The following is a 138,385-nucleotide window of genomic DNA, read 5'->3' as shown; positions in this document are numbered from 1 at the left end:
CTCTAAGAGTGCTAGGGAAAGGAAACTAGCAGAGTTTATGAGATTCCGCCAAGGTCAGATGACTGTGGATCAGTATGAGGCAGAGTTTGCTAGGCTGTCTAAGTTTGCGCCAAGGATGGTAGAGCATCCTGAGGACAAGGCGCGGAGGTTTCGGGATGGACTAAAAGCCGACATTCGCACTCAGTTGATATCGGTGAATTTGAGAACTTATGAGGACCTATATGAGAGGGCTCAGGCTATTGAGCGGGATCAGGTGGACAGGACAGCTACTTCTGGATCGCGGTTTGCCCCAGTTAAGGACAACCGCCGCTTCAGGAAGAAGCCGATGGCGGGAAATAGGCGATTTGTCCCTCCCGTAAGGAAGAACATCGGGAAGCCGAACTACTAGCAGAATAGGTTTGGGGCTTGTTTTAAGTGCGGGAGCACGGACCATCAGATCAGACATTGCCCTCAGCTGGGTCCAGCAGGACCACCAATGCGAGCTCAGCCGCCTCGGATCGGGAATCAGGTTGGGAATCCCACGCTGGCTATTCAGGGCAGATCGCCAGTGCAAGGAAGGGTGTATGCGATGGCGCGAAGGGAGGCGGAGGACACGCCAGGCGTGGTCACAGGTACGGTCTCTCTATGTGGTCATGCTGCGTATGCCTTGTTTGATCCGGGGGCTACCCACTCGTTTATATCAGAGCAATTTGTTAGACTGATTGGAATTGAACCGGTTATGCTTGAGGTTATGCTTTGCGTGACGACCCCTCTGAATGATAAGGTATTAGTCTTGCTAGAATGTACTAATTGTAAAATAGTGATTGGGGGTAGGGAAGAAAGGATAGATTTGGCAGTTTTGGCCATGTTCGACTTTGATGTGATTATTGGAATGGATTGGTTAGTTAAGCAAAAGGCTGTAATGGACTGCACTAGCAGGGTGATCCAATTCAATCCGATTGGACATCCTAGATTTGAATTTCAGGGAAACCGAGGAAGAACCTCGATCCCTTGGATTTCTTCGCTCGAGGTAACCAAGTTGTTGGACGAGGGTTGTGAAGGGTACTTGGTGAATGTGGTTGATCCGACAGTTGCAGAACCAAAGTTGGAAGAGATACCAGTGGTGTGCAATTTTCCCGAAGTCTTTCCTCAGGAATTGCCGGGTTTGCCACTAGAAAGAGAAGTGGAATTTGTAATCGAGTTGGCCCCAGGAACTGAGCCAATCTCGAAGGCACCGTACCGGATGTCCCTGTCGGAACTAAAGGAATGAAAGGTCCAGATGCAGGAATTGTTGGACAAGGGATTTATTCGCCCAAGTACGTCTCCATGGAGAGCACCGGTGCTGTTTGTAAGGAAAAAGGATAGAACGTTAAGATTGTGTATCGATTACCGGCAATTGAATCAGGTGATAAGTACCCACTGCCGAGGATTAACGACTTGTTCGATCAATTACAAGGAGCCTCAGTGTTTTCTAAGATCGATCTACGGACGGGGCATCATCAGTTGAGAATTCGGAAGGAGGATATTCCTAAAACGGCCTTTAGGACGAGATATGGGCATTATGAGTTCACAGTGATGCCTTTCGGATTAACCAATGCCCCAGCTGCCTTCATGGATTTGATGAATCGGATATTTAAGGAGTTTTTTGATCGGTTGTGATAGTTTTCATCGATGACATCTTGGTATACTCGAAGAGCCCTGGAGAGCATAAGGAACATCTGGCAGAAGTACTACGGACCTTAAGAGAACACGCACTCTACGCCAAGTTCAGTAAGTGCGAGTTCTGACTCAACCGAGTAGCGTTCCTTGGACATATAATTTCCGGAGATGGAATCTCCGTAGACCCGACTAAGATAGAGGCAGTGACTAAGTGGCCAAGGCCGACGTCAGTAACAGAGATCCGGAGTTTCTTAGGCTTGGCAGGATATTACCGGCGTTTCGTAGAAGGATTCTCATCAATAGCCACGCCGATGACTCGATTGCTTAAGAAAGAGACGAAGTTTGAATGGAACGATAAGTGTGAGAGAAGTTTTCAGGAGCTAAAGCATAGGTTGACGATGGCGCCTGTGTTGACCATCCTGTCAGGACCGGGAGGATATGAGATTTATAGCGATGCTTCGCTTAAGGGACTTAGATGTGTATTGATGCAACACGGAAGGGTAGTAGCATATGCGTCGCGTCAGTTAAGACCGCACGAGGCGAATTATCCAACGCATGATTTGGAACTGGCAGCAATCATTTTCGCGCTTAAGATTTGAAGGCACTATTTGTGCGGTGAAAAGTTTCAGATTTATACGTATCATCAGAGGCCTCAAGTATTTATTTTCGCAGAAGAAATTGAATATGAGGCAGCGTCGCTGGATGGAACTTCTCAAGGATTACGACTGCAACATTTTGTATCACCCTGGAAAGGCGAATAAAGTAGCGGATGCGCTAAGTCGGAAGTCGAGTATGACGTACATGATGGTCAAAGAGTGGAATTTATTGGAAAGGCTAAGAGATTCAGAGTTTAAGTTTGAAGTAAGCCAAGTGTCGAATCTACTCGCCGTGTTGAGAATTGAACCGGAAGTTCAAATTAAGATTAAGGCTTTACAGTCTACGGATCAAGAAATTCAAAAGATTGTGGAAATGGACGCCGCTAAAAGGAAGTCGGACTTTCAAGTATCCGAGGACGGGATCTTGAAGTTCCGTGGACGTTTATGCGTGCCCGGCGATTTGGAACTTAAGGAAGAGATCTTATCGGAGGCTCATAGGAGCAATTATAGCATTCATCCGGGCAGTACAAAGATGTACCAGAACTTGCGGCAGCATTATTGGTGGAATGGAATGAAGATGGATGTGGCCAAGCATGTGGCCAAGTGTTTGACGTGCCAGCAAGTAAAGGCTTAACATTGTAAGCCTAGAGGACTTCTGAGACCGTTGGAAATCCCAGAATGGAAATGGGAGCATATTACGATGGATTTTGTAACGGGATTGCCAAGAAGCCAGAGAGGACACGATTCGATTTGGGTGATTGTGGATAGACTGACTAAGTCAGCGCACTTTCTGGCGGTGCGAAAGGGTTTTGAGTTAGAAAGATATGCGGATTTGTACGTTCGACAGATTGTCCGACTGCACGGAGTACCGGTGACGATCACTTTGAACCGTGATCCCAGATTTACGGCCAAGTTTTGGAAAAGTCTGCAAGTGGCCTTAGGAACTAAGCTTCAGTTTAGTACGGCATATCATCCGCAGACGAATGGCCAATCGGAGAGGACGATCCAGACTTTAGAGGACATGTTGCGTGCATGTGTGTTGGAATTCCAGGGTAAATGGGAAGAGCAGTTGCCCCTGATCGAGTTTGCCTACAATAACAGCTATCAGCAGAGCATTCAGATGGCACCGTTTGAGGCATTGTATGGCAGGGCATACAGAACACCAATATGTTGGGATGAAGTGGGTGAACGGAGTATAATGGGTCCAAAGTTGGTACAACAGACAGTTGAGTCAGTCGAAATCATTCAGGATAGATTAAGGACAGCTCAAAGCCGTCAGAAAAGTTATGCCGATCGGAGACGGAGACCCTTGGAGTTTCAAGTTGGTGATCATGTATTTCTCAAGGTGTCATCAATGAAAGGACTGTCCCGATTTGGCAAGAAAGGAAAGCTAAGCTCGAGGTATGTAGGTCCATTCGAGGTTTTAGAAAAGATTGGAGATTTGGCCTATAGACTCGCTTTGACACCTAATTTGTCCCAAGTGCATAATGTGTTCCACGTGTCAATGTTGAGAAAGTATGAGCCGAATCCGACCCACGTGCTGAGATATGAAGAAATAGACGTGGACGACAAGGTGTCGTACGTGGAAAGGCCAGTAATGATTGAGGACAGAAAAGATCGTGTGCTGCGAAACAAGACGATCCCAATGGTCAAAGTAGTTTGGGAGCATCATGAAACTGAAGGTGCTACCTGGGAAAGTGAGGAAACGATGCGACGTCAGCACCCCCATTTGTTTGAGTAGTCGGGATTGGGTTGTAAATTTCGAGGACGAAATTTTTGTAAGGGGGGAAGAGTTGTAACATCCTGAATTCGACCCACTTTCGTGATCAATGAAATATATGTGTATTTCTCATTTCATTTTAGTAAGTCTTGCCCGAAACGGATCCTTCTCGGGATACTGACCAATAGGGAATGGCTAACTAAGGAAACGGTACGTGGACCTAAGAACTCGACCGTGAATCGAGGCCCGATTCCGAGAAACGACGAGGGAATATTTTGTGCCAATGAGGGCCGATCCAAGAAGAGTGACGGATTCGATTTGGCCAACGACGTACGATCGGAACGCGGGTGATTCCGCACGACCGAGAGTGCGTGTGGCGAACGATCCTGTGACATCCTCGATTCGGAACCTAATTCGGCAAGTGAAGTGGCTTAAACTGTCAATGCTCTAATAGCAGGATTAGACCATGAGTCGATTCACGAATCGTTCATGGGTCAACTATTCGATTAGGAAAGGCAATTGAGGGTTGGACAATGCGATCGACTAGAGTACTCGACCATGGAAATAGCTCGACCATAAAGATCGATGCGGGATGACATTATGACGTCACGGGTCAAGCAGTGAAAGGTTAGGAATCGATTCGGCGAAAGTATACATAGTCATATTGCGGGTGATTCCGCATGATCATTATACTAAACCTGAACGATCTTAAGTCAATTTCACCAGATCATGTGCCCCGGGTAAATAAGTCAATTCCACATGATTACATGACAACCGAGAATGATCCATGGATTAACGAGAGTCGAATATGGATTGATTGACGAATCAACCATAAGTCACGCTAGCGATACCCCAAGAGGCCACCTAACTTGAATAGGCCGTATTAGGGACACTTCCCATTGAAGTTTTGCCACAAGCCTGATCCGATTATAGGTTTTCGATTAAGGATTGTTCCGAGACTTTCCGGTCCGAGTTAGTTGGGGTAAAACTCGGGAATAGTTTTGGGTCCCGAAATTTTGGACAAAGGAACTAGTGGGCCGAGAATGGAAGCCTACAAGGGAGTGGGCCGATAAAAAAGCCCAATGGGCCTCACGCCCAAGACCAAAGCCCAAGGAAAGTCCATTAAGCTTTTCAAGCCCATTTCTCTTCCAATTGGGCCCATTCAAGCCCGAGCCCAAGTTTGCTGGCCCGAGCCCACGTGAATAGTAACCGTGAATAGTATCAATGGTGAATTTACCATTTTACCCTTCTAGCATTTATAACCGAGAAACAAAAGAAAATGATGAAGAAGACTTTGGGGGTTTGGCATTTATGTTGGGGAAATGATGATGAAGACTTTGGGAGTGGATAAAATCTCCCAATAACTCTCATTCTCTCTCTCTTCTCACGTTGGACCTCCCTCTCTCCTTTTTCCTCTTCCACGGCAACTTCCCCTTTTCTCTTTTTTTTTTTGTTGTTCCTTCGGCTGAGCAAACAGAACAGCCCCCTTGCTGTTGTGTTGCTGATGTGTTGCTGCCGTGGAGCAACCAACAGCCACGCCGTGACTCCCCGCCGCCGTACGCAACCAGCCCGTGCTGTTTTCCATCGCCAAATCGCCTCACCGAAGCCAAACCGGTTCTGTGGCTGCTGTTCAGCCCTATTCCGGCCGTGTGTCGTCGTTCCGTGTCGTTTTCGGACCGTGTAACGCATAGCCCTCGCCGCCGCCGTCGCTCTCGTGTCGTCGGATTCGCTAACGGGTGAGTTATTGCCCTAATCCCCTGCTTAATAGGTTAAACTTGATTAGAGCGGATTAGTTTAAGTTAATTATGTTTAGTGTTAATTAATTAGGAATTAGTTGTTAAGCTGTTGGAATATTATATTAATTTTCGGAATTAAAAATATTATTATTTTATTAATATTTTTGTGGAAATTTCGAAATTAAATTGTGGTTATTTTAGGCTTAAATTGTGATGCCTAAGTTGGAATTTTTCCTTATATATTGGTTTGTATGTTGAATTGAATTGATTGATTATTATTAAATATAGAATTGTGGGAATTTAATTAATAAACCCTGAGGTGTCGGGTTTATTTGTTAAGTTTTATGTGAGAAATATGTTGTGAATACTTGAATATAGAAGCATGCCGAGTTTGAGAATTTATTGATATGTGCATAATCACGTGTGAATATTTTAGTACATTTTTATGTGTGGAAGTTGCAATATTTCAACGTATTAGCACGGATTATGTTTGCATCGGCTATTGAAAATTATAATGATGGAACGTAAGTGTTGCTATGTGTGCATGATCACCTAAAGGTTCCTTTCGTGCCCGGTTATATCGGATGACCGCAAACCTAGGGTTTGGCCGTGGCCCTAACGGGTGTCCCCAATTTGGTAATTGGAAGCCGTCGCTGGTAGCAGGGGAGACGTAGTCATTCGCGAACCGGATTTAGAATGAACCCATTTATGGGATATGCCGTCATTGTGGTCGAGTGAGACGATGCCGTGCCCGACGGGGCGGGACGATGCCCGGTTATGCCAGAAGACCGCCAACCTGATGCGAATAACGCGGGTTGTGCCGTGCCCTATGTGGCTGTAGTAATCGGAATATGCACGAAAGATTGTGGTGAAATTGCGCTTGATTATGGGATGAAATTGTGAGGCATGGTATGGGACGGGCTGAAGCGATTTCACCTTATAATCGAGACACGTGTGGATGCATTGCGCATGGGAAAGTTGTTGCGTATTCTGATTACATTATATGCTTGTTGCATTATGATTGTATATGATGGTTTATAACGTGCAGGACGTGTGTGCCAAGATAAGGTAAGAATGTCTGCAATTGTTTAATGGCACGTATGTTTATGTTGGGCTGGGTAGCCTGCTCGTGTGAATAGTTAGGACAAAGCAGGGGTTGCTTTGCTATTGATCTGTCATTGATAGATTGCTGCATGTTTTAGGTGCATCCGAGATGAGTTGACCTCCTAGTCAAGGCTTAGGCCGTTAACTTACTGAGATTTTATCTCATTCGTTGTTGTTAACCATCTTTTCAGGTGCTCAGGTATGAGTACGCGTTGCGTTCCTTGTGATACGGTTATGTCGAGGGGGAAATATCTATTGAGGTTGTCCTCGTAGATAGAGAAGCTAGGTTAACCCCCTATCCGTTGTTGTTGTAATCGGGAAGGTCGGCGTGGCGGACTGGTAATATATTAATCCCCGATGTACTACTGATGATGTGTATATATATGTTGTATGTTTTCCTGTCTATCCCCGTTGTTGTCTGGAGATATACGCTTCCGCATGTGCATGATCTAAAGTGAAAATGGATGGGTCGACGTTGCGTCCTGGGATGTCATAATTTCACGATCAAGGAAGGATGTTCGCATGCTCGAGGGTTCGGGGCGTGACAGATCCCAAACTTATTCCGAACGATCGCGACCCCCAGAACTAGCGATAATCCTCGCGTTCTCTTGGAAGTCGAGACCGTCACGACTCGAGTAATCCTAAGTCGATACGCGTAACCCCTAAACAGCCGCCCGTTAGTAAGAGATGCTAAAATCGCATTTGAGCGAAATTGATCGTGGAATTGAGTCTGGATTTGAGTGTCGAATTTCATGGACGTACGCAACTATTTTGCAAGGACAACGTCGTATTTATGTGGCCAATTATATTTGGGATCGGTATAGTCGAAAAATGAAATTTCGGACCGAAAATGGAAAATTACCGTTTTGCCCCTAAGCCTATGCATGGGTTCCGAATTTTAGAGGTTTTAATTGGTTTTATTTAGTTCTCTATGGCCAAAAATATTGGACATTGGTGCCCCCATCACTCTTGCTCAATTCCCTAAGTACCCTAGATATTTTGTGTAAGAATGAATCATGGCCCTCGGATCACACTTGAGTGTGTTAGGTGCCTAGTGTGTACTCTCTCTCTCTCTCTCTCTCTCTCTCTCTCTCTCTCCTCCCTCACGCCCGTTGTTTCCCCCCCTCCCCCACACGCTGGCCTCTTCTTCAGCTGACGCCCACCCCTTTTCCCGCCGAACACCCCACGTTGTTGACCTCCCCATGCAGCTGCCATGATGGATTTTTGCTTGCTGACTTCTGCTTTGCTGACTTTCTCCTTTTCCCACGTTGCTGCTGCTTTGCTGCTCCACCCATGCCTCTGCTCTTCTGTTTTGTTTACTGCCTCACGCTGATGACTTCCTACTGACCCCATGCTATTGCTGCGGCTTCTACTTCATTTTCTGCTGCTACTTGCTTCTTCATTCTGCTTCCTCTGGTTTCTGCTGCTTCTCGCCCTCCATTCCAGCCCGACCAGCACCGCCGTTCAGCCCCCATCTCCACCCGACTCCGCCGTGAGCCGCCGCTCGCCGCTGCTGGTCCGGCGTCCTGCTGCCGCTGTTCAGCCCGTTTCTCTCCTTGTCCTGCCCACATTTGAAGCCTTAAACCTAGTGAGTGGAAACCCTAACCCTTAATTAGGCTTATGTGCACTTTAGACAAGTTTTAGGGGTTATTAGGGTATTTTAGGGGTTAATTAGTGTGAGCTGATTAGGGCTGATATTGTGGCTATTTTGGTGGTTTAGTGTGATGATTTAAATGTGGTTTGGTGGCTTAGAATGGGCTGAGCATTGGTTGATTTCCGGTAGGGTTGCTGCTGCGTCGCTGGACTTTGCTATTTTCTCTGTGACTGTTGTGGGCCGAATTTGTGAAAGTGTTCTTCATAAAAGTTGTTCATAACATATTGAAGTATGTCATAATTTAATTTGAGAATTTTTGGAAATCATTGGAGGCTATTCGGAAGTCCATCTTTGGACCGAAATTAGTCTGCCGAAAACACTGTTCCTCCGACCTTCAGGTTTGTTCGATTTTTTATAAATTTTTTCAGATCTCTTTTCGACAAACTTCCTTCACAAAAATTGTTAAGAACATTCGTGTCTATGACGTATAAAACGTTCAAGGCTTTCCAAAGTGATTTGGGTACTGGATGAGATGCATTTTTATGGTCAAGCGGCCTGACCGGACGGGTTGATCTTTGTCTGACTTCAAGTGACAAAAAGAGGTGTTTATAGTTGGAACTGGGTTTTGAGTTCTTCATAAAAAATGTTTATCAATATGTTTTATGCAACATATCCAAAATTTATAATTTTTGGAGTTGAATTACTATTTATTTAAAAAGGGATTCCAAAACTGTGCGCTGGCTCAGAATTGCTCCGAATCTGTGTATTCGGTTTTCCCTTGTTCTTAGTGGCTCATCATTGTGGTCTTGATTTGGGCTATTATGTGAATTGAGCATATTGTGGCAATAATTGAGTGTGGAAATTGTGGATGCCGAGCGTGGACGTTATGGCCATGAATATGTATATCGAGCATTGGCATAACATGTGCATTATGTGAGTGTGCACGAATGGCATGAGCATGTGATCGCCTAAATCGCTCTGAGGCGTCGTTTACGCGGGGTTCAGATAATAATTGGTGGATTGCGCTCGTGTGATCACATAAATCCTGAGGCGTCGTTTACGCGGGGTAATGAACCCGTCCTGAGGCGTTTATGCGGGACGATGCCCGGATTACCGGAAGATGGCCAACCTGAGGCGTCCCTCACGCGGGTTGTGTCATGAGCCTGATGCGTTTAATGCCGACCGAAGATCGATCTCAAAGTGATAGACCTGAGGCGTGTTACGCGGGTCAGACCTGAGGCGTCGTTTACGCGGGTCGGTGAATAAATGGGAAGTTGGCACGTGTGCATGTGTGCAAGTGTGCATTGAATTGTGCAAGCATAAGCATGACATTGGCAAGGGTGCAAAGAGTGCATAAACGAGTGCAAACATGTGTGTGGCATGTGACAGTGGCCAATTGATATGTGTATGTGCATTGCTGGGCATAGTATTATTATTATTTTGTGCCTAACCTGCAGGGTCAATTAGATGTTGGATTTGGACCGAGGGCCTAAGTCATGTGATTACTCAATTGTGTGTTTAGTTGATACTTGTCCGGGAGGTGCATGTTAGCCTAGTTTCGGTTTAGGGGGCCTACTCGCTAAGATTTATTCTCATTATTGTTTAAACCCCACTTTTCATACCCCCGACCTTGAGATGGTGGATGCGCCACTCCGTTTTGAGATCCCGTATCGCATAGAGCGATCGGTGACTGAGCACCCTGTAGGGAACGGGGAGTCTTATATTAGGCATTTCATTATAGTTTGGGTCAACGAGGGCGGGCCGCATTTCCGGGCCCATTCTTATCTCGGTTGGTGTTTCCAGGACCAGTTCGGTACGCATGGACCTCTTAGGATCTTCGACATCCCGTTCGACATATATGGCCGGCCGGATCCGCAGGCTGCTGATGGAGAGGTCGTGAGTCCCGCTGCCACGTCCGAGGAGGATTTCGGCGCCCGACCAGTCATCATCGAGATGGATACCGAGTCCGAGGGAGAGGAGCCGATGGACTGGGAGTCCGATATCGAGCCGGAGCCGGAGCCCATGGAGCAGGAGCTAGAGCCGGAGGATGCTTCCGGGGGAGAGTCAGTGGACGCCGAGTCTGAGCCGGATTCGATGGATTCTGAGCCTGAGTCGTCTGATGACTCGACTGAGTCCTCAGGATTCGACTCGGACTGGTTGCCCTAGGATTTATCCTCGACCAGAGTAGGGTAGGGCCGACACTTTTTGGATAGGTGACCTTCTTAGGTTTAGTACCCTGACCCCGAGCCACATACCCATTTTTTATGTTAGTGGCTGTTGACCTATTTTGGTTTATATGTGTAGTTCTTTTGCAATGGATATTGTAAATTCCTGTTGTTAATGCAAGTATGTATTTATGATGGTTGTTGTTCGATGGCCATCCTTGGTCATGTGTTTTATTGTTCGGGTGATATGTTGCTTCCGCTTGTGCATTGTTCTCTGTTTGGGTTTTGGGTCGGCGACGCGTCCTGGGACGTCGCACTGAATAGACCTCGGTAGGGATGATTGCGAGCCCGTAAGGTTCGGGGCGTGACAATGGGTATTGGATACCGGTTGTGATACTCACATTTGTATGGATATGCAGGGACTAAAACAAAGTAGAACACTTACAAAAGGTGAAGTGGAACTACGAGTTGGAAATGGAGCAAGAGTTGCTGCATTAGCCGTAGGAACATATGATGTAGCTTTACCTTCTGGCATGATTTTAGAACTGAATAATTGCTACTATGTACCTGCTATACGCAGGAATATTATTTCTGTTTCTTGTTTGGACAAGGAAGGTTTCTATTTTGATATAAAGAACAATAGTTGTTTGTTTTATCTTAATGGATTATTTTATGGTAGCGCCCATATTGTGGATGGGATATATGTTCTAAATCTTGATGTGCCAATCTATAATATAAATACAAAAAGGTTTAAATCTAATGATTTGAATCCAACCTACCTATGGCATTGTCGATTAGGCCACATAAATGAGAAACGAATTCACAAGCTTCATAGCGATGGACTATTAAATTCATTTGATACATGTGAATCTTGTTTAGTTGGAAAAATGACAAAAGCTCCTTTTACTTGATTATTTTATTGAGTTTTACTCATGTGTTGTGGCTTAAACTTTTTCAGGTCCTTAGTATGGATACCTGGATAGTACGTTTCGGGGTACCAGTCGACCAAGACGTTGAGATAGTTGAGTACATTGCACCGGGGACGGACACGACATACAAGGAGTACACAACCACCGTTTGGGTTGACGAGGGGCTTCCTAACTTGGTCCTTCATCGGTTCAAAGCGTGGTATGTGTGGTTTGGGGAAGAGCATTGGGGACCTCTTCGAGGCTTTGACGAACCACCGGGTGCGCTAGGCGCAATTTCGCGGGACTCTTCGGCGTCAATTGTCCCCGACGGTCTCGTTAGTGATCCAGAGTTGGATCCGGACTACGACCTTGTAGAGGAGCCATAGCATACCCGAGCATGAGGAAGTCATGTTCTTTTTTAGGAGGCCCTCGTAGATAGAGGAGATAGGTCTAACCCCAACCCTTTTGATTGAATCGGAAAAAGGCCCGAAGTGGCGGGTTTGTATTTTGCTAACATTCGATTGTTAACATGCATACATATATGTGTGTATGTGCACGCGCGCGTGTGTGTATCCTTACTTCCACACAATAAGAATCAGAAGAACGAGAGTCAAAATAAAGTGTGTTTTGCTTATAAAGTGTATATATATAATAGTCAAAATAAAGTATGTATATATATATATAGATATATATCAAGTGTGTTTTGCCTATGTGTTTTCTTTGCTATCCCTTCTATGTTGTTGATTGGGTGATGTTGTTTACGCTTCCAAATATGCTTCTTCGTTAGATAACGCGATGGGTCGGCGGCTCCTCCTGGGATGTCGCATTTAAATGACCATGGCGGCTGTTGCATGCCCGAGGCCCAAGTTGTTTAGGGCGCGGGGTGTGACATAAATTTACTAACTTCATTTCCCTTGTAATCATTCACCATCCATGCATATCCGAATGATAAAAAAGCTTTTATTGAGTCTACTACTGGTGCAGAAAAATTCTTACACATTCATTATCGGATGAGTGACACATGCATTTGGAGTTAATTACAATTGAATTTTTTCACATGTCAATTGTCCCGCAGTAAATGCGTAACTTATTATTAACACCAATAATTGACTTAATAAAAATTCGTAATAATAATTTCTATTCAATTATTTACCTTCGGCTTCCTTTATTTCCTTTCCCCTTCATTTTCCCTGCTACTTGTAAAACCAAACAAACTCTAAAAGTTTGCCCTTTGGAATGTGCAAACAAAGGTGAATGTCTCAATTGCAGCAAAGACTAAACATTGTGCATGACATAAATTTTCATACCAACATAATGGTTGGCTACGTAATCTAAAAGATGTACAAAAGCTCAGTTTCCGGTGGGCATACATTTTTCAAAAATGGGCACAAAAATTTTGAAAAAATGGGGGAAGAGAAGAGAAAACACGAGGGTAAAAAAAATGAAGAAAGCATGAAGTTAGAGCTTGAAGTGGTAAACACCAATTGAATGGTGTCCGCAACTTATTCTTTGGAGAGGTTGGGCGATGCGTCTTCAATCATTTGTGGATACATTGAAAAGGATTTTCCCGACCACGGTTCATTTCTTACCCACCATTGCCTTAAATCCAAAATCACTTCGTCCAACGCGTCACAACCAATGATCTTGTGAGATTCATAGATGAGATGCACAGAGATCCACAACATCAGAAGTTACGTTCCACTTGATCCGGTGAACGCGAGTCCAGAGAAGAAATTTGTCATTATAAGGAAAGGAAAAGTAGACAAATGATGACTAATTTTGCGACACTTCCTAATTTTTTCGAATCTTGTTAATGAATGCTAAAGAACTCTTTACCAATTCTTACTGTGGAAATGTTGTACTTTTCAACACACTAATTACCTAAAACACGAGAGAGATGGTATTTTGGAGATAACAAACACGCTTGGTTACGGTAGACCTTGATCGAGGTCATCCGCGGTCACGAAGAGGCCGTGACCTTGTTCTAAGGTCGTGGGCTACCCATGGCCTGGAGGGAGTTGGCAGCCTTGTCTTAAAGGTGGGGAGACCGCGATGATGCTAGAGATGGGGTGGGGTGGAGGATGGCTGTAGCATTGAAGAACACCGCCGCTTTCTAGGTGGACAGGGTCAGTTGCCGGTTCCACAGATTGGGAACCGACCCTATCTGATCCGGTTCCCAATTTCAAGATGGGAACCGATCACCCATAGAGCAGATACAGAGCAATGCTATTCAATTGCAACAACATTGACAGAACAAACCGAAACTCCATACACGAAGATCCAAAATAAACCGGTCTCGCTGTTCAAGTCAATTTGTGCACTCAATATCTGTAGGATAAACAGCCTGAAATCCATTGACTTGGAGATGACACAATAATGAAGTGGAAAAGAATAGTTATCATAGTAGTCACGTACATTAATCGTCTCTTGAAGAAGTGTCAAGATCACATCCCGGAAATGCCTACCATATGAAAAGCTTTTTACAGAGACGAGTGCTCTAAAGTTGGTTGATTTGATGATTCCTAGAAGAGCCAGGAATTGCTGGTTTTCATTATTCTTCGACGTCCGCAAAGGTTAGCTGCCTCGAAAGCAAGGATTTTTCGTCATTATCATCCAAGTCGATACTTTCCTCCATTCCGTCATCGATGTCGATCACGCTCCTATCCTTCTCATAACCACTGTTCGACTTTGCCATATCAAGGTTGTCCAGATTTTCTTCTGAGTGAGGGCTATTGACCTCCATCTGCTGCATTTCTGATTCAATCAGCACAGTCATTCTTGCACGGTCTCTATCTCTCGGATACGTGCAGTAGAGGAAAGAGTAAATAAAGCAACAGATTGTCATTGGGATTCCGATGGCTGTGTAAAGGGCTTTTGCAAGAGATGCAGCGTTTTCCCTATCTGTTTCTATCTCTACAGAGCCGGATGATCCCTTGGGAAGTTGCTTATACCCATATACATGCCGAGCCATAATCCCAACCAATGGGGTAGCGAATGATGCTATGACGGACTCGAAAGAGCGATCCAGTGCATAGATGCTTGTTCTGGATTTCTCAGGGACTATCTCTGCAAATATCGGACTGTGCGCTGCGTTTATATTTGCAAGAAATCAACTGGAGAAGAATTTTAGAATCTAAAGCTGCTAATTTGGCACACAGAATTGCAGAAGCACAGCACTACAAGGGGAAGCACCATTGAAAACATAGTCTATATGGACAAGCAATGTATAGAAAAAGCAAGTTCCTGCAAGAAGAGGTAATAGAATCTACTTGCTACACTTACTTGTTCGTAGCCGGGGCATTCCAGGATATGATCAGACCCATGATAAACAGAACCAGACCGTGCATGAACGCTGTGGAAGGGTCATCAGGCAATGCTAGGAGCAAAACCGCAGCTAAAGGAATCGCTGAACCAGAACTTATCTGCGACAAGATTATTCTGCCTGAGTTGGGCAAGCGTTTGGCGAGAATATCCCCCATATATCCTCCAAAAAGACCACCAAGAGAACCAGCGATAATGAAGATTGTCACGAGGAATGCTGTTGTCTTGTGAGTGAAGCCAATGAGTTCCAACCACATTGCAGTAAATGAAAGAGCTGACCACGGGAATGACCCGGACACGCCCTGAGCCACTATTATCTGAAAAGATGGGATCCTCATCACCAATTTCGCTTCTTTAACCAGGTCTTTAAGTTCTGACCAGAAGGACGTAAGTGAATTCCGATCTTTAGCTAGATTTTTGTCATCAGAATTTCGAGGATCGTTAGCAAAAAGCCGCACCAAAATACCGACGACGACGCTTATTATGGCAACCAGGTGAAAAGCAATTCTCCAACCGGGGATTCCCAGGAAGGATGTTGAGGCAATTAAAACAGAACACAGCGACCCAATTATGGAGCCAATGTTGCCTGTTAGCTGCAGCCATCCAAACGCCATCCCACGGCTACTATCATTTGTAGAGTCTGCAACAAGAGACTGAACCGCAGGTATTACTATCGCAAGTCCGATCCCATTCAAGCCTCTTGAAATCGCTACCTGGAAAACGAAAGGGAAACAATACTGAAAAGGGAAAAGATACATTGTGATTGCGTACACAAATTCTTAGACAAAAGGACTTCTTTCAGATAGCTGACATTTTTAACACAGAAAGCGAAGATTTGGCAGCAGTTGAGAACTACAGTCATTTCTTTATTTACTTCACATTTGATAACCACTTGATTTTGTGCGTTTGAGTCGCCACCATTTCCTCGTGAGTATATCAATATCGTTGACACAATAGGCCTATGCCAACTCATTTAAATTTTTGTCAAAGAGTTTCCTTCAGATGAACTTCTTGTGTATAGTCGCAGTTTCATAAAACACGCTTCTAGTAACTTAATGATATCCAACTAATGCTGGAAGCTCTTCCATCTCCTCTTCCTTCCTGATTCTTTTTGGAGCTCGTTACATGTAAACTCTGCTCAAGCCCCAAACTTTACATGAATACGCATAGGGGGGGAGTGGGAGTAAATTTAGCAAGTTCAAAGCAAATGGTAAATTCGGAATTCCTTTAAGGATCACAAAGTCTCATTCAATAACAGATAGTATAAAGCACTGCCACATTAACTCGAGATTGCTAATGACAGATGGTCAAGAATCCTGGCTTGAGCAGCAGCATTACTCCACACGCTGCCCAGATCGGTTCGGTTCCATCGTGCCGATAAATTTCAAAGGAAAAAAAAAGGGTATCGCAAGCTGAGTAATTACATCATCCGAGCAGAGTGCCAAAGTGGGGCATTACAGTACCCACCGCTCAATGCGACGACCTATTCAAACTATCCGACTTTCGAGCCAAGCAAGCTCGTAACCACCGGGTCTCTTGAACACCGAACAAGAAGTAACATGCTTCCATTGCTCAACCATTATACTATGCTAAAAATTCAAATATCAGTACCCTTTTACTAGATCTCCAGAAAAAACCTCGATAACCTAAAGGAGCTAGACCAAATCCACATCTCTTCCCAATTGCCATTCAAGAACAAGCAACTGAAGTACAAAACGATCAAAACGGAAGACAACCCAACCACTCACCCATCAAAGCAAACCCAACCCAATCACTCCCGCACCAAACTAGATCCCACCCACAAAGATGGAGATACAGAGAGAGAGGTGACCTGCAGGAAAGTGGAGGAGACAGCGACGAGGAAGGTGGCGGCGGCCCAGAGGAAGGCGCCGAGGGCGATGACGTGGGCGCGGTTGTGGCGGGTCGCAAGGTACGCGGCGAGCGGGTAGCAAGCGGACTGGACGATGGCTCGGTACATCGTCAGCGACCCCAGGCCCGTCGGATCGATGTGGAGGGCGGCACCCACCTCCTTGTACACGCCCGGGAGCAGGGACTCGTCCGCCCTCTCCATTATGGACGCCAGATTCACCAGCACCAGCGTCAGCGTCAGCGTCTCCGGCTTCATCGTGTTCCTGTTCTAGCGCCGCTCCAAGAACGGCGGGGACCGGAAACTTCTCTCCTTCTCTCTCTGCGCCTTCCAGGGAAGAAGGAAGTTCTCTTTGGAGGCACGCGAGCGAGGGGAGGTGACGACTTGGTTTGACGTTGACCGCGGTGTCGGTGGGGGACTGCGAAGGCATCTGATTGGCTGAGGGGACGTAGTGTGGGGCCTCCCGGCTGAGGGTAATGGGGCCCAAGACAGTAGGATCTGGAGGCGGCGTTCCACGTGTACGGATGAGATGTCGTGGGGACGGGTCGAAGGAGATGTCTGTTGGGGCAATTTTTGCCTTTCAATGCGAGGAAGGAAATTGAGGAAGGACGACTGCTTAACCATTTTCTTTCTACGATGCCCACACCCAATCAAAATGCAGTTGCTTCTTTTTTAGGTTCTGTCTTAAGAATGTAGGGATTCTAGAAAGCGGATTTTCGATGAGCGATCGAGATTTGTTCTTTCGAGATCCGATAGTCACCAGATCCTCGAGAATCTGATTCTCTAGGATTTGTATAAGTGTGCATGTGCATCTACTCTATAAAAAAGGTGAAAGACTGATGTGAATTGTACAATCCGACGGATCTCACGGGGTGTACAAATCAACTTTCGATTCAAGAAAGATCATAAATGAAGACCATTGATATCGAACTAGAAGATTCGCAAGGATTGGCTTCGTAATAATCTTAGAGTGCGTTTGGTCGTTTGGATTCTAATTAAGATAAGACAGGATAAGATACGATATAAAATCTTAGGATTTTACTATATCGTATTCACTGTTTGGTGGATCGTGGTATAAAACTAGAGTTTTTCATATCCTATCAAATTTATTGTTTGGTATGAACGGTATATCGATGTAAATGAATCTGAAAATACGCAAACGAGATGGCAAGAATTTCTCGTGATTCACTGCTAAAGAAATCACAAATGCATAAATGGAGATTACCTTCATCAATCAATTCATAATTATTATACAATCCACATCTTAAACAAAATAAAAAGAGCTTATTGCAGCATTCCGAAGCCACATGTTCGACAATGACAAGAAATGTAAACGGACTACAATAACATCGACAATATAGATTAATCAAAACGCCAAATCTAGTAAAAGAGAAAAAAAACATGATTATTCACCTTTGCGATTCCGAAAAGTATAGTGTTTTGATTGTCTTGCCGATTTCGTGAAACTTCAACATCAACCACATAGTAACAAAAAAGAGGAGTTTCGACTCTTTTGTTACTTTTATGAACTTTTGACGTGAACCATAGAGTTATAGAGGAGAAGAAGCTTCGGCTCTTTCATTATTTTCGTGAAGTTTTGATGTGAATAAAGAACTACAAAGAGGTCATGAAACTTCAACATGAACTAGAGATATGGAGAAGAATGAGACAGAGTGAATTAGAAAAATCAGTTTGCATTTGTTCATTAAAATCAGGATTCTTCTACTTCATTTTTATTTACTTATTTTTTAATTATTTTTCCTCTATTTTTTTATTCACTTCCATCATTCCTCAATAAAAATTTTATTAAATAATAAATATATTAATATACATAAAAAAATGTAATAAATATAGATACTAAATAAATATTAACGAGTAGAAATTCAAATATATAAATGAAAATAGGAATATAAAAAACGAAAATGTCCATTATCTTTATGTTATTTTGATTTTTTTTATATTAGAATGCAAATATTATCATATACTTAATTAAAGTTTTAATTTTTTAATTTAAAAAGTTTGTTATTCAAGTAATATTTTTTGTGCCATGAATATAAGAAATTCTATCTACCTTTATTCGACCTCCCCCTTTGATATTTTTATCTGAGCCTTATCCCCTTTATATCTGACTTTATCCAACCTTGAGTAAGAACCAAACATAAGATTGGATAAATTTTATTTTATTCGAACTTTTATCGTAACTACGAAACATAGCCTTATTAAAAGCAAATTTCTGAATGGTGTAGATTATCAAGATACTCTGAGTAATTACATAATACAATTCTTAACACCCTCCATTGTACGTAATTCAAATCTTTCATGGAAAGCATAAATTGTGGACCCATCACATCATACACACAATCCAAGGTATAATAAAAGGGATAAGTGCACTGAAAGTCCTAAAACTTGTTACGAAGTGCAATTGAATCGTAAAACTTTCAAAAAGTGCAATCGAGTCTTAAAACTTATCAAATTTGTGCAATCAAGTTTTTTTGTTAACTCCGTCCAATTCGGCTAACGAAAAATGTTGACATGACTTTTTTTTTTATTTTCTCTTTCTTACATGGCACTGGCATAACTAAAACAACTTCATTTTGGTTAAAATCTGATTTCTAATTGTATTTTTTTTTAATTTTGCTTTTTTTATATAATTTAGATAAGAGTTTATTGAAAAATCAAATTTTGACCAAGACGACGTCGTTTTAGTCTTATGTTTTATGTTTTAGCCACGTCATCGCCAAATAGAAGAGAAAAAAACAATAAAACAAAAGCCACGTCAGTATTTTACGTTAGCCAAGTTGAATGAACTTAACGGAATGACTTGATTGCTCCAATTTGATAAGTTTTAGAATTCAATCGCATTTTCGTAATAAATTTTGGCACTTCCAGTGCACTTATCCTATAATAAAAAGGACAAAAATAGAAAGTGACGCATATAATTCATAGAGGGAATCCCACATTTGAGCTTGTAACTTGTATTCCGATATTATGTTGGAAGAACTGTTTTTTGGGTTAACCATGTTAATCACTAGTCAATTGAATCCTAAGCATTTGATGTTCGATCAATCAAGTTACAAACCTTTTGCCTAGATCCAATCTAGTCCTAATGTTATCATCGGTGACGTTTTGTGAACAAAAATTGTGCCTTTTTCATTTCGCAAACTAATCATGATTTTAACCATAATCAAGGAACATATGTATAGATTGTGTCGAGCATTGATAAGAGAATCACGTTTCGGGAATTAATCAAGAAAAAAAAACCCAAATTTATGCTTCATAAGAATGCCCAAATTTTTTTTTTATTTTCCATTCATTTGTCATAATCATACATAGGAGGAACATATAAAGCTTCCAAGCAAAGCAAATCCCCAAAAGAGCTGCCAAAACAAAACAAAATCCAGAAAATAAAAGAGTACAGCTTGAAGTTATAATCATGCCATCATCCCAAAAGACCAGATCTGTCGCAGCATTAAAAAACAATCGGCGATCAATTTCCGGAATCGTCAGTGATGAGCACATGTCGAGATCTTTCCCTCTAGAAATTATGGCTTGCAGTGCGTGCCTAAGTTCAATGTCCTCAACACTATCGTCATACGAAGACAATAACATGTTAACCACCACAAATCGGACGCCCCTATGAACTTCCATATTTAGACTTAGATTAAAAGAGAAAAGCTCCCAGATTTAGATCTACGCCTAAATTAGAAAGAGAGAGCTTCCATCTAATCTTGGAGAAGTCAGGGAACCACGTCACGGGCATTCGGCTAACTAAATAATGATGATGTTCTCATAAATTTTCAACTGTAAGCAGATTTATTCACTACAACGAGCAAAGAAAAACAACAATAATTAGCAAAAGAAGACATCAAACGAGTCAAAAAAAAATTCACATATTAGATCAGGAGAAGAAAAAAAAGAAAATCAAGGCCTAAAAAAAATCATAGCAAAGTAGGCTCTCAGCTTGCAAGTAAAAAAAATTGGAAAACTTACAAGTGTCATGTTTAGATTTAGCCTCTCCCAAGTAGTCAAACTGTCAAATCACCTTCCCGCATAAGCAAAGCTCAACGCACCTTTTCATTTCCGGATTCCTCGGTTCTTGGAACACAGCAAGGCCAATGAGGTCCGAGACGTTGACGCTGGTGCTGGTGAATCTGGCGGGGATCATGGAGAGGGCGGACGAGTCCCTGCTTCCGGGCGTGTACAAGGAGGTCGGCGCCGCCCTGCACATAGATCCGACGGGTCTCGGGTCGCTGACGCTGGTCCGGTCCGTCGTCCAGTCTTGCTGCTATCCGCTCGCCGCTTACCTCGCCGCCCGCCACGACCGTGCCCGCGTCATAGCTCTCGGCGCTTTCCTCTGGGCCGCCGCCACTTTCCTCGTGGCCGTTTCTTCCACGTTTCTTCAGGTCTCCCCCTCTGTTTCCCTCTCTGATTCTTGGTGGGTGGGGTCTAGTTTGGTGAGGGAGTGATTGGGTTGTGTTCAGTTTGGTGGGTGAGTGATTGGGTTCTCAATGTTTCAGTTGCCTGCGCTTGATTGATGATTGAGAGGAGATGAATCTAGTATTACTTTCGTTGGGGTTGTTGGGCTTCTTTTTTTTTTCCAAGAATCTAGTACAGGGTAATGATACTTGTACAGCATCACAGAATGATCTGAGAAAATGTTCTTGGTATGGATCTTGTTAGTTATAATAGAATGTTCGCATTGATGTAATTGCGAAGCCTGCAGTTCGGTAGGTTGTCCTTGGAATCGGTCTTGACAGCGTGGAGTTATGCCACTCGGTCCTCAATCTTTGAATCGTCCGTTTATGTCGAATTAATTCAGCAACGTCTGCTTTTACCGTTGATGGAATGAGATTTCCAGCACTTCAAAGAAATGGACATTTGCTTTCAACTTGCTAAATGCACTTTCCATAATGCATGTATGTTGGGGCTAGAGCCAACCATGACTAGACTCAAGAAGTCCTCTGACAAAGTCTTCCAGACAAAACTTATTCCATCCTTTTGACAGAATCTCCGTGACAATTGACAAAGATCTATATGATTCAGGTGTGGAAGTATTGTTTCAATAGGATTAGTCAGATTTAGGATGATATGGATATGATTCGCACGCAAAGAATCAGGAGATCTTGGTTTAGTTCTGTCATAAGCATGAGAAGTACAAGTACTGATACAAGCACGCGCAAAATATCTCTGCCGTCGCACTGCTTCAACAAGCTGCAAATTAAATTTTTTGCTACAGTTTACCAAAATGAGGAAAGAAAAGAACGACTGCTTCACAAATAGAATCTTTGCCCTTTCTGGTAGGAATATAGGCAATTGAATGACTTCGTCTTTCGGTGAGGGACTTCTTGTATGTAAATGCAATTGCAAAGTACCTTGCTGTGTTTAGCGATTTCTCTCTTTTATTTTCCAGGTAGCAATTTCAAGAGGCTTGAATGGCATTGGACTCGCAATAGTGATACCTGCTATCCAGTCCCTCGTTGCCGACTGCACGGACGAGAGCAACCGTGGGATGGCGTTTGGATGGCTGCAGCTAACGGGGAACCTTGGTGCCATCATTGGATCGTTGTGTTCTGTTTTAATAGCCTCAACATCATTCCTGGGAATCCCTGGTTGGAGAATTGCTTTTCACCTGGTTGGACTAGTAAGTGTCATCGTTGGTGTTCTGGTGCAGCTCTTTGCAAGCGATCCTCAATTTTCCGATGACAATAACCTCGTTAAAGATCAGAATTCGCACAAGCCCTTCTGGTCAGATGTCAAAGACCTGGTTAAAGAATCGAAATCGGTCATTAGAATCCCGTCCTTTCAGATAATAGTGGCTCAGGGTGTATTTGGGTCATTCTCAGGGTCGGCTCTTTCATTTGCCCCAATGTGGTTGGAGCTCATTGGCTTCACGCACAGTACGACGGCTTTCCTTATGACGGTCTTCATCATCGGCTTCTCACTTGGTGGTCTATTTGGAGGTTGGATGGGGGATGTTCTTGCCAAGCGCTTGCCCAACTCGGGGAGAATAATCTTGTCGCAGATAAGTGCTGCTTCGGCCATTCCTTTAGCTGCGATTTTGCTTCTGGCGTTGCCTGATGATCCTTCCACAGCTTTCATGCATGGTCTCCTTTTACTTATCATGGGGCTGTGCACATCCTGGGATGCCCCAGCCACAAACAAGTAAGTGTAACTAGTAGGTTCTATCGCCCTCTCGTCGCACGAACATGGTTATTAGATGTTGCCTGTCAGATCCCTAGTTGATGAACCGACATTGAATTCTGTGGCTTGAAGATGTATTATTACTACATATTTCTCCAGTTAATTTCTTGCGTATACTAACGCAGCACTTAGTCCAATATTTGCAGAGATTGTCCCTGAGAAATCCAGAACGAGCATCTACGCGCTGGACAACTCTTTCGAGTCCATCCTCTCGTCATTCGCTCCCCTGCTGGTCGGTATCCTGGCTGAGCATGTATATGGGTATAAACCGATCCCTGAGGGATCATCCAACTCAATAGAGATCGAGACAGATAGAGAAAATGCTGCATCACTTGCCAAGGCGCTTTATGCTGCTATGGGCATTCCAATGGCCATCTGTTGCCTTATTTACTCTTTCCTCTACTGCACGTACCCGAGAGACAGAGAGCACGCTAGAATGGATGCGTTCACGGAAATGCAGCAGATCGAGGTCGATAGCCCCTGTACAGGCGAAGATTTCTCCGACCTTGATACGGCGATATCGAATGGGGCTTATGAGAAGGGGAGTGGCGTGATCGACAGAGATTATGGAACGGAGGAATGGGTTGATTTGGATGACAATGATGAGAAATCTCTGCTTTCCAGGCAGTGAACTTTCACGAACGTCGGAGAATAACGTGGAACACGCAATGCGCGTGAATCTTCGCGGGCTTGTAAACAAGCAATCAATGTCACGAACTCTCCAGGACTCGTCTCTCTGTACGGTCTGGATTTCCCCTATGCGATCGCACACTTTGTCACGAGAAGGTTCGAGTTGGCGACCCCCATGATAGAATCTCTCACCACGTTATCGTGTAACTTCTGAGTCAGATTGATTCCGGACTGTCCACCATTGGAGTTCATGTATTGAGTACTCTGGAATTGACTGAAACAGGGAGACTGGTTTAGTCAATTCAGTGATCTTTTCCAGTCCTTTTTCGCTCAAGAAACGTGGACCAACATTTGCATCCTCTCCCAAGTAGCTTTACCTCTTTTTGTGCTTTGCTTTTAGTTGTATTTCACTTTTTACCTACTGCTGCACCAAGTCCATCGCCAAACTCATGTCATTAAAAGCAGAAGAAAAGTGCGAGAAAAGTGAAAACTTGGGTAACTTGGACTTTTGTCACAGCCGGGTCGGATGATCCGGCCGTCCAAGGCGCATCACCGTATCGTATCCCGGTTGGGGGTAGCCCTAAGCCGGTTCATTTTGTCGTAAAAACGTTCGCGTTGTCGACAGCCGTGTGAACACTGCGGTGGCCGTGTTCATGTTGGGAACACGTATCTAAATCACAAACGCTATCCTTTTTATGACGAAACAACATGTTTATGATCGTTTTCAGACGCTGACAAAGGTGTGTCAATTCACGTTTGGTTCTGAGTAAAGCCTTTTGATCTAGCAAATGCAAATGTGCTTTCATGAGCTGTCATATGGTATTGGGACCATGTAGAATCGTGTGGATTTTGAACACGCAAACATATTCTTTGTCCTGGATTAGACATGTCATATCACCCTGTCTGCTCAAAACAATATACGATCACGGAAAAATTATCTAATCAGTCCTGAACCTACTGTAAATGTGCCAATTCAGTCCTAAGCTTTCAAATTTCGTCAATGCAGTCCTAAACCTTTATGCGATATTCTAATGCAGTCCTTTCGACCAATTGCCGCAGGGAATCGCTGATGTGGCGATCCACAGCTTGTCCACGTCAGCGTGCCATGTAGACGGCCGGCGATGATTGGACAGCGACTGATCAGAAAGACGACATCGGAACTTCACGCAAAAGTTTAGAACTACATCGGCAAAATTAGAAAGCTTAGAGCTAATTGGCCAATTATTCCTGTGATCAATTGAGTAATTCGAAATTTTAAAATAGGGGGAACACACATAACTATGCACACGATACAATCTTTCAAACGAATCACGCGTTACTCTTCGAGCACTCCGTCAGTCTTGAGCGACCGCGATTATCTCAATGTCCAGTCGTATCGGGTAACTATTCCCGGACGCGGCCTTGGACTTGCCGTTCGAGGGGGGATGGACCCTGGGGCCCGGTGGGCCGGGGATGAATTATGAGTTCCCATTTAGGGGAGTGAGGAGAGCCATCATTGCCCTCAAGAAGCAATTGCTATTCACTGGCATGCATGGGCCACCCACAATGCCCCCCCCCTCAAAAACAGAAGTGATTCAAGATTCACCCTAAAGATCCTCCAAAGTCCCACTTGCTTCATTTGTGCATCCATGGCTAAAAAGCTAAAACCTAAAACTAAAAAGATGGTGCGGAAAAGAGGTCACCTATTGTTTCTTTTCCTTCTTTCTTTTAAAGAAAACCCAAGACAGATCTCATATCATATGCCATCATAGCCTACAACTGTTCCCAAAGATTCAAAAAATTTTGAAGCTCTCTTTCCCGTCTTTCTCATCATACCAAAAGGTACACAAAAAGGTGGAGAGATGCATAATTGAAATATATATGAAAAAAAGAGAGATATCATGATCTATCAATCAGACATACAAACACACTGAAATGAAAGAAAGAGAAGCCGCTTTTGGGTTTTCTTGGATGAAACACATCACCGGCCTTTGCCTTTGGCAAATGCAATCATGATGACGGTTTTAGGGGGGGTGGTCGATTAGAGAGGGCAAGCTTTATTTCAAGTTTTTCAGTTCTAAAAAGATGTGTTACTATCATTTGGTTTTTGATTAAGTGTTAGGCTTTTGTAGCTTTTGGTGGGGAACCAAATTATCCTTTCCTATAGTTGTGTGTCAACCTTGTATTTTGGGTTTTTTTATTTTTTTGGGGGGTTGGACAACTCTTTCCCCTAGTAACCTTAACTGCTACCTAAAAAACTTTGGGACTAGACACTCCAGAGATCTTATGGTTGGGATGAGGCGCGGATCACTCGTCCATATCTGTAAGGAAAAGGGTCATTCTGGTTGAGGACGGGCCAAGTAATTGACCTCGATCGGTCTATTTGCGAGGGATTCAAATCACTTTATTCTAAAATTTCTTAACATGCTTCGAACCCCGGGTCTCGAAAACAATCAAGAAAAGTGTGAGAGCCCCTTTTTCTGGAAAAAAATCGCCCCAAAACACTCGTGTGTTTTGGGTAGTAATATTGTCGAGATCACGACGATCTCGTCTCATGACAAATTCTAGGATGACACTCTCGTATCAAAAGAACAGGAGAGTATGACCTCAACTACTACCTTAAAAACTTTGGGACTCGACACTCGAGAGATCTAGTGGTTGGGATGAGGCACGGACCACTCGTCCATATCTGTAAAGAAAAGGGTCACTTTGGTTGAGGACGGGCCGAGTAATGACCCTCGATCGATCTATTTGCGAGAAATTCAAATCACTTTATTCTAAAATTTCTTAACGTGCTTCGAAACCCGAGTCTCGAAAACAATCGCGAAAAGTGTGAGAACCCTCTTATTTTCGGAAAGAATCGCCCCTAAACACTCGTGTGTTTTGAATAGTAATTTTGTCGAGATCACGATAATCTCATCTCATGACGAATTTTAAGGATGACACTCTCGTGTCAAAAGAACAGGAGAGTAAGATAACACCCGTCACTTAAAAATTTAATTTAGGTCAGCCAAGACAAGCAAGGCATAAACTCTAGGACTTTTATCAATTTCACTGCCCATTTAAAGAACTTCTTACAGATTCACCGTCCATAGGTGACATATGTGCTTAGACTTAAGTGTTTAATTGAATTTATCAACATGTCACCTCTCCAATGGTGAATGAGCAAAAAAAATTACACCGATGTAATAACTATCCCAAAAATTTGGATACACCAACTAGAAATAATAGAATCAAAGTAGCTACATATTCGATAATGATAGAAAACTTTTAGAATTTGACAATATTAGTGTCTTATATCAACCCTTTTTGTTATTTTCAGTTGACTCCAAAAATTTTTTAAAATTTTTTATGTTACTTTTTGTTAAAAATATAGTCGAAGCACCTAACAGCTGAAATCCCTCCGAGATCAGGTATGGCTTCTAGTGGGGACAGCGGTCCTCCAGACATGCCTTCGACTTTGCTTAGTTTACGTACACGCAATTAATTATTATAATTATTATTATACAAACATCAATTTAATATACATATATAGACATAGATATAGAATGAATACTTAAATTATTCATGCATGCGTAGCAGAAGCTCTTACCCTCCGTCCCATTCTCCAAGATTAACTCAAATAACAATAAAATACATAATATATACACTTACATACATACATACACACATACATATATATTATATGCATTAATTACAATAGAAAATAAATAATTTCGAGTGCAATTGGGAGCGCATGTGACACGAAAAACAAAGAAGACTAATTAAAAGCACTACACAAGATCTGAAAATTTTAGATTTGCGGCGGCTGACCACCCCCTCTAATCTCGCCACCAATCACTCATCCACATGATATTTTTCAACCCCTTTTTTTTTAAAAGGCCCTTTTATCACCGAATAAAGAAATATCAATTTAAAATATATAGCTCGAACTCCGGAAAGCAAGCGTGTGAAAGCGGGAGATCGTCGAAACATGACAAAAAGGGAAAATCAACTTCGAGCCATTCCCGGGCGTTGCACCAACATCATCTTCTTCCCCCCACTTTCATGCGCCATTTGAGATTATAATAAGGTTTTAATTCATGATTTGACTCGTTCTTCTATACGTTAATATGCTGATTTTAATGTAGTTTTCGCCCCTATGATTCTTATCTACCCAAGAACAACACGAACACCGGTACGAGGGTATCGCGCAGGAACACAAGGGCAGCAATTTACGAGGAGAGACATCATCGGACGAACGAAAGAAATGGAAGTTTTTTCATCTGTAATATGCAGGTGATGTTCAGACAGTTAGGAGATAGGAAGAATGAGATTGGATTCAAGCCAAGATGCTATCATTTACAGATAATAATCACAAGCGAAAAGAAGAACAGGAAAACCCCAGAAGGAAAAAAAGAAGTAAAACTATATTCGTGTGATGTTCATATTTTTTTTTCTTTTTTTTTGGGAGGGAAACATTATGCATGGGGATTGTATCACATTCCTCAGCTACGTCCCTCTGCCATCATCGGTTCGATCATCTGTTCATCGTAATATGCGTAAAAATTCCCTACCTCCTGTTCTTGATTTCTTAAACTGTCTTTAGAGAGAATGGTGTTGGTGATTATATCAATCCTATAATCAGCTTTAATCCGACGAGCAAATCCACGACTCGACCATACCTTCGCTCCTCGCGTTGATGGCCGCGGCCTCCGGGCCTCTATCGCCGTGGAAACGGTCCGGGGCCGAGGGGTTGTCGTTGCCCGAGTAGGTGAAAACCCTCCCGTTCGTCGGTCTCCGAGGATGATCCTCATCGTTGCCGTAATTGCCGGCGCCTCCGCCGCCACCACCGAGAGAGCTCAGTAATCTCTGATGGTGATCGCCGCCCTCCCCGACTCCTCTGTCGCTCCAGTTCGTCGCCGCTGTAGTCGTGTCGTTGTTCTCCGTCAAGGTTCTCTCGGTCGAAGGCGGCCGAATGCTTGCCGTGTGGCTCAAGCCAAAGTCCTCCAAAGCCCCCATTCGGAGATTTGAATGAGGATGATGATCGGTGGCTGCGCCGTCCATTGCGGAGGGTCCGGGCAGGTTAGGATACTTGAGAGAGGCTTGGAAGAGGGAGTTCCCGAAATCAAGAATCGGGTGTTGAGCGTTCATGTTGATGAGCAGGTTCTGTGGATGCTTCAAGAGGCCTAGTGGCAATGGAGGAGCTGCATTAGTAGTAGTGCCAGCGTTGGTCGTCGCCGAATTGTTACCAGAAGTGACGTTTTCGTTGCTGGTGGTGTTGGTGTTAGTAGTTGTCGCCGCCGGAGAAGAAGAAGCTAAGGCGTCGATCATCGACGAAGGACCCAGAAACGACGGAGTCGACGAGGAGGTCTGAGGAGGGTGATGGAATCGCTGGGCAAACGGCCTCAGGAGATACGGTGGCGGCGGCGACGAGGATGCGTCGAGGTGGCCCGATCGCAGCGCCGTCCCGAAGAGATCGAGACGGCTCCTCTGGAACGGCGACGCCGCGAACGGCGGCGCCGGGATCCCGGTGAACTCCTGTACCATGGCCCGGAAGTTGGTCGTGTCGGTCGTCAGCACCGTAGTCGGCGCCCTCCTCGACGCCCTCGATCTCTTCTTCGGATTCCGCACAGGGGCGTTGGCGCTCCCGGCGTTGTTGCCGTTGTCGGCGGCCGACGGAGCCGCGGCCTGACCTTGCACCGACTTCGGGCTCTCCTGCGCCAGAGGGAACTGGACCGGAGCCACCCCGCCACCGGGCGGCGGCCCTCTGCCGAATCCCAGGAAAGGCGACTGCTGCTGCGGCGGGACGCCGCCGAGATCGGCGCAGCCGGGGTCGGGCCTCGGGCTCCTGGGCCAAGCGGCGTCCAGGTTCAGCAGCGGGCTCGGGCTCGCGGGCGGGGCCGACCGGGTCAAAGGGTCGAAGTAGTTGGACAGCACGGAGGACGGGTCGAACATCAGCTGGTGGTGGTGGTGGTGGTGGTGCAGCGACGGCGGCTGCTGGTGATGGTGGTGGTGGGCGGAGGACGCGGCGGCGCTGAAGAGGGAGGAGATGTCGGCGCGGGAGGCGTACGGCTCGTCGTCGCCGCCGCCCGAGGACTGCGAGCTCGCGCTACTGTTCCCAGAATCCATGACCAGAGCTAGAGAAAGCTAGACACAGAGAGAGAGTTGGTGGGTTTTCTTGGAACTTTTTCAGAGGCCCATGATATTCAGGGAGCTAGGGAAGGGGAAGCCAAAAACCATGCGCCGGGGGGTGGGGGGGGGCAATGAATGCAGAGAGAGAGAGAGAGAGATTTTGATGACTTTGTGGAAAGGAAAGTGAAGTGAAGCCGATACATGCTCTGGTTTCAGAAAGTTACCTCCCTGCTCTACCATGAACTTAAAGAAGAAGGAGAGAGCCTCTGATCTGATCTGCAAAAGGAGAGAAGAGGGAATAAAACAACTTGCTCACCTCACCTCCACAGGATGACGATGATGATGATGATCATAGGGGAATCGACTGCTCTGCGGTGGCACAAAAGATTGGATCTTTCAACACCCCTCCTCTTTCTTTCTTGGTTTCTGCGGGAGGAAGGAGGAGGACGAGGACGAGGAGGAGCTGTCTCTGGTTTTTCTATGGAGCAACAAGGATGGAGAAGAAGGAAGAAGGAAGAAGGGAGAAGATGGGGGAGGAGGAGGTGCACTTCAAGGCCCAAAAAGCTCCTTTCTCTTCTTCCTTGTTTTTTTCTTTGCCTCTCCTTTTGCCCACTGTTGCACTCAAAAGATCAGTGTGGGTCATTCATGAGAGAGATAGAGAGAGCGGGTGTTACTGGTGGTGGTGAATGGTGATGGGCGGGAGGGGGCGAAATGGTCATTTGGCACCGGCGAGGGGGGAAGAAAATTGTGTTTTTTCGCGGACAGCGTGCGGCGTGGTTTTTGGGGTTCGGGTGTGAAAGGGAGAAAGAAAGAGAGAGGACGGGAGCGGGGAGATGTTAGGGTGACGCGAGCTCAGCGGATCGGTCCGTGCTACTGCTTTTGCTAGAAACTATATTTCTTTTCTCCCTTTTTTTTTTCTTTTTGGAGGTTATTTCAATTTTTAATTGAAATAATGACACGAATAATTTCTGAACTTTGAGTAGTTTCTGAAATTTTAATTTATTTAATATAGTTCCTGCACTTTAACATGATGTTTTATGCGGACACTTGTGCACGTTCAATATAGTCCTTGAATTGAACAGAGACGGCATTGAACAAATTAAAAATTTAGGGTCCGTATTACATATCGGGTTAAAGTTCAGGGCACACATTAAATAAATTTAAAGGTTTTTGGACCACATCACGTATCGGATCAAAGTTCGATGACGTTTGTGTTATTTTTTCTTTTCAGTTCTTAAAAAAAGTGAGGAATTAAAAATTTAAAGAAAAAAAGGGGGGGAATAATGAGGTGGCAAGCGACCAGAATTGGGAAGATGGGTTGTTGAATGGTATTTAGGAAAAGACAACAACCATCACTACTAGCATTGCTTTTTGGGAGAAAAAAAGAAAAATACATTTCATATTTAAAATATGGTTCCAAAAGAAATTGCCAATAAATCATGGGAATAGCTAAAATTGTGTTTTTTACGACGGCATGACCTCATCCAAATGACGGCCCCGTTAGTTCAAACTTTCTAAAAAGCAAAAAAAAAGTTTTTTGGGTTTCGTTGTTAAATTTCGAAAAATCCAAGAAAAAAGTATATTTGAATTAACGTGTAAAATGTTTATATATTACAAACTTTTCGGATATTTCGGGATAAGAAAAAAAAAACCAAAATTTTTCGATAGTAAAATTTATAGGGTTACCACAAAAAATCACAAATTGAGTAAACCTGTGACAAATTTAATCCAAGACTAATGTTTTGATCGACAAAAATCCTAAACCGAGTGTATCGATTTGAGGTTTTATCCTCCATTTGTCACAGGTGTACCAGCTTATAGTTTTTCGTTGTATTGGTCCAATTTAATGAAAACTAACGAAGGGTAAATTTGCTACAAATGTTCCGTTTGAATTTTTTTGTAGTCAAAAAATTAGTTTAGCGTAAATTTGTTAGAGGTGTACTAATTTGGGGTTTTTAATGACAAAAAAATAAGTTTGAGGTAAATTTATCACATTTGTACCGATTTGAGATTTTTCGTAGTATTAATCCAAATTTAACTTAAACAACAGATTGAATGTAGAAATCTCTCCAGACGCACAATCCATAAAATGTCGGGATCATCGGTGGCGACTTATCTTATCTTTTCTATTTTTTACCACTTGCATTTGTATTCAATTGATTTACTCATCTACTTACTCCTTTATATGCATTTTCTTACATAAATTTTTTGCACTAGAAGTCCTAAAACTTGTCAAAAAAGTGCAGTTAAGTCTTAAAACTCACAAAATGTGCAATCGAGTCCTTAAACTTGTCAAATTGATTCAATCGAGTCCTAAAGTTAACACCGTTTAATTTACTAACGGAAAATGCTGACGTGTCTTATTTTATTAATTTTTCGAGACACGTGACGTCCAACAAGCGCCACGTCAGAAAAAAAATGAAAAGCATAAATTAAATTAGAAAAAGACAAACAATTAAAAAAAAAAAAAGAGGAGCCCCAACCAGCGGCCATGGCGGTGGCCAAGCCATCGCCACAGTTGTCGAGAAGGGCCGACATAGGTCGCCTGGGCCTTCCCGAAGCTCGACAACCCTCGCCGGCCCCGGGCGAGGCCCCTCTAGTCCCCGGCGAGGGCATACCGGCCCCGATCTGGTGGAGGGCGTGACCCTCGCCAAATGTTTAGACATAAATATATGGACTAAATATAGTTTTAGGACTTCTAGCGCATATATCCAAAAAAAAATAAAAGAAAGAAGAAGAAGAACAGCAAAAGAAACTCAAATCTTCGACCGCGTCAGGCGCCCAAGATAAGAAGATATCATGTGGAAAGCGAGAAAATCTGGAGTTATGATTAAGAAACCTCAGAGAATCTTTCAGATTTGCGTTTCCATATATTCGCACCCAAAAATAATAATAAAAAAATATTAATTATCCCATTTTAAAAAATAATTATTTCGCTCTTTTTTCTTCTTTTTGTGATTTGACTCAGAAAAATGTGACGGATGGTGATGATGATAGATCAGCTCAACCGCATCCAAAATTCGCTACACCCATCAAACCCGTAAACGACCGGAGAGTCTCCCTCTCTCTCTCTTAAACATGTTTAATTAATGATTAATAATAAAATAATGTAAGTGTAATTTTTTTTAAAGGGGGGGATGCTTAACTTAACAAACATGTTTATTAACGATGATAAATAAATAAATAAATAAATATCTGAATGCTTTCTGCGATAGGGACGTCATTTCTGTGGCTCCTGCGGTCTGAATTTGCTCCTACACGACCAAACCCTAACTCCGAAACCCAAGTGCGCACGTCTTCTGTGTCCGCACGTAAAGACCATTATCAAAGCAGACGGCCATGTCTCCTTCACCCTTCTTTAGACTTTTATCACGAGCGAAATCTCGGGTGATCCGATTTCTATCCGGGAATCGGGTATTGCACCGGACCGAGTCCGGCTCTCGGGCGGGGTAAATGGAATCCTCTTATTCTTCTTTTTCATTGTCTTCGTTCTTACTCATCGAGAGTACCACTTCCGCACGATCGCATTCCCATGCTCACTTCACTCTGAGCTCGCTCGCCGTCAACCATTTATGTCTAAACATTTCGTGGACGATCAAAATATCTTTAGTCCATATACTTTTGTAAGCGATACAAGCAACCATTTTTATAATTCATTTTTCATGAAACAAAAGTACCCTCAGTGTCATTTTAGCATTCTAAATGGGAATAGTGTAAAAAAAATGCTCGAAAATTAGCCGTATTATACGCGACCGTCTGTTGAATTTTCTCCCGCTTATCATCAATACGCGAATTAGGAGATCTAATTACATAATAACTGTTTAATCACAGGGATCTGAAAAGGAAAAAAAAAAGGAAGAAGAAGTTATAGACAATCATTGACAAATTAGCAAGTATTCGGAGCTATAATTAATTGCGCTTTGCTTAATAATTTAATGTGACGAAATTATTAAAAAAAAAATGGACTATACACCCACGTGTTATTCGATGACTCTCAAATCAGAAACCTAATTATGTCTTATTATTGTTGCTTGCACCAGAAAAACTGTATGCAGCCACTATCTTAATCCCCCAACTACCAGACTTTTGTTTGGCTATCTGACGCATTGGCCGTCGATAGGACCACCCCTCACTTTCATTATCACTATCTATCTACTCCACTAAAACAAACAAAAAATTTTAATTTCGCATCATGCCCCTATTATATGTAACCATTTCGGAAAATATATAAAGCGACCCCCGCACTGCCATGTAGGACAGCCGGCAGGCACTGATTGGACCACCACGTCGGCGATACCCGGAGAAAAATTGACTGGAGGGGATACGATGGAACTTCGCTCGGAGGATTAGGACTGAATTGATGAAATTGATAAATTTAAGATTGAATTGACATCCGGACAATAGTTTTAGAACTGATTGGGTAATTTTTCCCTAAAATAAACTTGGTATGAGCTAATGTAGGGATTTGTTGATGAATCAGTGAATATACAGCTACTAATATCGGCAGATAACAATCTGTATACTAGTAACTGTGTAATTGAACGACTAATTTCAACAAATAACAATCTAAATTCTATATTTTTTTTATAATGGAGCGAATAAGATCTTTCGATGAGATTTAAATAAAAGGGTCATTGGACATAGCCATGATTAATTAGAGTTACTTTTGTTTTTTTGGTTTAGCTTTATAGGTACATAGTGTCATTATCAAACTTTTAGATGTCCATCTTCAACTACTTTCTTGTTCTGATCGAAGATCAACACGATTAGGGTTTTTTCCATGGTTGCTCGCTAATCTTTTTTTATTGAGCGGATGGAGAACCAGAACGGGGGTGTTTTGTTATGCATTCACGCACTCTTACGGGGTCGCCGTAAAAATAACCCGGCATGCGTCGGATGTGCGCGAGTCCATGGCACACGAGTCATTGGATGCATTGACCGATATGGGTTTTACTTATCTTGCACTCACGTGCACCGAGTGTAAGCTAGATAAGCTCGTTATCAGACATTATATCCGCCGTGCCATAATCGACTAAAAGGGACATATTATTTCTCGGAGAAAGAGAGGGAGAGACTGTCGTCACTGTTGAACGACAATGGCGGCGGCGGCGGCGGGCGAGAATGCATATCAAACCCTAATGAATTGAGCAATTTAAATTTTACTTTTATGATTTTACTTGGTGTTGATTTTTTATGCCATTTAAATCTTACCTTGCGTGCATCGGATTTGTGCTGAGTCTAAGACATGCGAGTCGTCAAGTGCATCGACCCATGTAGGCTTGCTTAACTTGCACTCACGTACATCTCGGTGCGGGTCAGATTAGCTCGTTATCACACGTTATACCTGTCATGCCGTAATCGACAATAAGGGACATATTATTTCTCAGAGAAAGAGAGAGGGAGAGTTTGTCGTCACCGTCGAACGACGATGGCGGCGGCGGCGGCGGGAGGAACAGTGGCGGTGGTGGCCGGGAATGCATGTCAAAACCCTAGTGAATCGAGCAATTTAAATTTTACTTGGTGTCAAATTACTATTTGGCTACACTATACATATCACTGCATCAATCGTATTGCGTGTATTCACATGGAGACAACATCCTCACAAATCAAGTATATTCCCAAAATCAGAATTTCTTAGAAACCACTACAAAGAATATCTTTTTCTTTTCTTTTACCCTCTCTTTTTCTCCTCTTTTTTTTGGTGGTTTCTCTCTGGTTTTTATTCTCTATATCGGACAGCTAGATTCCCCGCTAAAATAAAGGGATGGATACGCAATGTGGTTCAATTAATAGCTGTATATCACATCTCTACAAGCAAAAAGATAAGAGATCAATGGTCGACAAGAACATTACACCAAGGCCAATTAGGCCTACGAATTGATATTCTTCCTTACAAATTATGCCAAAGCAATAATCGAGCGACGAAAGATTGGCGAATCGAATAAATCGAATCGATTCGTGAAACTCGCTTTCACATTGCAAACCTATCTTCCCTTTTTGCTCGTAATATTCGACCAAACAAACAAATTTCAAAAAAAAAAAAGATGGCGGTACGATTCATCATTATTCATTTAACTAGTCATAAAAGAAAGGAATAAGTGTATTAAAAGTCTTAAAATTTGTCATGAAAGTGCAATCGAATCTTAAAATTTTCAAAAAATGCAATTAAGTCCTAAAACTTTCAAAAAGTTCAATTAAGTCTTAAAATTTTCAAATTAGTTCAATCAAGTCCTTCCTTTAATTGTATTTTTTTTGAAAGTTTTAGGATTCGATTACACTTTCGTGATAAATTTTAAGACTCGATTACACCTTTTGAAAGTTTTAAGCTCGATTGTACTTTCATGATAAGTTTTAAGACTTGATTGTACTTTTTAAAAGTTTTCGAACTCAATTGCATTTTCGTAAAAAGTTTTAGGGCTTTCAGTGTACTTATCCAAAAAAAAATAAAATCCTGCTAAACCATCTTGTACCAAAATGTGCGGTGCCAAAAAAAAAAACAAGAGAGCCTCTTGATAGTTTCACTTTCATCATCAATTCGAACTGTTTCATGAAAGCAAAATATTCCGATCAAATTAACAATATTTTTCGGATTTCTAATGTTGTTAATGCGAAATAAAGTTTATAGTACATTAGCTGAATTCTCACTGTCAATCCCTTACCTAACTCTCCCAAGTAAATACAAACTTGTACCTTTCTCCACGTATATGATTAGACACCACTAAGCTTTTCTCGAATTTTTTTTTTGTTTTTTTCCTTCCTTTTTGACTTTCTCTATGCCCATATGTTGCGGCTTCAGCACTTTAAAAAATTAATTTTCGAGTCCCCAAATCTCAAAAAGCTTTTGCCCGTTTTCGCGTTGAAGTCGAGATTAATCTAGAGCGAAAAGATTACTTTAATCCCACGATATTCTCTAATCACGAGTAGGATCACACGTGACGTAGACAATAGGCAATTCACTGTGGTTTTACTCCGATTACGAAACCTTTTTGCTCTAGAAAACGTTAAGCCGCCGAAAGAATGTACAAAAATGAACCGCGACCCGAATTGCGTATTAGCTAAATCACGGCGAGAAATGTCGTTTCAAAGATTTCTAGCCGATATTTCTAAGCACAATCAATTACGATGTTGAGATTGGAGCGAGCGTGTTTGGAGTGACTTCTAGTCTTTTTGCATTTTCTAGTATTTGCGATTCTTCTGTTTGATATTGAACATCTTTGATTCTCTTGAAGGCCTATGTAGTTCATGAACTTTAGTCTAATGGTCAATGTGATATCTGAACTTTTAATTTGTTCAATGTCATCCCTGGAATTTTGGTACATGTTCAATTTAGTCCCTGAATTATATGAAAATGTTTAATATAGACATTCCATTAATTCAAGTTCAGAGACTACATTGAATATTTTCTTATAGTTCAAAGACCACATTAAATATGTACCAAAAGTCCATGGACAATATTGAACAAATTAAAAATCGAGGGATCACATTGATCATTGGATTAAAGTTCAGGGACTATATTGAACAAATTAATATTTTAGGGATCATATTGCACATTGGGTCAAAATTCATAGATTGTTTGGTGCCATTTTTCTTAAATAATATCTACCTATGGGTTTTTTTTTAAAAGCTAACGTGCGATATAACCATTATTTTGACGAGAAATTCGATTTGGGTAAATTATTTTATAAAGAATGAGAAACGTACGTGGAGAGCAATACGTCCCTATGCTCTCTTGGCTTTGGACATGGGCTTTGATGAGGAGACAAGAGACCTCATGTGTTGAAAAGTGATGCTGACATCCCTCCCACTCCCGTCCTTTCTCTTCCAACAGATAACAGTCCAACCACGGCTGAGACTTAGGGAAAGCTCGACACGTGGAAGCCTCCCGACAAAGCCGCCGCCGGCATCACTCGCCGGAGGTCTTGAGGGCCCGACGGCTCACGGGCTCGATCAAGGACCGTCCGGTCAAAAGGGTAGAATGGACGAGTCTGAACCCGCAATTTCTTTCTCGAGCTCGTCCCATTTATGTTCACTCAAGCATGATCGATTTCATATTTTGTTGACAATTTTGATCAGGGATAGATTTCGCTTTAGACCCGTGTTAAGCTAGACCTATCTAGATCCCCTCATTGATCAAGTTTGTTACCCACCAATAAGTTTCACTTTTTAATCCACAAAAAGGTACATGAAATAGATATAATCTCTGAGTCAATAAATTTTACCATAATCTAGAGGATAGTCATCTCTTGCTTTATAATAACTTGGCCTCAACGGGTCAATTTATTATCATTGTCTTAACTCGACTTTATTTACAGGAGTGTCTCGTATACGCTTGTAAACTAATTGAGATTCTTGAATTTCGAAGCAGAAAAATAGATCATGCATCCGTATTCTTGCGATGTATAACAATTCAAAACCGTTTTCATATCTGTTTCATCCTCAAAACATATTAATACGACGGTATCGTCCATTGTTTCTATTGATATATTAATTCACAAATCGAAAATCGAGGCGGAGTCTTCGAAAAGCGGAACAAGTGTTAGAAGTGAGTTCAATAGATATAATAGTGATCAATCCAGAAACCGGTAGTCAAATCATCAATTCGGAATTATCAACCGTTCATTCTACTCTCATCGACAACGGGATGCCTCTTTGTTTTTACCTCACACGCGCACTCGAAAGTGTATACATCCAACAACACCACTTGTTAAATTAAGTAAATTTCATTATGTTCATCGCGAGTGTCGAAAACAATCTTCACTTTCGCCATCGGGTTACTGTTGTGCGAAAGAATTCGATTGTACAAGCAACTCCAAATACTCTTGAGTCACTAGGTTTTTTTTTTTTTTCCATATTAACGAATGGACTAGATAATAATCTTCAAATTGCATAGGAGTCCTCTTCTAATTGTACTTGTGTTTGTTTTTTTCTTCTTCTTCTCTTTGGTAAGAGCTCAAAGTCTTCGGTCAAAATTGCTCAAAATCAGAGGACCACACTAGGACCAGTCAGCGGTCGGGCGGTGGTCCTAGCGGATGGAGAATCTTGACTTGTGGACCGTTCGCGGGGTTCTAAGTTCGTACGCATTCGGACCGACCCTTCCCTCTCGAAATCATGTGATATTTCCAAATATTCGAAGCATTGAATGGTTAAATTATAATGCCATTATTGACTTTATGTTTGGTTGAAATTGACTAAATGTTTAAAAGAATCTAAATGTTTATATAGTTGCGTTTTCTCTTTTGAAAAATTTTCAACTTACAAATTCCGAACACGGGTTACTACGAATTCTCCGATCTTGAAAAGGATGGAAATTGATGTTAATTTGGTGCGAATGTATCGGGTCATGATCCTATCTAATGGTGAGGGAGAGGAATAGAGAGCGATTTGAATGAAAGCTACCTCGAGCACTCGACTCGGAGCTAAAGACCGTCCAACGTCAATGCAAAGTTCTTTGAGGATATACATTGCGAGTGATGTTACATTCGTATAAATCACGTCAATCGTATCATCGATACATGGGAATATGAGTAACTATTTAGTACACGGTCTCCTTAATTCTTTGACGATTTATAGTTCTGAAAGAAGTGGTGTCGATTAGCCAAGCAAGTTTTAGAAATTCGGCCATACATGTGTCATGTGTGCAAGGATAATCTTTGAATAAAAGTCAAAATTATTCAGGAAACTCATTATGCGCAAAGCTTTAGGTATTCTTAGTAAAAACCGTTAAAAATGATTAAAAGCGTTAACGGATCTGATTCGTTTACATAAGCTCTTTTTGTTCGATGAAAAGTTTTTTTTTCATTGTACGGTGGCATGAGCATGGAGATCTAGCTACTCGGAGCTGATGGAACACTCTGTAAGCCCATAAACTGATTAAATACGGACATTTGATTTGTGTAGGTGGCCATCACTCCAAGCAAATTCGCGTGCAATTTGTGAGATTTTGAATGACTGGCCCAACCAATCAGATGTCCCGGGGTCGTTTGATGGAAATTTTTCACAAGGCATACACCAAACGGTGGAGGATGCTCATCAACTATCCAACAATTAAGGGTGTCGGTCTTTTCGGGTCGAGTCTCATTTGGTTAGGGTGACAAGTAATTAAGGAATTTGGGTATTTTGACTGTTTGGTTCAAATATGGTATATTTGGGTCATACACCTGAACCGAACCGATAAGACCATATTTAATCACTCTCCTTATTTGGTATCTGAAGACATGTCTTGCATCTTGTCCATTTCAGAGAGATTACGATCCCAGCACCTCGACCTCCTCCCTCGCCGTCTCCACCATCATCAGTGGCCAGAATTGTCATCGGAAACACGTCGACAATGGGTTAACCTGCGCAATTCTAGTTTCTCGCTCATTTCTCCTAAATTTTTCTTAATTTCAGTCTCAGTGTGAGGCAAAAAAAAACCACAAAAGGTTCGATTCTCACCATGAAAATGACGGATCCCAAAAGCAGAGACGCCAAGTCCTCAGTCCTAGCTTGGGCGATTGTTAACGAATGAGACTTTCATGAAGCTGTATCACATGTGCACAATTAAAATTAAGGTTAGAATTGAATTGGCAAAAGTATAATAGTTTAGGACTTTTTGACAATTTTCCCCTTATTTTGCTCAGTCATTCGAATTCTTCACTCTATCAAAAGCACATTATTTCATGACCTTCAATTTCTGCTCATTACAAGCTGGAGTTGGCAGCTTATTCTAATACTGACTGGGTTGATAACCCTCAAGATCGTCGCTCTGCTACGAGCTATCATTTTTTTTTCTGCGTAGCTCACTTATCTCATGGCGTAAACATATCATTAACGCTTGTCCTAGTATAGAAGCAGGATATCAAGCTCTTGCTAATATGGCCTCAGAGTTATTATGGTTGCGATGACTACTAGAAAACATGGATTACATCATAACAGTGGAATGATCATTCATTGTGACAACTAAAATGTTATTCAAATTGTACATAATGATGCTTTCCATTGGTGTACCAAGCACATTGAATTCAATTGTCAATTCATTTGGTATCATGTGCATAATGGCACTATACGACTAATCTCCGCTTCATCTGCTAACCAAATTACCGATATTTTCACCAAGACAAATTTAACATGGCATTTTTTTTTTGGATCTACAGTTAATTTCTTTAAAGTCACTTTAAATTTGAGGGGAGATGTTATATTATATAAGGATTACTATTTAGGGTTAAATTAATTATAATTTACATTCATTATACTTAAGTTTAATTGCAATCTCACCCTACACATAGGAGTCCCATATTCTTCTTTTGGTAATGTACAAAATATTATATCCATCTCTCTTTCATCTCAATTCTCAACTGAGAAATTTCTCATTTTATTGCACAAGGGAATTGAGGCTATCGATGGCTGTTTATTGTTTGCCAACAATTCAACATATGCATCTGAAAGGTAAGTACCTTCATACTCGGTTCTAAGAAAAATAGAGGCCGGGAATCTTAACTTGAATGGCCACACTCATTTTGCATCTTCTTTGACAACCACGGTAACAATTTCTTTTTGTTAATGTTTAATACTTCGACATGTATACCAATAGACATCTTAATATTTGAAGAAACAATAACAAAATGAAGCTTGTAACTAGGGTTCCTGTTAGAATATGTAATATCAGAATCTCCATTCTCATGCTCGAAACAAAGATGATAGATTTATGGATATAATCGTGTGGTATTGTGGGATCATAATTCAACTCACACAAATGAATTTGGTAATTTCAGCAGCTCTAACTATAGCAGAGTTAAAGACTCATTCAAGAATGAGAAATGCCATATTTTATTGATCGTTAAGTAAAGCAGAAGCACATTTTTATTCTAATTTCAGCAACTTTGAAATTTCAAAGAGTGCGCTTGCCCTTTCAAAGAATACAAAAATGAATAAAAAAAGAATCGATTGGTTCCGGTTGACGCTAGAATCGGCCCGTCCTCGGTCCTAGGCTCAATAGGATTGATCCTTGATATTAAAGATTAGGGATCAATACTATGCGGATTGATCTCTGGAGTAGGTGTTGGACCGGGCCAATCCGGATAATGCAGATAACCAAAGACACACAATAAAACTTTTAATTTTTCTTAAGTTAGGTTCCCCCAAATGAAAAATAGCACAAGGTTGAAAATGTGACTGGCTCTCTCTTTTTCACGTTGTCGATGTAACCTGCATGTGCAGCTAACGAATTCGCACCGAGCCGCATCGGGAAACACAAAAGTTGCATACGATTTCCCCATTTTTAACAGGCTTTGGTCCATTTTGCTTCTTCCCCGTACCTTCCGAACACATTTCGGTAATGCAAAAACCAGTTGTCCAGTCGCCGCGCAAGAACGCACATCATCTGCAGCACACTTGTATTGCAGAATCCATCAGGAACCCAACAGAGAGAGCGAGAGAGAGAGAGCGAGCGAGAGAGAGGGATGTCGAAGAGCTTGTTTCGCTATGCCTACGAGAGAGCAGCTGGGTTATTAGAGCTGGGCAAGAAGGGCGCCCAGCCGACGTCCCAGAAGTTCCCAGTTCTTGAAGGCCACCCAGCAGGGCGGCGACATGCAGAGCAAGCGATGGAGGCGTTCGAGATGGTCGGGAAGGGGAGGGGAGAGACGTTGAAGGAGTTTCAGGTCTTCAGGTGGAGCCCCGACCGCCCTCACCACAAACCCTACCTTCAGTCTTACTTCCTTGACTTGACCAACTGTGGTCCTATGGTTATCCATCTCTCCCTCGCTCCCTCATATGTCGATCTATATATATATATATCTGAACTGAGTGCTGTGCATGTCACACCTTTCGTGGACCTCAGAAAAGAGAACTCGTTATCTACTTGGGCTTTGAGGCTATTAGATTTGTTCACTTTTTTATGGGAGGGTGTGGTTTAAGAATCGTATTCGATCGAGCATTTGCAATCTTATGTCTAAGTTCCTGTTTCTGGGTCGACACGGGGTTGCCCGAGCATTCAGCTCGAAACTAACCCGACTGATTCACACTGCTGCATGCAAATCATTCCTTCATGATCATATGTATATGCAATCTTATGTCTAAGTTCCTGTTTTTAGGTCGACACGGGGTTGCCCGAGCATTCGGCTCGAAACTCACCCGACTGATTCTCAATGGTGCATGCAAATCATTCCTTCGTGATCATATGCACTGGATAAGGGCTTAGTTAACGGATGCGGATTAGCTATCCCTTTCCATGGGCTAATCTCCGTCCTCGTGGAAGGGGCTGCCGAAACCGACACGTGTCTGCCAATCGTTCTTTCATATTCATATGCATTCAATAACGCTTCATTAACGGATGCGGGCTAGCTATCCCTTTCCATGGGCCAGTCTCGGTCTTCGGGGAAGGGGTCCCCTCGTTCTGAATTGCAAGTGGAAGAATTTGTACTCGGACTGTTTCCCTAACTATTCAGTCTATTTTCCTTAATTCTTGTAGCTTAAACATAAGATCAAGAAAAATATAATAAAGGCCACATGCTCTCTCTTGTAGCTTTCACTTGGACCGGTGTCTACGTCCCCTTCGTTAGAGATAGTAGATTTGCCCTTGGAAGGGGGACAGATGATCTGCGTCCTTCATTATCGGGGTGTTAGGTTGATGTGGACCCATTGTTATTCAAATTGAGACGTCGTGATATTTAAAATCTGGAACAATCATCGAACGGAAGGGAGATATCATAATTTTTGTTATTATCATAACATTGCCTAGCATGCAATGGTGGATTTACCTCCAACCTTGTCTCTTGAACTGAACTTACTAAAATTTTTCTACTCTATAAATTTGATTCACTCCATTGACTTTAGCATATGTTCTTCGGATTCCATGTGATGAACAAGTCAATATAATAGTGGATGACGTTGATGGTGTGTGAAGGTGTTGGATGCACTCCAGAAGATAAAAGCCGAGTACGACTCGACGCTGAGCTATAGGAGGTCATGTAGGGAAGGGATATGTGGATCGTGCGCCATGAACATCGATGGGACCAACACCGTGGCTTGTCTTAAGCCCATCGACGCAGACACTTTCAAGCCCACTACCAGCACTCCCCTCCCGCACACTTTTGTCATCAAGGACCTCGTTGTCGACATCACCAACTTCTATCAGCAGTACAAGTAAGCCATTCACAATAATTAACCTCCCTAATTTGTGGTATATAGTCGCGAATTTATTCATGTTACTATATGGGATTTTCAGAATTTAGAATACGCAGAGTCGAGGTTGGTCAAAAGGGTCATTCTTTCAATTATACTTTATATACATATATGGTGGTGATTAAGGTATTCTTGTTCAATCATGTCAATTGGAAAGGGAAAGGGAAAGATGTGCCGCCGTCTTTTGGGCTTCAATTTTGTGCAAATGGATGGAATAGGTTTCTCTTTGCCTTGAACAGGTCAATTGAGCCATGGCTTAAGACAAGACATCAGCCTGAAGATGGTCGGGAATACCGGCAAACTCCGGCGGAAAGAAAGAGATGGGAATACCGGCAAACTCTGGCGGAAAGAAAGAGATTGGACGGGCTTTATGAATGCATATTATGTACGTGCAGTAGCAGTTCATGCTCGTCCTATTGGTGGAATCCAGAAGAGTTCTTGGGACCAGCCCCGCTTCTCCACGCTTATAGATGGATATGTGATAGGTAATCCATAGCCTCCTTTCGGTTCCAAGGCTTCATATTTTCTTGTCCAAAATGGTAATCGCTATTTTCTGGTAGCCTTTTCGATAAACCGGTTGTGCATCCGGCACGTCTCATTCGGTTTTTAAGGCTTCAATATGAGTTTGGGTGCATATGGACCGCTTCTTACGGCAAGTTTGAACTATGACTAGCAAGAGCAAGTAAAGTTCCATTTTGTTTCACCGAGCTCGAATTTGAAGTTAACCAATGTGGGAGCTAGGATAAATCAAGCAATGCCTTTTGTTATTCATTGGTGTGGTAAAGTATCTGTCGGTCTTTTTTAGTGCAGGAACTAGATTATATCGGTCATCTGTTGCGTTCCCTTCTTTGGCAGTGGTGACGAATTTGCTGACGAGCGACTCTAGGCACTAACGGAGGACCAAAAGAGGTTGTACATGTTGCGGAAGCCAAGCGATCGAATAGTAAAATAGACAGAACAAGAAAATAAATCAGACACTAGATTTAAGTGGTTTGATCGTAGTGACCAACGTCCACAGGGAGAGCAGCACAGAATTCCATTATAGATCAAGCGATACAACGGAGATTACAATCACACTCAAGTCACTCAAACACTCTAAGTATTTCCCAAGCCCTAATTACACCCAATAAATCACGCAGTGTTTAACCCTAATAATTCCTCAAGAAATAATCTCTCAATCTCACGAAAGAATTACACATAAATCTTAACACAAGATTTTCGCTTGAACACAAATTCTTCTTGGATGTAATTCACGAACAAGAATTCACTGAAACACCCACTGCCAAGCACTCACGAATGCTGCGCTTCAAGACTGTGCACAGTAACAACGCTTCCTGTGCACTCACACGGCATGCACAATCTTGAAGCGCCGGGTTCGTGAGTGCTTGGCAGTGGGTGTTTCAGTGAATTCTTGTTCGTGAATTACATCCAAAAGGAATTAGTGTTCAAGCGAAAATCTTGTGTTAAGATTTATGTGTAATTCTTTCGTGAGATTGAGAGATTATTTCGTGAGGAATTATTAAGGTTAAACACTGCGTGATTTATTGGGTGTAATTGGGGCTTGGGAAATACTTAGAGTGTTTGAGTGACTCGGATGTGGTTGTAATCTTCGTTGTATTGCTTGATCTATAGTAGATTTCCGTGCTGCTCTCCCTGTGGACGTAGGTCACTACGATCAAACCACGTAAATCTGGTGTCTGATTTATTTTCTTGTTCTGTCTATTTTACCGTTCGACCGCTTGGCTTCTGCAACAATTGGTATCAGAGCCGATGGTTGATTGGTGGGCCTCCAATCTGTTCTGGTGTTTGGTGAATATTTCAAGAAAGAAATCTCATGATCAACACTTGTTTCGAGTGGAAATTGCCATCAAAGGTCTGGCAAGAAAATGACCATGGATAGTTGGTCTGGTGACGCGATAGAGACCATGGGTGATGCAATCCCAAGTTAGCAGTTGATGATGGTTGTTGTGCATAGTTGCGGGCGCATTGCAATGACTTGGAGATTCAGCTTCAAATAAACCGATGTAGAATAATACCTAAATTAAGGGGGAGCAAACCTAACATTGAGCTCACACGTGAGGGGAAGATTGTTAAGATACATGTATGAGTTAAGTTAGATAAGTTCCACATCGGATAATTGATGTGGTGTTGAGCAGTTAATATATCCTAGTTGGCCCATAACTCATTGACTTAAGTTTTTTAGTGAAGGTGGGTCCAACTGGATATGTTGACAAGCTCGTACTTGAGCTCCCATTTGGCGATCTCCCCAGGTGAAGGTATTGAATTTCTGCTGCGCGCTACCAACAGTGCAGATGCAGGACGAAAAGGAATTGCACCAAGACCTGTCCGAAAAGCCTTGACCCTGCCGGTGCTATTCACAAGATGAAGACCTGGCATTTACTTTCGGTGCCGGTTGAGAAGGCCGAGAGTCGCTGAGCAAGTGTTGTTAGTAGGGGTGAGCGGTTCCCGGTCCGGTCCGGTTCTAAGGTGGAACCGGGAACCGGACCGAGAAAACCGGTTCCCAATTTTGGGAACCGCGGACCGGACCGGTTGGTCAGTCCGGTCCGGTTCCGATCCGGTCCAATGGAACCGGTTACTTAGAGTTTAGGATTTTTTTTTTTGTCAAACACTTAAGGTTTGGTTCACATTTTACTAATTTTTATTTTATGTCAATGAAGTTCACTTAGGGTTTAATTCACATTTTACTATTTTTTATCAATGAATTTATGATAATGAAGTTCACTTAGAGTTTAGTTCACATTTTACTAATTTTTTTACAGAAAAAAATTACAAAAATATATATTAAATAGTCGGTCCGGTCCGGTCGGTCCGGTCCGGTCCGGTTCCCCCTTGGAACCGGGAACCGGACCGCCCGGAAACCGGTTCCGCTTTTAGGAACCGGGAACCGGACCGATAGTCCCGAGAACCGGACCAAACTCGTCGGTCCGGTCCGGTCCGGTCCGGTCCCGGTTTGGGCCGTCCAAGTTGCTCACCCCTAGTTGTTAGGAGCACGAGTGCAATCATCTTTATGTTCTCGAGCTATCGCAATGCGATGTAAATGGATTGTTTGGTTACTTCATGGTCGTCCTATAAACTGTTTTGAATGATGTAAACAGTAGCTTTTGCTTTCATTTTCTCCTTTTTGAGAAAATGAAAAGTCGTTATTCCTTCAAATTCATCCTTTAATTACGATCACGATATGTTGTGCCCTAACCTTCACGTTCACTTTGCTCACAATATGGTTTGTTCTCAAATGATTTTTCATTCAAATGCCAATCGATGTCCTTCAATCGATATCTTTACCTTTTTTGGCACTTGGTTTCCGGTACTTGGTCAATTTTACTAGGCAATTGTCAACTAAATGGTTGTCGTTATAAGAATTCTTGTGATCAATATGGCCATCGATAATGACCCTGTAGTCAGTTTCTCGTTGATAGCCACCTCACCTGCTCTCGGGTGATATGCTTACTCAAATCGATGTCATGCTGATTATAGTGACTTGGTTGATCTTTGGTGTAAACATTATCACAATTCAATCTATTCAAATTCTCTCTCCTTTTCTGTCATAATTACTTGAAATCCTTCTTAATTGTTATCATACTAAAAATATTTTGAGTAAATCGAGTGCGGTAAATTGTGCATGATTTGTTCCAGCTAACTTCGTTCTATATACCTAACCTTTCATAATCCAAACAGTAGTCCTATCCCTAATAGTTAGATCCGGCCACCCTACTCAACGGCGTATACTAGGCGCCAAACAATGTTAAGCTAGACGGACATCATGTTCTTCATAAAGATGTTCATCAACTGCTAACATTATCCTCTTTCAACCTTTGAAAGTTTGCAAAAAACGATGATTATGTATGAAAAAATCAAATGTGCCTGTAAAGTTACAAGGTTATATTACCTCGAAACAAGCCGACCCCCAAAAAAAGGAAGAAGCTAAAATAAATTTCGGGTGTTGGCAACTCGGGCTGGGGCTACGCAGCAGCCAGTTAACCCGCTCACCATAAGTAAGCTCGAGTTTGTGTTCAATAAGTTCGAAGACATTCCTTCCATCAATGTATGTTTGTGGACACGTTACGCATTCTCAAAATGCTCACGTGTCTAGAATACCGAACATAATAGAAATTGGATTAGACTACTGAACTAGCCGAGCTCAAGTTCGAGCTCGATTTGGGATTGGATGTGTCGATGTCGAGTATTTATCGTGTCGAGTCCTAAACCTACTAGCGAGTGATTCGACCCGGCTCGGTTTCACCCTTTAGTTCTTAGCGCTGCGATGGCGTAGCCGGGCTCAAACGAAAGACCCGTCCAAGCCCCGACCCGGCCCAATCAAGCCTGTCCAAATGCCGACCCGGCCCAAAAATGACCCTAGCCCGGCCCGGCTCAACCGCTGAACCTATCTTCTGCTTGGGAGATTCTTACAGAGAAGAGAAACATGAACTTCGGCTGTCCCTGCTCGTGCGTCCCGCATGATCGACACCATTTGCCTTGGGCAACAATGCAAATGCTTCGTGGATCCTTGGAAAACAATCCAAAGAGTTGCCCATCGGTCCGTCTTTTAAACCCATTTCGGGATTGACCCCATGTCAAACTTTTTCACCGCCTAGACGATGTTTCTTCGTCGCGTCCTCCCGTCTCCCAAGCACCGCTTGAGAGAGGCTTCGAATTTGCTCCAGAGGTGGGGACCCCTTGAACCCGTTTTCGCTTCTTCGGATTTTCCATCTCAAAGTTGGTTTTTTGTCTCGCTGAGTTTCATTCACGCCTCGATATTCCCGTTCTCGAGTTATGCGTCTGTGATTTTGCTGATGTTTAGCTTCATTTCGATGAAGGGACTCTTGTTGGGATCTTTTAATGGGTTGGGTTGTGTTTCAATTTGGAGGGAGCTATTTGGTATGAAAATTTCCTGGCGAATTGTTACTGTCAGGGCTTTCTAGTGGGAAGCATTTTGTGAAACTTATGAAGCTGAATCATAGACTCATAGTGGTGATTCAGTTTATGCTTGCTCTGCTTTGGTTTTAAAGATTCATCTTGAGCATGCAAGATGTGGGTCAGTACTGGTCTGTAGTTTCATTGGTGTTCAGATGGTTGCTCGATTCAGGTTTTTATTAGGCGGATGGCTCCTGGGGTTGTTCTTTTGTGAAAAGCTTGCGACTATGCTTGATGTCTAAAATTAGATGATTGGAAGCAATGTTTTCTCCATCTTTTAGCTGAGTAATGTGGATTCTTGTTTATTTGGCAGAGTATATGAAGTATGGAAGTATGAGTAACATCTAGGATGATCTAATTGCTAGTGCCATAGTCATGTGCATTGGAAAAGCTTTATGGTCAGAAGTACCTGCCTTGTTCACTTTGTTGACCACTTGTGAATCTGTTGTAGGTTTGGTCCGCAGAGGAAGGTTCAAACTTTTAATTATTCAAAATCCTCCAGAAATGGTAATGGGCATCGAAATGTGTATCCTGTATTTCCTGCAGAAGCAGATGCTTCTCGGCCTTGGCGAAACTATCTCATCGTATGTCACCATAGTTCATTTTCTTTGTGAGATGATAGTTGTCTTGCTTTTCTGGCTTGTGCAACATATTGTAAATATCTATGCACCTACACTAGTTGGTCACAGTCTTGTAGTGTGCGTGTGCTTCTTTATGCATTCTTATTTCCTTCTTTTCAATCTTATGCAGCCTAGTCTTATGGTTGGAGGTGTTGTCGGGGCTGGAGTTCTAGTCCGTTATAATGACGAGAGGAGAGCAACTTTAAAAGGTAACTCTTGTTGTTGACTTATTCTTTTTTTATCTTACAAAGGTTTCAAATAGAAGAAATAGGAGGAATCGCTTTTGTGCCTTTAGGAATAATCTTTCCTTTCATCCATGTCTTTCCTTTCCTACCATATCTGTATCGGAGCACTTAAGGTTTAAGAGCATTGAGCGATTCTCTTTCATTTTGAGATAAGCCAACAGTTTTATGGGTGTGCTTTTCTGAGATGCCAAAGTAAGTTGCATGAGAAAGATGGAAACATATGAACCAAGAGGCCTAAGATGAATTTGTCAAGCATGATTAGACATCTGTAGTCAGTGATTTTTTTGTCCCATGGATTTTATTGCCAGAATCTTCAAAGCAATTTACTGAGGATACTGCTTATAGCGCCCACTTACTGATGGTTACGTGTCCATTATGAGCAGATGCCGAAAGTAAAACCTCACTTATATTACTCTGGAAATTCAACTCTCTTAAACCCCATATGTGCGCTTTGCTTGGTGCAGTTTTCAGATAAGCTCATTCTGTTTAGGATGGATACCTTTTCGTGCTTTAGTTTTGGTTCAAGTGAATTAAAGAACACGTATATTCAAGCTTTTTCTGCTACTTATCACCTCCTGCTTCCTGTGGAAGTTCCCGTTCCTGCATCATTTAAATTCAACTAAATGTTTTACTTCATTTCTCCTGCCTCAAAACTGAAGTTCTGAAAGTAACTAATTGCATTAAATATTCATGAAGAAACTTGTAATGTGATGATCTGGAACTGAGGGTAGCCAGCACCCAATTAATCCAGGATCAACTTGAGGATTTACACGTGCAATCTCTATAGTGAGGCTTGTTACCTTGGTATACTGACCAGAATAGGACACCTGAAAATTTGTTGGTGATCTAGAAATAAAGCTCTGGTTTTGTGAAGACATAAGTGACCTTTTATAGGATCTCTTCTGTTGAATTAGGTCAAGGTAGTACCAGGGAAGGAAATGCGGTCAGGGGACCGATTATTGGTGGACCATTTACTTTAATTGACACGGAACATCGGATTGTCACTGAAAAGGACATCAAAGGAGAATGGGTACTCCTCTATTTCGGGTATACATCATCACCTGATGTTGGTCCCGAACAACTCAACACAATGGCGAAGGCTATTGACACATTAGGTTTGGCTCTTGTACCAACATATTTGTGACATCAATTATCTTATTGAGGGTGTCACTGACATTTTGTATACTGCTACAAGCAAGAGTCAAAACAGAATGCAGAGATTTTACCAGTCTTTGTCACGATTGATCCTCAGAGGGATACACCTTCTCATCTCCGTGCTTATCTTAAAGGTCAGGGTTGCCCTAATTTTACCATTACTTTGTTTCCAAACATGATTTGCTGCTAAGTGTCTGCAATTCTTTAAAGGACCGCAGAGTTCCATTCGAGAATAACTGGACTTACAGGACCTGTCGCTGCTGTTAGGCAGATGGCGCAGGAATACCGAGTTTACTTCAGGAAGGTCGAAGAGGACGGGGATGATTATCTTGTAGAGACCTCTCACGACATGTAAGCCCTTTTGACCTATAAGTTTCTCTCTCGCGGTTTAAATTCATGTAGTTCCATGACTCTGGCCTTGATTGCCCTGGTAAACTAAAATGGCGTGAAGTGCATAGATAGTGAGGGGTTTTGTAATAAATGTGGCATTATTGACAAATATTTACTCTTAGTCATATTGTGTTTAATTGGTATACATAATCCAGAGAGTTGAACTTTCAATGAAATGCAAATATAAAACTAGAGAGGGATTGGACTGGCCTTTTCAGTTCAGTTGAGGTTGATATCCGACTGGGTTTTTTGGTTGGGTAGTTCGCATCTCAAGGAAACAAAGGATCGGGTACACTGGCCAGTTCCTTTTCTATACACTCTGTGTACTTGTGTGTGAAGCTCTGTTTTAATCTGTTGATAATGTGTCATGACGCCCAAAAACTTCAACAGGTACTTGCTGAATCCGAAGATGGAGGTGGCGCGCTGCTTCGGAGTGGAGTACGGTGCTGAAGAACTGTCGGAAGCAATAGCCACCGAAATACAGAGAAACCCAAGAAACTCTGTTGCTGATTGTTTCGCACCTTGAAGCAATTTTCATATCTCGGACCGATCTCCCGAGGCCTTGTATCCCTGGGAAATATGGTTCATAAACTGAATCAAACGAGTTAATTTGCGCCTCGTTGACAAAAGATCATGTGAAATGGCGATGTTTGTTTTCTTATCAGGGTTTAGATTAATCCTTTGCTTGGGAATGTTCATTAGCTTTCTCTAGTTACATCGGTCTCTCTCTCCTTGTCCTTGATGATTTATCCCATTTTTCTTTGGAAGTTTTGTATCTGGAATTGGGTAAATTGAAGGCTGGACATTAATCTCTTTGCTCAATTTCACATTGATGAATCACTCGAGTGACCAAAACTGCAATTCATCACAAAGTCAAAGGAACTTTGCATTTTTATTATCTCCAAAAGAAAAGGTTGCAATTGCTTTCCGTAAGTCTTGATATTCACTGTGGGGACTGTAGAAAGTCTTTCGGGAGTCACTTGTCGCCCCCTAGTCGACCTCATTGCCGAATCGGCTCCCTGAGCATTGAAACCGGGTGGCGTTAGAGGTGCGTGTCGGCACAGCTACAGCAACGCCATGTCGGTGTCTATCAAATTGATGAGAATACACCACTTGTTTCATGATAATGAATAAGTCGGAAAGTCATTAGATGGAAAGATCGCAGACAACCCCAGATCAGGAGATGAAAACCCGCGACGAGAAATTGATAGTGCTAAGCTGAGAAAGCGCAACATACTGACATCCCTAATCCCTAGGCGCAACATATTGACATCCCTAATCCCTAATCAATCGGAGCACATTTTCGAGGCACATTTATGAAAAACTAATTATAAGATGGCCCGTTTATCATTGTTATATGTTTTGGAAGCCTGTTGTGCTATGCTACAATGACAACAGCAATGAAATTGTTCGGCAGATCTTTGGTTCATTGTGCTTCAAGGATAAGAGAGTGTCATATAGGGCACCTGATAAAAGGTATCACAGAAGCTCCATAACTGAATTTAGGCTCAATTGCCATTTGTCCCTTTAAATTTGGATTTGTCTCACTCTGCCCCCTACTTTATTGTTGGGATAATTACACAAACGGTCCATGAATTTTCATCCAATGTGCAATGTGGCCCATGAACTTTTGATTTGTTCAATGTGGTCCATGGGCTTTTGGTGTATGTTCAATATAGTTCATGGACTATATGAAAAGAGTCAATATTGTTCTTTCATTGATTTAAGATCAGAGATATTATTGAACATTTTCATGTAGTTTATGAGTTAAATTGAACATGTACCATAAATTCAGAGACTACATTGAGCGAATTAAAAGTTCATGGACCATACTGAGCAAATTAAAAGTTCATGAATCACGTTGCACATTGAGTCAAAGTTCAGTGACTATTTGTGTCATTTTTCCTTTATTGTTTTTTCCTTAATTCGACCCGAGTATGACAAAAATCATCTCAATATCACCCCTGCAGCAAACTCGCCACAGATCCTCTCCCTCTCCGACCCTAAAAAATAGGATTGTAAGTATCTAATTACGTCCATCGTTTTTGCCAAAAGAATTGCAGAGATCCTCGTTGCATGCAAGACCGAGTCAATTGGTCCCCCCGTTTTCCACCTCACATGTCAACCAGAAGAAAGAAAGAGAAGAAGCAAAACAACAGCAGGAACCAGCGAAGCCAAGCTACGATCGTGACAAAAGGCAGCCTCTTGAACGTCTCTCTCTTTTGCTGCAATTTCCTCCAGATCAAGCATTGAGATTCCAGCTCCCGTGGTGCTTTTCGAAAAACAGATAAAAGAACAAAGGACTTGTACATTGGTCTTCAACTAGCCATTTGAGGAGGATTTGCACATGTCACAACAGCAGTTTTTATGAACTTTCGGTCCTCTTGTTTTGTTGGTTCTTTGGGCAGTGTAGATTTTACTTTCTGTGATACATGGTTTCATACGAATCAAATCTCTTGCAGAAGTTTTACAGGATCTAAGATTAAGTTCTTTTAAACATATAAAGATGTGAATTTTCGTGCGCATTTCGAGTTCTTGTTGTAATTTTGGCGCTTTCATATGATCCTGGGTTCAATATGCTCTAATTTTTCCGAAAAAGCTGGAGAGAGCAAAGTTTCTTGATCGACACAAGAATGGTAGATGCGTCTCCAGAGAAAAGATCGGGCTGCAGCTTGCTTAATGTGGTCTTTGGGCGAAGCACGTTTTGGCTCAGGAGGAGCACGTCGACCGGGTCCATCCCCACGCCGAATAGCAGCAGCAACAACAGTGTCAAGACCCCCAGCACTCCCAATTCTCAAAGGCGGCGAGGCAGCTCTGACGAGGCCGCATTCCTCGACTCGTGTAACAATGGATCGGAAGGGCATCCGAGACCCATCTCGAGACCTTCCCCTAAGACCCATGGAATGTGTCCTCAAAGTCAAATCCACCCTGGAAATAGAGTTCCGGGCGGGCCCGCCGCGAACGTGCCGCCCAACCAAGGTCATGTAAACCAAGGCAGGAGAGTCCCCAAAGAAGCGATCGGGATATCTGGCGAGCTGGAGAGCATGATAGCTGATCACCAGAAATCAAGAGGAAGTAGCGGTCTTGTCCGGGCCTCGTCGAGCAATGTCATGCTCTTTGGCAATCTGGGCAATTTGAGGCAACCTGGAACAAGTAATGCTAGCCCAAATGATAACATGTTCAACTGTCTTCCTAGACCTACTGCTAGAGAGGAAGCCTCGGTGCCCACTGGAAGACCTTTGCCGGCAAAAACCTCTAGCAAAGCACCACCATCTTCCTTGTGCCGTGCGCTTTCGACGAGAATGGACCCTGAGACGCTGAAAATCCTGGGCAACGAAGATTACAAGAACGGGAGATTTGCAGAAGCATTGGCTCTGTATGATGCAGCGATCTCAATCGATCCGGATAAGGCTTCATACAGGAGCAACAAGAGTGCGGCTTTGACCGCATTGGGGAGGCTTCTTGAAGCCATCATCGAGTGTAGAGAAGCCATTCGAATCGAGCCTCATTATCATAGAGCTCACAATCGTGCGGCGACGCTATATCTCAGGTGAAAAATCGCAGGCATTTTCCGTTGTTCTGCCAAAATATTCCCGAATTCTTTCCATTCTATCATCGTGTGTTTTATGTTTCTGATAGTTCCTGTAAGTTGTAATTTTTAACTTTGGCTAACAATCACTGAAGTGGACTCTGTTGTGTTATGTGAACGTAAAGGCTAGGAGAGGCAGAAAAGGCAATGTATCACTACAAACACGCGGGACCTGAAGCCGATCCTGAGGTCATTGCCAAAGCAAGAGTTGTTCAAACCCATCTAAACAAATGCACAGAGGCTCAGAAGCTACGAGACTGGAACAACTTGATCAAAGAAAGCGGGCGAGCCATATCTGCCGGTGCCGATTCGGCTCCGCAGGTCAGCATTAACGGCCATACAAATCAAAAGCTAGTTAGGGTAGAAACCCCCGTGTCTTTAGCCTCAGGGTATATTTTGACCCAACTTGTTTGTGGTTGTTGAAAAGATCTTCGCATTGCAAGCGGAGGCGTTCTTGAAGCTGAACCGGCATCAGGAGGCAGACGAAGTGTTGATCAACGGTCCAAACTTCGAAGTCGATGCTTGCACGAAATTCCTTGGGCCCATCGGCAGCTCACATTTGTTGATGATCAGAGCTCAGGTTGACATGGCCGCAGGCAGGTCGGTTTCCTTTATCACCAGAATTTAAAACTTTTGGAGGGAAGCTAGCCATTGTTTTTTTTATAGCTCTTGTAGTGATCAGCAGATTCGATGATGCCTTGGAGGCAGCTCAACGTGCGGTTCGACTTGATTCAAACAACAAGGAGGCGAACATGGTGATGATGAGGGCTCGAGCGGTAGCCGCAGCTCGATCAAGGGGCAACGAGCTGTTCAAGGCCTCGAGGTTCATGGAGGCTTGTTCAGCATATGCAGGGGGACTTGAGCATGACGCTTACAACTCGGTCTTATTGTGCAATCGAGCTGCTTGCTGGTCCAAGCTAGGCCAGCTCGAGAAAGCGATTGAGGATTGTACAGCTGCTCTCAACGTACGACCATCTTACAGCAAAGCAAGACTCAGAAGAGCCGATTGCCATGCGAAGGTAAACCATCCCACTCTAAACAAGTTTTGAATCATTTTGGTAAATCGAAGTACTCGGAACAAGATGCAAACAACACTTTGCTCAATTTATCACCTTCAAACAAAGTTTTATTTTTGTCGAGCCTCTAGGTTTGCAAAAGTTTAACGAGAGGCTTTCTGTATGGTGATGTTGCTCATTACTTTTTATCAACTCTGTGGGACTTATACAGCTAGGAAATTGGGAGGCTTCGATAAGAGACTACGAGGTTTTGAATAGAGAGACACCCGATGATGAAGAGGTGAGCCGTGTGCTATCAGAAGCCCGATCGCAACTCAACAGACAACGTGGTGACGCTGATTGATGCTACACAAGTTGCAATTAGACATGCCCGAACCAGGTTCTACTTACTTGGTTTTGCTTTTTAGTTGAAATGATACTTTATTTCAGATCAAAAGTGCACTCATTTGTGTTGAAAATAGGAAATGGAACGAAGCATTATTACCCAATCTTATTAGACTCTTCTATTCTCTCGTCTCTTAAAACTCATATCTCATGATATTAAAAGCTTGCAACAAGTTCTCGTCACCTCTGTTACTGATGTTCCATCTCAGTCTGATTTAGCATGATAGTCTCAAATGGATGTTACATGAAGCAAGAATGCTGTATCCAAGGATACAGAAATTTGGAATTTTTAAGCATAACGAACCGTACTCACGACTTACGAGCAGTTAATTTCAATCAAATCAGTACTTAAAAGTTTCCTCGACCAATACTCGAACAAAACATCAGTCTCGGAAACAATTAAAATTTGCCGAAGCTGTCTATGTAAACCATATCGCCGCAATTTTATACGCTCGACAGCTCTTTATTTTCAAATCAGGGGCTTGATTCATTGACTAGTAAGGAAAAACAATACATTTTCTCAAGCAATACAATCTTCTGACTTGTACTGGCAACAAGCAGGACGAAAAAATCACAGCCAAGTAAAACCCTGAATGAGAAAACTAGCAAAGAGATTCCAGGCACCTCATGAAAGGAACGGGAAGGGAAAGATCCATGGACTACAACATTGGATTGCACAGAAGGCGGTGTCGCGCGAGCAAGTATATGCAAAAAGGAATGCATGTAATTTCACCTTCACAAGCTTGGAAGTAGTCTTGAGTACAAAAGATTCCAACAGCGAAACCGATGCAACTCTAGTTTCTATTTGAAGGCATATTGTTCGTCAACTCCAGATCCATCTTGCATTTTTCTCTCATATCCCTGAGCTCACAATAACTACTTTGCTGCAAAGCAGAAATTCAAGTTACCTCTTAATATCAATGAGAAAATGGCGCTCATGACCCTATCGTATGGAGGAGAAGGGAAAAAACACTTGGCCCGACAACGCAATGTATTCAGAAGCTATGTTAAATAAAAATTAGAAGACTACAAATTACCAAAGAAAATAAACCTTGTGCACAATCTCGTAAAAGCAAATGGAACCATCCCCTTAAAAGAAGAAAAAGGTTGAAAACTGAGATACAGGAAACAGATACTCACGAGTTCGCGGCCTTCATGGACTAGTACGTCCTCCATGTGCAGAAAGAGCGACCTCCATTGATTCATGAGAGCATACTCCAGATTTGGAGACTTATTTGAGTTTCCTGGGACATGATTAACATCCTTTGCCGTACCAGTTTTCTGAACCAAAGTGCTAGCTTCTTTTCGACTCTTGCCCACTGCTGAAGGATGGATAACATGGCTTTTGTCAATTTTATCTATCAAGTTATCAACAAGTATATTGAAGGAGACTAATATAAGCACCATTTCCCTGCTATCCATTAAAAAAAAAAATGAACCAGCAAGAGATGGAAGGTGACCGAGACAAAGGACATAACTTACCAGCTATTCGACCCTTGATGTCTTGGTAGTGAAGGTCTGACCACATATGAGCAGCTGATAACAGAAACAACGAAGATATCTATTGCAAGTTAAATCTTTTATGAATTAAAGCCGTTGGATCAGAAGAACTAAACGAATTAGAAAGTGTCGAGAACTGTGAAGTGTACCTTTCAAACAAAAAGAACAAGAACAACTTTTGAGCAGGTCCTCCTCGGCACACAAATTGTCGCTGCCATTTCCCTCCGAAGCTTGGCATCTTATCAATTCGAAGTTTTTGAGACCCTGTGAGTTAGGCAACCTCGACCACTCAATAGAGCCAGATCGGTTTGATGCTAATTTCCCGATTCTGAGGCCCTCGTCTAAATTGCTAAGAGCCTGAGTAACGGGACCTTGTGCGGTGCTTTCTCTAATTGGATTGGCGTCAACTTCCTCTACAATATCTGCACGCTCGTCGCGCACCTTGAGCCCGTCAGAGCTTTTCCCACCGGCTTGACTGCTCATACTCGAAACAATCGACATACAACTATCCCTTGATACATCGCCCACTTCCAATACATCTCGTGCGTTCATTTCAATCCCCGAAACCATAGGACCGCTGTGCGAAGCATTTAATGTTTCCTGGGATCTACTCGGCAGGTTATGAACAGCAGCAGAAAACGAATTATCGCCGGCACTACTGAACTTGTCACGCACAGGGGACGAACCACGAGCCTTCTTGTCCTTGGACGAAGGAACAGAAGTACCCTTCTTAAGGTCGTCCGCTTCGTGTCCCGTAGTGCATTTCTCCTTCACCGAATTCTCAACTCCCAAACGCACCCGCTTCGCGAACGCCGCATCCCCTCCTCCCCCGTCTACTACTCTACATGTACCCCGCCCGTCTCGAGACTTCGCTCCCGGATCGTCGAAGACGAGCGAGAACCCCCTCTTCGCGGGCCGATTGGTGACGTCGCCGAGGGCGGGGCGGCGGCCCCCCTCGCGGAACCCGCCGGAGAAATTGTCCCCGCTCATCGCGCGGGGAAAACCCGGCTCGAGGAAGCAAGCCCGGATCCGTATCAGCAAACAGCGCCCGCAGCTCCCACGCTCCAGAAACCAAAGAAGCCCATTCGGCCCCCCCAAACCGACCCCCGAAACCGAAAAACAAACGACGGACTTTACCGACTTCGCAGAACAGATTCGCTCGGAGTTGATAACCGCATCCCTCCGCCTCCCTGCAGCGAGAAATCTCAGAACAGCGAGCGCAAGGGGAAAAACCCCCCAAAAAAATGACAAAAAAAAAATTCCAAATTTCCAGGGGCAAGGAGAAGAAATGGGGGAGATCGAGAGAGATGAGATGAGATGAGATGAGATTCGAGTGAGGGGGGTCAGGGGCGCTCGTCCGCCATCACCACCGTCGTCGACGATTGAAGGAAGGCAGCGAAGATGGCGGATTAGGGTTTCGGTCGCGGAGATTGGTTTTTTGGAATGAGGAGGAGGAGGAGGGAGGCGGGAAGAGGAGGATGGCGACTGGGGAGAGATTCCATTGACAGGTGGCTGAAAACCGGGGCCCCCCCCCCCCCCCCCCCGGGGACCTGACCTGACCCCGCGCCTCTTCCATTTTTTGAATTCCCGGGTTCCCCGGATTGCAAAATCGAAGCGCGCGGGTCCACACCATCCATCATTTAGCCGTTCTTTGACGGCGCTCGTCCAAGCCCGTGGGGCTCGTGTCCCACGGGGGCCGAGCTCGGGGTCTCTCGCGGTCGGGCCCCGGCGATCACGGTTCGGGTACCTAGGTCCCCGTGCATCGAGTCGCACCAGTGCTGGGTCCTGGTTCCTCGACGGCCGGGCCTTGAATCCACGGGAGCCGGGGGCCCCGAGTCTATCGAGGTTGGGCTCAAGGCCTCGGCGCTCCTGCTCGGGTACCTGGCTCCCATACTCAAATCACCGGCGTCTGAGCCTGAAGTCCTCAATACCCACGCTTGAGATACGAGTGATTGACCTTTAAGAAATATCGCCGAACGAATCGATTTTTTTCTTTCTTCGGTTCATTTTCGGATATCGGTTAAGTATTGAGAAATATTACCATTAATTGGAAATGACTTCTTCAAAAAAAAATTACCGAAAACGTTAAATTTTTAGGGGACAAATGGATTATCTTTTACGGCAATAATAATAATAATAATAATAAAAGAAGAAGGAAAAAGGAACCGCCAAGGCGCCAATATTGAGGCTCACCGTTCCAATCCAGGATTCCAAACCCCGACCGGTGCTGACCGGTCAAATATCATCAACTCACGTTGGGAGGCGCGCCCAAAAAAAAAAACTTAACTGCCAACTCCGTCACCCAATCCCCTACCGACACGTGTCGATCTGCACCGGTCCACGTCATCTCCGGTGCCGTGCAGCTGCAAAACAAAACCGACGACTTGAGAAGGCGTCCAATTCCCCCAGCGCCGGCACACTTCCATCTTCATCTCCATCTTCAACGCCTCCATACTCCCATTTGCCTCATCTCTCTCTCTCTGCGATGTCGCGGTCGCCGTCGCCGTCGCCGTCGAGCTCCGTCGAAGCCGCGCCGGAGCACGAGGCTCTGTCGACGGCGAGGCGGCTCCGGCGGCTGCGCTCCCACCTGACGCCGGCCGCGCCGCCTCCTCCTCCTGGCCGCGCCGATGGCCGGCTCGAGATGCTGACGTGCGCTAGGGCGAAGAAGCTCGATTTCGACACCGAGAAGTTGTCCGGCTACATGAGGGGGAAGCACCGGGGGATCCAGGAGCAGGTGTACGAGTACTTCAATTCGAGGCCCGACCTCCAGACGCCGGTGGAGATCTCCATGGACGAGCACCGGGAGCTCTGCATGAGGCAGCTGCTCGGCCTGGTCAGGGAGGCCGGGATTCGGCCGTTCCGGTTCGTTTCCGAGGATCCGGAGAAGTATTTCGCGATCGTGGAGGCCGTCGGTAGCGTCGACATGTCGCTCGGGATCAAGATGGGCGTGCAGTACAGGTGCGATCTCGTGGAACTCGTTTTTCGCTTTTCGACTTCAGACTTTGAATTCCGGCTGGCTGTTTAGTTGGGCTGTTTGTGTTTTCGAGTCGTTCTGATGTTGGCTGGGAGTTGTTAGAGATGCTGTAGCTCGTTCTGGCATGGTTTTGTTCGGTTTGATCTCGGAATATCGTGGAGGTTCGATTGGAAGTGATTTCGACTACAATTAGAGCTGAATTCGTTGTGTATGATGCGCAGCAAGAAAGTTGACTTTTTTGTCGCTACTCTTCCCAACACCTTGATTTCATTGGTTGTCCGGTGTCTAATTAACTTGAGTCACCGACCTTCCTGGGTTTAGATAGATTCATTTCACATTATGCATTGATTGCATGAGGACCGTCCACTAGCATGGGACCTATGCCAGTGGATGGCTGGAAGAATCGGTTGCAGCATCGGTAAGTCCTCAGTTGAATTAGGTATTGTATGATCGAGGAAGTCTAGCATTCTATGTAATGCACATGTTGAGTGGTGTGTTGACACGATGTCATACCAATTCGAGTAATCTCATGATCATAGTTGTGAAGAATTCAATGCAAATGCAAACATGCCGCAGAACAGCAGTATCATTGTGCATCATGCATCAAATGAAAGACTTTCTAGGTGATCTGCCTAATAACTCGTTAAATTCTATCTTCAGAAGGATGAGAAAGGTACTGACCCAAAAGAAAAGGAATGAAAAATGGTTATTGCTTACAAAAAGTGTTTGTTTGGCTACATACATTTCCACGCATTCTTTCCCGCTGAGCATGTAGATATAACAAGGAAAAGGAAAAGAAAAAACGAAAGAAATTGTAGTTGAAGTAAGAGGGGACAGGGAAACTACAGAGCTAGGTAAATGCAGCATTCTGATGCCATTTGCAATTGCACTGTGTACATCACTTTTCTTTCTTCTGGCATTCCTGTGAATTATACTGAGGCAAAATGCTTTTCCAAGGATTGTCGTTTGGATGACATGGACATAACGAAGAACTCTGACTTGCGGAAAGAAACATCCTCGAATTTGGTGTTTATTGTGGTTTCTCCTTCTTTCTATTGGAAATAAGGCACTGTTGTCTGTGCCCCTAGGAAAATTCTTGAGTATTGGAAAGAGGTGCATATTTATCTTCTTGAAGTGGCCTAGATTCAAGAGGAGTGATCATTGAAAGTGGCTGGTGAAGAGCATATCCTTACATTAAATACTGTAGTGTATCTTGCCCATTTTATGTGGCCTTTGGTTGTCTAACTTGAAGCCACAAGACATAAGGTACCTCTGGGAGGTTTGTTTGACCACAAGCATGAGCAGTGAACCTCCCAATATACAAATGTGTTTAAAGATAATTTCTGAAGAAAGCTTTTTGTGGTTTATATCTGTGATTAGCATTCATCTGTCTGGCGGCATTATTGATGAAATCCTATAAATAATTAATCTTTCTTATTCAAAGCAGGAGATATATGCTTCTGACATTATTGAAAATAGAAAAAGGAAGAAGATTATAATACCAAAGGTTGATACCGTTCGATGTGGTTTCTCTTGGAGTTGTATGAGGTTTGTTTATGTTCGTGGTTCCTTGGGAATTGAAGTATGCAAGTGTTTGTGAGAAAAACTCGTCAGTTGTACTTTTTTTTCTTTTTTTATAGATAAAGAAAAACTCATATACAAACTTGAACTAATTTTATGCAGTCTTTGGGGAGGCTCAGTGATCAACTTAGGAACTAAAAGACATAGGGATAAGTACTTTGACCAGATCGATAGCGTGGAATATCCAGGCTGTTTTGCAATGACTGAACTTCATCATGGTAAGGTTTCTGATAATTTGTTTCTTGTCAGGTTGCTTTCTAATTTTTTATAAGCTAATTCCTGTGAATTGGTTTTTTCCCTTTTTTGCTCGATTATTCAACTTCGTAGTTCTTGCACCTGTCTCCCCTGTCTGCCTTGCCATCAGGCTGAAGGCCGGTGGTAATTGCTGTGCAGATTTAAATTTATCTTTTGGCATAAGAACTACATAAGTTCCTATATTTCATTGAGATACAGCAAAAAAATCTTGCAGTGCCATTTTACTGAAAATGAAAGTTTTATAAGATCACTAATAAAGTGACAGTCAGCACTGGTATGTGCGTTGCAGAAATATCTCGCAGTTCTCTTACTTGGCATTTAACAACTAGACATTCTCCAGTGCATTTTCTACCTAAGGCTTTTGTTTAGTTAGCATAAACATACCAGTAAACTTACTTATCTTCTCGTCACTAAATGGCTTTTGGCTTTCTTCTGTAAGGCTCAAATGTTCAAGGTCTTCAAACTACTGCAACATTTGACCCAATCACAGATCAGTTTGTTATAGACACACCAAATGATGGGGCCATTAAATGGTGGATTGGCAACGCTGCAGTCCATGGCAAGTTGGCAACTGTTTTTGCCAAGCTATTGCTGCCAACTCATGAGGCAAGAGGACTTGCGGATATGGGAGTCCATGCCTTTATTGTCCCAATAAGGGATATGAAAACGCACAAAACACTTCCTGGAATTGAAATACATGATTGTGGGCATAAGGTTGGCCTGAATGGGGTAGATAATGGAGCACTAAGGTTCCGCTCTGTAAGAATTCCTCGAGAAAATCTCCTCAATAGGTTTGGAGATGTGTCTCGGGATGGGAAATACACAAGCAGCCTCCCAACTATCAATAAAAGATTTGCCGCTACCCTTGGCGAACTCGTGGGTGGAAGGGTTGGCTTGGCGTATTCTTCGGTTGGAGTCCTAAAAATTGCCGTCACAATTGCCACGAGATATTCTTTACTTCGCCAGCAATTTGGTCCTCCCAAGAAGCCTGAAGTTAGTATTCTGGATTACCAATCTCAACAACACAAGCTTATGCCCATGCTGGCTTCAACTTATGCATTTCATTTCGCGACTCTGTATTTGGTGGAGAAGTACTCAGAGATGAAGAAGTCTCATGACGATCAATTGGTTGGAGATGTTCATGCACTTTCGGCAGGTCTCAAGGCTTATGTGACGTCTTATACAGCAAAATCATTAAGCATCTGTCGGGAGGCATGTGGAGGACATGGTTATGCAGCTGTCAATAGATTTGGTAGCTTGAGGAACGATCATGATATTTTTCAGACATTTGAAGGGGACAACACAGTGCTTCTGCAGCAGGTAATTTCAACATCGTTGGATTTTTTTAATGAAATAATTATAAATGATACAGTTTTACAGAGGGGAATGGATGCACTATATAGACAGGCTGTATGACTACTTTGGGAAGTTGTCCTCCTTATGCCCTAAATTGGTTGCAAAATCTCTGTCATGTCGGTCTCTTTTTGTTTCTTTGATATTTTAAGCAAATTATCATTGTGGTGGAAATCAGCCACATCAAAGTTTCTTTACCGTAATGTAGCTGCAGATGATCTCACCAGACATTCTTTCTTTCTGCTACATATTAACAGGGATAATTAAGTGAAATTCTTTCAATTGCTAAATGTGCAGTCATCTTATATAAGTGGAAAAGTAGATAATATAACATTGTCATAGAGATATATGCAAAGGACTTCATGGTTGCTTGTACATTTTAATCCAGTTGGCCTTTTCGATTTTGGTCCTACGCTGAATTTGTGGTCTCTCCCATTTTGATGCAAGTATGTGTCCTAGCGTTGTACTTGAAATGATAATCAAGAATGATGCATATTTGGTGTCATTTTTACCACTAACTGTGAGAGGTAAAAATATACGCTCTGGTTGAATAATCTCTGGGCTCCAATGCATTTAGGCCTCGACTAGCACAGGGCAGTGAGACAGCTAATGCTGATAGCCTGAATTTCTCAAATTTATATGCAGGTGGCTGGTGATCTTTTAAAGCAATACAAGGAGAAGTTTCAAGGTGGGACACTTGCAGTTACATGGAACTACTTGAGGGAGTCCATGAACACTTACCTATCACAGCCCAACCCTGTGACTGCTAGATGGGAAAGCGAAGAGCATTTGCGTGATCCTAAATTCCAGTTGGATGCATTTAGAGTGAGTGGCTCCATTTCAGTTTGACAACTGTCCATCATTGCGTGATACATCTTTTCCAATTATTTTGTTCTTTCTTTTGCAGTATCGGACTTCTCGACTGCTTCAGAGTGTTGCCGTGAGACTCCAAAAACACACTAAAACCCTTGGAAGTTTTGGTGCTTGGAACAGATGCTTAAATCACCTTCTGACACTTGCAGAGTCGCATATTGAATCTGTCATTCTTGCAAAGTTTATTAAAGCTGTAGAGAGGTACTTTTCATTTTTTGTGAGAGCATTCCAACACATAATTGATGGATTCTCATTGCACGCCTTCTTTGAGCCAGATGTCCTGATGCGAGCGCTCGAGCCGTTCTCAAATTAGCATGTGATCTATATGCCCTGGATCGTATCTGGAATGACATAGGAACCTACCGCAACGTCGACTATGTGGCACCCAACAAAGCTAAGGTATGAGAAGTACACGAGATTCTTCGTTCTGAATTCTATAAAATGCAACTGCATCAGAGTGCAAGAATTGTTATGATTCTAGGTACTCTATAGATACTCCTTTGATTTTAGTGATATCAGACTATTATTGAGTTGTCAAAATTTAGTCTTACATCCCTTGCCTACCTGGTTAGATCTATGTGATTAATCAGTGCGAAGTGGAATTTCTTGAAAAGACAGACAGCCTTTCATATTTGAGTGTAGCATTTGGCAGAAATAAGTCTTCTTTTCCTGGATATCTTCTTTTCCTAGATTTTTATGATTAAACAATTTTACTACGTGGTTAAGACTAGGTGTGTAATTCTTTTCTATAAGTACAGAAGAATACATTTGACTGTGAATTGTTGCAATTCCTTTGCATTGCCTGTCTTTTAAACCATAGCAGTTCTATTATGTACCTGATTTACGAATGGGCTTGTCTTCCAGGCAATCCACAAACTCACCGACTATCTCAGTTTCCAAGTGAGAAATGTTGCTGGAGAGCTTGTAGACGCCTTTGACCTTCCGGATCACGTGACGCGGGCACCCATCGCTATGCAGTCCGAAGCTTACTCTCAGTACACACAGCATGTCGGATTCTAGTTTGCTCTGGCGATTCCAAAACACAGATTCACACAACAGCCATTGATTCCAAAATAAGGATGTCACCTGTACCTTGTCAAATTTATCGCGCAAGGACAGTGACGATGGTGATACAGATCCACGCCGGGACAGAAATAAAGTGGTTGGACCGAGAAGTCACCGCCTGGGCACACCAAATTCTTTGATGCGAAGTTAATATGCCCCTACCTTTCAACTTCAATGTAATACTAGTATTGCCAGGAGGACTTTCATTTTTATAGCACTCGTGAGTTCTGCTTCGGTCAATATGTATATCATTAATCGAAGTTGATTTGTGAAAACCTGCGCGACAATGTATTCTTGTTTTGCAATAGACTCCATTGTCTGTATTGCATTAACCATCTTGGGTTTTAAGGTTAAACATCATCCCAATAGATAAAAACGTAGGGATCGGATTCGTTTCGTGATAAGAACGAAGGAGAAACTACTGATTCCAAGGAAAATGTTACTAGTTTATCAATAGGTAGAAAACTTGCTTCTCCGAAGGGAAAGTTATTGGGAAAATGACATAAATGATTCCTGAATTTTGGTTCAATGTGTAATGGGATCTTTGAATTTTTAATTTGTTCAATGTGGTTTCTAGACTTTTAATACATGTTCAGAGTTGATCTGGATTATATGAAAATATTCAACGTTATCCCTGAATTTGAATTAATGAAAGGACAATATCCAACATTTTTGTATAGTTCATAGACCAATTTAAACATGTATCAAAAGTTTATGGCTGACATTGAACAAATTAAAAATGTAGAGATCATATTGCACGTTGGGCTAAAGTTCAGGGACTATTTGTGTTGTTATCTCATGGTTATATTACCCCAGGGAATAAGTTACTTGCAAGACGAACTCGGAAAATCCGCTCACATTTGCAGATGATGGAAAGCATTGAGCTGAGTTTAGACAAGCAAGTCTTTGTAGAGTGCATTTAGCCACTAACAATATATGATGCTCGTTAAAAGACGCATGTGGTTTCCAAACAGTAACAAATTTAAGATTCGTGCTATTTATTGTGGTTACAGCGAGATGACCTTAAAACTGAGAAAGAGAACAAACAAGAAGATTATTCTGCTTCCTTCTTCCATCGTCCTCCCTGCCTATTCATGCAAACTTAGGAGCAAAACAGAAAAGTTGTCGACACGATCTACTCGTTGGAATCGAGCTGATAGTAAGCACGCAAGTTGGCACACCCGTCGAGCGGCTCGTCCTTCAGGCACCCCATGGAATTGGCGTGGTGCCTGCTGGCGATGGCTCCGTTGCTGCGGGTGAGGATCAGGGTGGCTGTGCCGCGTCCTGGGTCCACTGTCTGGCACCCGGCTTCCGGGCTGCTCAGCAGGACGGCATTGCAGTTCTGGTCGTCGTGGTCGTCCTCAACGGTGGCCTCCCATTTCCCGTCCGAGTCGGTCACTGTGTCGACGCTGTAGGCGAGCCACGTGCCGGTGCTGTCCTTGCATTCAATCCTCACCGCCGCGCCTGGAAAAGGGCTCGGTTCAAACAACGCCTCGTTCATCAGAACTCTTTATTCGATACATAATCGAAGATAACACATGGATCGCGCGACACGCGCAACTATCGACACATTCATAAGATCCTTTTCTTATAGAGAGAGAGAGAGACAAAGAGAGTACCTGCAATGGGGTGGGAAGCCGGGGTCTCAAAGCCAAAACGGCAAGTGTCGCAATACACCGTGCCTTGGATATAGAAGGCCCTTCTATTTGAGTAGCTTGCGCTAACAAGACAAGGCAACATCACACAGACACCCAACAACAACCCCAGCATTGATCTCCCCATGCTCGGTTCTAACCACAGCAATGGCAGCGAGGCCCCACAAATCTAGAGAGATAGAGAGAGAGAAAGGCTTCAAGAATAAGAAGAAGAAGAAGAAGAAGAAAGCCCGAAGAAGCAAGAGAGTTTGGTGCACAAACGGAGGAGATGGTAGATATAGTCGGTCTGTCGTGTGAATTATACATTAGCATCTGATCCAAGCCACATGCACACGTAGTGAGACTTTGCACCTCTTGCGGCGAGAACTCCCATTTTCCTCTGATATTTTGGTAATCCGTCATTGATTGCTCCCAGGTTGGACTCGCGAGCTTCCTCCTTTATTTGCGCACGAATCAAAGCTAAGTTCGAGAGCTATCTACGCACAATGGGAAGCTCAACCTCGGCTATCTCTCGACAGAGAGATCGAGTTACTCCGAAGGAAGCATCGATAGTAGTTGTCCGGACGGGTGCCAAACATCATCCGACGCGTGCCCAAGATCTAACCATGGAGTTTTTTATTGCCATGCGACGAGGGCCTTGAATTGAATCTTGGGATCTACGGACCGCGAAAGTAGAACGAAGGAGAAATTAAATAACATCGAGCTTTGTTAAAACTACTTGTTTTCTTTATTTACGCTAAGATACAATAATGAAGATGTCTATGGGCTGGATTTTTTTATGCTGATTGAGTCATAAACTTTTTGCATTTGTGTCAATTCAGTTTATCCGGTCGATTTTGGCCGAAAATCGCTGATATAGACGCCAGCCGTCTTAAATAACACGGCATGCGCTGACGTGGACAATTTTTAATAATATTTTTTTCTTTTTTCTTTTCTCTCTTTTTTTTTTCTTTTCTTCTTCCTCTAGCCGGTCAGCGACTGACCAGATGTGAGGGCTAGCGAGGGCGAGGCTCGACCTTGCTAGCTCACCCCTAGAAAGGTCGAGCCTCGCCTAGCCATGGCAAGGCACGATCTCACCCAGCGACGGTGAGGCTGGGCAAGGGTGAGCCTCGCCAGTGGTTGGCCAGGTTGCCCTTGCCAGTGGCCAGTAAGGTCGACTTCCCCGGCTAGAGGAAGAAGAGAATGAAAAAGAATGAAAGAGAAGGGAAAGAAAAAAAACTCAAAAAAAATATTATTAAAAATTATCCGCGTCAGCGCAAACTAAGAGTGAGCAAGACAGATCGACTGAATCGGGAACCGCCCGAACTAGACGAAATCGGCCGATTTTGGGCGGTTCCAAGGGGTGTCGGTCTAGTTCTCGATTCCTATTTTTGGAACCAATGTCCGGTCGATTTGATTCCATGTTCTAGGTTGGGAACTAGATTAACTATATATACTAATTTTTTTAATTACTTCAAAAGCCCTAATCTAATCTCGCTTTTTCCTCTAGCCTCACGTCTCGCTCGATGTCGATCCTCTTCACTCTTTCCCTCTCACCTCTCACACCTCGCACTTTCACTCTTTACTCTTTCCTTGACTCAGCTCTCACTCAACTCTCAAACGTCCCTCTCAATTCTCGCTCGACTCTTAGTCTAAGACGTCCCTTTCCTGTAATTAGTAAGTTTTTCTCGCTCGTCTTTCTATTATCTATGCTTTTTCTTAGATTTCGATCGCTCGTTTCCAATATATGAATGCTTCATTTTTGTCGCCAAGATGTAGATCGATGTTTTAGCTTCTGGTTTTGTCTTTCTGCGCCTCTCTTAAATTTCGCATTGCCTTCTTCTCTGTCCAAGAACAATGACAGGGTTTCTGGATGGAGATTTGTGTAGATCAGAGACTTTGATCGACTTTGCGAGCTGATGCTCATTGCCAAATGATCGGTTTCATTGGACCGGACCCAATCGTCTCCGGTCCCCGATCCCATAAACTAGAAATTAGTTCTCCTAGTTTGATTCTCAGTTCTTAGGTGGGATCAGACCGGATCGGGAACCGATCACCCCTAGCGCAAATCACGCCACGTACGATGGCCAATGTACATATCAGTAATTTTTGGCCAAAATTGCCCGATTGGACTGAATTGACACAAATGTAAAATGTTTATGATTCAATTGATAAAAAGAAATTATGATTAAATTGACACAATTATAATAAATTTAAGATTTTTTCGGTAATTTTTCCCTTTGACAACGAGCTGAGAGATCGACCTTTCCCCAAACAATATACAAAGGGGCATGTGGTTGAGAGCTAGCTTAGCGGTCGTGTAAGCATATTCTAGCTCGTGGATCCACATGAAGGTTGACTTTGCTCTTGCAGTTAGTACCTGCAGAATTTAATGCATCCCCATGAACAAAGTCAATTGACATGCCCAATTCAATTTCTTTCTCTCCTCGATTCCTTCCACCAATTTTGAGAATAAAAAAAATCTTCTTTTTTCTGCGTGGTGATCGGAGAAGACGGACATATCCAGAGGCAAGGCACGTGCTCTTTTTTTTACTTAAGGTGTTGTAGATTGATGTGGGCGTATTATTTATTGGAAAATATGGTCTATAGTGACCAAAAACCCCACATTTAGTCGCTAAAAGCAAGCTCCGGTGAGCAAATTCGATCGACTCAATCGCCGGAAGTTTGCCAGATCGTGTGCATCGGGAGAGTGACAACCCATACATTTGGTCACGGGAAACCAACCCTTTGGGAACCAAACTCAAAACGTGGTCGCCAGAAGATCTGTCGGCTACCTTGGGCGACCAATTTATCGCGATTAGCTGGTCGCGAACAGTTCTAATTTTTTGATATTAAAAGCTTATGGCGTGACAAAACAGCTTTTTTCTATAATACTTAAATCATTTAGATATTTAATCAAGATTGTCGCATTATTTTGTGAATTGATTGATTTTACGTAACAATATTTTTTTCCAATTCTCCCAATATTCTTCATAGGACTACTATAATAGGTAGGCATAGATTGAGACGTTACTATAGTAATTTCCTCTTCCGGTGAAATTGTTACATATTCCTTAAAAATATTTCACTCATAAGGTATGGAATAACCTCTTTCAATTTCTAATTTTTACTTTCACTTTCCCTCCAAAATATTGAAAATTAAAAAAGATGTATCCTAAATAACGAGCAATTATCAAAACATTGTATGTGATTTTATGTATTGGTATTCGTATAATTTGAAAAGTTTTAGCATTTCGTGTTAAATAAAGGTCAAATTGTGAAATCACAATAATTAAAATATTATTAAAAGTTAAAACTCAAATCATCCCAAATTGATCCTATGAAGTTTGAAAGCAAAATGACCGTTTTCATGTACTCATTCCTTGAGAAATTTTTTATGCGGATCGTAATTTAGTAGACCAAATCCATCACAACTATTCATATAGTGGGATTCACGTGGACCCAACAAAATGTATGACTGCAATGGACCCTGTCCAATGAACCCAAGTCCAAATAAGGCTTACCCCCTATCTATGAGTCGAATTGAAATAGTCTGAGTTGAATCAATGTATATCTCAATCTGAACCACTGTGAACTTAACTCAGAGATAAAGGTGTCGCATATATCTTAAGTTTACAGGTGGTTTTCTCGTGGGCAGTGACCCACTTTTGGATGATGTGACCAAATTGCTTCGACATAGAGGAACTCAAGAATGGGATCTTGATAACTCTATTTTAGATAGAGCATTTTTATTAATTTAAGCTTGATATTTGCTAAATTTTGATGAATTTTGGGTGAATTTATTTGCTACTCATGTAATTTTATTGAATTTCGTGGGAAATATAACTTTCAGAGGCTAAGAGACCATGCACACTATTTGCAGAACACGCCAAGACCATATGCGTAATTTTCCCATGTGTCTGTGTTGGAATTGCAAATCAATCCCTGCGTCTCAGCATCTTCCAGAATATCTTAGTATCTTCCAGAATATTTTGTCTCGAAGAAAAAGCCAATCAAGACTAGAAATTTGGAGGATTTGACCATAATTGAGGCTAGGTTCAAAGAAAATCAAGAATAGGAATTTTAAGAAGGAAAATTCTTAATTTGGCGAGGAATTCTATTCAAGACCTAATGGGGGCTGACCTAGGGCAGATTTTTGGAGGCAAAATAAACCGCTCTTGTGCCGCATATTTCAGTATCCGGAGGAGCATTGAAGCGGCCACCTCTGAAGGAGATTTTAGGTTTTCTTAGTTAGCTTTTATTCTTCTATTTTGTTAGTGTAGTTGGCGCATGTCAAGGAGAGAAGGAGGAGACAAACCTGAACCTCTTTGTGACTCAACTTGGTGAATTTGTTTTAATTTAGCATTGTGTTCTCTTTAATTTTTGTTGTTAGTTTAACTTTAACTATGTTCTAAATTTCTTTTGTTAGAGCTACAATGAGTCTTAACCATGATTGATTGATTATCAAGACTTGCTCATGCAATATAGTTGTTCTGATTGTGTCGTTCTCTATCATGATCTTAATGCTTTTAGAAGTTTGGCCAACTTTTAAATAATTTTCGATGTATGCATGATACCAGGTGGAGATTGCATGCATGTGCACTAGTGATATTGAACCATAAATTAAATCTAGGTCAAGGTACTCTAGGTTGTTTGTGTGGTTGCAGTAGCAGATCTAGGTTGGGACTACTTAGATTAAATCTAGAAATTTCCACAAGAACTTAATGCTTTTAGGTAGTTTAAATTCACCTAAGATTAATGTGGGTTAACATACCTAATTAGGGATTGTTAGACCGAGGTCGGCTTGTAATCTAACTTAGGGAAATTTCACCAACACAATTGGAATTAATTTGTTGCATGACAAGTTACAAAAATTGATTATGAGTGGTTAAGTGAAGTTGGATGCTCTAACGCTTTGTGATCTTGGTTAATATCTTGATAATTTGCCTTGTTAATTTTCGCTTTGCTTTGGATTAGGTCTACTTTGCAATTTTAATTAGCTTTTGAATCCTTTAAGCTTCGGCGCTTTTGAATTTCGGTCCTTTAATTGGTTTAGTTCACTTTTTACTTGCCTTTTCGACTTGGTTAGCTAGTTCCTTGGATTGATCACCTTCGGTAAGTAATTGGATAATTAGAGACAACCCTCGTGGAAACGATATTCACTCGTCACTTTATTAGTTGTAGATATTGTGTGCTTGCAATTTACCTAGCAGATCTATATCTATCTAACCCAATTTGCTTGGTGTTGGTTTCATAGGTTTTGGAAATGGAGGCAAAGCTATAATCTACATCAAGTGAAGACAAGGGCTAATGGAAGTGGGTTCCTTTCAAGCCCAATCTCCCGGCCCAAATTGGACCCGAACAATACAAGATTTTAAAAAGCAAGATTCAATGGCTAATGGAAATGGGTTCCTCAATGTTGTTCTTTTTTTTTTAGGATAATGAGGAACCACAAGTTATTGCGAAATCATAAGAAGTGACCCACTCCCACTCCCACTCTTGATTACCACATGAGAAGTTACCACATAGAGTATGAATGGAGGATTCATGACATCTATTACATTACATGCATCACATATGTCATTCTTCGCGTTGAGGACGACATGGCGAATTCGTGACGATGCCCCGACGCCACATGGAATAGGTAAGTGATTATGCCCTTAAAAGTCGGTACTCGAAAGATAATAGTAGATGCTAGCGATGCTTGTGTTTAGAGAAATTAGACGAGAACTTGTCGACGGCTATTTTTGGGGCAATTTTTTCTAACAAAAAGAAATGGCTCAAATGTCTGAAAAAGCCCAAACTTCTGGGCCTAACATAAAAGTTTCAGATTTCAAAGGCTCTTTTTTTAAGTAGGAGCTGTTTTTGTGATTGGACCCTTTTTTTTCTTTTATTATGTGCATGGATGAAATACAATAAAAGTAAAAGGTCCACTCTAAAGTGCTAGTGATTTGATTTCTTTGTGTGGAAGAAAGGTCTCGGGTGGCTAGAGAGAATAAACGTTCTTTCTCTAATGTTTGGCTGTTCATGTTTGAGAGATCTCAATTGATCTTTTGTCATCAATTCATGGTGGGGGTCTGTTCAATTGAAATCCAGCAGTACTCAATATACCTCTATTAGGGGTGAATAAAAGGAACCACTCGAATCACCCGTTTCTAGGCAGATCCCGAGGAGACCGGTCCTCTTTCCGATTCCATAAAATTAGAATCGGTGAATATCAATCCGGTTCTAAGTTTATACCCACCCACCTAGACGGGATCAAATTCTTCTTTTAATTTCTACAAATCTGTGAAAGTGAAAACCCTAATCTCATTTCTCACAAACTCTCAGCTCATTTACGACTCACGGTTGCTCACGCCTCTCGCTCGACGCCACCCTCTCGCTCGACGCCTCCCTCTCATGGTCTCATCTCAAGTGCCGGCTCTCTCTCTCTCTCTTACCAAGATCCACCACACCACGGAGGATATTGACTCTGACAATGAAAATTTCATCAGCCACGCCAAGTTCGCGACATTTTGAGGATCTAGCTAGTCCTCCTCGGAGGTAGAGATCTGCAACGCCTTCAACCAATATCATCAGGACAAGAACGGCCTAATCTTCACCCTCTTCCAGAGGCAATATAGGGTCCTTATTCTTGAAACCCTCAATCTCTCCTCACTTAAACCCAACTCTCTTCCTTTGAGTCCAACGCAAAATCGAGACAAACTCTCAAATATTTCTCAGTTTCTTCAATTGACTCAAGACTAGAAGGGGTTTGGAGGTAGACCTCAAGTCGCACTGCCACATAACCCATGTGTTGTAAGGCTACAGCTGATAAAGATTCTGCAATGGACTACATGCTACTTCAAGGAGTGAGTTTTGCTTTTGAAATTCATCAAGTTTAACCAAAAAAAAAAAAAAAAAACAGACATGCCGCCTGTTCCTTGGACCCACCTCGGAACCGGATCAAACAGGTTCCAAGACCAGGTCCCAGTTCCAAGGTGGAAATTGACGAAACTGATCACCCCTAGTCTCTATCTTTGCTTTGGAGGTTTTTCTCTTTCCTTTTGATCAAATCCAATGCTCAATAAGAATTTGTTGCATCACTCTATAAATCAATCTTGTAAATCAATATTTGCATCCACATTTTCCAACTAGTTTTCTTTAAAAAAAAAGAGTCGGATGTCGCTATTAAGCTCACGTACGAATGTTCAAAGATGTGCCGGGCAATAACTTAAAATTTGTAGAAAAATAAGGAAATGTAAAGCTTGATCTCTATAAGCAAATAGGTTTTAAATAGCTTAAAGATGCATGGTTCCTGGAAAAGCAGGACACAGGTCGTCATAGATCACATGTAAAGTCGGACAACTTTATGGAAAGAAAATCATTGTTGGCTGGACCAATAATGGAGACATTTCCTCCACTCAGAGAAAAACTTACACTAAGAGAAGAATCAAACATTGAAAAGTGCTTTCACAGTGAATTAATACAAAAAATTGAGTGCGATTCCCTCTTGCTCTTGCTCTTGCTCTTGGCTAATAGCTTTATGTTCCTATAATTTGATAATATCTGCATAGAATAAGAATATGAGTTTATACAAAATTAATTTTAACTTTCTTGGATATCTCTTGCTTGCCTATAAGGTATCAGAAGTGAACTTAGGTTTAGAGAAATGGTATCGTGTCATGTTCTCTTGTCGTAAGAAATTACTTTAGTGAGTTTTTGCAATTTCGATTAATCGAGTAGTTCTAAGATTTCTCCTTGTTCTTGCGTTATAACTTATGAGTGGTTGATGTGTGAATTCATCATTTTGGAGTTTGAATCCTTCGAGTACAGAAAAATTTACACCGCACGAGAAAATTTAATATTTTCTACTTTCATAATAGACAATCAGCTAATAACCCTCTTCATGATTTGTTCCATTCAAGAAAATGAATATTTTTCCCAACCCAATGCCCTAAGCTATTAGTGCGCTCTACCCAACTAGTCGTCACCCTATCGGAACGAATTTATATGACGAAAGAATCCCCTTTCAAAGAAAAAAAAAATAGGGATTTTATTACTTCGAGGAAAATTTTTTTAAAAAAAAATTCGAGGGTTCAAAAAAAATCTCCAATGGAATGAAGGTGTTGAAGACAATAATTGGTGTTATGATGATTTCTATTAAATTCTAGGGTTTGCCAATGGGATGGGGGATGAGTGCACACGTTCCTTTTCTACCTTTTGCCCATCTTGTGTGGTGGACTAAGTGCCAAAGAGACTGTGAACTTTATCAGGTCATCATAGCTCCGCCTATTAATGTACATAACTTGGGAGGAAACAAACTATATATTATGCACATAAAATATGTATGCATGTGTGTGTCATTTACCATAAAATTTTAATTAATTGGAATCACTTGGTGTAGAGCTATACACGTGATCGGATGAGAAAAAAGAAAACTAGATTTATCACTTAATCATGAGCCAATTTGGCTCCGTTTATCTAAAAAGAAAAATAAATGATTTGGGAAACAGTTTTCTAAAAAGGTTTGCCTGTAACACTTGAAACAATTAGTCAATGCAAAATGTTCCCATTGCCTCAATAATCTATATATAAATATTTTCATGGACGACAGAAATATTTTTTGTTCATTCAGTTTTGTATGTGATACACGCAATCGTTTTCAGAAAAAATATATTTCAAATCATTCATTTTCTCGCGTGACAAACGCACCTTGAAAGAAAACAACATAAGCAATCCATAGGTAAATGTCGCGCCGTTAAATTAGAAAAGTTTAAGTCCATAATTCGCTATTTCAATGTAAACTTAAGTAGTCGGCTAACCTTAACGTTGCCACTAACAAAGTTTTAGCATGATGGGACATTTTTCCATCAATTCCCATGAAGGGTCGCGACATGCCTTAGACAAAGTCTTATGTGAGGAGAGAGAGGTGTGCTTGTAATCTTCCCCCACTTGATTGCGATGCATTTTGGTTGACAAAATAAGTGAATTATATCTATCTTTGTCCCTCTTGGAATTGCTCCTCTTTGCACACTGAAAAAAGAAAAAAATTATTAATTTGTAAAAGAAAAGAACAATATTTACAAAATTGATTCATTTAGGCAGATTATTAATTCGTTGTAAAATTGAAAATGTCCAAATTAAAATGGAAAATTCAATATCACAAGTGGGAAATTTCTTACGTATTATCTTGAGGGTTTCGTATCATTATTTCTTTCGTCGAAACAATTATACATTGTTAGAGCAGAACTTAATATTGTCGGACAATTTGCAGGCTGAAGTTTGAGTTGGAATACTCCTCCAGATTTTGCATTATAACATATAGAGACCGCAAATACCACTTCAAAGGTAAAATCAGTTATAATGCATCCTTTGCTGGATAAACTTGGAGATCTTGAATGGGATGTTAGGGGCTTGCTCCGGCTTCTTACGTGCATTTTATGTGTCCATTCGTCGGATAGGCGCCATAGATCTCGTTATCACCTATCAAGAAAATTCCCTACTCAATGTTCCCCCTTCCCTATGGTCCTTTCCTTTATCTCTCCACCTAGGTCTGGCACAACAACAATGCCTCGCTACCGTCATCTTTCATGAAGCCGACGCTCGCCCAGGCTACGACGGTCACCACCAAAGTGGGGCTTGATGATCATAGCTCTTGAGAGCGAGAGGGGCAGGGGGGATGGCGATTCTGGAGACAGTGATGGTGGGTCGATGACGACCGCATCTAGATCATCAATCTATTAAGCAACACGACGAATCTTAGATGGGTATGAAACTAACCATACTCGAATGCCTAAGTAAGAATCCGTCGCGCTATTTTGTAAACCGGCTCGGTAACCTGCCATCACATCTCTAATTATGTACTTAGGAAGATAACACTAGCAGCTCACTATGGCCGGCGAGCTCGAGCTCGCCGGCATGGGCGAGCTCGGCCCTCGCCGACGAGAGCTTGCCCTCGCCGCCATGGCGAGGGCCTAGCTCGCCATGGCCGGCGACGAGGTTGGCCCTCACCGGCGGCGAGGGCTATTTTTCGATCAAAAAAAAAAATTTTGACCAAAAAAATTCTTTTCGATGGAAAAAAAAATTTCCACGATTTTTAACTCGACCAAAAAAAAATTTGTAATTTCCAACGAAAAAAATTTGTCGGAAAAAAAATTCGTTTCCAACGAATTTAGCCACAGTTTTCCAACGAATTTTCCAACGAAAAAATTTATCGCAAATTTCAACGAAAATTGAAATTTTTCGTTGGAAAAATTTCCGACGATTATTACCAACGAATTTTTTCGTTGGAAAATTGTTGGAAATTCGTTTTCAACAATTTTTCAAATTTTCGTTGGAAATTTCGTCGGAAAAACATGTTTTTTGTAGTGTAAGGAGAACAAATAGGAATCAAGGGAATCCGGTTATGGTGTCGGCTGAGTCCAATTACGTGACGATACTCCATGCTTTGATTGGTTGTTTTAGGTTATCAAAATCAAAAAACGAAAAGAAAAGAAAATAATTATTTCATTTTTTTATTCTATTTTTTTTTGCATAATGTCGCAAGGAAAAATAAAAAAAAAATAGATGGCTGGGAGGCGCATTGGGGTCCCAATAATTGGGCACCAAGGTGGTATATGATTGCTGAAAATGACGCATCGCACGCATTTCCACGCAACAAAGGAGCCCACCGGCTGAGCCGGTCTCCGGTCCCCTCTTCTATAATGGAAAGCATTTATGTCATCAATGGCGACATGTCTAGTATTTTTCTTCGGCCATCACATCGGGAGAAGGGGACATTTTTTTATTTTCATATGTAAAGTCGCAACCAAAAAAAAAAATTAAAAGGGCACTGACACGTGTCCGTGGAGGTGCTGGTTTTAAAAATAATTTCAAGCTTGTTTGATAGCATCTTTGATGTCAAGCTTGTTTGATTGGGTTTTAAACTGTACTGAAAATTAGTTTCTGAATTTTTTTTCGGAAAAGATGTTTTATTCTATTTTAGTTTAAAGATATGTAAATCGAAGTGACTTTCGATATCATCATTTATATCATGTGATGGGAGGTTCGATGTTAGATAAAAGTTGTATTTTCACGCTGTGAAAGTTAAAATAACAACCGTAAGTGAAAAATTAAAAGGTGGACCGACACTCATTGAACACCCACTTAAGTAATTTTCTTTAGAATTTTTTTTTTCATGTATGAGGGAAGAAGATAAAAGTTTAAATGACTCTTGAATTATACAAAACTAATCGTGAAAAATTGATGCATATATTTGATATTCCCTCCGACCACATATAACTATAGATACGGAAAAATGTAATTGACGACAATCAAGATGATTTATATTCTAAATATTGTCAAGTGTTCCATAAATTTCTCATCTTCCCCTTTACAGTAGTTGATATCATATACAAAAGATGGATTAGAAGTTTCATTAGGATTTTTACATACCACTTTATTCTCCATTAATTTCATTTTTTCGGTTATTTCTCTTCACATTGCAACATGCGTACAATCTTCTAGTAAATTATAGGGCATCACCTAAATATTTCCTCTCTTGTCTGTGTCAACAAAAAGTGTCTTTCGCTTTCCATGCCCCCACCAAACCCTACTGTCCAAAAAAAAAAAGAGAAAAGTTAAACAAAACACCCGTTACCATGCTTTCATTGATATTTTTTTAAGTGCAGAAAACATAAGATTTGTTTTATGAATAATTCAACTATACATAAAAAAAAATTAGTAAAAGTAAGGTTCTTATTTACTTTGGTTTTGGATGATTTTTATTTAATTGGATTCGAGATATGCATTCAACTTGGTAGGATACTCTTTGACCTAACCGCATTATGAGAAAATTTCCTAGCTGCCTATGATATCCTAGACCTGTTATTTTTTTCCATATATTAAAATTGAGCTCGTGGGGGGGCTAAATCTCTGACTGGTAAATGTTCATCATCAGCTGAAACTTGAAAGAGCTTCCAACTATAATTTGACTCGTTAAATTTAATTAGAATTCTTGATTATATATGATAGTAATGAATGTAGATCAAGTCAAATGCGTCAGAGTGTTAATGTTTTTATTCATGTTAGGAAGGGAAAAGATACACTGATCTTCTTCTGATGACAACCTTCCACCGGTCGAAGATCCCGCGGCATTGACAAATTCTTCTGATGCAATTCGTATATATTCAGATTGATATTCTTCAATCCTCAATAATTAATGTACAGAAGTTCTGCCACGTCTCCGTTGAAAAGGGTTCAAACAAATTTGACGCAATGACACTTATGAATATAGATAGATAATACAGATCGAAATTGAGATCATGCGCCCTATTGCTATGTAGAAAAGATAAAGGATAATTACTTCACCGGAGATAATTATATGAGATTGAGTATGATAAAATGGATTAGTCGGACTCGGATGTCGATCCTTCACCTTGCATGATACTGTCCTTGATGTCTCAATAAATCTCATTGATTGATCGATGAAAATGATGTTTTACATCAACAATAGAGACTTATCGAGACATCGAAAGGAAGCACCGTGCAAGGTAGAGAGGACCTTCATCGGGATCGATACATCCTCAGCAATTGTTAATTTAGGCCGAAACCGATGAAGGTGAGATCAAATGTGCAAATGATTATTTAAAAGATTATTCCCGCGAAAAAAGGCTAAAGTCGGGGAAAATATCTTTGACTTTCTTATGAGTTATCAATTCTTCTAATAAATGTTGACATCACCATTATAGAACTTTATAGCTCTTGACCATTTCTTCCCACTAAATGGGCACGCAACTAGATGGAGAACGCGAGGGAGGAGAAAGTACCAACTCGATTGTCGCTTTGTGAAACAACTGTGAATGAAATATATCATTTTTAAATGATTTGACAAAAAACTATAGTTTGCACTTGAAAGCGATCAGGTGATCAAAATGGAAAAAAGATCGATATAAATTGACAAAATTATAACCTCGTGCTTTAATATCATATGAGATTGTGTGAGATCACTATCAATTATTATAAAAAAAATTAAGATGTTAAATGAATGCATGGTTTAATATATATGTATATTATTAATATTTAAATATTATAACATTAGTAATGTAGACATGGCAGCCTATGTAACGTGGGTTATATCATGCAATTAAGCATTTGTATTTGCCACCAAGAAAATGTACCTTAGAACTAGAACCTGAAAAATATAGCATTCAAAAACAAAAGTTCAACATCATCAAGTTTTGCCCTAAAAAAATTGAGAAAATATCAAAAGCATATATAGCATTTCAATCAATGATCACTTCCATACCTCTACTTTGAAAATATCATATGCATACTTGAGTTTTACTTTTGGAGACCACCGTGTACCTCAACATTACTTATCCATGTGTATCTTTTTACGAAAATGCCATTTTCTTTTTAAAAATCTCCCGTTCCTCAAATCCTAAATTCCACATCCACCAAGAACACTCAAAATCAACTTTTACCAAACTATCCAAGTCCTAAGCAAGATACTAAAATATAACTCTAAGAAGAGGCAATCGGGTGGCAAGGTTTCGCGCAGAAATATGCAAATAATATTGACAAAAGTAGAGGTATGTAAGCACTAGGTCAAAAGTAAGGTATGTTTTTTTCTTTTTGTGCTTTCTCGAGAAAATACGAAGGATGAATATTGTTTATTTTCATTTTTTGCTAAGGTAGAAGAAGAAGAAGAATTGGAAGAGGCTATCGAGTTGCCAGTGCTAGAATTTCGGAAGACTTGTTTCAGAGGGCGAGATGAGTTGATATGGCCAATATAATTCTTATAGTTTCCTTTAATACAAAAAAGACATGCATAAATATTTTGACAAGAAAGATAATAAAGCACAATTAAAAAAAAAATCGACAATAATAGAAAGAGAGGAAAAAGATCGAAAAAGAGTGGAAAAAATTGCGAAGAAAAGTGAAAGTAACAGAGGTGGACGGTCGATATGATAAATATGGGAGGTTAATATAGATTTGATATATTTATATATACAATATATAAGGGATGCTAGCGTATATATTTTCACACAAACTCCAAAAGTGAAAAAAATGTTCAACCCCAACGCTATCTTTCGTATTGATCCATGTAAAACCCTAGCTTGTGTTTTTCCTTTTCCCGCACGACAAAAGGGATTGGGAGGGCATCGTGATCGCACCACTGCCCTATATGTCACTTTTGTAATAATCTATATATGTCGTTTTATCATTTACGTACGCCATATTTTATAATATTTTCCTTTTATGAGAAAAGAAAAGGAAGAAAAAGAGGAAAAAGAGAGAGAGAGAGGAGAAGCGTGACGTGGGACTTCTTGTACCTTGAGCCCGCAAGCAACGGCCCAGATGCTCTCTCTCTCTCTCTCTCTCTCTCTCTCTCTCTCTCTCTCTCTTTCTCTCTCCCTCTCCCGACCTTGTTTTATCCCCCTCTCCCTTCCGTCCCTCCATACCCACCTCCCATTAACTCTCTCTCTTTCTCTCTCTACAGCGAGTCACTGAGTGTGCAGCTCTGTGTTGCACAGCTGAGACACTAGTCCAGAAGGAGGAGGAGGAGGAGGAAGAAGAAGAAGAAGAAGAAGAGGTGGGTGCGATGTTGCTAGGAAAGCGCCCGCGCCATCGGATTCGGAGGACGACCAGCGTGACCAGCATCACCGTCGTCGACCTAGAGGTGGACGACGACGCGCAGGGGCCGTCGGACGCCCGCCAGGACCCTGCCGGTGAGAGCGGTGCGCTGCGAGACGGGGCGGCCCCTCCCGATCATCACCACCACGGCGGCGGTGAGAACGTCAGCATGGACAGCTTCGGACCGTACGACGACCGTCAGAGCAGCTTCCAGGCGCTGGTGTCGCCGAGGAACTACAGCAACGTGGAGGCCGAGGGTGCTCATTTTCTGACCACCTGCGGACTCTGCAAGCGCCGTTTGTTTCCTGGTCGCGATATTTACATGTACAGGTATTCTTTATATATATATATATACATATCTGCTCTTTCTTCTGTGTCGCTTTTGCGTTTGTCGAAGGCGATTGCTATATACACAGACGTCTGCAATCTAAACAGTTCTGGACACCCTGTTAGCTTCTGAAGTTGTCACACGTTTGCTCACAAGTGAATCTTGTTTCTTCTTTACCGAGTTTGTCTTCGAGATCCACTGAAGAAACCGTTTGTCTCGTTTTCGAACCCCCTTTTCTTTTCTCCCTTTGCAGTTCAATCAAATCTACCCGTCAAAGAAAAAAGAGAGAGAAGATAACATGTTTATCTTCTTTTTCTTAGAAAAAAGAAAGAAAGACTAGCGGTTCGGAAAATGCTGAAAAACAAATTCTCTTTTGGGTTGTCTGAGTCTCTGCATAATTGCACGTTTGGGACAGGGTTTCAATCATTTTTTTGTCTGCGAAATATGATACGCAGGAAAGAGGAGTGTCGAATAGAAAACGTCCAATTTTTTCTATTTTCTTTAGGCATAATTTTCTTTGAGTGTCGGAAGGTGAGCCCAGCATATTCACAGCATCATCTGGAATTTGCAGGCACTTAGCTAGTGATCTGGAATTTAAGCAAAAGAGGGTTTGAAACCTTCAACCTTTTATTACGTCATAAAATGCGACAATGCATGTAGATGTAGATCATGTTACCAAGTGCACGGCACTTAAAATATTGTACATCTAAGCATGGCTTCAAAATCTAACAAGGCAAAGTCGCGTGTCTTGGAGCATGTGTATCAAATAAATTCCGTCGCCACGCTCTTTTTTAGGGTATAAAAATATAAATTCACTGACTGTAGTGGGATGAACAAAGTCCAAATTTAAGGATGCCAGTTAACAAGATCTTATAAAGATTCGTTGCTATAGCCCCTCTCTCGCGAGATCGTACGGCAGAACCGACATGCGTGAATTCCACACTGACATTATTAGATAGGTGAAAGGTACAGTGGGTTTTGGCGTGGCATGTTAGGGTTTGGGAACCATACTATGGTCTGAATTTTCAGATATCAATTGTACTGCTTATTGAGTCTGATGACTAATAAAACGATGGCGTGGCAGGGGAGATACGGCCTTTTGTAGCCATGAGTGTAGGGAACAGCAGATGAAGCAGGACGAGAAGCAAGAGAAGCACAACAATCCCAACGTTGCAGCCAATTCACGTCGACAAGGTCCGAAGGCATCGCCAGTCTAGAGAGAGAAACCTTCTGTAATTACTCTCCAATGGAGAGAGAGAGAGAGAGAGAGAGAGAGAGAGAGAGAGAGAGAGAGAGAGAGAAAGAGAGAGATTATGATGATGATGACGACGACTACATGGAAGCGAATTTCAACCATTTCCTCTTCTGTTAATTTGTATGCATTGCCTCAGAAGTAAATATTCTCTCTCTGTGGGATATATGGCGTTCACATATATACATATGTCCGACGATTGAAATTCACGAAACATGCCGGTATTTACTAATCAATCTTGTGAAATAGGGAGCTAATGATGTTTCGAATGCTCAGTTTCGAAGGTGTTGGTTGTTTAGTCATCGATTAAACTTTGATTTAGTTCCAAGTTGAAATTATCATTTATGTCCCATTCACTGAATACTTTTTCCTATGACACCCGGCAAATGTTTGGCAAGTCAAAATGCCAAGTTATCTTCATAGTTTAGATGAAGAATGATGATTGTCCAATTCAAGATTAGTTCGAAGGGTGGTCGAGCGACGTAGTGAAAACAAGTATTTAGGCACAACATGCTGGCAAGCACCGGTTAGAAAAAAATCTGTTAAGGTGTGTTTGTTTCACGGAAAACGTAGCGTTTTTGGAAAATGTTTTCCAAGAAATCATTTTTCAGGAAAATTGTTAGTTTTCCTTCGTTTGGTGATATGTGATCGAAATTTTTTTCTTGTGTTTGGATCTCATTTGGAAAATGGTTTCGAAATGCGTTTGTTTCACCAACCAGCACTTGTGGCCTATTGCCGAGGCCAATGACCGGCGGAGGGAGTAAGAAGGAAAAGGAAAAGAAAAAAGAAAAAAAAAGAAAGAAAAGAAAAAAATAGTAACAAATTCAAGATGAGCAATTCCAGAAAGTGTTTTACTTGCTTAGATTAGGGAATTCACTTTCCTAATTTTATATATGAATGTTTTCCTTGATCGGAAAGTATTTTCGATTAACTTATCATTTTCGGCGAACCAAACGGGTGAAAGTCCAGAAAACGGATTTCCGGAAAACACTTTCTCTCAAACAAACGCACCCTTAGTATGATTCTCAAAATCAATGTTTAAAACTCTTTATAAAAGAGAATAATACGAATATAAATGGTCTGAAATTCTGAAGACGTCCTAATGAATGATAATTAAAAAAATATTCAAAAAAGAGAAGAAAATGTTATCTAAGATGTATTTGTGTAACTAAAAAGAAAAAAAATTACTCAAACTTATAAGATAAATTTCTCAACCATTATCTTTCCTTGCCAACAGCTTTTGAAGCTTTAAGGGAAAATATATAAAGATGAAGGGAACTAAATACCAACAGTTTCCAACACAATGTTTTACAAAATGTTAAAGAGTGTCCTTTGGCATTTGTTAAGTCCCATTAAATGTCCTTTGAAAAATTAAATTTACTACTTAAAGTAAGTGCCTTTATTAAAACATTTAATCATTCCATTTTTAAGGTGTCTTATAAATTGTTATTTTCACGTATAGTAAATTTAACTAGTGCCCTAAGAACACTTGTTAACAAGACTCGTATAATAATATTAATTATTGTAAGTTAACTCAATACGAGACTCATATATATATATATATATATATATATATATATATATATATATATATATGTAGCAACAACATAATCGAATCGATCAAAACAACAAAATATCATATCCCATGTTAAGAAGTTATGCCCACATATAATTAGGGTTTTAGCATCTCCATGGATAGTAAATCCCTATTCTCACACATCGGTTCTTTCTTTGTGCCACAAATTCTCACCTATTCATCGAAGTTCAAGTGTGCACTTGCATTCGAAGTGGTATTTTCAATTGTGACATATGCCAAATAGATGGAAAAGGCTTTCAAAAAATAATTTCCACAACATGCACATGAAAAATTCATAATTTATCTTCGCACCAATTCTTATCGTGATATTCATGATCAATATTTGAAATTCGGACATTCCTTACTACACCATCTTTAATAAGTAATAATTATTCTGAGAATGCTGGTTAGTAGGACACTTATTAAAAGGAAAAGGTCCTTAAAAGGTAAACCTAAGTAAACAAATGCTCCCTGTCTAAATCATTCCACGTCCTTCTCTCCAAAATGATTGGTGAACTGTCTTTGCTAATGGCACGAACTCCATCATCACTAATTTTTAATTTTTTTACCCTCGATTATTTTTTTTTTCCTCAGCCTCGAAAGTGTCATTTCCAACTTCCAAAATTTTACTGGTCCCCCCCTCAACTTTTTGTAATTTTATGTTTTTCTACCCTTTCTTGATGCCATCATCACCACCCCCATACATTATTTTATTGGATTCTCTGTGGGTTTGTAATTGGTTCTCGAGAATAAGTGCGCTGCGGTTCTTGACTTCATCATGCAATTTGGAGATTTGTAAGTCCTTTGTTTTGCTAGAAAATGACCATGTTGATTTGTATCAATACCATATTTCTATTGGACCCCCTTTCCTTTTTTTTTTGGCATGAAAATATATTGGTAAGAGTCAAAACCTTGGGGTAAAATTAATTTAAACTCGTGAGAAAAAAGAAGAAAATATCTCATAATGAGAAAAGGAGGAATGAAATAAGGAGAAAGATGGCAATAAACCAATTTCAAATTAAAGTTTTCCAGTAAAATTTATCAAGTGCACTCGTCTCTGATCTCAAATGCACTAACTAATTGCTAGACCATATGGGTTTATGATCCTTTGATAGCCCGAAGAGAATGCCCAAATACATCATTGAAGTCCACGATTTAGATGATAGAAAACGAAGACGCTTTAACCCTCTTGGAGATCATTGTGTGAGATAATTCAATGAGGTGAATAGTGGGCTTCAAAGCTTTTTTCGGATCTTAGAAAATGTTAGAAATTTAGGGTTACACTATTAGACCGATAAAACCAGCCGGTTTTGCGAATATGCTCTCCATTTGCCACTTTATAGATTAGAAAACTTCCAAAATCTGAGAGCATTACGGTATCAATTAATGGCTTCTAGAAATCAACATAAGGTCTCTCTGGAAGGTCGAGATCGTGGGCCCTCCATTAACCCTTAGCTCACTCCTCATCTCCCATTCGCCTCTCTTGCTTGTGCTTTTCTGAAAGTATTATAGAGCAACTCGGTGCGGACCATCGAATAGCATTTGGCCTAGGAAGCTTCGCAAGACGTTTACTTCTTCGTTTCTTTCCTCACTTTCACTTTTAATTTTGTGCATTTTGCATCTTGATTTTCAACGATTGAAAATAACGCAATTAAAGATGATTTGACGTTTCACTTTACGAATCGGCGGGACCGTCGCCATGGAATCGACGTCTTTCCCAAATAATTTAATTAATTTCTCGATGACGAAATTGGCTTTTTTTTAAAATTTATTTATTTTGGAGCTTATTCTCTTTCTGATTGTTATGGCGTTTAGTTGGTAGGTTATGCTGTCTTGGGGCCCCTTCGCATTCTCATTATTATTAATTTTTTGTCTCTATCATTTCCATCACTCTGTAGGGACCAACCCCAGTTAGACTGAGACAGCACCATGCCTTCAAATTTTTCCAATTTTGATTGAAGATTTGAGTCGTTTTCCAGGCGTAAATTGTAGTATATTTGTGATTTTGTCAACATCGTGTAATTTCTTTTCCATGTATATTTTCAAAAAAAAGAAAAAATTTGCTCTATGTCTTTCATTTTGTCGAGAAAGTTAAAGATATGTTCTTTGTTCTTATAACGTGCAAGATCCTCTTTGTTATTACTTTGGACACTGCTCACAATGAATTAAGGCTTTTGGGTAATGGCTCAATCATGATTAGTGGTGATGTAGGGTTCGAGTCTCTCGTCGTTCGTCAGGAAGAGATAAGAACCTTTCGTTAAATTGCGGATTAAATTTCTCGAAACAGTCCACTGTGCATGAGTTTATCAGGTGACGGGGGTACCGATCGATACGATTAACGTGCACTATCGAACTCAGCTCTTAGTCAAGGGTAATCTTAATCTAAAATTGTTTTTCTCTTTTGCCTCCTACAATTTTCTGATGAATTTGGGTTAATTACATTAAGGGAATCCGAATTCCATACAATATTCAATCAGGGTCGTTGCTAATTGATGGGTTGGATTCACTCTCCAGACCAGGTACGATTCCATAGATATATAAAAGTACCAATCCTATAGAAAATGCAACCAAATCTTGGAGGCCAAAAACCATAGAGATTCGCAAGGAATCTTGTACCAATATTTATATACATGGTCAATGGCCCTCCAATAGCAATTCCCTATTTAGTTAGCTAAATAATTCTAGGTCTAGAACCAATTTCCATTAAAAGCCTCTAATTTAAACCCGACGTCGAATTTGTCAATTGGAGGTGATTTGGACACTGAGGGCGTGTTTGGCAACCGGCCAAACAGTAATTATTTCTATTCTTTTGTTCGCAGAATCAGTTCTGGAACAAAAATCTGTTTGGTAAATTTTTTGTTCCCGGGCACAAATTTGCAAAAATTTGTTCCCAGAATCAGTTTTGGAATAGAATCAAGAAGTAAAAGGGAACAAGAATCAGAAATGGAAATTTTTTTTTTCTTCTTCTTGGTTTTCTTCTTCTTCTTCTTCTTCTTGGCCTATGGCCGGTAGCCGGTGGCCACAGGCCAGGGCCGGAGAGGGCGTTGCGGCCCTTGCCGGATTTGGCATGGGCGACCCTCGCCGGCCCTAGCCATGGCCAATGAAAGGGAAGAAGAAAAAAAAAAGAAATATTAAAAAAATTAGAAATATTATTAAAAAATTATTAATAAAAAGAAATTTTGTGAAGTTACCAAATACGTTTCTGTTCTTTTTCCATTCCAAGAATAGAAATTTTGAGCAGTTACTAAACACTTTCAAATGCTTAGAAATTGTTCCCGAACACGGAATTAAAAAGAATAATTTCTGAACAAAAATTATTTTTGAGAACATAATGATTGCCAAACACGTCTTGATTGGCTCGATTCCAAGATTGATTAGTGACTCTAATAGATTTCTAGGGACTCCTTTGTTGGACTTCCAGGTGTCAGCCAATTCCAATGTTTCGTGCCTAGGGTTGGGAACGAAGCCACCAGTGGAAGGAATAAAACAAGAAAAATTAAAGATCGATGTCTTGTACTGTAATTACAAGACAGGTCAAGTCCTTTTGGACATATTGTTTTGTTGCCTTCTTTTTGTTTATTGGATCGAAAAGTATTTCGATATTGTCTTTTGTGTGGCTGATATCACGAGCGATTAATTTAATTTCGCCGATGAGGAAGAAAATAACATCGCATAATACCGACGGACGAATGCTGCCATTCTATAGGTCAAGGAGGGATGAGAATGTTGTCAAATATTTATGCTTCGTTTGTTTTATGAAAAATATTTTTTAAATACACATTTTTCTCATTTGGATCGTTTAAGAAAATGAGTCAAGAAAAAATATTTTCTAACCAACTAAAACCTATGATTAATTTAGGAAAATGATAACCTCTTTAAAGAAGCGGAAATCAATTTTTAAAATATATATAGATATTGGCGTTTAGATCAAAAACTCTACGCTTGGGTACGAAAACCTTTAATGCTTGTTACCGGATCCTAGATCGGGCCTGGGTCCATCAAGGCCGAGCCTGTGACTCCGGTGCCCATGCTTGAGTCCTCGACACTTGTGCCCAAGTTAATCAAGGCTAGGCCCCTGGTGCCCGTGCTCTTGTCCTCGACGCCTACGCCCGGATCCATCGAGGCCAAGCCCTAAGTCCACAAAGATCGAGCATGGGACCTCCATACCTGTGCCTAAGTCCCTAGTGCCAGTGCCCTTGCCTGGATCTCTTTCGCGCGAGCCCAAATCCATCAAGAGACTGAGGCCTAGATACCTAATGCTCGTGCTCTCAAGTCCATTGAGGCCGAGGCCCAGGACCTTAGTGCTTGTGCCTAGGTCCATCGAGGTCGGACCTGGGATCCCGATGCCCATGCTTGATTCTTCGATTGCCCGTGTGCAATTTACCAACTTGTGAATAGTGTATATGTATTTAGGAAAATCAAATCGGATTTTCCTTTCCAAACGACGAAGAATATTTTGCGGTTTCAGCCAAATACCAAAAAGTATTGCCAATTTCCAAGAAAATAACTTCCTAAAAAATATTTTTAAGAAATGTAACATTTCCGGTGAAACAAATGAAGCCTTAGACTCGATTAAGGCTTTCTAAATTGGGTGACAAATTGTCTAATAGATCAAACTATTATTAGGACCGTTTCGATTTCTATTCAAAGGAAGTAGTCCGAGCAATATCGCGAGGAGTACTTTCTTGCGGTTCCCCAATCGCAGCTTGATGACTTGACTTCAGCTTGACCCAGAAAGTAGGCTTAGTGTGATGTATGAGAACTTACACCGAGGGTACAACCTGATGATATACCGACGCCCATGGATCGGGGTCCATCATAATTGTTAATCATACGCATCCCTAATGCGGTCAGTGACTAAGGGCCTGTTTGGCAACTGGTCAAATAGTGAAAATTTCTGTTCTTTTGTTCCCAGAATCAGTTTTGGAACAGAAATCCGTTTGTTAAATTTTTTTATTCTGGGCACAAATTTGCAAGAATTTGTGCTCAAAATCAATTTTGGAGCAGAATCAAGAATAAAAATAAAGTAGTTTCTTGATTCTGGGAACAAAAATGAGAATCAATTTTTTTTTCTTCTTCTTTTTCTTAGTTTTTAATGTAGCTTCTAATGTCCGGCACAAGGGCCACCTTCGCCGTATCTGGCGAGATTAAAATATTTTAATAAAAAAATGTTATTAATAAAAAAAATATTTTACCGGCCATGAACAAAAAAAAATTATTTTACCAACCATGGCCGGCGACCAAGCCATGAAAAAAAATATTTTTAATAAAAAAAATATTTTACCGGCCATGGCCGGCGACCAGGCCATGGCAAAAAAAAAAAGAAAAAAAATATTTTCAATAAAAATATCTTTTATTAAAATATTTTAATAAAAAATTATTATTAATAAAAAATTATTTATAAAAAAAGAATTTTACTGGCCTTGACCAAAAAAAAGAAAAATATATTTTTAATAAAAAATTTTTACCAGTCATGGCCAAAAAAAATAAAAAAATTATTTTTAATAAAAAAAATATTTTACCGACTATGGCCAAGGAGGAGAAGAAAAAAAGAAAAGAAAAAAAAAGAAAAAAAGAAAGAAATATTAAAATATTTAAAATATTATTAATAAAAATAAATTTTATGCCGTTACCAAACGCATTTCTGTTCTTTTACTATTTCAGGAATAGAAATTTTGGGTCGTTATCAAAACCCTTCAAATATTCAGAATCAGTTTCCGGGCACAGAATAAAAAAGAATCATTTCTAAGCAGAATCAATTCCCGGCCACAGAATTATTGCCATGTGCATCCTAAGTCCGATGAATCTTGGTGTTCAAGCAGGTCCATTCCCCCCTTGCAAGGATAAATGAGTCGGTATCGTTGCACGTAAATCAGAGCACAGTTAAATCAGGTGAGACCCACCCGGGCTTTTGCGAGGACTTTGGCCCGACGAAGAAGTCAAAGATGTTTTTTTTTTGGGTAACTTTTAATTTTCCCTTAACTCCACTGGGCCAAAACGGCTTTTTTGAGGAGCTTGCACTCTTAGGACTTCAATACTTGGGCTTCCATTCTATGCTTGCAAACACACCAATTCTTCAGACGACATCAACCATATGGGCTGGTGGCAAATCCGCAAGTCCAAAGCCTTTCGAGCCCGTTTTTAGAGTCTCGCGTTGACAGATCAATGATGAACCACCCTCTCTGCCTTGAAAGATCTACACTTTGTACGCCATAGAAGTTGTACCAAGTTTGTAGATTGCAAGGTATGATTTGACCGTGGTATTAATGGACAATCTTAGCTGGTTCTTCTGTTCTTGATGTGAAAATTACACGGAACTGGGAAATGTATCGAGAAACAACTTGCCCTTCAGATGTGTTCCGCGGTTTTCTATTTTCGGAGGGAACTGAGAAGCAAATTCTCATGATACTTCATCCACATGAAATGATAAAAGATTGTATGGGAAAGAGAATGCACAGAAGCTTTGCATCGAAAGACATTTTAACTTTGATTTTCCATTACAAAATGGGTGGAGCAGACTAAAGCCACTCTGCGCGTGCCGAGCACCTTCGCATACAGCATAACCATGAAATTAATATAGACATAAGGACAATCTTCACGGCTAACATAATCACAACGGAATTTGGCAGGGGAAAGAAAGAGCAAGTTGTTTTGGAACCAGAGAGCAAGCGAGGGTGCAGGGTTGCGACCAGCTCTTCACTTGTACTCCAAGATCATGTTGTTCTCCGGGGCCAAGCCCACGCAGGCCCTCAGTATGTTCTCGAGCATCGCCCTCTGCTTCGCCAGCGCATTCACCACGGGCGTGCCTGGTGGGACCTGTTCCAAGCGACATCCGTGAATCACATATAGATCACATTACCAACATCAGAAGACTAAATTTTTTGTCATCCGATCATCACAAACTAAGAACAGAAAAAACAATGAGATGAGACTTGAGCTTACAAGAGGGGCCTTGGTGAGGTAGCTGAGGATGGTTGCAACTGGGTGGAATGAGTGAAATTTGCCCTGCAAAAATCAAATTTGTCTTGGCATCACAAGTTACAACCCACAGATGGTTGGATTCAGAAGCAAACAATCTTGGCCAATTTTGGATGATATCATAACAGTGCCAAGACAAAAGAAGGAACAAATGAAAACAAGAGTGGATTGTATTTGAAAGAATTAGTATACCTCGCCTTCGGCCTTGAGCTGGATCCGAGTGCTGAGCTCGGCCAGGAGGACCAAATCGAGGATGATCGGGGCGGCCAAGAGGGAGTCCTCGCACGTGTTGTGGAGGACGATGGTGTTCTTGCCTCCCATGAATATCTCCGATGTGTACTCATCCATTGCCCGCTTGCTGTCCCCGACATATGGCACATACTGCAAGCATATTACAACAAAACAACACGATTTACATCACCGCACCGCTCGTGCCGGACCGACAGAACACGACAAAAATGGACATAGACAAATAAGACCGGCTAAATTTGGTTCGATTTTGATGCATACAGTTTCTTTGGCCAAATAATCACAACTATCTCGAGTTTAGTTAAGTTGCAAGTGATGTATAACGCTCTTTGAAAGAGTCTCAGTTCATCTTGAATTCACATTGAAATCATGACCTGCCACAATCTATCTCAACAAACATTAGAGAAAATCATGTGCTTACAATTCAATCTTGTCATAAATTGATCAATGTAATATCTCCATTTAAATGAAATTAATTGAAAACTCCATCAGTGATCAAGCACTTTTGTGGTGACTGTCGAAAAGAATTTTCACACAAAGAGAAGAGGAGACGGAAATGGCCATACCTTGATGACCACGACGTGGTCTGGGTGCTCACCGGGCTCGTACAGAATGGCATTGCTGGAGACCATGTCATCGACAACATTGCTCTTCGAGATCTCCTTGGACCGGAATGTCTGAGGGGCCGAGAGATTCATCCCGTCGTTGTTGCCGAGATGGTTGTAGCTCACAATCGATGTCGGCTGTTCAATCACCACATTTTAATTGTAAAGATATGTCTTAGGAATATGTAACACATCACATTAATTAGTGTCTTTTGTTTCTTTTCTCCCGAATTGGTATAAAATCAAATCTAACAGATTAATAGAAGATAAAGAATGCAGTGTACCTTGATCCCAGCCCCAACCAGGAAATCAACGAGAACAGATTTCATCTTGGTTTGGCCACTCTTGAAGTCATCTCCTCCAATCAAACTGTTCCTCTGGATGGCCAAATCAATAAGTCCTGCAATCAAGTTAAAGTTTACATCAAACAGAATCAGTCATCTCTAATTAACACCCCCAGAATCGACGCCCAAACAGCCTTACAAAATCTATCTTGGTAATTACCGGGAACGAAAGTGTTTTGCGGGCTTCCATTGACGAAGGGGATGTTCTCGAGCACACAAGCAATCGCATACAAAGTCGAAGGCGAAATCTCGGACTCGTTCTTCTCCACGGAAGCCATCAAATTCTCTATTGTGTCGTTCAGACCCACCACGATATTGCTGTATCTCTCCGTGTTGGCTGTCCACAGCACCACCACCTTGTCCACCTTAGTTTTCTCCTTAAACTCCCTATTCAAATCGAAGAAAAATTTAGAACCCCACGTAAAAATCACAGCACTAAGATTATCTCACCCAGCATCACAAAATTCTAACTCTAAATCACCATGATCTTGATTACTTATCTTCATTTTCGACTAAACAAAAACCGCTTCAAAGCATGACCCGTTTATAAGATCTACATCATACAACATTTTATCTGTGTATGTCTATACTGATATATGATCATTCACCTCACGTCCTTGATGATCTGCTGGATCTGCTCCTTCTTGGAGCCCTTGATCATGTTGTTGGCACGAGCCCCCTGGTTGGCCGCGATGAAGTCGGGGTCGTAGATCCCAGGGAGCGGGACCATGTGCTCCATGTATGGCCGGAGCTGCTTCTGGAGATCGATGTCAAACACCCTGGCCCTGGCCATGGCGTCGGCCAAGTTCATGTTGCTGATGTCCCAACCCCCAAACACGACATCATCCGGGTTGACCTGAATTCGTCCATGCATTGTCAATTCAAGATCAAATCGAGAAAACTCGGCGAAACCGACCCATTAATGATGATCAATCGATTGATTACCATGGGGAGCAGGCTCTTGAAAGGAGCATAGATCTCTTCTCCATTGTAAGACCCAACACGAATGGTGGATGCTTGGGTCAGAGAGCCGAAATAGTTGGCCTGCTGGACCTTGTCCTTGGTTGCCCAGGAGATTCCTCTGCAAAATTGAATTTTTTTTCAACAAAAACAAACACCCAGCTTTCAATTTTCTTTCCCTGATTCAAATTCATCATTCCCAGAAAAAAATAACATATGAACAGCGATTTCAGCGGCCGAGAGACCTTAAAAAGAACACGAACATGAAAACACAAGAAGATTTCTAGTACAATCGAAACTGGACCCACACCTGAACCCCTTTTTTTAATCATTGCGTAATCCTACCAACCAAAAAGCCGGAATTTCTAATCGAGAAAGCAGAGAGGCGAACATCAATTTTATATTCTGCTGCGCTGCTCTGCTTTTTTCTTTTCCCTTCCACTTTTTTCGTGGCAGAGCATGAACAGAGAGCGTGACGGGACTTACTCTCGGTTCGCAATAACGCCGCCGGTGAGGGTCGCACCGTTGTTTCCGCCCCATCCCACCAGCATCACCCTGCAAAAAAAACAGGGGAGGCCAAAACCAAGAGATCAATCCACTTTCGAAATTCGAAAAGCCAGGAGCGAAACGAGGGGGGGGGGGCTATTTTTTTTTTCCCAATATTTTCTCGGAAAAAAAAGATGGGAGTAAAAATGGGTGAGGCGAAGAGGAGGGGAGGAGGGGAGAGGGGACGAACCCGAGCTTGGGGACGCGGGTGTCGGTCTTGAACTCGTACTTGACGGACTTGGGCTTGACGGTCCACTGGTACGCCCCATTCCGGTTCTCGTGGACGAGCTCGGTGGTCTGGTAGTCGTACACGGAGTGGATCTCGGCGTCGGTGTACGTCACGTTGGGGCTGTCGACCTTGAAGCTCTCGACAAACATCTTCGCTTCTTCCTTCCTTCCTGGCTGGTTGCTGCTGCTGGTTGCTGCTCCTTTCCTTCGCTCGAGAAAAGAGGGAGAGGGGGAAAACGAGAGAAAACGTAGGGCGGGCGTCGAGGGGGGGTGGGGGGGCACAAACGAGAACGCTCGCTTTCTCTCCCTCTTTCTCTCCGGCTCGCTCTTCTTTCTCTCGGTGTTCGGTGCGATCCAGTCGCTCGGGGGTCAGGGAGAGGGATATATAGAGATGCAGGGGAGGAAGCCAGGGCGATACGTGGCGGGAGGTGAGTGGATTGTGGCCCCAGCCCCTCAACCCCCCCTCCTCAACTTAGCAAATTGGCCGTTTCCGTGCGTGCGTGCGTGCGTGCGTGCGTGTGGTGTCTCGTTCCCGTGCGTTATTATTTTCATGGGGGGGAAGAAGGTGGGGTTTGGGCCTCACATGAATTTTTGCCTAATTAAAGCCAACCCCCCTTCCCTCTATCTCTATCTCTATCTCTCATTTTTTTTTTGTTTATGGCAAGAAATCTAGAGGGGGGGAGGAAAAAAGTTTGTGCTTGCCATTGAATTTTTTTCCTCTTTTTTTTTTTTGATGCCCAAAAATATATTCGAGTGGGCTCTAGCGCCCAAAAGAGGTAAATTGCTCGTGTGATCTTTCGCGCCTAGGGAAACAACGGGTTTAGGAAGTAATACGGTCGCATCGGGTGATGGTGGCATAAAAAGAAATGGAGCCGATCATAGACGAGGTGTGTCTAAAGTTCATGTGCGGGCTGAGTAATTTTTTTTTTCCTTTTTCTTTTTTCCCCCTTCTTATTTTTCGTTTATGGCAAGAAATCTAGGGGGGGTGGTGGAAAAAAAATTGTGCTGCCATTGAATTTTTTCCCCTCTTTTTTCATTGTTTTTTTTTTATGCCCAAAAATATTCAAGTGGCCTCTTGCACCAAAAAAGGTAAAATACTCATCTCATTTTTTTCGCTTGACAATGACGTAGAAAGAAATGAGGCGATCATAAACGAGGTATGTCTAAAGTTCATGCGCTGACTTAGTAATTTTTTTTTTCCTTCTCTTTTTTCACCTTCTCATTTTTCGTTTATGGCAAGAAATCTAGGGGAGAGGTAAAAAAAATGTGCTGCCATTGAATTTTTTTCCCTGTTTTTTTCATTGTGTTTTTCTATGCCCAGAAATATTGAAGTGCCCTCTAGCACCCAAAAAAGGTAAATTGCTCATGTGATCCTTCTCACTTAGGAAAGAAATCGGTCTAGCGCCTAATGGAATTTACTTCGGTTGCATCACGTGACAATGACTTAGAACGACCCGCCTCGAACCTCGAGTAAGCCCGTTGATATTTATGCGCGTGGAGGGAGATTTCGGCCATAACACGATTCGATGGTCTGATGCGGAGACGGCGTCTCGGATGGAGTTCCTTAGAAATTCAAAAATAAAGGTCGATTCGGTTGGACCGTTAAGATTGGAAGATTATTTCCTAGTTTAAGTAGATTTTCTTATATAAGTATCTTTCATAATTTGATTAAGTTTCGTAATTTGATAAGATATCCTAGCTTAATTATGTTTCCTAATTTGAGTAAGTTTTATAATTTGATATTTCATAGTTCCTATGTGCTAGTCCGTTTATAAATTGGAGGTGCGTAATCTAAGTTGATAATATAGGAGAATTCTTTTCAAGTGATTTCTTCGATTCTTTATTCGATTCTTTGATGGTTAACCTCAGAGTTTTTCATCCTCCTGGAGGAACATGTTTTTATATCCCAAAGTTATTTTCCCTCAAACGCACCGAACATATTCATGAAAAAAAAAATGATCGGTACCATCCGATAAAGCACTTCAGTCATTGGAGAAAGGAAAAACCCTAAATGGACCAAGACGACCGAAAATGGTTTAGCTATATGGAAAGCTGGTTCTAACAGTTCCATACATGAGTTTAAGCGAAAGAAAATGATTTTGATAGTTGGTCGTGTGTAGGATCTCAACAAGTATTCAGAATCAGTGCTATAGTTCTCGTCACTTCTCTCTTGAAATAGAAAGTATGGATCACCGTAGTGATAGTGTGCAAATTGTTATTTTGCGTGCTTTGTTTAATGTTTGTCCTTAATCCGATGCTTCAATTCTTTATCGATTGTTAGGGGTGGCCACATATCGTGCAAGCAACTTTCTTGGTACCATTAGCATTGATCTCGAGCCAGAATGTCCTCCATATGTCGGACATTCTTCTCCGCAAAGTCATCGCCGGCGTTGATAGGTGGTTTTCTTCTGGTGTAGGGGCTTCCTTCGGGGTAGCATCTTGGCAAGGACCAGGTTGCGCCATTCGCCTTTGTTGATTCCTCGCGATTGTTGGGTTGTTATGTCTCGTCGTCGTTGAATTGGGCTTGTCGCTGAGATGGAGCCAACACGTAGGCTCTGTTGTCTCATAACTCGTTGAACGACTTGAACGAGTTTTGTAGGTGAAGTGTAGGTGGAGCTGTGATAATCGTGGACAGTTGTTATTGTTGTTCTTCTGTATTGTGATATTTAGAGCGTGATTAAATCGTTGTAAGGAGAAAGGAAACAAAAATGAAATTCTCAGAAGGAAATTCTCAGAAGGTTTAAGAGAGCATGAGTGTTAGGAAGGTGTATGTAAGTGAGGGTTCGAGGAATGGAGAAAGTTAGAAAGAGAGGGGGCCAGTTCATCGAGGGAAATTTTTTGTTTGTCCAATGATCACTAGATTTGTGACTGCTAAATGGGCATCGAGCCCTAGAAAATTTTTAAAGATTGAGACCATGTGGGGCCGGCACGTTAGAGCCATCGGCATAGGCCCAACTGGGCATGGTCTCGGGAGTGAATAGCTTGTGCTGTGCCTGAGCCGACATGGCTTGAATGAGGTTGTACTTACTGATTAAGGAGCAAAGTCAGGTGTGTGGGTTAGACGCACAACACATGTTCGATTCCTGACTCCACAAAAATGTAGTTAATTTCATGTTTGAGCCATAAACATAGGCAAGCTCACTTCTTACGTGGTCCATGAAGTTAGTGAAATGCTTCACGGACAAAAGATTTATGATCAGGCGGGCTTTCTCGCCTATAAAAAAGAAGAACAAAATAATGGCGCCTGTGATTTAAGTCAAATAAATGAATTATAATCATTTGCTGACAAAGGATGAAATGGTAATTCAAGATACACAAATAACAATCATATCGTTATACAAGTTAGGGGTAATTGGTTTCAGGTGAATTGGTTCCCACCCTAGAATTGGGAAGCAGACTAGACAGGGTTGGTTCTCAATCCGTGGAATCAGAAATTGACCTTGCCCACCCTTGAACTGGATTGACTAGTCCTATGACTGTAGAAACAATGGTATTATTATTATTTTTAAAATATTTTATTTTCTTTCTCAAAAGTTTCTAAATATAGGATGAAATTTCTAAATACAAAGGAGTTACTAATAAAAGGAGAGATTACTGCCACAAAATATTATGTACTTTTTGCACTTACAGAATATAAAAAATAAAAAGAACTTTGGGCTAGTTATGTTTGGTCGATCCAATTCCTCCCTAGGAATCCGGAATCGGACTGGTTATTTTCTTGGAACAGGAACCAGCATGAATCGGCTGAGTCGGCCTGGTTGTCAAGTTGGATCAGTACTGACACATACTCCCAATACAAGTCTCTCCTAAACTTCAAAGTTGAATTAAGCCTTCTCCATTCTCTTAGCTGAATCGCATTTTGCTTTCCTTATTCAACATTTTTTCCCCCTTTTCTTTTACACATTCGTATGTGCCTTTGAAGTCTCGAATTTGGTTAATTGGTAATGCATACCAAAAGTTGAATCCTAATGGTTCTTAACATAGTTGAGAAAATTTTCCATGTTAGATAGGATATTTTCAGACCAAAAAATCAAGGGATATTTTCCATTTCCGAAGTAACGTCAATACATTTCGAAGAATGAGATAATGACACAAATGATCCTTGAACTTTGGTCAAATATGCAATGTGTCCCATGAATTTTAAATTTATTCAATGTGTAATATTGTCCCTGAACTTTTAAATTATTCAATGTGGTCCATGAACTTTAGCTCAATGTGTGATGTTGTCCCTGAACTTTTAAATTGTTCAATATAGTCGCTAGACTTTTTGTACTTGTTCAATATAATCTCTGAATTATATGAAAATGTTTAATGCTGTTCTTCTATTTATTTAAGTTCATGGAAAATATTGAACATTTTCATATAGTTCATTCAAGTTCGAAATCCATATTAATTAATAGTTCTTGAATTGCAAATGAGTCAAATAAATTAAAGGTTAATGGATTATATTGCAACGTTAACCCAATACTTTAATAAATGAATGGGATAGAAAAAGAAGTACATTATCACACATTCAAGGTCAGCATTTTTTCCATCATCATAATCATTATTATTATTACAATTTTTTTTTGCAATTTCCATTGTTTTTTCTCTGTCTTTTCTTTTTTTCTCTCTTTTTTCAGAGGAAGGAGCGAGAGAGGGCTACGTGGCAAGGCAACTGAGGAAACGAAACCGGGGGCTGCTTCCTCGTCCCACCGAGCCGCACGTACGGGGGCGACACGAGCGAAGCGCAGAGGAGGGGACGCGTGGCTCGTCGCCCACGCCACGTGGCGCCTCGCCCAGCGTGCCAAACCGAAAGCCGGGGGGTGGGGCCCAGGAGTCAAGGTGGCCAAAGGCGGAGAAGGCGCTGGAAACAACCCCCCCCCCCCCCGGAAAGTTGACCGACGTGGGACTCGTCCTTTCGCGCGGGAATTCGTGCGCGGTGTCGTTGGGGGAAATTTTGGACTCTTGCGGGCCTTTTAACTGCCGTCGACACTCGGATTCATCGTTTTTCACGAAAACATTAGTAATAATAATAATAATAAATAATGTCAGAATTTAGGGCACAAAGTTTTCGGTTTCCTCCACGTTAAATGCTAAAGCTTTGCTTCTACTTGAATTGAGGGTCATTACGCCAATTCAACACTCTCCACTTCCCCGTGACTCTCTCCAAAACCACGAAGAAAATAGGAATTAAATCAACCAAAATAAGAAATTTGGTGATTTTTTTCGTGTGTTATTTTCCCCGCGCTGTAGCCTCGAATATCTATAAAATCGAAACATTTCTCGTTGAATCTGTTTGATTAGGGGAATAAGAGCACTTTTGAGCGAGACTCTTGAAACGGGACACGGAGAGGTTCGCCTCGATTTTAAATCAATTTGGAGAATACAGTGAATGGGTGCTCTCTGAAAATGCACTCACAAATGAGGATTTTTCTTGAGAATGCTATGAATTTTTGGGAGAACTTTTATGCTATGGTTGAGTTTGTGTTGTCCGGATGAATTGTTTCACTTCGGTTTGGACGGTTGATTAACCGGCGGTGGGTCAAGTGCCCAAATTATTGTCCGGCGGTGAGTTGACGCGACGTGAAGGGCCGATCCAAAACCTTCCATAACGTTCGTGGGACACCTCTATCATTCTTTCCCCTCCACGAGATTCGCTTTCGTTTCAAGAAATAATGGAAGCTAGTACTAGCGAAGTGTTGCGAGCATGGCACATCGCATTTCGTACGCTTTTATATGGTCCAAATCTATCCAACCATTCACAAGTAAGGTGTACACCGATGGTGTCATATCGAGATCTCGCACCGAATCGCCCGGACGAAATAAGAGTCCGAGATCCGTGGAGCGTAGCGACGAGATGAATTAAGAAACACTAGGAATTTTAGCTAAGTCGTGTAAAACATGTTTCTCCAAAAGTCCAAAATGGTAAGCTAGCCGATGCCCTTTTCGTGTTTGGTTTCTTCTCCTTTGGAATAGAAAATTCGACTGAGTATGACGCAGGGTTGAAGGCGAAGTTAAACACGTCCACCAAGACAATATCAATCACCTTTCCATCATCGGATCGTTTGATAATTACATGGACCCAAAAAAGTGAAAGGCGACCTTGTCCATTCACCCTCAGGAGATCGCATTAATCATACATCGACCGAGGGTCTCTTTAATTAGAGATTCATTAAACTAGCCAAATTTTCATGCGAGATTAATCCTACTACAAGTACAAAACTTTGCAGAATATCATATGCAGTGGAAGATAGTAGGGTAGAGCATGGTCCCGGTGGGTGATTACCATCATAGAATCGAGAACCGTCCATTAAGGATTCGTTTGAAAATATTGGAATCGGGAATCGCCGATTTGGTCCAGTTTTCCCAGATGGGTTCATGGAACTAGTCTCACCAAGCTTCACGCAAATGAAGGTGACCGAGAGTGAGAGAGAGAGAGGCGATGAAAGGTCGGAGGCGCGGCAGTGAGTCGATAGGCGTTGAGCTTGAGAGTCGAGACTATGAGTGAGAGATAAAGAGACGACTCAGATGAGGTGAGAGTGAGACGAGACATCACTCAGTTGATAAGCCTTGAGCTTTAGATTAGAGATTTTAGGGTTTTCATTTTTCTTAAAATTTTTTCTTTTTTTGTTGCAAATTTTTCTTAAAAATTATATATATTATCAGTCCAGTCCGAGCGGTTTCACGCCTAGAACCGGGAACTGAACCAGTACTCACCGGTTCTACTAAATTGGAACCAGATCCGTCCCCACAGGAAACGCCGGTTTCGGGTCGGTTCGGTCTAGTTTCGAGCGGTTTAGGCGATTCCCGGTTTCTTTGTACACTCCTAAGAGATAATTTGAAGAGGAAAGTAACATTAGGAGAGAAAAAAACTCGAGAAAAGGAAGAAATGAATAAGAAATTTCTCACGCTTTATGAAGAAAGGTATTTATCTTTCATGCTATAATTAACTTTCTCCATTGTCTCAACGGTATTGAGTTTCGTTGAGTGCAGATGTGAGTGAGGTGGTGTGAAAAAAAAGAAAAGTCTCGCCTCGGATGTCTAAAGCTAAAAAATACAATCGATAATACCAAATTGGTCATAATGAAAAACTTAAAATATTGAGTGCAAGTGAGTCCGACCGAGTTATTTTATTTACCGATGTGATTTGCATGCTGACGGACTATTACACATTAGAATCCGAGTCTCTCGAATTTGCTCGGCTCCTTCGTTTTGCTAGCGATGTGCGGTATGACTATTCCAAAAAACGAAAAGCGGGTCGACACAGAAGAATCCACCATGGCATGCTTGGATGAGACTGTTGAGACGTGGGGAGTGAGGTCCTGAAGCTTGTGGAAAGGGACTGGGACTCGAAAGTGAAGGGCGAAGATGGTGAAGGGCGAAAATGTCAGGATCATGTGATCTCCCGGAGGACTAGAGAGAGAGAGAGAGAGAGAGAGAGAGAGAGAGAGAGAGAGAGAGAGAGAGAGAGAGAGATGGGCAGTCCTCTCTAGCCATCAGCCACCACGAAATTGATTTGTGGTGGTGTGTTGAGGAACCAACATGAGTGGCCGTCCTCCGCGGAAAAGAACCGCCGGGACCGGGGGTGGCTCCTGCTCATTAGACCCCACCCCACGACACACACACACACACCCTGCAAGTAAATTGCAAATTGGCTTTCTCTCCATGATTGAAAGAACATGGCAACAGCCATCGGGGTTGTGTCCGGACCGTTGAATTGTCGATTTCGGCATTGAACTCAATAGATGTGAGATTCATCGGATCTAATGATCCTAATACGTTCAACTTCACGGAACGATCACCGGTAATAATGTCAAACTCATGATGCAATGGATTGAACTCTCACAAGTACTTTTCTTTTTCACTTTCACTTGCTCTTTTTCTCTATTTTTTTGAATTGGATTGTAGTGCAACGGTATTCGAGGCGGTCCCTCAAGGTCGATGTCACAAGGAAAGATGATACCTCCTTCTCTTCATGATTGAAAAAACATGGCAACAGCCATCGGGGTTTTGTCCGGACCGTCGAATTGTCGATTTCGGCATCGAATTCAACAGACGTGAGATTCGTCGAATCTAATGATCTGTATACATTCAACTTCACGAAGCGATAACGAGTAATAATGTCGAACTCATGATGCAATTGATTGAACTCCCACAAGCGCTTTTTTTCACTTTTACTTGCTCTTTTTCTCTACCTTTTTGAATTGGATCGCAGTGCGAAGGAATTCGAAGGACGTGAGATTCGTCGGATTTAATGGTCTGACTACGTTCAATTTCTTGTAGTGATAATGGGTAATAATGTCAAACTCATGATGCAATGAATTGAACTCCCACAATAACTTTTTCTCGCTTGCTCTTTTTCTCTAATTTTTGAATTGGATTGTAGCGCGAGGAAATTCGAAGCGGTCCTGAAAGTCGATGTCACGAGAAAATGATGTAACTAGCAAGGATCACCTAGAGGGGGGTGAATAGGTGATCTTAAACAATTTTGATCAATTTGTAGCGGAAATGATTGATCACAGTTGTGTCTGAATAAAATTCAGATTCAAAATAGTTTATATAGACAGTGTTTTTGATGTGCAGTATGTAAAGTAATAGATAAGGGATAGAAAACCGCATACAAGTTTATAGTGGTTCGCTTTATAGCAAGTCTACGTCCACTCTCCCATCTTTGAAGCCTACTTGGCGGATTTCACTATGTAATCAAGAGGAATTACAGATTCTGAGTGACAGTACTCTTGTGTATGATAGGACTCTCTATCTCACATAATCACTTTTACAAAGTATCCCTCAAGATCTTAATATTTAGCTCAAGAAAGACAAGAGAAAGGATCGGAGTATGCTCAGAGACTTTGGACTTGTTGATTCTCGATTTCGTTCATTTTCTTCTATTCCTCGTAGATCTCCTTTTATACTCCTCCACTCTCAAACTAGCCATTGGACAGTCTTCAGAGGATCATCTTCCAATCTTCAACTTGGACAGATTTATATAAAATGGATTGAGTAGCCGTTAGTTGACAAAATCTAAATCCCGCTGATTCTGGTCGCCGATACAATCAGAATCTTGGTTTCCATAAGTAGAGCTTTATCCGTTGTAATGCATACTTGTCATAATGTTTGATTGTCAATCAATTATAGATTTTGATTGAGACAATCAAAACTTTCCTTCAGTGAAATCATGCAGGATCATACTATTGTGATTCATTCGAATGAGTTTTGCTTCCGTCGAAAAACTTCGCGTCTGCAGAATTTCTTATTCTTGCTTTACATTCGAATTTGAGTCGGCGTAGGTCTTCAATAAAATCGAGTCCTTCAAATTTAGGTTCAGCATAGCAACGTTTCGTTCCTAGAAACAATTTTTGATCATAAATAGTTTTTCTATTTCTATTTCTTGGAACAGTTTACAAAAAATAGCGTTCAATAACTCACAAAATTTCTATTCCTGAATATAAAAAGAATAGAAACGCGTTTAGGGCGCGAATGATCCATTTCTATTCCATGGACGAGTTTCTTCCTTCCGGCTATCGGTGGAGACGGCGGGTGGCGAGGACGGTGGTCGGCGGCGGAGGATGGCGGTCGGCGGTGGGAGGTAGTGGAGCACGACGGTCGGCCGTAGAGCACGGTGGCGGCGGGCGGTGCCGGAGGACTGGTCAAGGCGGAGGAGTGGCCATCGTGGTCAATGGAGCACGCGTGGCGGGTGGCCGGCGGAGGTGCCGCGCAGACGGTGGCGGGCAGGCGGGGTGGTGGCCGGCGTCGGGTGGTGGCGCGTCGGTGGTGGAGCACAATGGTCGGCGGCGGAGGATGGCGGTCGGTGGTGGGTGGCCGGCGGCAGCGGAGACAGCGGCCGGTGGTGGGTGATCGCCGGCGTTGGGTGGTTGGCGGGGAGGCGGCCGCCGCCGGGTGGCGGTTAGCGTCGGGCGATGGAGCACGGCCACGGCGGTGGAGGAGGCGGCCGGTGGCGACAAGCGTCGAGCGGCGGAGAACGGTGGTCGACGACAAGAGGCGGCCGGGAGGGAGCGGCCGCGAGCCGGCGTTAGGCCGGTGGGCGGCGGCGGAAGGCGGGAGGTAGGTGGCGGCGAAGGACGGCGAGAGGCGACGGTGGGCGGGTTGCGGCCGATGGATTGTTTCTTATTTTTGGAGAATTCTAGAAAAAAATTGTTTTTTTTTTTTCCCGAAAACAAGAAGCTGATTTTTTCTTCTTGTTTACATTCCAAATCATTTCGGAACACTTTTTTGTTCCAAAAACAAAAAATAGATTTTTTTTAAACGGATTTACTTCTTTTTACATTAGAACAAAAGCGAACAAAAACAAAAAAATAGAAACGTTACTAAACAGATCCTTAGATTCTGAATGATTTTTATGGAAAAGTCTGAACTTCTCATTTCTGAGTCTGAACTTTTAGTTCTGAGATCTTATAAAGTCTGATATTTCCGTCTGAACTTCCAGAATATATTAACCTGGAATGGAATACATGTCAGAATTACAAGATAGACATAGAAAGTTTTATGAGTTTCAAAATTTATCAGGAGTTTTTCTCAAGAGAAAAGATGACACCCACCTAGTAGAAAACAGGTATGTGTAGATGGTACTAGGCTGGACCAACATCACGTACGTGGAAAAGGCAGTGCAATCTTTTTACCACTTTTACATGCAACTTTCATCTATGATTGACGTGTCTAGGTCCTTTTCCACCCCCAACTGGCTGTGTGCTGGGGGCCACTTGCCCCAAAATTATGGATGGATTTTGGGCCTTTTTTTTCTATGAATTAATTATATGATAGATCTATCAAGCAGATGAGACGAGTCGAAAAAGATTCAACCCAAATTGATTCATTTTAACTTGTTTTGATCCATTTTCGTATTGATGCTAATCTTGTTACCATATTTGACCATACTCGTGCATGTAGTTGATCCGATTCAAATTGCTAAAACACCTCAATATTTAATTTAATATAGGAAAGTTCATATCTAAATTGAGGTGAGAGTGAGAGCGAATGAGCGAGCGCGGGATCGAGAGAGAATAAAGAGAGTGTCGTAGAGGTGAGTTGAGTTTAAGTAAGTTGTGAATCTATTTAACACCATATTATTTTGAGTTTTACCATTCTAAACCTATTTATGACCCATTTAGTGAATATAACTAATTCACATAACAACTTAACCCATCAAATATGGATTTAGAAAGAAATGGGTTCATGATCATTTTGACAGGCTTATGTGAAACCGAGAAGAGTTTCCTTCTTCAAGAAAATTTCAAGGGAAAAATATTTTAGAATATAAGCATAGTCATGGGTATCATCTATTTAAAGTAACAAGTAGTAAAATTAACTCAACAAGAATGATAAAATATTAATTTTTGCAAATTTAAGAAAATTTGATTCTATTAGGCACGACACGTTATGTCATAGGAAGAAAAAATATCCATAAATTTCTAACAATAGTACAAGAGATAAATTGACTTTATCGCATGCAAAAGAATTTATGGCAGAATAGATTGATGATATGCAAAACAATCTATAAGGAATAGACAAAATTTACCGATTAAGTTTCTTGCACTGTGTATAACGCGTATAGAGTAATACAGAAAAAAACAAAAAATCAGTACCAAGAATCAACACTATAACAGAGAGCGTAAAATTACCTTGATTCAATCTAATACATAATGTAGTAAAACGAAAGATATTGGAGTTAACTTTTATTTAAAGATTGATAATTGCATAAAAATGAAAAGTAATAATGTCAAATTAAAAAGAGAAATAATCCATGATAAGTTCGGTATTAGTAAAGGAGGACGTATAAGATGTTCGATAAGCATAAAGCATATTTATATAACAACCAATCTACTACATTAGATCATCTACTTAATGTTACGTATTACATGATATCTTCTTTGATTATTTAAATTTCATGGTTATTGCAATTGTCATAACTCTAAAACATTCATATAAGTTGAATGTGAAAATGTAGAAGAGGAGTTTTAGTAAACATAAGTTCAACAAATTTAAATATTTGAAACGCGTGCGAAGCGTGGCCAAATGCTATAGTGTTCCACTAAAAGTGACTTTTCGCTGTTAATAAATTAGACTGAAATGAATGGGGTCTTTTTTTTTATTTATGAAACTTTAAAGAGTTTTTCCAAGAAAAAAAATTAAAGTTTAGAGAAAATTTTCTAACAATAATAAGTAGTAAAACTGATCTACGAGAGTGATGAAAATAAATTTAAAAAATTAAGAGATTTTTTAAAATATTTACATCGCTATAGATATTAATGTGCAAAGGTAGAGAAGCAGTTTTAATCATCATAATTTTTTTAATTTAACATAAGAAGCAATGACAAATATATTCTCAAACCAACTCAAGTGTTTGGTAAATTCCATGTCACGGTGCATGGGGTGTGGGATCGGATTGTCGTGATATAATGAGATTAGTCGGACGCTCTAAGATGTTCCGGACAAATGCGATATACGGAAAATCTGTTTCAATAATATATAAGCAGTCCCATCGATGGACTTACTATAGACGGACAGACTTGGGCTGAATGGTGCTTCCTTTTCGGCCATCACAAGTTATGTGATCCTACTTTAGATCTTGACACAACGAATTTGGCCCAATTGTTTCTCATGCAATATGTTTGTTTTCTCATGCAGAAGATTAGAAATCTATAGACTTTTAGGATTCAACCTCATTAAATTGTAAAATCGACAGTTTTGAATCCCGGGTTTCTAGCGTGACAAAGTCTGAAAAGTCGAAATGCAACGACATTTGCTAGAAGATAATTGTAGGGCAATCGAAGGAAGAGAGCATTCACTTTGTTTGGGAGGCGGAGCAGGAGATCGACATATTATTGTGCAAGATCGATCATCCCTCGATCATATAGAATCTTAGCTCATGGGTCCGTCTTTTCTCCGCTCATATTCTCTCGACGTGACCAAATGGTCCACCGGCACACTTGGGAGCCTATACGTCGAGCTCATTGTGAACATTGATATCATCTGTAGGGAAATGTGAAGCACGATACCTCGTCCTTGGAAGATTGATAAGAGGAAACTCAAGCTTGACATCGTTAACATATAAGATAAGACTTTGGTCTTCGTATGAGCGCGGGCAGAGTTTTTGTTTAGTATAGGAACAATGACCGGTTACATGTTTCGTCAAAACTGTTGGTTATTGCTCCTTTATGTAGTGTCCTTTTCTTTCATTAAGATTTCTTTACTGCAACACAAGAAATCGGGGAAAAGTGCCAAAAAAGTTTAGTCCTAAACCTTTTTTTGGTGCCAATTCAGTCCTAAACCTTTTGCATTGGTGCCAATTTAATCCTAAACCTTTTTTTTGTGCCAATTCAGTCCTAAACCTTTTAAAGTGGTGCCAATTCAGTCCTAAACTTTTTGTTTTTGTGCCAATTTAGTCCTTCCGATCAATTTTGATCTGATTTTGCCGACGTGGACGCCTGCCGGCCGATCACCGGCGCTGACGTGGCGCCCGACGTGGACAACTTTAATATTATTTTAATATTTTTTTGAATTTTTATTTTTTTCCTTTTTTTTTCTTTTTTTTTCTTTTTTTTTTTGGTCTCTCCTTCCTCCCTCTGGCCTGTTGCTGGTCCGGCGACCGGCCAGAGGCCAGAGGCCGGCGAGCTCGACCTCGCCGACCATTGGCGAGGGCGGGCCTCGCCGGAGGCCGCGGCAAGGGCGAGCCTCGACCTCGCTAGATCCGGCGAGGTCGGGCCTCGCTCGACCATGGCGAGGCTCGCCCTCGCCGCGGCCTCCGGCGAGGGCTCGAGCCTCGCCATGGTTGGTCAGGCTCGACCTCGCCAGATCGGCGAGGTCGGGCCTTGCCCGACCATGGCGAGGCTCGCCCTCGCCGCGGCCTCCGGCGAGGGCTCGAGCCTCGCCATGGTTGGTCAGGCTCGACCTCGCCAGATCGGCGAGGTCGGGCCTCGCCGGAGAGGGGAGGTCAAAAAAAGCGAAAAAGAAAAAAAAAAATTCAAAATATTAAAATAATATTAAAGTTGGGCGAGGCGTTGCGCCACGTGGTCGGCGAGGTCGAGGTCGCGGCCTCGGCCTCGGCTGGTCGTCCGATCGCCGATTCGGCGATCGGCCAAATTGGAGGAGGAGAGAGACAAAAAAGGAAAAAAAAAAAAAAAAAAAATAAAAATCAAAAAATATTAAAATAATATTAAAGTTGTCCAAGGTTTATGACTAAATTGGCATCAATGCAAAGGTTAAAATGGCCGCAAAAAGGTGTCCAGTCGGCAAATTCCACTCAAAGGTTTAGGAGGACTAAATTGGCACTTTCCAAAACGTTTTAGTAAAGATTTGATCTGATTCTCGCATTATTCCATCCGTCTAATGGAAGGAAGGATATAAAAAAATTGATCTGTTTTTTTTTTCCAGCTGTTGAATCTCGTGTTTCACATTCTATTTATTCATCATGTCCAACATGACCTTCAAAAGCCGTTTAGAGTTAGGTTTGCACCTACCAAAGGTTCCCTAGGAGAACTAAGCCATTGTACAACTAATGTAAATTAGTCTTAGGTTTCTTTATTATGGCACTTTTCCCCCTAGAAACTTGTGTTTTACAAGTAAAGATATTGGATCCCATTTCCTTCGGGGTGAAAGTTATTCGATCCGTCTAATGGAAGGAAGGATATAAAAAAATTGAACCTAATCTCATATATATATTTGATATGAAGGAAGGATATCAAACGTAAGCATAATTCAACCTAATATCGAAATATATAAATCCATATATATATATTTGATAAAAAGTCATTTGATTATCATATCAGAGTTTTCTATAAACCGTGAAGAAGATGTATAAACATTTTCATAAAAAAGCTAACCCATAAGCTCATCAGTCATATATAACTCATACAAAAAATCCCCACTATTAAAAGTCCTACTGATAACGATATGCTCTCGTCCTACTTGTGAGGGACTTGAAAAACATGATAAGAAGAATGAAATGAGCAATCATGGCTCAGTGAGTAATATATTTCTTTCAAGTGGATCGAACATTCATTATACATTATTATAAAATGATGTCATAACTTTTCATCTCAAATTCAATATACGATATACATAAAATATTGAAAATGTATGATAACTTTTCAACAAAACTTTATGTGTACAAGATCAGTCAAAAAAGCCTACTCAACAATAACAACCAACAATGAATGTTCAATCTGCTTGAAAGAAATATGCATACTCCCCCCCTTAAAGGGTTCTCATCTAAGCAATACGAGTAATATTAATCAATATCTTTCTCTAACAGCCCAATCAACACTAGAAAGTCATTTCATAAACCCGTTTTACAAACCGAATCATATAACCTTTCCATGTCTCAAACAGAATGCATTTTATAAAGCACTTTGCAATCAATAAATATAGCTCTTAGCAATTCCCTTCACAAAGCATTTAATCTAAACATTCATAAATGATCATTTCAAACTATTTTAAATAATGCTTTCTAATACTTTGTCAATCAACTAAAAATGTAGTAAAAGTTAAATCCAATTTATGCATGAAACATGCTCTTTCATAGCTCATACTATATAAAATCTCTACCACATTTAAGACATGCGTTTGTAAATTCATAGAAAAAATAGTACTACTCATTTGGGAAAGCTGAAAACCAACCTATGGTGGTTACTAGAGTCGCCGCACTCGTATTTCTATCAATTAATCGAAAAATGATATAAAAAACTAAATAATATGTTACTCTAACAAACAACTTGACTATATTACTCCTATTCATTGATAAAACGATACTTACGCGCAAACGAAGAAACTTGTTTATAACAAACAAATGTTCATCTTTCTCCGTAACACAAATTGTTCGCTATGCGTAACTGGAACACGAAAATTCAGAAATTCGTTCCGATCAAACCATACTTCGGAATCAACTTTCATCAAAACCCACAATTCCACAGTGCCTTTATCTACCATTTTCATATAAATCTAAAGGTTAATAGTTTCATATAACTCCAAATTTAACTCCTAACTTAGAAAATTACTCCGATTAAACGAGTAATAGGCTTGAATACTTACCTGGCATTGCAATTCGGAGTTGATTTGGCTTCTTGGGGAGTCCAGATCGTGAGCGTGCGAAGATTTTTCTCTTTTCCCCTTCGTTTTCTCTCTTTTCTTTTTCTCATGGCCGAGCCCTTCTTGCGTGCGTTTTCCTTGTTTTTATCACCGCTTCAATGATTTTACGCTTCTTCTTGACCTTTATTTACACCTCAATGGACAAATTTGTTGAAGACAAAAGGAAAATGGGGTGGGGGCCGAAGTCTTAGGAACATTGGCTGGGCTTGGGATTTTTTTTTGAAGAAATGGGCTGGATTTGTTGGCCCATTTATTAGAAAATGACATCATCTTAGCACCTATAGACAACCTACATTAAAACTCCAAAGATAAGGGAAAAGGAATGGAAAAAGTAACAAAATTTTTTAAAATCCATTGCATTGATACTAATCCGGTCATAAACCTTTCAATTGGACTAATTTAATCTTAAATTTTTTCACATTGGTACCAATTTAATCCACTCGATCAATTTAGGCCGGAAATTGCTGATAAGAACATCGGCACACAACTGAGGCTGACGTGGACATTTTAAAATAATATTTTAATATTTTATAATATTTTATGTTATATATTTTTTCTTTTCTTTTTTTTAATTATCTCTTTTTATTTTTCCTTTGTTTTGGTGGGCGAGGGTCATGGCCCTCACCTAGAGCCGGCGGGTCTGCGAAGGCCCTGGACGAGGCCATCGCGGCCTTGCTGGCTGCGGGCGAGGGTTGCCGGCGACCCTCACCAGCCAAAATCAAGGAAAAAAAGAAAGAAAAATAATAAAAAAGAAAGAAAAATTATAAAAAAGAAATAAAAATTATAAAAAATTCAAAAAATATTAAAAAATTATTAAAAAATGTCCACGTTAGTGCTAGTCGTGCCACGTAGGATGGTAGCAACCGCGTTAGAGAATTCTGGCCTAAATTGGCCGGGTGGACTTAATTAGTACTAATGTGAAAATGTTTAGGACTAAATTGGTTCAATTGAAATGTTTAGGACTGAATTAGTATCAATGTAATATGTTTCAGCTTTTTTGGTACTTTTTCTGAAAAAGAAACTCGTGAATCATATGACCTATACACAACCTTCTTGTTCACTTCGTTGTGTTGATCCAGGTGTGGTCTAATCAAGGCGTCTTCAAAGTCCATTGTCCCAAGAACTTGCACGCTAGCGAATCAACTCACTACCATCCATTGACGCATTCAACACGCCATTTCTCGTATTCACCGTCAGGTCCCATGAAGAAGCAAAGGCTTGTGCACAAGGAGACAAGACAGACAAGATTATTGTTATTATACTTAATATTTCGTTTTTCCTAAGCGCAAGGAGACAAGGTTCGGTACAACCAAAACAAAGAACAAGTGTTAAAACTCACCATCGAAGCAAGAAACAGTCACTCTCTCTCTCCACTCTCTCTCTCCATCTCTTGACTTTCGCCGATCGAGGAAGAAGATGTGCTTCAATCTGGGACGTGGGACGAAGCTGAGGAAACACCTGTGCAAAAGGAGATCGTCGTCAGGAGCAAGCGGGGATCATCACGGGGAGGAGGAGAGCAAGGGGCTTCTGCTCAAGGAGATCGAGAGATGGAACGTTCAGAAGCAGCAAAGAGAGACGATGTTGTCCGATCAAGATCAAGATCATAAGCTCACAATATCAACTTCGGCCAACCTTATTCGCAGAGCTTAGTAATTTTCTGCTTCGATTTTCGTTCTTATGCTAATGATTCGTCATGTTATGAGCTTTTTCGTCATCTCAACAAAGGCCTCGACTTCTTGAGAAAAGAAAGAAAGAAAGACCAAGAACATGAGAAGTATAATTCTCCATTCATTCCTAAAGAGACCGAGTAAAAACTGATTTAATTTGAAAGCAGAATCTATAAATTTTGATTAGGTGTACATCCTATTTTGGTGGTCTATTTGTGCTCCTTAATTGATAGGAACGAAATGAGAGGAGCATTATCATATTGGGAAATTCATGTGGTGCTGTTATTTCAATCATTGTTCACTGAAAACCTGCAATCATTAAACTAGTTCCCCATCAGAGGGAAGGAAAAAAACAAAAAACTAGTTCCCCATTCGTGGTTTTCAAAGGCCGGATGATTTTACTGCTCTGTTCTTCTAAAATGGATTTTTATTTTATTTTAATAGATTTCTAAAAGAAGTAATAAGTTTCAAAATTTGCTGGTAATAAAAATTGTTGGTTACCTTATTCTCAGATAACTTGCTGGTTTTGTGATTTCCCGATAACTTGTTGGTAACTAATCGACACATTTACGAAGATACTAACTCTTTTGGACAAGTTATGGATGTTCAACTTTTTTGATCTTTTATTAATTGTTATTTGTCTATCATATCGACGTCTTATATGTTCCAACGTCTAAATGAAATTTATCAATCTTTCTTTGAGTAGCTTACCGACTTTTTGCTGATTAAATTACCAACAAGTTTTTGATTATCAACTTTGATTTTTGTTACTTACCAATGTTTATATATCTATTATTCTAACTTATCAAATTTCGTTATCGATGACCCACTTTTGATTATCTCTCTTACGAAAATATTATATCAACTCTTATATGAATTTATATCAAAGTCCTTATTTCATTGTATAATCCAAGTTAATTGCAAACCAAGTAATAAAATCTATGACTTGACGAACTTGACTAATTCATCAAAGTACATGTCTATATATGGAATTATGCAGCATAGCATTTATATGTTGCCATCACTTTCAATGTCTCTATCTAATGCCAGCTTCTGTTGAAAAAAACATGCCAATTTGCAATTCTCTCCCAACTCCTCGTCCAATATTATCTTTGATTTTGACTGAACTTTAGAAGGCATGACAGGGGTGGTCTTGCCATCACCTGGTGCTCTTGGTGGTAGTGTTCCCTCACATGGCTCAGGGACATGCACTCCCATCTTAGACATAAGCAAAGGCCCTCGCAAGACTCAGTGTCAAAGTCACCATCATCACCTCCCTAAAAATTGCCCCACTCATCCTGTCAAAGGCCTCAAACTACTTTAGAATCTCCTTGCAGCACCATACAGTTTCCTAGAGTCCCAGAGCTTCCTGCAGGATGCTAGAACGCTGCTGATCTTACTTCCATGGCATTGTTGCTGACTTTCTTGAAAGCCACCAAGTCCAGGAGACCCGTCTTTGAGTGTGTTCATTGGGAGATGCCTAAAGCCCGGTCTCGCACACTCTGCGTGAATTCTAACTTTTTCCTAGGATAGATACTTGATGTCTGTCTGTCTTTCGGAATTCCTACAATTGTCTTCTAAGGATGGGGCTTTTGCTTATAGTAAGTAATTTAAATGGGAAAATTTACCCAAAAATCCTAAATCTATTCCAATTGTACAAGTTCAGTCATAAATCTTTTAACTGTGCCAATTCAATCATAAACCTTATGACGATTTGCCAATGTAATTCTTCCTGCCAATTTTGATCGGAAAACACTGACGTGGCAGTCCAATCAGCACCGGCTGTCCAATGTGGTGTGCCGTCGCTAATGTGGATAATTTTTATTTTTTTTCCTTTTTTTTCTTTTTCGCCAATGGTTGGTGAGCGCTGGACCCTTGCCCGATTTGGTGAAGGTCGCCCTTGCGAGCCATAGTGTCACGCCCCGCACCCTACGGCGCGCCACATCCTTGCCGCGGTCCATTCAAGTGCGACGTCCCAGGACGCGTCGCCGACCCAACCACCAAACAGAGCACAAGGCACAAGCGGAAGCAACGTAAACACCCATACAAATCAAATACGAGACCAAGGGTAGAACAATCGACAGGGTTACAAAATAAACACTTGCATTAACAGGGTGAACATATACACTATTCATTTACAGCCCATGCCCAAAAATCAAAAGCGGGTCAATGGCCACTACTGACAAAAAGGGGGTAAGTGGCCCGGGCGGTCAGGGTTACTAAGACTAGAAGGGGCACCGGTCAAAAAGGGTACTGGCCTGATCTAACTAGGGTCTAACATCTACTCTAGGGCTCCCAGTCTGAGTCAGAACTCGACGAGCCAGAAGAACTCTCGGACGACTCCGGCTCGGACTCCATGGACTCCAACTCGGTATCGGTCCCGGATAAATCTTCGTCTGAACCGACCTCCTCAGGTGCTGCCTCTAGCTCGAGGTCCTGCTCCATTGGCTCTGGCTCATCCTCCGAATCCATTGGCTCCGGGCCTGGGTCCCCAACCTCAGGCTCCTCCTCCATCTGCTCTGGCTCATCCTTGGACGCACGGTCAGGGCTCGCCAAGTCCACATCGGGACACTGAGGGTCCACATCCCCTGACTCGGTAAACGGAACCTCAAAAGATCGAAGAGGTCCATAGGTCCCTGTATGGTCCCTGATACACCACCCTATATATCTGTGGGTCTGGTCCAGCTGCTCTCTCGCATCCACCCAAACTGTAGACAGATATCTAACATAAAAATCCCCGTTCCCTGCGGGGTACACCGACTCCTCCCGGTCTATCCGGTAAGGGATCCCAAAACGAATAGGTACTGCAGGCATCTCAAGGCCGGGGGTCTGAAAAGATTGGTTTATGCAACAGTGATAATAAATCTCAGCGAGTAGGTTCCCTAAACCTAAGCTAGGCTAACATGCACCTCCTGACGAGCACTAAACATCACACAATCCAGAATATGGATGACTTGGGCCCTCGGGCCCAAATCCAAACTGACCTTGGCCCTGCAGGTTAGGCACTTATAAATCACAATAATAACACAGAACCCAATCACGGCACATGCACACATCACTTGGTCACAACGCATGTCATGCATATGCTCGTGCTCATACTCGTGCTCATATATCTCATTAATGCACTACGCACGCTTGCACGCTTGCACTCTTGCACACTTGTAATTTATCAATTCTCCTCCGACCCGCGTAAAACGCATCAGGTCCATCACTTCGAGATCGATCTCTGGCCCGCGTAAAACGCATCAGGCTCATGACACAAAACCCGCGTAAAACGCCTCAGGTTGGTCATCTTCCGGTAATCCGGGCATCGTCCAGCGTAACACGCCTCAGGACGGGTTCAATACCCCGCGTAAAACGCCTCAGGGCTTTATGTGATCACACGTTCACAATCATCGATTATTATCTGAACCCCGCGTAAAACGCATCAGGGCATTTTAGGTGATCACATGCTCGTGTCATTCGTGCACACTCGTATATGCACATGCCGTGCCAATGCTTGAGATGCACACTCATAGCCATAATGTTCACATTTGGGCATTCGAGGAATTCACAATGAGCATCCAATTGCACAACGCTACTTGTTCAATTCACAATGCAATATGCTCAATTCAATATATCACAAGCCCAACGAATCAGATCATCCAATCTAGCCGTGGCACAAACTTAACGCACGAAAACACGAATCTAGATCATTAAAATTCACAAGTCCATGGTCCCCAAGGCTCCCTCAAGTCAAGGGCACATACGCACTCAACATGACATCACAAATTGATCACAACCAAGGACAATTCAGCCAGTCAATCAGTCAATCCAAACATTCCCGGTAATTACACAATTAAACCTCAAATTGATCGCGCCTTGTCCAATTCAATCCCGGTATGGACAGCCACCAAACAGGTCACTCTAGACCAATCAATATCCTCAAAATACTCCATTAGGCTCCCCAAAACATCACCCAAATCAGCCACCATGAGGACAATGCGAGGCGCGCACAATATTCCACAATTGAACCCGAACTTAACCGAACTCGGGCCGATTCAATCCAATATTTCCAGCCATCGCACAGCACATTACGGGCCACTAAACCTCAATTAAATTGTCACGCTAGGCCCCCAATTTATTCACAATACCAGCCCCTAGCATCCATCGCAAACTAACCCCTAATTTACCCTAATTAATCCCTAAAACTCATCTAGAAACACACATTAATCTAATTAGGGTTTAGGGTTATACTCACTTGAATTCCTAAGCTCCCAACTAAGCTGTAGGGGTGTCAATGGGTCGGGTCGGGTCGGATTTCATGATACCCGACCCGACCCGAAACAATGAATATGTGTGCTTGGCCCGACCCGAAACAAGACCCGAACATGATATAACCACACAATCGGGTCGGTTCGGGTCATGTTCGGGTCGGGTCGTGTTCGTGTTTTGGAAAGAGGGGAGTATGAATTGGAGTCCGGGAGGATGAATTGCCTCAGGCTCTGCAGTGCATTAAGGCAAAGTATGAAGGATACACTCTTAAAGTTGGCGTGGAGTGGAGTGGAATGAAAGAAACAAATACATGAGGAATCTGATCCTCTTGAAAGTAGAGTCATTGCCAGTGTTCTTTTTCCGGTGAGGATTTCCTCTGAATCCCTCACTCCAAGATGGTTGCAGGTTGATATCTACAGAGGTTGCTGAGCTGTGTCATAATCGGAGGATCCCTTGCCGATTTGGCCAGAAGGAACCGAAAAATCCTAGATTTGGAGATGTACATTGTTCTTGATCGACATCAATTTTCATTGTTTGGAGACATCGATCTTTTCATTGTTTTGGTGGGGACATCTATAGAGGGCTTATAGATGATTCGTTGGAATCGGTGAGACATATGCGGAGAGAATACGTGAGGGATCGTTGTGGACTTGCTCCTTCCACATTTTGGAGCTTCGAACTATGAGATCGTTTTCTTATCGAGGGAAGAAAATTTAAGCATCATGAACACAAATCCTACGAAGCAAAGAGGAAAACTAACGATTGAAGCTAAGAACATACGCCTCTAAATGCCACTCAGTGTACGAGCTAGTGCATATATCGATTCAATTCCGTGATCAACAACCAAATCCTACCTAAAGAAAGGAGAAAAAAACAGGAACGGATAGGATGAACCAGATCGCGACGAGATTCAGCGAGCAGAGGCAACGGAGCAGATCACGACGACGAAGGCCGCGACGACGACGGAGAGGCGACGAAGCAGCGCGGACGAGCAGCTGCGAGAGCAGAATGGATCGGAGGAGGCGCAGCGCCGACGAGCGAGACAGGACGGACGCGGAGAGCGAATGAGGCGAGGCAAAGAAGAGCGAGCGGCGACCGACGAGAAGATCGGAGCACGAGGAGGCGGAGACAGGCCCGGTCTTGGCGGCGACGGAGAGAGGCCCGCGGCGGAGATGAGGGCGATGACGAGAAGAGGCGGTCGAGCTCGTCCATCATGACGGTGAGGTCGTCGTCGATGCAGCGGGAGATGAGGGCGTCGAGCTCGGAGTCGGGGAGCTGGTACTTGAGGGCGAAGGGGGGCGCGACGGCGAGGGTGGGAGAGATGGGGGAGGCGGCCGCGGAGGCGCGGTCGACGGTGACGATGCGGGTCTCGCCGCCGTGGTAGAAGAGGGACTTGGAATGGGGGCGTGGGGCCACGCCTACGCTGTAGCTGCACATGAAGCGGAGCTTCAAGGAGGCGGAGGGTCGCGGCGGCGGCGGCTCCATCGTGGCGGAGAGAGACGTGGAAGAGAGATTGCCAAAGAGATCGCAGAAGAGGTGAGAGAGGGAGAGAGATGTGGAAGAGAGATGTAAGGGTTTCTTGTTTGGGTTTTCTTGTTTGGGTTGGGCTTGGGTACCCAAACCTAATAGATCCAAACAATATCCAATTTTTTTTATTGTTACCCAAACAAGTTGAGACCCAACCCGACCCAATAAAAAAATTTCATGTTCGGGTCGGGTCGGGTCGGTTCGTGTTTCGGTTCGGGTATTGTGTTTGGTTTTGACACCCCTACTAAGCTGAACAGGTGGGGAGAATGGGCAGGCTGAGCTGAGGCACGGCGGCTCCTCGGCGGCGCAAGCAACAGCGGCTCCTCGGCGGCGGTTCAAACGGCGGAGAGGGGAGAGAGAGACACGGCGAGAGGGAGAGGAGAGGGGGATGGGATGGTGATGGTGAGGCGAGATGGGTGGTCGGCGGTGGCCCTGGCTCTGGCGAGCGGCGGCTTGCTCCGGCGAGCGGCGGCTTGCTCCGGCGAGCGGCTTCACGCGGCCGAGCAAGGAGACCGGCGAGAGGGAGAGCTCACGGGAGAGGGAGAGAGGAGGGGATGGCCGGTGGTGATGGGAGGAAATGAGGGGGGGGGGGGGGAGAGAGAGACTAGAGAGTGTATAGAGAGAGTGAGATAGTGTGGTGGTTGACCAACCTTGCAACAATGACAATCTTACCCCTAATCCAAGGGCTAGGATCAATTCTAATAAAAATATCTAGGGGCATCTTGGTCCAAAATTCCAGCATTATTGGGCTGAGATACAACAATATAAAACCCCAATATAATCTCTAAATACTCCCAAAATTCGGAACACTATATTTAGGCCTAGGGGCAAAACGGTAATTTTCCGGTCCTGGGTCAAATTTCCAATTTTCGACTCTATTGATCCCAAATATGAGTGGCCACATAAAAATGACGTCGTCTTTGCAAAATAGTCGCGTACGCCCACGAAATTCGACACCGAAGTCCGGACTCAATTCCACGATCGATTTGGCTCAATTTACAGTTTAGCGTCTCTCACTAACGGGAGGCTGTTTAGGGGTTACGCGTATCGACCTAGGCTACTCGAGTCGTGAGGATGTCGATTTCCCCGAGGACGCGAGGATTTAATACCAGTTCCGGGGGTCACGATCGTTCGGAGTAAGTTCGGGGTCGTTCGCCACGCGCGCTCTCGGTCGTGCGGAATCACCCGCGATCCGATCTTACGTCATTGGCCAAACTAAATCCGTCACTCTCCTTGGATCGGCCCACCTTGGCACAAAATATTCCCTCGTCGATCCCCGGAATCGGACTCGATTCACGATCGAGTTCTTGGGTCCACGTACCATATTCCTAGTTAGCCTTTCCCTATTGGTCAGTATCTCGAGAATGATCAGTTCCGGGCGAGACTACTAGAACGAAATGAGAAATACATCAATTTCATTGATTACGAAAGTGGATCGAATTCAGGAAGTTACACATAGGCGAGGCCGACCCTTGCGAGATCTTGGTGAGGGTAGCCTTGCCCACAACCGGTGAGGACCTAGACAAGGCAACCCTTGCCTAGATCTGGTGAGGGCTTGGGCGAGGGTCGTGACTCTTGTCAATGGCCAGAAAGGGCTTGTAGGCCCTTGTCAGCCGCAATAAAGAGAAAATATAAAATAAAAATATATAAAAAATTCAAAAAATTCATTTTCTTAGAAAATTGTAAAAATTGTTCACGTCAGCACCGGTAATGTCATATAGGATAGCCAACGTCCACATCAGCAATTTCCAGTCGGATGGACTGCATTGGCAAATTGGCATAAGGTTTAAGACTATATTGGCCAAATTAAAAGGTTTAGAACTAAATCGGCACAATTGCAACAGGTTTAGGAATTTTGTTTGTAATTTTCCTTAAAAAGTGATTTTTGTATTGGCATATAGAATGGCCGGTGTCGCCCACTCTGCGTGATATTTGACTTTTTCCTAGGATGGATGCTCGTTGTGTGTCGGTCTTTCAAAATTCCTACCATTGTCTTCTAAGGATGGGGGTTTTGCTTAGGGAAAATGACTCAAACAGTCCATGAACTTTGACTCAATGTGCAATTTGGTCCATGAGCTTTTAATTTGTTCATTGTAGTCCTTAAACTTTAGCCTAATGTTCAATGTGGCCCTTGAACTTTTAATTTGTTCAATGTGGTTCCTGGACTTTTGGTACATGTTCAATTTAGTCCTCAAACTATATGAAAATGTTCAATGTAGTTCCTGAACTTAAATTAATGGAAGGACTACATTGAATATTTTCATATAGTACATGGACTAAATTGAACATGTACCAAAAGTTCAAGTACCATATTGAACAAATTAAAAATTCAGGGACCGCATTGAACATTAGACTAAAGTTTAGAGACTATATTGAAAAAATTAAAAGTTTAGGGACCAAATTACACATTGGGCCAAAGTTCAAGGACTATTTGTGTCATTATCCCTTTTGCTTATAGTAAGTAATCTAAATGGGGAAAATTAGCATAAAAGTCCTAAACTTATTTCACTTGTACCATTTTAGTCATAAACTTTTTGACGATTTGTCAATATAGTCATTCCGACCAATTTGATTGGAAAATGCTGACTTGGCAGTCCAATTAGCGTTAGTCGACCTATGTGATGTGGCCAATGCTGACCTGGACAATTTTTTAAATTTTTTTATAAATTGGTTTTTTTTGTCCCTTTTCTATTTTTTTCTTTCCTTTTAACCAGTGGCCGATGAGGATCGCCCTCATAGGCCACAGGCGAGGCTGGCCCTCGGCAGATCTTGGTGAGTGTCGCCTCACCCATAGCTGGCAAGGGCCTAGATGAGGCAGCCCTTGCCCAGATTTGGTCAGGGCCTGAGCAAAGGTCACGACTCGTCAGCGGTCGGTGAAGGCTTGCAGGCCCTCTCCTAGTGGTCGGCAAGGGTCGCTGGGCCCTCGTTGGCCGCAATAAAGAAAAAAATAAATAAAAATTATAAAATTATAAAAATTGTCTATGTTAGCACCGATAGTGCTGCGTTGAATGGCAAACGTCCACATCAACATGGACTACATTGACAAATTGTCAAAAGGTTTAGGACTAATTAGCCAAATTAAAAGGTTTAGGACTGAATTGGCACAAATACAACATGTTTACGACTTTTTCGGTAATTTTCCCTAAGAAAGTGATTTCTGAATTGGCAAGTAGAATGACCGGCGTTGTGCACCTTGTGTGGTTTTTGACTTTTTCTAAGGATGGATGTTCGTTGTGTGTAGGTCTTTCAGGATTTCGACCATTGTTTTCTAAGGATTGGGGTTTTGCTTATAGTAAGTAATTTAAATGGGAAAAATAACCAAAAAAGTCATAAACATATTGTACTTGTGCCAATTTAGTTTTAAATTTTTCAATTGTGTCAATTCAGTCATATACATTTTGCCAATGTAGTCCTTCTAGCCAATTGTGATATGAAAACACTAATGTGGCAGTCCAGTCAGCGCCAGCTGTCCTATGTGGCATGGTCGGCGCTGACGTGGACAAAATTTTCAAAATTTTCTTCCTTTTTATTTTCTTCATCTTTTTATGTTTTTTTTTTCTTTCCTTTTCATTGGTAGTCGGTCTCAAGCAATGGCCGAAGACCGGCCGGAGACCGGCCACAGGCGAGGGTTACCCTTATGGGCCACAGACGAGGCGACCCTCGCCTAAATTTACCGAGGGTCGTCGCCCTCACCCACGGTAAGCGAGGGATTGGGCAAGGTCCACGACCCTCATTACCGGCCGATGAGGGCTTACTGGTCCTCACCTAGTGGCCGGTGCGGGTGACCTTTATCGGCCACAATATATATTTTTAAATTGCAAAAATTGTCCACGTCAGCTCCGAAAATGCCACGTAGAACAGCTAACGTCCACATCAGCGATTTCCGATAAAATTGGCCGATGGACTACATACAAAAGGTTTAAGACTAAATTAGCCAAATTAAAAGGTTTAGGATTGAATTGATATAAATGCAATAGATTTAAGACTTTTTTGGTAATTTCCCTAAAAATGTGATTTCTGAATTAGCATGTAGAACGACCGGCGTCGCGCACTCTACGTGATTTCTGACTTTTTCCTAGGATAAATGCTCGTTGTGTGTCGGTCTTCCGGAATTCCTACCATTGTCTTGTAAGGATGGGGGTTTTGTCTATAGTAAGTAATTTAAATGAGAGTTACAAACAATGGTCATTTAATGGAAGAAAATCTAGTGAGTCACACTAATTTAGGTTGATAATTTCTAAAAAGAGTTAATAAATGTAAGGGGTTGTTAACTAAGAAAAATAAATTGGTTACTTAATAGAAAAATTGATAAATTGGAAAAAACAATTAAATGTTGATAAGTAACTTAAACGAGAGTTAGTACCTAAAACTAGTTGCTAATATAATTTGACAAAAGTTGGTAAACACTATAATTTAGGTTGGCAATTTCATATACGAGTTAGTAAAGAAAACTTGGTAAATATTATAATTTAGGTTGGTAATTTCATAATTGAAGTCATGCAAATAAAAGTTGATAAATTAGTACATATTGTTAATTTGAAAATAATAAAAAGAGTTGTTCATAAATATGCGAGTAAGTTATCAAAAAGTTATCCGAAAAAAAGTCACCGATCATTCGTTTGCCTACATTTTTTCGACATTAACCAAGCCTAATTGGGACACGAAACAGCAAAATTTTGCTCGAAGGCTTATGTGCAGTGGACCGCTTACTTGTTCTTTAGTTACAGTGTGATAAAATTTACATCCCGTGCAATCCATCATATTCAATGTTTGAGACATGAAACAAGTTAAAAGGAAAACTCCTATAAAATCAAACCAAAACTCAATCATTGAGGTCGGGACGCATGCTGAAAACTATGTAGTTGTCCCCCCAAAAAATGCTTCCGTTTACGCCACACAAGATAAAACACGAATTGGTGAAAGAAGTCCTAAATACGATATGAATATGAATTTTATAGGAGTTTTCCCTCTTAAGATGTCTAGATGCAGTGTATCTAGAACACAATTTCCTAGTGCGAATGCCAAGGCAAATCCCCATTGACATGATACCACTTAGCTTACTTTTGCCTTTTAATATGTCTTGAAGTTTGGATTCAAATTGGATGTTGCCCTTCATTATAGTGATAATCATGGTCCTTTTTGAATTCAGTGCGCACAATCCACGACCTCTTAGTAGGTCAACACATAGAACTAACGATTGCCACTACTTAAGAATGATGTCTACATTCAATGTATTCAGGCAAAGGTGTGGAGGCTCTGGACAATTGGCCTGATTTTACCAATGGTTTGAGCGCTATGTGATCATTTAATGTATTGCTTATGGACTAACAGGTAGATATTGCATCTAAAACAGATCTTTCCCAAATAAGAAAGAAAAATCAACATTCAAATTGGAGTACTTGAAGTTGTCATTTTGAAGTTTGCTAGGCGGATACGGTTCAATGACTAACAGGTAAGATATGGCCCCATTTTACTCATTCTTTGGGTGTGTTTGTTTAAGTGAAATAAATTTATATGAATTAGTTTTTTGGATTTTCACGCGTTTGGTTTGCTGAAAATAACCAGTCAATAAAAAATCATTTATGGTCAAAGAAATTATGTATGCTTAAAATTATGAAAATGAATATAATCTGAACCCAGAAAGTATTTTATCTTATTATGAAGTTTTTCTCAAAAGAAACACACCCTTTAAGTCTTTTATGAACAATTATACTAATGTGATTGTATCTAATATTTAGCTAACTATAGACTTCCTAAAAAATAACCTCATGATATATGATTGTTTCACATGTATCTCTATGTGCTCGGATAAAGTCTATCATTTCAATCTGATCAAAAGCAAGCCGTTCATGTCATAAGCTTTCACAAATAACCTCATTATAAATGCGCTTGGATAAAGTCTATCGTTTCAATCTAATCAAAAGCAAGCCGTTCATGTCATAATCTTTCCCAAACAAGCTCATTATAAATGATTGTTTAACATATATCTCTATGTGCTCGGATAAAGTCTATCGTTTCAAAATAATCAAAAGCAAGCCATGACATCGAGAAATGAATCTTGAGATGTTGTTCCTCCACTTAATTTTGAAGGACCGAGCTAATCTCTCCATAACTTGTATTGGCATTCTCCCCACCGAGGTCACATGTGATTTTTACCAGGTGGTCCAGGAATGATGATCGGACTATGTTTTAGTCGTTGGATCATCGAGTATGACATGCGTGCTTCCCATACGTGCATCAAATTCTTGAGTTTGGGAAAATACTGAGAGTAAAAGTCCCATAACATCAAGTAATGTAAAACTTAGGGATAATTGTCCAAAAAGTCCTAAACCTATTGTATGGCGGCTATTTCAATTCTAAACTTTTCAATTTGGCCAATTTAGTCCTAAACTTTCTTACGATTTTATAATGTAATCTTTCCGGCTAATTTTGGCTAGAAAATGCTGACGTGAATGCCAACTGTTTTACGTGGCATGGCCGATCTGACGTGGACGATTTTTGTAATTTATTTATTATAAATTTTATGTATATTTTTGCACTTTTCATCTTCTCGGAAGGGACGACGGGGGTCGCTAGGGCAGCAGTGTTGGCCAGCAACCCTGGTCGATGCTAGGAGAGTACTTGCACGCCCTTGTTAGCCACTGGGTGGGCCTACAAGCCCTTGCCGACTGTGGCCCTTGCCTAGATCTGGGCGAGGCCTCGAGGCCCCTATCGGGTTTTCATATCATTCTTAATGAAGATGGTATGGGAATCAATAGACATAGAAAACCTCAATTTTGGAACAATCGAATTGGTCCTGCATCTCGTGAGGATGCACGAGAACGAGATGGTGATGCGAAAACTCAATGATATGAAGCCCATGATGCAGCTCATGATCTGTAACGCATAGCTCGCAGAGCGCAAGATCATACTGCATGCAATAAACCCTAGCCTTATTTCGCCGAGGGCCATGACCCTCGCCTACAGCCAACGAGGGCCCAGCGACCCCTACTGGCGATTTTGAATAGTTGAACTATGAAAAAATAAGAACAAAAAGAAAAGAAAATAATAGAAAATTTAAAATTTTTAAAAAATTGTAAAAATCATTGACGTTAGCATTGGCCGTGCCACATAAGATGGTCAGTGAAGGCCAGACTGTCACATCAGTGATTTTCAGCCAAAATTGGTAAGATTGACTATATTAGAAAATTGTTAAAAGATTTAGGATTAAATTTTACAAAATTGAAAAGTTTGGGATCGAATTGGTTGCCATATAATAAGTTTAAGACTTTTTGAACAATTTTTCCGTAAAACTTAGTCATTGGGGCTAATCATGGCTGCTTAACATAATAATAGCTCTCCAAAAACGCTTTGGCTTGGACAAGATCATGTCTGGGTGCATTGCATCTAAAACACAACTTCCTAATATCGTGAAAAGCAAAGGTTGAACCCGAAGTGTCACGATGCCCACCAAATCTCCACTTTAGTTTCCTCTCTTTCAACATCTCTTGAAGTTTGGATTCAGGTTGGATGTACCTTTCATTGTACTTAAACCATGACCTCCCGGTACATGCTCTCTCTCCTCTCTTTCTGTCCGAACGACGAGGTTGTGGCGGCAATTCGTCGCCGATGACGGTGGGAGACAGATATAGAGAGAATGATAGGATATATCTAATCATAAATCGATTAATTTTCCAATGATAACAAGAGTCGATTTAAAACCATTCCGGGTCGAATCGATTTTTAGGCTGCTCATTGTTATTTCTCATCCCAGAAGCGAAGAGGGAAACTGTAATCATTCTCGTGGCCTTTCTACGTACCAATTTGGGCTATAATTACATACTTTCCGATCAGATATACTTCAATGGAAATATGGATAAGTTACTTTACCGAAGAAGCGATAGACTCCCCTAAAATGGGAAGGCAAGAACCTGACAGATTTTCCTCTTGAATCTGCATTTCCATTTGATTTCGGGGGTATCAATAAAGTCTAGTAGAAGACCCCTCCACAAACACACAACTTACTTTGAAAATGCAGGGCACGACCACTAATGGAAACAGTGACAGCGCACTGAGATGAACAGAGTCTCTACTAGTGGTTGTTCTTTGCTCATATCCGAATAAGGTTGTCCTTATTGGACCTACGAAGTGGAGTGGAAGTTCATTTATTTACTTATTCAAGTTTGGTGATACAGGGCTTGCCCGTTTTCTAACATATTAAACTTATGGAATACAATATTTGGTTAATATGATATTGAAAGAATAAGTCACGTGTTCATTTAGACTCTTATTTGTCTCACCTATTATATTTTTCCACGCTTTATTCTTCGGCTAAAAGTCGAATCTACGCATGGAAAGGAATATTGAAGTATTTGAGTATGAAACCGGTCACCGGTCTATCAGCTTAAACTTTTGGGTAAAATGGTTAGTCTAATGTAGTATCAGACCACCGGTCAAGGGTTCAGTTTCTTGTCATCTCTTTACTCGTGGACATCTTGCTCGTATAAAGTAGGAGCCATGCCCATTTCACAATATAGAGTTGAGTCTTGGCGCAGTTTATCAGGGGTGTTAGGGAAATTCCAGTTTAGAAACTGGAGGTTACCTGCTCCAATCCCATTGACTGCGTGTAAATTGTTTGGGGTTAGGGTACTTGCACAGGCCAAAGACTGAGATTTGACCGTTCCGGTGTTGAGGGCGCTCCATAAGCCTGTGCCACTGCGCTTATGCCTTATAAGAAAATCGTTAGAAATACATTATACACCCGTGCCATTTTAATTTGCGGAAAAAGAAGATTAGTCTAACACACACGATTAACCCCATCGGATGTGAGCATTCTTCCTCTTCTGTCGTAATCAAATAATTATTGCGACTCAAGAGAGTCTTAATAAAAATTGAACTCGTAAGGACTCGAACTTATGATCATGCGTCCTGATGATGTATTCAAGCATCGCGCGTTGCTCAATTCGATAGCCCCTTTTCTTCGTGTAATGAACACTACCAGCATTGAATCCTTTTGCCTCCAATCTGTAAAGGACCCAGATCCAATTTATATAATTGATCTCCTAAAACACCATACAACGCAAGAAGCAGAGCCATCCATTACCGAATCTCTCTCCCCTATTCTTCTTTATCTATATGGCCACAACTTTTTCCCTACGATAGTGCAGCTAAAGCCTAAAAAGAAGTCATCTATCATTGGAGTGCTCAGTTTCACTTCTCCCACCATATTCACTTTCACCTCTCACAGCATATATATAAACTTGTATCATCCATTCAGAATAAGTCACTTACTCCTAGAGCAACCAAATAAGCAGAGAAATTTTCAGCTTAAACTCTTAGAAATTTCACCAGTTTGGCTTGTCCTAGTTTTGCTGGAATCTGATAACATGTAGGCCTCTCTGATCATTAGTGCTACAATATCACTTTCTCCTGGGGCTCCGGATTGTCGGGTCGAGGACTTCTCTGAGCATCATCAACATTCTCCCTGATGGTTCTTGTTCCATCGAGTTTGGGGACTCAGGATCCCGCAGTGGCAGCGGATGTCGCGGCCGCAAGAGACAGAGAGACCCAGCTCTCCAAGTTCTCCCAAACACTTCAACATCACCAACAACAACAGCAAGCAAGAGTGGCTTCTTCAGGCAATGAAGAAGCCAACACGGCCGACCCTGAGAAGACTGTCGGCCATGGAGAGAGGTCCCGGTGGCTCATGACTGCCCCAGAGCCGCCGAGCGCATGGCGAGAGGTTGCGGATTATCTGAGAGGGATTGGTTTGCCTAGCGGGTGCAAGTTGTCTTCGCTGAACAAGAAGCCAGTGACCCAACGTGTGGCTTGTGTTCTCAAGGCAATATTTCCTGTTCTTCAATGGTGCAGGAGCTATAAAGCTACACAGTTCAAGAATGATCTGATGTCTGGTCTTACTCTTGCTAGCCTCTGCATCCCGCAGGTGAATTTGCTAATAGGCCGCGTTGAAAATCGCTCCTTTTTCATTGCTGACAGTTCACGTTAATGTATCCCAACATGCCATAAAATTTATTCGCCTAATAAAGTGTCAATTGATGTGAATGTTCATGTTTCTTTTGTATGCAGAGCATTGGGTATGCTACATTAGCGAAGCTTGATCCTCAGTATGGTCTCTGTAAGTTATGAAACCGAAACTAGATTCATACGAGAGTTTTTCCTAGCTTGGGTTTTGTCTGAGTGCATAATACATATTGATTAAGCAAAAGGGTGTGTCTCGGCATGCTTGAATTACTGATTTTTGATGTTTTATCGGTGTCAGATACTAGTGTTGTTCCTCCTCTTATATATGCTGTGATGGGGACTTCGAAGGAACTTGCCATAGGACCCGTCGCGGTGGTTTCAATGCTGATTTCATCAATGGTTCCGCAAATAGTCGATCCTGGAGCTGATCCGGCCCTTTACAGGAACCTTGTTTTCACTGCGACTTTCTTTGCCGGTGTCTTTCAAGCTGTTTCGGGACTCCTAAGGTGGTTCTCATTATTTTTGTCTATCGTGGCTAAAATGTTGGGTCATGTATTTTTTTCCTTATTTACTTTTTGATGTTGAAGGCTCGGATTTCTGGTAGATTTCCTCTCACATGCAGCGCTTGTTGGTTTCATGGCCGGTGCGGCCGTCGTAATCGGTTTCCAGCAACTGAAAGGACTTCTTGGAATCACTCATTTTACGAACCGAACTGACGTTGTCTCGGTCATGCAATCTGTCTGGAGATCATTTCATCACGACTCTGTAATCAGTCTTTGCCGAATTTATAAATCAATTTCCACTTTAATACATATATTATCTTCGGAAACACATGAAAGAGAACAAGAAAGTAAATTGATTATAGTATAAGTTATTCCGTGTTCGTTCTTAAGGGGCAGTGGAATCCTTACAATTTCCTTCTTGGGAGTGCGTTCTTGAGCTTCATCCTCATTACCAGATTCCTAGTAAGTCAAAAGAGAAAAATATAAAAATTGGTCACCTTTGTCTGTCCTCACTATTAAACGTTCTATCCGATTCAAAGTTCTTATTGTAGTAGCCAATTTTTTGCAGGGAAGAAGAAACAGGAAGTTCTTCTGCTTGGCGACCATTTCGCCTCTGATCTCCGTGATTTTGGCGACGGTCCTTGTGTATGTCACGAGAGCGGACGAGCACGGAGTCAGAATCATCAAGCACATCAAAGGAGGCCTGAACCCGATCTCGGCTCAGCAATTGCAATTTGGCAGCCCTTACATCGGTGAAGTCGCTAAAGTCGGTCTTATCATTGGTGCTGTCGCGCTCACTGTGGGTATCCAATAATGGACTAACTCCTGAAATTAAGATTAGTGGAGGAATATTTTCAATACTTGTTTACACAAAGTTTATGTTGTATGAAATTTAGGAAGCCATGGCGGTTGGTCGCTCTTTTGCTGCGATAAAAGGTTATCATCTTGACGGAAACAAGGAAATGGTGGCCATGGGCTTCACCAACATAATTGGCTCAATCACTTCTTGCTATACAGCGACCGGTAAGCCTCTTTCGGAGCTGCATGTTGGGAAAGGACTAACCAAAATGGTCTAAAGAAAGATTTTTGCAAACATTCATGACCCATTTAGGATGTGTTGCATTCTCTTAGGTTCTTTCTCGCGCACTGCGGTGAATTTCAGTGCCGGCTGTGAGACTCCAGTATCGAATATTGTGATGGCCATTACGGTGCTGATGGCATTGGAACTGTTCACCAGACTTCTCTACTATACTCCAATTGCAATCCTTGCATCCATCATTCTTGTGGCTCTTCCGGGACTCATTGATCTACACGAAGCTTATCATATCTGGAAAGTCGATAAGATGGACTTCCTTGCTTGCATTGGCGCATTCGTGGGCGTCCTGTTCGTATCTGTAGAGATTGGTCTACTAGTCGCGGTATTGCTTAAAATCCTATATGATTGATAAATTCGCTATTCCCTCATATCTAAAGAAGTTCCTGTTCCACAATTCTTGATAGGAACACGAAAGTCACAGAATATATAAGTTCCATAGATATCGTCCCATTGTCTCGTTTTTTATGAATTGTTCGTCCAAATCTTGTTCTGACGGCCAAAGTGCCTACTACAGGTGACGGTGTCTTTTGTGAAGATCATACTCATTTCAATTCAACCAGGGATTGAAACACTCGGACGCCTTCCGGGAACTGACACGTTCTGCAATGTAGACCAATACCCGATGGCGATTACGATCCCGGGTGTGATGGTCGTCCGCGTTAAGTCTTCCTTGCTTTGTTTCGCCAACGCCAATTTCATCAAGGAAAGGTGCTTATATAGGCTATAGCATTACATCAAATGCGATTCAGGACATAGACTGATCATATAGTTTATGCTGTGCTTTACACTAAGAACCACTTAATATCTGTATCCTCGTTTCACTCTATGCAAGGATTATGCAACGGATCGGTCGAGAAGATGAAGGGGAAAGCAAGATTGATGACTTCCAATCCACTCAACTAATCATCCTTGATTTGTCTAGTAAGTACTTGGTAAACATACACGTTCATATGGAGACGCACTAATAACTTTGTATTTGACAAAATACCTGCTCTCTGTAATGTTAGATTTGATGAGCATTGACACATCTGGGATTGCTTCTCTGGAGGAACTGCACAAGAATCTGGTTTCCCATGGAGTTGAGGTAATTAAAACAAAGTTGTGTATACATAATTCCTCTTTTTTAATGGAGTTGAACTTCATAAATCAATTCCCCAGCATGTAATGTAAACTTCTTTTGCCTCTTGTCGCAGATGGCTATTGTGAACCCTAAATGGCAAGTCACTCACAAGCTCAGGCTAACCAATTTGATGAGCAAAATTGGAGGGAAGGTCTTCTTGACCATTAAGGATGCAATCGATGCATGCCCAAATGCTAAACTTGCTTCCATTTAAGAGCATGTTGAGAGATGCTACGTGCATATGCTTGCTTGCTTGTCTCCTCAATTTGTAGTTTCCCTTCTAGGATTATATAAATATAGCTGTGGAATTTGAATAAAGAGGAGACTATCTTGTAATATACTATGCTGTTCCTAGCAAGCCTGAAAAGTGTGATAAGCGAAAGCGCTTGGGTTTGATGTATGTACTAAGGATGTGTTCTTCTCTCGATGTGATGTATGAATATTATGTGTGTGCTTTGTGCTATTATTCTTCTCAATATAAATCAAGAGAGAGTTTGCCTAAGGACTGTTTACACCCTACGAAAATCTTAAGAAATATGCTACAAATTACTGTAAACACATTGACCCGTTTTTTATAGTTTAAAAAATTCTTGGGAGAACGGTTTGTACGATAGAAGTAACGAATTCTTGCAAATGGTAATCGATCATTTAATTTTTTTTTTAATTATTTATCTTTTTCGAAATAGACGGAGCTTAAGATGTGTCGAAATCTTGGGAAATTTTTTTGTTGGGACGTGGCTTGTCTAGTGCCCACTTTCATGGATATGTTCTTGTCCCTGACACTTGCGAATGTCTAACTTTTCTTTAACACGGCCACTCTTTCGAAAGTGCTCTTGACAAGACTCGATTGTCTCAAATTGCCCTTTGAGAGGCACTTACGCCTGCTGACGCTTTTTAGTGTGCAACACTGTTCTTCCTAGAATCAATCTCTACTTAAAGGTTATCTAGTACAAGCTGCTCTACAGTTGTAGAATAACGAAATCGCACCATAGTGCTAGTCTCAATAAAACAAGCACCTAGTGGAACTTCAAAATAATAAATGAACAAATAAAACATATGGTGCGGGTCGATGCAATATAACTCTACCTACCGCTCCAGCTCAACCTTAGAAGCTATGCTAAGTTCGTAATGCTTTTGCTCCAATGAAAGCAACCTGCCTTTTCAATTCGTTCAATTTAGTATTCAAAAGTGACATTATTACCTTGTAAATTTATATGATCTAGATACAAGTGTATCCTGCGATTGCAGAACATCGATTCTTGACGACACGCTTTAACATGATGAACTTTTTTGCATGATGGAATTAAGTAGTCATGCAACATCACTCGAGCCGGCACAAATAGCCAAAATTGGGGCATAAAGAAATGGGAGTGAAAGGTCTGAACGTGCCCAACTGAGATGGCAAGTTTAAGACATTGCCGGTCATAGTCCGAGAGCTCAAACTTAGGTTAGAATAATGTTCCACCCAAAAATCAAAGTGGAAGAATAAATTATTCATTTGGTTTGGAGAGCACTATCAGCAATACCATTCCCATTGTATTTTTTTTTGCCTTAATTTCCTATTATTGTTGGAATAAGTTGTGTTTGTGAAAGCTTACTCTTAATTGAGATGAAATCAATTCCCATTGTATTTTTTTTGAGTTGTTGAAATCAATTCCCATTGTATTAAAAGCAAGCCTTCACATTGAATCTTGAGTTGTTGCAAAATTAGCATGAAATCAGAGCTAGATTCGATCCAAGGACTCATGGGTTATGCTCTCACCACGTTCGCGGTTCGTGGAAACCCCGTGTTGAAATCTTTCTAATCTCACATTTACCTCTCGTGTTATATATTTTCACACCTTATCTTTATGTTAAAATCCAGTCTACATGTGAGGAAGGGCATCCGAGTATTGAAATAACCATGGCAGCGGCCTCAAAATTTTACAAACTTTCGTACTTAAAGATTCTTTAGCACCTCTGTTTTTGCTTTATAAGAAAAAAGGCGAATTTTCATGAATTATTGTCCCACGACTTATATAAAAAGTGGCAATACTATTTAAAACAGTTTTGGGGGCACGTCATTTGGTCAGTAATGTGTTCCCGAAGTATATGATTACCCTCATCCAAAAATGCTTTTGCTTGATATAATCACCATTTTCAGTGTAGGAGCACGAGCGTGGAAATTCGACTGCTTAAGCGACCCTAAATTATTTTGTAAGTCACATGAATCGATTAAGTCTTAATCTAATATTATCATCCACAGTGCTTTTGCTCGGACAATCCTCATCGGGGAAAATTCTAAACAAGGGCTTGAAGGGAAGTCATTTTCTCAAAAAAGACCCTAAAGTGGGCATTGTTTCAAATAAAGGTCAGAAGTGGTCAAGTCGGTCTCAAATAAAGGCTTGAGCTCACCGGCCGGCTAAATTTTCGCCGGTTGGTGAGCACTTTACCTCTCCAGTGGTCGGAATAGGGCATTTTTGTTCAAAATAAAATCTAAATAAAAAAACTATAAAAAAAAAGAAAAGAAACAAAAGGGAAATTGAACTTTAGGGCCTGTTTAGTAACGTTTCTATTTCTCTATTTTTCTGTTTTTTTGATCCCTAGAACAGAAAAAGAACATAAATACGTTTAGTAATGTCAGATAGTTTTTTTGTTCCCTGAAACAGAAAAGTGGTCAGGGAATAGATTTGGAATAAAAATAAAAAGTAAAAAAAAAAATCTACTTTTTTGTTTCTGTAACAAAAAAAGAAATAATAGAGAAACAATATCAGCTCTCCCTCTTTCACAAGATATTCTTATACTAAATCCTAAAACCCTAAATCCTAAACCCTAAACCCTAAACCTTAACTCTCAAACCCTAAACCTTAACCCTCAAATCCTAAATCCCAAAACCTTAAACCTCAATACCCAAATCTTAAAACCCATAACACTAAAATTAAAAACCCGAAACCCTAAACTCTAAAACCCGAAACCCCAAAACTCAAATCCCTAAAACCCTAAACCCAAGTCCTAAACCTTCTAAACCCCAAATCCCAAACCCAAAACCCGAAACACTAAACCCTAAACCCCAAAACTCCAAACCCGAAATCCCAAAACTTAAATCCTAAAATTGTAATTCCAAACCCTAAATCCTAAAACGTTAAACTGCAAAATCCCAAACCCTAAACCATAAACCCCAAACCCAAAACTGTAAACCCTAAACCCTATATCCTAAATCCCAAACCCTAATACCCAAAACCCGAATCCCTAAACCCTAAACCACTAAACCGCAAACCCTAAACCCAAACCCTAATACCCAAAACCCGAAACCCAAAACTCTAAAACCTAAACCGTAAACTGTAAACCATAAAATCAAAATCTAAAACCCAAAACCCCAAACCTCAAAATCAAAATCCTAAAACCTTAACCCCTAACCCCAAATCCTAAAATCCTACCCCCTAAATTGCAATTTCCTCGACCACCACCCGATATTTGATTTGTCTATAAGGAGTAATTTTATATATGATTGTATTAAGGTCATCCAATTCTGTATTATAATATATTATTATTCTATTTCTAGTCCAATTTTATCCAAACATGAATTGTTAAGTCCCATAAACTGCAATTTCCTCGACCGCCACCCGGTATTTGCTTTGTCTACAAGGAGTAATTTTTTTTATGATTATATCAAGGTCATCCCATTCTATGTCATAATGTATTTTTATTCTATTTTTAGTCCAATTTTATCCAAACATGAATTGTTAAGTCTCCATCGACAATTTTATAATCAAATGAAAAAATTGGGAGTGGAAATTTTTAATGTTCTACCAAACGCATTTATATTCTTTTTCTACTCTGGGAATAGAAATTTTGTACAGTTACTAAATGTGTTTTTTTGCTTAGAAACTCGTTTAGGGAATATAAATAGAAAAAAACTATTTTTGAACAGAAATTGTTTCTAGGAACAGAAACGTTACTAAACAGACCCTTAATGTTGTCGCGGGCATCACAGTACCCTCCCACCAAATCTTTCATCACTATCAACGGTTCGGACTTGCCATCTTGGAGGTGGGAGTTGCCCCTCTGCGACACGTTGTTATGCTTAGAGAGCTTCCTAGCTGCAGTAGAAAAAAGCCAAAATTTGTTTGAAATAGGAAGTCTGGAGTCTACACTATCCATGAACACTCGTTCAATCCATGGCAAATCGAGAGGCTGGAGACCGAATTGGAAGACTAACTACCCAAATTGGGATAATACAAGTCGAATCATGAAAATGCATCTCAAGTGAAGTTGAACGATAAGCTCTGAGAGAGGATGACTTGCAACGCCGGGCGCCAAAAAACATGAGGGCCTTGTGGAGAGTGAGGGTGTAGTCATTAGAGGGAGAGCGGGCGTGGTGCTGGCGAGGGACGATGATGAAGTCCGCGAGGAGGCCTCAGGTGAGGACGCAACCGAGGGTCCTAATGAAGATGTTGCAGCTGACAATGATGGCTTTCCTTTTTCTTCTCTCTTTTTTTTATGGTTTTTTTTAGTTTTTTTAGTTTCTTTTTAATCATTATCCAAATTTTTATTTTGGATAAAAATATCCCTGTCCAGTCACTGGAAAAGTAAAGTGCTCGCCGGCCAGTAAAAATTTGGCTAACCGGCGAGTTCAATCCCTTATTTGAGATTAATTTGGTCACTTCATACTCTTATTTGAAATAATATTAACTTTAAAGTCTCTTTTAAGAAAGTTACCCCAATTCAGGGCTTTATTTGAAATTTCCACACCCCATTGGTAAGAAATGCCATTATATTTCTACCCAAATTGGACGTTGCCTTTCCTCGTAATTATTAATAATCATTGCAGAATCCGACTCTGACTTCAGTACAATCGAAACCCTAACTCTTAGTAGGTCAAGAGGGAGCCAAATGGAAACTCTAGAAGGATGCATGTCTAGGTTCATTGTATCTGGAAGATGAATTTACCAATGGTTATCTTAGGAGCTTTTCTGGAAGACAACAATTATTTGGTTGATTTTCTTTTCCTTTTTTTTTGTTTTTCCATTTTTCGTTGAGAAAGAATTTGTATTATCTTTCGAAAACAAGAGTAAATATTCACTACAAAAAAACTGATTTTTTCCGACGAAATTTCCAACGAAAAATTCTGGAAAATTCGTTGGAAAACGAATTTCCAACGAAAAAAAATTCGTTGGTAATAGGTCGTTGGAAAATTTTCCGACGAAAAATTTTAATTTTCGTTGGAAATTTGCGACGAAAATATTTTCGTTGGAAATTTCGTTGGAAAACTCGTGACTAAATTCGTTGGAAACGAATTTTTTTTTCCGACGAATTGTTTTCGTTGGAAATTACAAATTTTTTTTTGATCGAAAAATCGTGGAAAGTTTTTTTCCATCAAATTTTTTTTTTGGTCGAAAAATTTCAATTTCAAATTTTTTTTTTTGTCCGAAAAATGGCCCTCGCCGCCGCGTCGCCGGCGAGGGCCGAGCTCGCCCAGATCTGGGCGAGCTCGAGCTCGCCGGCCATGGCGAGCTCGGCCGTCGCCATGGCCGGCGAGGCCGCGGACCGGCGAGCGGCGGTTCCAAGCGGCTCACGCGGCCGAGAAAGGAAGAGAGAGATCGAGTCGGTTGGACGGTGGCGGTGAGGCGGGATGGGTGGCGGCCTCGCCGGCCATGGCGAGCCGAGCTCGCCATGGCGCGAGCTCGAGCTCGCCATGGAGCTCGGCCCGGGCGCGAGCTCGAGCTCGCCCGGATCGGGCGAGCTCGGCCCTCGCCGGCGACGAGGCGTCGGGGCCGGCCCATGGTGGCGTCGGGAGCGCCGACCGCCGCGGGGGCCTGGCCCTGGATGGCCGCAGCGACGCCTTCGGGGACGGAGCCGACGTCGCGGATGACCTGGATGCCGATCTTGGTGTCCATGGCACCGGAGCCGAGTCGGAGGAGAGGGGGGGCGGCGGGGGAGGCAGCAGGGAGAAGGTGGAAGGCGAAGGAGAGACCGAGAGAGAGAGAGGAGGAAACAGGGAGCGAGTCAAGCGTCGAATGGACTCAGCCGAGTTGAGGGAGAGAGGGACTCGGAGAAGGGAGGCTTGGGGGGAAGGAGATGAAGGAGACGGCCATGGCGGAGCAGAGGGAGTGAGCGAGAGAGAGACACTAAAATAATTGCCCGGAAAATTAAAATTCGTTGGAAAATTCGTTGGAAATTTCCAACGAAAAAAAATTCGTTGGAAATTTCCAACGAATTTTCCAACGAAAATTGTATAAACTGAAATAATTGCTCGGAAAATTGAAATTCGTTGGAAATTTCCAACGAATTTTCCAACGAATTTTAAAAATGCCGAACGGTACCGGTTTTTTTTGTAATTCGTTGGAAATTTTGGAAAATTCGTTGGAAATTTCCAACAAATTTTTTTTCGTTGGAAATTTCCAACGAATTTTCCAACGAAAATTGTATACAATGAAATAATTGCCCAAAAATTGAAATTCGTTGGAAAATTCGTTGGAAATTTCCAACGAATTTTCCAACGAATTTAAAAAATGCTGAACGGTATCGGTTTTTTGTAATTGTTGGTGGAAATTCGCTGGAAATTTCCAATTAATTTTTCGTTGAAATTTCCAAACTAATTTTCCAACGAAAATTGTATACAATCGAAATAATTGCCCGAAAATTGAAATTCGTTGGAAATTTCCAACGAATTTTCCAACGAAAATTGCACAAACTGAAATAATTGCCCAGAAAATTGAAATTCGTTGGAAAATTCGTTGGAATTTTCCAACAAATTTTCCAACGAATATAAAAAATGCCGAACAGTACCGGGTTTTTTGTAATTCGTTGGAAATTTCCAACTAATTTTCCAATGAAATTTCCAACTAATTTTCCAATGAAAATTTTTTCGTTCGAAATTTCCAACGAATTTTGCGACGAAATATAGTTCGTTGGAAATTTCCAACGAATTTTACGACGAAAAATTTTTTGTTGGAAATTTCCAACGAATTTTACTTTTCGTTGGAAAATTTGTCGCAAATTTGCAACGAAAATTTTTTCGTCGCAAATTTTCGTGGCAAAAATCCAGTTTTTTTGTAGTGATTATGATCCTTTTGACAAAGGCCATTATTTTGACACTAATGTTTTTTTTGTCTGTATTTTGACACTAGTTTGAAACGTGGAGAACTTAATAGTGGGTGTTTTAGGAGAAAAGTACCAAAAAAGTTTACATCGATACCAATTCAATCCTAAACTTTTATCTTTTTTTGGTCA

General features: G+C 41.5%; 12 protein-coding genes and 1 long non-coding RNA gene across 19 annotated transcripts; 8 read left to right on the top strand and 5 right to left on the bottom strand.

Moving 5' to 3' along the window:
* Window positions 1–13,792: 13,792 nt before the first annotated feature.
* LOC115661906 (uncharacterized) lies at window positions 13,793–17,094 on the bottom strand. Of its 3 annotated transcripts, none has more exons than XM_056312642.1 (3): window positions 16,614–17,094; window positions 14,744–15,422; window positions 13,793–14,541 (listed from the first exon to the last, which is right to left on the bottom strand). In XM_056312642.1, exons 1-3 carry the CDS (start codon window positions 17,077–17,079, stop codon window positions 14,013–14,015), a joined length of 1,674 nt encoding a protein of 557 aa, XP_056168617.1. In that variant the 5' UTR covers window positions 17,080–17,094; the 3' UTR covers window positions 13,793–14,012. The 3 variants fall into 3 exon arrangements, with proteins under 3 accessions (XP_056168617.1, XP_056168615.1, XP_056168616.1); XM_056312640.1 differs by having other exon boundaries at window positions 14,744–15,495; window positions 16,614–17,027; XM_056312641.1 differs by having other exon boundaries at window positions 14,353–14,548; window positions 14,744–15,495; window positions 16,614–17,028.
* Window positions 17,095–20,665: 3,571 nt separating this feature from the next.
* Window positions 20,666–23,839, top strand: LOC115668411 (uncharacterized). Of its 2 annotated transcripts, none has more exons than XM_056312154.1 (3): window positions 20,666–21,052; window positions 22,060–22,811; window positions 22,983–23,839. In XM_056312154.1, the coding sequence occupies exons 1-3, from the start codon at window positions 20,765–20,767 to the stop codon at window positions 23,479–23,481; spliced, it is 1,539 nt and encodes a 512-aa protein (XP_056168129.1). In that variant the 5' UTR covers window positions 20,666–20,764; the 3' UTR covers window positions 23,482–23,839. The 2 variants fall into 2 exon arrangements, with proteins under 2 accessions (XP_056168129.1, XP_056168130.1); XM_056312155.1 differs by having other exon boundaries at window positions 20,668–21,052; window positions 22,997–23,146.
* Window positions 23,840–27,163: 3,324 nt separating this feature from the next.
* On the top strand, window positions 27,164–28,074 carry LOC130138443 (uncharacterized). The gene is made up of 2 exons (XR_008816843.1): window positions 27,164–27,531; window positions 27,621–28,074. It is a non-coding gene; the product is annotated as an uncharacterized LOC130138443 (long non-coding RNA).
* LOC115683067 (uncharacterized) lies at window positions 27,758–30,165 on the bottom strand. 2 transcript variants are annotated; one of them, XM_030607476.2, is made up of 2 exons: window positions 29,798–30,165; window positions 27,758–29,588 (listed from the first exon to the last, which is right to left on the bottom strand). In XM_030607476.2, exon 2 carries the CDS (start codon window positions 29,568–29,570, stop codon window positions 28,089–28,091), a length of 1,482 nt encoding a protein of 493 aa, XP_030463336.2. In that variant the 5' UTR covers window positions 29,571–29,588; window positions 29,798–30,165; the 3' UTR covers window positions 27,758–28,088. The 2 variants fall into 2 exon arrangements, with proteins under 2 accessions (XP_030463336.2, XP_030463337.2); XM_030607477.2 differs by having other exon boundaries at window positions 29,890–30,165.
* An 11,688-nt stretch (window positions 30,166–41,853) lies between these two features.
* On the top strand, window positions 41,854–46,166 carry LOC115682996 (succinate dehydrogenase [ubiquinone] iron-sulfur subunit 3, mitochondrial). Its single transcript, XM_056312426.1, is given in 5 exon segments — window positions 41,854–42,292; window positions 43,453–43,691; window positions 43,970–44,215; window positions 44,586–44,648; window positions 46,043–46,166. Coding segments are annotated over 5 exon segments (954 nt in total). The 5' UTR covers window positions 41,854–42,010.
* Window positions 46,167–48,164: 1,998 nt separating this feature from the next.
* Window positions 48,165–51,736, top strand: LOC130138433 (protein SCO1 homolog 2, mitochondrial-like). Of its 2 annotated transcripts, XM_056312554.1 has the most exons (8): window positions 48,165–48,414; window positions 48,976–48,993; window positions 49,114–49,246; window positions 49,413–49,491; window positions 50,442–50,642; window positions 50,727–50,816; window positions 50,901–51,033; window positions 51,463–51,736. In XM_056312554.1, the coding sequence occupies exons 1-8, from the start codon at window positions 48,347–48,349 to the stop codon at window positions 51,596–51,598; spliced, it is 858 nt and encodes a 285-aa protein (XP_056168529.1). In that variant the 5' UTR covers window positions 48,165–48,346; the 3' UTR covers window positions 51,599–51,736. The 2 variants fall into 2 exon arrangements, with proteins under 2 accessions (XP_056168529.1, XP_056168530.1); XM_056312555.1 differs by lacking the exon at window positions 48,976–48,993 and having other exon boundaries at window positions 48,167–48,414.
* Window positions 51,737–53,036: 1,300 nt separating this feature from the next.
* LOC115683070 (inactive TPR repeat-containing thioredoxin TTL3) lies at window positions 53,037–56,126 on the top strand. The gene is made up of 5 exons (XM_030607480.2): window positions 53,037–54,622; window positions 54,787–54,982; window positions 55,089–55,261; window positions 55,347–55,680; window positions 55,889–56,126. Exons 1-5 carry the CDS (start codon window positions 53,706–53,708, stop codon window positions 56,018–56,020), a joined length of 1,752 nt encoding a protein of 583 aa, XP_030463340.2. The 5' UTR covers window positions 53,037–53,705; the 3' UTR covers window positions 56,021–56,126.
* A 353-nt stretch (window positions 56,127–56,479) lies between these two features.
* LOC115682966 (uncharacterized) lies at window positions 56,480–58,551 on the bottom strand. Its single transcript, XM_056312421.1, has 4 exons — window positions 57,711–58,551; window positions 57,544–57,597; window positions 57,202–57,419; window positions 56,480–56,945 (listed from the first exon to the last, which is right to left on the bottom strand). Exons 1-4 carry the CDS (start codon window positions 58,549–58,551, stop codon window positions 56,856–56,858), a joined length of 1,203 nt encoding a protein of 400 aa, XP_056168396.1. The 3' UTR covers window positions 56,480–56,855.
* A 1,441-nt stretch (window positions 58,552–59,992) lies between these two features.
* LOC115683047 (acyl-coenzyme A oxidase 2, peroxisomal) lies at window positions 59,993–65,994 on the top strand. The gene is made up of 7 exons (XM_056312553.1): window positions 59,993–60,519; window positions 62,219–62,334; window positions 62,811–63,691; window positions 64,370–64,549; window positions 64,632–64,798; window positions 64,873–64,996; window positions 65,462–65,994. The coding sequence occupies exons 1-7, from the start codon at window positions 60,047–60,049 to the stop codon at window positions 65,615–65,617; spliced, it is 2,097 nt and encodes a 698-aa protein (XP_056168528.1). The 5' UTR covers window positions 59,993–60,046; the 3' UTR covers window positions 65,618–65,994.
* Window positions 65,995–66,625: 631 nt separating this feature from the next.
* LOC115683079 (protein DOWNSTREAM OF FLC-like) lies at window positions 66,626–67,582 on the bottom strand. The gene is made up of 2 exons (XM_030607493.2): window positions 67,282–67,582; window positions 66,626–67,126 (listed from the first exon to the last, which is right to left on the bottom strand). The coding sequence occupies exons 1-2, from the start codon at window positions 67,442–67,444 to the stop codon at window positions 66,798–66,800; spliced, it is 492 nt and encodes a 163-aa protein (XP_030463353.1). The 5' UTR covers window positions 67,445–67,582; the 3' UTR covers window positions 66,626–66,797.
* A 14,109-nt stretch (window positions 67,583–81,691) lies between these two features.
* LOC115682965 (FCS-Like Zinc finger 7) lies at window positions 81,692–83,688 on the top strand. 2 transcript variants are annotated; one of them, XM_056312557.1, is made up of 2 exons: window positions 81,692–82,224; window positions 82,476–83,366. In XM_056312557.1, exons 1-2 carry the CDS (start codon window positions 81,863–81,865, stop codon window positions 82,540–82,542), a joined length of 429 nt encoding a protein of 142 aa, XP_056168532.1. In that variant the 5' UTR covers window positions 81,692–81,862; the 3' UTR covers window positions 82,543–83,366. The 2 variants fall into 2 exon arrangements, with proteins under 2 accessions (XP_056168532.1, XP_056168531.1); XM_056312556.1 differs by having other exon boundaries at window positions 81,705–82,224; window positions 83,307–83,688.
* A 7,937-nt stretch (window positions 83,689–91,625) lies between these two features.
* LOC115683033 (inositol-3-phosphate synthase) lies at window positions 91,626–95,170 on the bottom strand. Its single transcript, XM_030607413.2, has 10 exons — window positions 94,923–95,170; window positions 94,673–94,741; window positions 94,172–94,307; window positions 93,835–94,082; window positions 93,387–93,613; window positions 93,167–93,282; window positions 92,844–93,020; window positions 92,221–92,409; window positions 91,993–92,055; window positions 91,626–91,866 (listed from the first exon to the last, which is right to left on the bottom strand). The coding sequence occupies exons 1-10, from the start codon at window positions 95,108–95,110 to the stop codon at window positions 91,747–91,749; spliced, it is 1,533 nt and encodes a 510-aa protein (XP_030463273.1). The 5' UTR covers window positions 95,111–95,170; the 3' UTR covers window positions 91,626–91,746.
* Window positions 95,171–127,553: 32,383 nt separating this feature from the next.
* LOC115682964 (low affinity sulfate transporter 3-like) lies at window positions 127,554–131,675 on the top strand. Its single transcript, XM_030607331.2, has 12 exons — window positions 127,554–128,416; window positions 128,560–128,608; window positions 128,753–128,960; window positions 129,042–129,219; window positions 129,354–129,419; window positions 129,526–129,756; window positions 129,854–129,980; window positions 130,089–130,375; window positions 130,568–130,761; window positions 130,886–130,974; window positions 131,061–131,137; window positions 131,247–131,675. The coding sequence occupies exons 1-12, from the start codon at window positions 127,961–127,963 to the stop codon at window positions 131,385–131,387; spliced, it is 2,103 nt and encodes a 700-aa protein (XP_030463191.2). The 5' UTR covers window positions 127,554–127,960; the 3' UTR covers window positions 131,388–131,675.
* Window positions 131,676–138,385: the final 6,710 nt, after the last annotated feature.

Source organism: Syzygium oleosum, unplaced genomic scaffold (genome assembly GCF_021117445.2).
Source record: "Syzygium oleosum isolate NSW1041296 unplaced genomic scaffold, Sole_v2.1 Sole_v2.06, whole genome shotgun sequence".
Classification (NCBI taxonomy): domain Eukaryota; kingdom Viridiplantae; phylum Streptophyta; class Magnoliopsida; order Myrtales; family Myrtaceae; genus Syzygium; species Syzygium oleosum.
Note: the sequence above shows the minus strand (reverse complement) of the source record. Positions and strands in the feature narration are given on the sequence as shown.

Bases quoted from the DNA above. Each gene is read 5' to 3' on its own strand.
- LOC115668411 (XM_056312154.1), top strand. From the start codon at position 20,765: ATGAGGTCCGAGACGTTGACGCTGGTGCTGGTGAATCTGGCGGGGATC. The intron at 21,053-22,059 runs GTCTCCCCCTCT...TTTATTTTCCAG, and splicing joins TTTCTTCCACGTTTCTTCAG to GTAGCAATTTCAAGAGGCTT. The intron at 22,812-22,982 runs GTAAGTGTAACT...CGCAGCACTTAG, and splicing joins GATGCCCCAGCCACAAACAA to TCCAATATTTGCAGAGATTG.
- LOC115682964 (XM_030607331.2), top strand. From the start codon at position 127,961: ATGGTTCTTGTTCCATCGAGTTTGGGGACTCAGGATCCCGCAGTGGCA. The intron at 128,609-128,752 runs GTAAGTTATGAA...TATCGGTGTCAG, and splicing joins TGATCCTCAGTATGGTCTCT to ATACTAGTGTTGTTCCTCCT. The intron at 128,961-129,041 runs GTGGTTCTCATT...TTGATGTTGAAG, and splicing joins GCTGTTTCGGGACTCCTAAG to GCTCGGATTTCTGGTAGATT.
- LOC115683047 (XM_056312553.1), top strand. From the start codon at position 60,047: ATGTCGCGGTCGCCGTCGCCGTCGCCGTCGAGCTCCGTCGAAGCCGCG. The intron at 60,520-62,218 runs GTGCGATCTCGT...AATTTTATGCAG, and splicing joins AAGATGGGCGTGCAGTACAG to TCTTTGGGGAGGCTCAGTGA. The intron at 64,799-64,872 runs GTACTTTTCATT...TCTTTGAGCCAG, and splicing joins TTTATTAAAGCTGTAGAGAG to ATGTCCTGATGCGAGCGCTC.
- LOC115682965 (XM_056312556.1), top strand. From the start codon at position 81,863: ATGTTGCTAGGAAAGCGCCCGCGCCATCGGATTCGGAGGACGACCAGC. The intron at 82,225-83,306 runs GTATTCTTTATA...ATGGCGTGGCAG, and splicing joins CGCGATATTTACATGTACAG to GGGAGATACGGCCTTTTGTA.
- LOC115683067 (XM_030607476.2), bottom strand. From the start codon at position 29,570: ATGGATTCTGGGAACAGTAGCGCGAGCTCGCAGTCCTCGGGCGGCGGC.
- LOC130138433 (XM_056312554.1), top strand. From the start codon at position 48,347: ATGTTTCTTCGTCGCGTCCTCCCGTCTCCCAAGCACCGCTTGAGAGAG. The intron at 50,643-50,726 runs GTTTGGCTCTTG...GCTACAAGCAAG, and splicing joins GAAGGCTATTGACACATTAG to AGTCAAAACAGAATGCAGAG. The intron at 51,034-51,462 runs GTAAGCCCTTTT...AAACTTCAACAG, and splicing joins GTAGAGACCTCTCACGACAT to GTACTTGCTGAATCCGAAGA.
- LOC115661906 (XM_056312642.1), bottom strand. From the start codon at position 17,079: ATGCCTTCGCAGTCCCCCACCGACACCGCGGTCAACGTCAAACCAAGT. The intron at 15,423-16,613 runs GTCACCTCTCTC...CTCTTGTTGCAG, and splicing joins TCTCCTCCACTTTCCTGCAG to ACTCTACAAATGATAGTAGC. The intron at 14,542-14,743 runs GTAAGTGTAGCA...CGCAGCGCACAG, and splicing joins AATGCCCCGGCTACGAACAA to TCCGATATTTGCAGAGATAG.
- LOC115683079 (XM_030607493.2), bottom strand. From the start codon at position 67,444: ATGGGGAGATCAATGCTGGGGTTGTTGTTGGGTGTCTGTGTGATGTTG. The intron at 67,127-67,281 runs GTACTCTCTTTG...GCCCTTTTCCAG, and splicing joins GGCTTCCCACCCCATTGCAG to GCGCGGCGGTGAGGATTGAA.
- LOC115683033 (XM_030607413.2), bottom strand. From the start codon at position 95,110: ATGTTTGTCGAGAGCTTCAAGGTCGACAGCCCCAACGTGACGTACACC. The intron at 94,308-94,672 runs GTAAGTCCCGTC...TCAATTTTGCAG, and splicing joins GGCGTTATTGCGAACCGAGA to AGGAATCTCCTGGGCAACCA. The intron at 92,410-92,843 runs GTATGGCCATTT...ATATGCTTGCAG, and splicing joins ACCACGTCGTGGTCATCAAG to TATGTGCCATATGTCGGGGA.
- LOC115683070 (XM_030607480.2), top strand. From the start codon at position 53,706: ATGGTAGATGCGTCTCCAGAGAAAAGATCGGGCTGCAGCTTGCTTAAT. The intron at 55,262-55,346 runs GTCGGTTTCCTT...AGTGATCAGCAG, and splicing joins GTTGACATGGCCGCAGGCAG to ATTCGATGATGCCTTGGAGG. The intron at 55,681-55,888 runs GTAAACCATCCC...GGACTTATACAG, and splicing joins GAGCCGATTGCCATGCGAAG to CTAGGAAATTGGGAGGCTTC.
- LOC115682966 (XM_056312421.1), bottom strand. From the start codon at position 58,551: ATGAGCGGGGACAATTTCTCCGGCGGGTTCCGCGAGGGGGGCCGCCGC. The intron at 57,598-57,710 runs GTACACTTCACA...TTCTGTTATCAG, and splicing joins TTGTTCTTTTTGTTTGAAAG to CTGCTCATATGTGGTCAGAC. The intron at 57,420-57,543 runs GTAAGTTATGTC...ATAACTTGATAG, and splicing joins CATCAAGGGTCGAATAGCTG to ATAAAATTGACAAAAGCCAT.